This window comes from Peromyscus eremicus, chromosome 20, assembly GCF_949786415.1.
Source record: "Peromyscus eremicus chromosome 20, PerEre_H2_v1, whole genome shotgun sequence".
Taxonomy (NCBI): Eukaryota; Metazoa; Chordata; class Mammalia; order Rodentia; family Cricetidae; genus Peromyscus; species Peromyscus eremicus.
In genome coordinates, this window is record NC_081436.1 from 26,949,563 (window position 1) to 27,085,505 (window position 135,943).

General features: G+C 50.7%; 12 protein-coding genes and 2 long non-coding RNA genes across 25 annotated transcripts; 8 read left to right on the top strand and 6 right to left on the bottom strand.

Moving 5' to 3' along the window:
• The first annotated feature begins 12,972 nt into the window (after window positions 1-12,972).
• Window positions 12,973-14,824, top strand: Ccdc166 (coiled-coil domain containing 166). Its single transcript, XM_059247252.1, has 2 exons — window positions 12,973-13,663; window positions 13,751-14,824. The coding sequence occupies exons 1-2, from the start codon at window positions 13,232-13,234 to the stop codon at window positions 14,708-14,710; spliced, it is 1,392 nt and encodes a 463-aa protein (XP_059103235.1). The 5' UTR covers window positions 12,973-13,231; the 3' UTR covers window positions 14,711-14,824.
• A 7,856-nt stretch (window positions 14,825-22,680) lies between these two features.
• Window positions 22,681-27,288, bottom strand: Znf707 (zinc finger protein 707). Its single transcript, XM_059247624.1, has 3 exons — window positions 26,197-27,288; window positions 25,741-25,854; window positions 22,681-24,356 (listed from the first exon to the last, which is right to left on the bottom strand). Exons 1-3 carry the CDS (start codon window positions 26,228-26,230, stop codon window positions 23,506-23,508), a joined length of 999 nt encoding a protein of 332 aa, XP_059103607.1. The 5' UTR covers window positions 26,231-27,288; the 3' UTR covers window positions 22,681-23,505.
• Window positions 27,289-36,791: 9,503 nt separating this feature from the next.
• Znf623 (zinc finger protein 623) lies at window positions 36,792-42,413 on the bottom strand. Its single transcript, XM_059247127.1, has 2 exons — window positions 42,307-42,413; window positions 36,792-38,444 (listed from the first exon to the last, which is right to left on the bottom strand). The coding sequence occupies exon 2, from the start codon at window positions 38,366-38,368 to the stop codon at window positions 36,872-36,874; it is 1,497 nt and encodes a 498-aa protein (XP_059103110.1). The 5' UTR covers window positions 38,369-38,444; window positions 42,307-42,413; the 3' UTR covers window positions 36,792-36,871.
• Window positions 42,414-47,056: 4,643 nt separating this feature from the next.
• On the top strand, window positions 47,057-52,207 carry Gfus (GDP-L-fucose synthase). The gene is made up of 11 exons (XM_059247159.1): window positions 47,057-47,161; window positions 47,849-48,005; window positions 48,354-48,468; window positions 49,934-50,062; window positions 50,149-50,222; window positions 50,384-50,517; window positions 50,645-50,709; window positions 50,964-51,030; window positions 51,163-51,242; window positions 51,464-51,563; window positions 51,875-52,207. The coding sequence occupies exons 2-11, from the start codon at window positions 47,860-47,862 to the stop codon at window positions 51,928-51,930; spliced, it is 966 nt and encodes a 321-aa protein (XP_059103142.1). The 5' UTR covers window positions 47,057-47,161; window positions 47,849-47,859; the 3' UTR covers window positions 51,931-52,207.
• A 4,189-nt stretch (window positions 52,208-56,396) lies between these two features.
• On the top strand, window positions 56,397-61,153 carry Pycr3 (pyrroline-5-carboxylate reductase 3). Its single transcript, XM_059247272.1, has 6 exons — window positions 56,397-56,550; window positions 58,573-58,637; window positions 59,029-59,208; window positions 59,477-59,689; window positions 60,230-60,322; window positions 60,480-61,153. The coding sequence occupies exons 1-6, from the start codon at window positions 56,460-56,462 to the stop codon at window positions 60,660-60,662; spliced, it is 825 nt and encodes a 274-aa protein (XP_059103255.1). The 5' UTR covers window positions 56,397-56,459; the 3' UTR covers window positions 60,663-61,153.
• A 4,847-nt stretch (window positions 61,154-66,000) lies between these two features.
• On the bottom strand, window positions 66,001-69,242 carry Tigd5 (tigger transposable element derived 5). The gene has a single exon (XM_059247930.1). The coding sequence runs from the start codon at window positions 68,732-68,734 to the stop codon at window positions 66,440-66,442; it is 2,295 nt and encodes a 764-aa protein (XP_059103913.1). The 5' UTR covers window positions 68,735-69,242; the 3' UTR covers window positions 66,001-66,439.
• On the top strand, window positions 68,596-83,273 carry Eef1d (eukaryotic translation elongation factor 1 delta). 11 transcript variants are annotated; one of them, XM_059247934.1, is made up of 10 exons: window positions 72,885-72,965; window positions 74,546-75,654; window positions 77,227-77,350; window positions 77,812-77,883; window positions 81,398-81,454; window positions 81,786-81,885; window positions 81,962-82,062; window positions 82,272-82,493; window positions 82,820-83,014; window positions 83,173-83,273. In XM_059247934.1, the coding sequence occupies exons 2-10, from the start codon at window positions 74,546-74,548 to the stop codon at window positions 83,209-83,211; spliced, it is 2,019 nt and encodes a 672-aa protein (XP_059103917.1). In that variant the 5' UTR covers window positions 72,885-72,965; the 3' UTR covers window positions 83,212-83,273. The 11 variants fall into 11 exon arrangements, with proteins under 11 accessions (XP_059103923.1, XP_059103922.1, XP_059103924.1 ...); XM_059247935.1 differs by lacking the exon at window positions 72,885-72,965 and adding an exon at window positions 72,983-73,085; XM_059247940.1 differs by lacking the exons at window positions 72,885-72,965; window positions 74,546-75,654 and adding an exon at window positions 68,596-68,695.
• Window positions 70,890-72,876, bottom strand: LOC131897069 (uncharacterized). Of its 2 annotated transcripts, none has more exons than XR_009375576.1 (3): window positions 72,512-72,876; window positions 72,096-72,405; window positions 70,890-71,568 (listed from the first exon to the last, which is right to left on the bottom strand). It is a non-coding gene; the product is annotated as an uncharacterized LOC131897069 (long non-coding RNA). The 2 variants fall into 2 exon arrangements; XR_009375577.1 differs by having other exon boundaries at window positions 70,890-71,781.
• A 1,200-nt stretch (window positions 83,274-84,473) lies between the features above and the next one.
• LOC131896544 (nicotinate phosphoribosyltransferase-like) lies at window positions 84,474-85,047 on the top strand. The gene has a single exon (XM_059247251.1). It carries the CDS (start codon window positions 84,636-84,638, stop codon window positions 84,924-84,926), a length of 291 nt encoding a protein of 96 aa, XP_059103234.1. The 5' UTR covers window positions 84,474-84,635; the 3' UTR covers window positions 84,927-85,047.
• On the top strand, window positions 85,030-87,886 carry LOC131896543 (nicotinate phosphoribosyltransferase-like). Its single transcript, XM_059247250.1, has 11 exons — window positions 85,030-85,140; window positions 85,233-85,315; window positions 85,403-85,533; window positions 85,619-85,734; window positions 86,088-86,284; window positions 86,372-86,512; window positions 86,802-86,886; window positions 86,981-87,061; window positions 87,157-87,259; window positions 87,338-87,684; window positions 87,779-87,886. The coding sequence occupies exons 3-11, from the start codon at window positions 85,467-85,469 to the stop codon at window positions 87,839-87,841; spliced, it is 1,200 nt and encodes a 399-aa protein (XP_059103233.1). The 5' UTR covers window positions 85,030-85,140; window positions 85,233-85,315; window positions 85,403-85,466; the 3' UTR covers window positions 87,842-87,886.
• On the bottom strand, window positions 85,378-90,860 carry LOC131896545 (uncharacterized). Its single transcript, XR_009375463.1, has 3 exons — window positions 90,702-90,860; window positions 88,666-88,746; window positions 85,378-85,540 (listed from the first exon to the last, which is right to left on the bottom strand). It is a non-coding gene; the product is annotated as an uncharacterized LOC131896545 (long non-coding RNA).
• On the top strand, window positions 89,861-94,507 carry Mroh6 (maestro heat like repeat family member 6). The gene is made up of 14 exons (XM_059247249.1): window positions 89,861-90,148; window positions 90,382-90,534; window positions 90,721-90,875; window positions 91,482-91,599; window positions 91,778-91,962; window positions 92,047-92,184; window positions 92,315-92,429; window positions 92,514-92,657; window positions 92,740-92,913; window positions 93,130-93,297; window positions 93,521-93,640; window positions 93,852-93,954; window positions 94,048-94,113; window positions 94,246-94,507. The coding sequence occupies exons 1-14, from the start codon at window positions 89,861-89,863 to the stop codon at window positions 94,473-94,475; spliced, it is 2,157 nt and encodes a 718-aa protein (XP_059103232.1). The 3' UTR covers window positions 94,476-94,507.
• A 7,485-nt stretch (window positions 94,508-101,992) lies between these two features.
• On the bottom strand, window positions 101,993-106,686 carry Gsdmd (gasdermin D). Its single transcript, XM_059247638.1, has 11 exons — window positions 106,495-106,686; window positions 105,428-105,648; window positions 104,997-105,189; window positions 104,182-104,350; window positions 103,853-103,955; window positions 103,558-103,611; window positions 103,209-103,298; window positions 102,922-103,094; window positions 102,703-102,847; window positions 102,526-102,599; window positions 101,993-102,387 (listed from the first exon to the last, which is right to left on the bottom strand). The coding sequence occupies exons 2-11, from the start codon at window positions 105,642-105,644 to the stop codon at window positions 102,145-102,147; spliced, it is 1,461 nt and encodes a 486-aa protein (XP_059103621.1). The 5' UTR covers window positions 105,645-105,648; window positions 106,495-106,686; the 3' UTR covers window positions 101,993-102,144.
• Window positions 106,687-123,864: 17,178 nt separating this feature from the next.
• LOC131896323 (zinc finger CCCH domain-containing protein 3-like) lies at window positions 123,865-128,377 on the top strand. Its single transcript, XM_059246913.1, has 3 exons — window positions 123,865-123,995; window positions 125,246-126,554; window positions 128,131-128,377. The coding sequence occupies exons 1-3, from the start codon at window positions 123,908-123,910 to the stop codon at window positions 128,360-128,362; spliced, it is 1,629 nt and encodes a 542-aa protein (XP_059102896.1). The 5' UTR covers window positions 123,865-123,907; the 3' UTR covers window positions 128,363-128,377.
• Window positions 128,378-135,943: the final 7,566 nt, after the last annotated feature.

The window sequence follows — 135,943 nt, forward strand, 5'->3', positions numbered from 1 at the left end:
GGCAGGCCTGGGCTGGCCAGAGAGACCCAGAATGCCGGGTGTGTGGCTCAGTGGCAGAATGCTTACCTAACGTGCAGGAAGCCCAGAGTTCCATTCCCAGTACCCCAACAAAACAAAAACTGGAAGATGCCGATTATGCCTCTCCCAGGCTCCTGTGCCTCCGTTTCCTTAAGGAAACTGGGTGACACCCAGGAACCTCATCCCGGAAGGCAGGTGACCACCAGGGCCCCCAGCAGCCACGAGGAGAGTGGTTTGGATGCTTCACCCACCTCCCAGTCACCTACTTCTAGGGCTCTTGTTTCCACCAGATGCTCTGGGGAGGCCTGGCCCGCCCCAGGCACTTATAATGAAGGACTGTTTCCAGCATGGCTCAGGGTCACATAAGCAGAGCCCATTTGAGTGGTGCATAGAGTAAGGGCAGGAACTGTGTGTGAGCTTACGTGTATACCAGCTGATTTGTGTATTTTAGAGATCTTAGACATTGGAGGGACCAGGTGACCCTGGAGTTATAGGACTAGAGTGCCACTTGGGGAACAGCAGAGAATCAGGCAGAGCTCTGAGCTCTCCCATTCACGGCCAGATTGCCAACAATGCCTAGGGACCAACATGTTTAGCAAGATTTTGATCTGGCGTAGATCAATGATTGTGTGAAATACAGTGAAAGTGAATTGCTAAAAAAATTTAAAACCTCAAACTTACAAAAGAAACCATTGTCGTCATCATTTATTTCCTGGATTGGGTAGTTAAATTACCCTGTGCTACAGCTTTTAAGAGAGAATCTTGGGGCTGGAGAGATGGCTCAGTGGTTAAGAACATTCGGCTGCTCTTTTCACAGGATCTGGGTTCGATTCCCCGCACCTACATGGCAGCTCACAACTGTCTGTAACTCCAGTCCCAGCACCCTCAACACAAACAGGCAAAACACAAAAATTTTAAAAAATTATAACAAAAAGAGTTTTTCAGATTTTCCTGTCCTTTCTGCCGTGACTCACTGAATACCTGCCATCAACAATGAGAGCAGACAAGCCGGGCCTGTGGCAGCTAGTGGCCAAAGTATAATGACTATCAGGTGGCACTGTGAGGTCTGACCACGCAATTGCTGTGATGTCTGCCATAACCACTGACCCCTGGCAGGGACAGTGTGCTCCTCCTGCATCCTGGGGAGTCATAAATGCCGCTCCCAGGGCTGGAGAGATAGATACCTCAGTAGGTAAAGTGGTTGTGATGAAGGAAAAGCTGGAAGTAATAAGCTGATATTATAAAGGATTTTTCAATAAGCGTGCCTAGGAAATATTATTACACAGAAGTAGAATTTAGCTAAGGAACACTGCCCCCAATATGACAAGAAAATAAACAGTGTACTAACCAGACTTCTTAGGAACTACAGAAAGATAAACATAGAGGTTAGGCTGGGCGGTGGTGGCACACTTTTAATCCCAGCACTTGGGAGGCAGAGGTAGGAGGATCTCTGGGTTAGAGGCCAGCCTGGTCTACATAGTTCCAGGATAGCCAGGGCTACTTAGAGAAACCTTTCTAGAAGAAGGAAAGAAACGTAGGTAGAGCTGTACTTTAGTACTCTTAGAGTCTAGGGTTACTGAGGGTACATTTTAGTTAAGATTTGTTCACCAAGACTGCCCATTAGGGTCTATTCCCACATCAAAAGGAGTGTAATTCTACCCGGCAGGCAGGCAGGCAGGCAGGCAGGCAGATCCTGGTTAATGATGACCTAAAGACAACCCTGGCCTATTTCAAAATAACTGGGAACTGTCTTTGCTACGTCAACCTCCCATTTGTCCGAAATGGCCAAGCTTGCAGTTTCTGTAAAACGTGTTTAATAGCACGAAGTGTAACTTGGAGCTGGAATCTAAAAGAGATTTACAGATAACTTCAAGTGTGAAATGTTTTAGTTTAAAATCTGTTAGCTGCAAAAAATTTCTGTTCAAGGCCAGTTTCTCTTTGGACTTAAGCCAAAACCGGACACACACAGTGATGAAAGAGTTTTGATTCATTATTATTGCCCAGTGTTTGGAGGAAAATCTCACGTACTGCTTCAGTAACTGTGCAGGCCTGAGGACCAAAGGACCTGAGTTCAATCCCTGGCACCACATAAAAAGCTGGGCGTGGTAGTGTGGGTTTGCAATCCCACTGCCTGTAGCCTGAGATAGGAGGATCCCTGGAGCATGCTGGCTAGCCTGCCTCGCCTAATTAAGCTCCAGGTCCCAGTGAGAGACCTTGTCTGAAAAAACCAAGTGGAGGTCTCTTAAGAAACAACATCAGCATTGACCTCTGGTCTTCATATACATGCAGACACACCTGTATAGGCAGTGGACACATATGCTCCTGCACAGACATGAACACACACACACACAACTAAAAATTCTACTACCAGAGAGAGGGGGGCAGGAGAGAGAGAGCATGGTTGTACTGGGGTCTCCAAGTTTGTTAGATAGAACACAGGAAACAATGCATTCAGAGAAAATTGAGGGGGGGGATATTTCTAAAGTAACAATGCTAGTTTCTTTACTTACAATAGGGGAACTTTAAAAAAATAGATTTTTTTTTCTGGATGTGGTGGCAAATGCCTTTAATCTCAGCACTGGGAAGACAGAGGCAGGAGAATCTCTGTGAGTTTGAATCCAGGCTGCTCTACAGAGTGAGTTCCAGGACAGCCAGGACTAAATAGAGAGGCACTGGTGGATTTGTCATTGTTATTGGTTTTTTTAAGATTTGTTTTTATTTTATTTTATTTTATTCTATTTTATGTGTGTGAGTGTTTTGCCTGTATGTTTATATGTGTACTGCATGTGTTCCTGGTACCCGAGAAGGGTGGGTGAAGTGGGGCACTAGAGTCACTGGAACTAAAATTACAGATGATCGTGCATCATCACTTGTGTCTTCTATCAGAGCAGCAAGTGCTCTTAACTACTGACCCATATCTCTGGCCTCGAAAAACAAAACAATTGAGGGTAGACTTGGCTCCTACTTCAATTTGTGGATGATGTTTCCAATTTCATATATATATGGGGTTGGAGAGGTAGCTCGGTAGTTAAGAACTTGAATTTCTCTCCCCTAGAACCTGAGTTAGGTTCTCAGCACCCACATCGGGTACCTCACAACCACCCGTAACTCCAGCTCCGTGGGTCTGACACACTCTTCTGGCCTCCGTGGGACCCACACATACATGTGCACATGCACACACAGATACACATAAATAAAATTTAAATAATTCTTAGAATTCAAACATATCTCAGAGTTAAACGACTTTTGAGGGAAAGTGTTGCACAAGCTGCCATCTTGTCCTGTGTTAGCATCATGCCTGTTCATTCCGTGTGTTTTCACATGTCTGTCTGTTTTCCTGAACAACTGTTGTTGGCTTATACTGTGATTTACTTCAAAGCATGCTGCAGGCATCTGCAGAACTCTCCATGTGTGAGAAGGACGACATGATTTCAATGCTTATGAGCTACTTTGAAGCAAAATTAGCCAAACAGCACATAAAGGATGTGTTCATGCACTGAGTTCTAGCAAATGCATACATCCACGTAATGCAGCCTCATTCGAGGTATCAAATATGCCATCACCTGCAGGAAGTGAGCCTATGCCTCTTCTATTAAATTGGTGCCTTCATTCCCCAAGAGACAAACATTATTTTCTTTCTTTTCTTTTCTTTTTTTTTTTTGGTTTTTCAAGACAGGGTTTCTCTGTGTAGCTTTACGCCTTTCCTGGAACTCGCTTTGTAGACCAGGCTGGCTTCGAACTCACAGAGATCCACCTAGCCTCTGCCTCTCGAGTGCTGGGATTAAAGGCATGTGCCACCACCGCCCAGCCATAAAGGTATCTTCTTAAGATTTGTTTTTTTATTTTTTATTAATTTTTTTTTCATTTATTTTACATCCTGCAGTTTCTCCTCCTTCCTTTTTCCTGTTCCCTCCCCCTTATTTATTTATTTTACATAGGTGTTCTATCTGCATGGATGCCTTTATGCCAGAAGAGGGCGTCAGATCTCATTACAGATGGTTGTGAGCCACCCTGTAGGTGCTGGGAATTGAACTCAGGACCTCTGGAAGAGCAGCCGGTGCTCTTAACCACTGAGCTATCTCTCCAGCCCTAGGCAAACGTTATTTTCTACATTGTACCGTGTGGAATACTCTACTTTCTAACCTTCATAGAATAATTCTCTTTGGGGTCGGGAGATGGCTCGGTCAGTAAAGTGCTGGCTTGCAAGCGTGAGGGCCTGCGTTCAAGCCTCAGGACCTACGTCATCCTCCCATCCCCGGGTGGCGATGTGTGCATGCAGTCCCAGCCCTGGGAGGTGGAGACAGGTGGGTGCTAGAGCTTGCTGGCCAGCAAGCCTAGTCTACTTAGCCATTTCTAGGCTAGACTCGTGAGACAAGAAAAAAAGAGAGAGAGAATGTCTGAAGACAGTACCGGAGGTTGTCTTCAGGTCTCCACATGCGTGCACACCTCAAAACGTACGCACCTATACATACTTGGACAGGACATGCACACAAAGTGCTCTTCCATGTAACAACTAATTCACTCAACCTGTTTCCTGAGAGTCATTCATGTCATGCACCAGTAATTTATCCCTTTTCAACATTGACAATGGTATGAGTTCTGGACACTGGAGGTATTTTATCATTGGTTCTTTTATGAATTAACATGCTACCGATACTATATTCCCCCTTCGACAAACAATCCATCTTCATTATTCTCACTTAAGTACTTAGAATTAAAATGTAGTAAAGTGAATGAGTGCTTAGTTTCATTAAAAACCAGCCAACTGGGGGCTGGAAAGATGGCTCAGCAGTTAAGAGCACTGGCTGCTCTTCCAGAGGACACAAGTTCAATTGCCAGCACCAACATGGTGGCTCACAACCATCTGCAACTCCAGTTCCAAGGGATCTGACACTCTCTTCTGGCTTACTTGGGCACCCCTCATACCCCTCATACACACGGTACATAGGTATATATGCAGGCAAAATACCCATTCACATAAAAATAAAATTTAAACAACAACAAAACACTAGACAACAATTTCTTTCTTTCTTTTCTTTTTCTTTCTTTCTTTTTTTTTTTTGTTTTGTTTGGTTTTTTGAGACAGAGTTTCTGTGTGCAACAGCCTTGCAAGCTGTCCACGAACTTGCTTTGTAGACCAGGCTAGCCTTGAATTCACAGAGATCCACCTGCCTCAGCCTCCTGAGTGCTGGGATTAAAGATGTGCACCACCACTGCAGGATTTAGACAACAATTTCTTAAGTAACTTGGTCATTTTACATCTGAGCAACAATGTGTGAAAACCCAAATTCCCCAGGTACCCAGGGGTACGTGCAATTAGCCTTGTTTTCTTTTGCCCATGTAGTGAACACAGGCTTATTTTATCTGGTCTTCATTTGCCACTTTCCTAATATACAAATTCCCGTGTGTTTCATGGCTATTCCTGTGTCCACATTGTGCAGAATTCTGTTCAATTTTTTACCCATTTTATTTTTGTCCTCTGTTCTACAAGTGAGTTTCATGACTTGTTCTTAAACCCAGATCTGGGAACCATGTTCTGTCAGGTACATATTTTGTAAGTCAGATGACGCATCCGTGTCTACTCTAGCCAGCTATTCTGCCCATAGGTGTGTCAAACACCAGACCAGTGTAAAAACTGTAGCTTAAACCAGGTGGTACTGGCTCACATTTTTTTTTTTTTTTTTTAGTTTTTTCGAGACAGGGTTTCTCTGTATAGTTTTGGTGCCTATCCTGGCAGTGGTGGTGCACACTTTTCATCCCAGCACTCGGGAGGCAGAGGCAGGTGGATCTCTGAGTTCCAGGCCAGAGTAAGTTCCAGGACAGCCAGAGCTATATAGAATAACCCCATCCCGAAAGACCAAACCAAACCAACCCAACAAACAAAAAGAACTGTAGCTTTATAACAAGACAGGCTGCTGGCACAAAAGGCTTCTCTGACCCCAGAATTTCAGATCCAAAGACAAAATAGCATAGCCTTGACTTAGACACTCAAATTAATAAAAGGAAGGATATTAACCATATGTACCAATTCTGGCACCTTCTCAGAACCCCATGCTCATGGTAAAATCTATGTATGGGAAGATCTTCTTAATACCATCAACTTATCCTCAGACAGTTTCAGGGGAGAATTGCCGAAAGGGGGTGACAGTTGTTCACTAAAGGGGACATCAGTAGATTGGAGACAAGGTAGCTGACACCATAACTGAACATGCAGCTTTGCCCAGAGACGTGGTTTTCCACGTACCTTGGTCTCCTCTGTATTGGTGGTGGATCTGTTCCTCTCTACTATAGAGCAAGAAATTGAGAAAACAAAGGGGGCAGCCTTTCAGCCTCTTACCAGGCATTCATGTTCCCTCACACATCACCTGAGTTTTCTCATATTACAAAAAAAATTAAGGAATAGAAATGAATGAATGTGCACATTAGTTTTTTGTCATTCACAAACTAGAGCCATCTGGGAAGAGGAAATCTTAATTGAGGAAGTGCCTCTGCAGGCGGGCCTCTAGGAATATCTGTGGTGCATTTCCTTGATTAAAGATTGATTTGGGAGGGCCCAGCTCACTGTGGGCAGTACCACCCCTGGGCTGGTTTTGGGTGCCATATGAAAGCAGGTTGACAAGCCATGGGGAGCAAGCCAGTAAGCAGTGTTCCTCCGTGGCTTTTCCTTCAGTTTCTGCCTCCAGGTTCCTGGCTTTAGGTTCCTTCCCTGACTTTGGCTTCACGAAGGGACAGTTTAACTGAAACATATCAGGGGAAATGGTTCCAGGTTGTCCTCAATGTCTCACAGGTGTTTGGTTCAAGTCTGGGTCTGAGGAAGTTGGGGTAGACACTCTGTCTTAAAGATTCCCCCATGTTCAAAAGAGAAGGGAGTCTTGGTAGTTTTGTGGGGTCCTGTGTGAGATCCCCATCTCTGCTGGGCTTGGCAGAGTTCTTTGTTCCAAGGTCCACCCTCTTCACAGGTATAAGGCAGAAGGTGGTTTTGTTTTCATTTTTTTTTTTTGGTTTTTTGAGACACTTTCTCTGTGTAGCTTTGTGCCTTTCCTGGAACTTTTTTCGTAGACCAGGCTGGCCTTGAACTCACAGAGATCCACCTGGCTCTGCCTCCCGAGTGCTGGGATTAAAGGTGTGCGCCACCACCGCCCAGCTGGCGGAAGGTTTTGTGGGGATTTTGTTTTTGCTTTTCCTTTCTTTTGGTATCAGCTGCAGGTTCCAAACTCTGCATGCCCATTACATATCCCAACATTTTAAGTAAAAATAATGATACTCGGAAGGGAGGGCACACAAGCCGCTATGACAGGGCTTCAGCACATGCTGTCATCGTGGGGTCACTAATTACCATATGCCTCCGGTCTTAGAGGGGAATGGATGACAGACAGGCAAGCAAGGAAACAAAGTGGGTATGATTTCAGTGAGATGTCCCCACAGGTCTCAGGCATTTGAACACTCGATTCCCAATTGGTTGAACCGTTTGGGAGGGTTAGGGGGTGTGGCTTTGTTGGAGGAGGTGTGTCAGAACTCTCAGGCCGGTAGTGGTGGCGCACACCTTTAATCCCAGCACTCGGGGGAGGCAGAGGCAGGCGGATCTCTGTGAAGCCAGGCTGGTCTACACAGCAAGTGGCCGGCAAGCCAAGGCTACATAGTGAGACCTTGACTCAAAAAAAAAAAAAAAAAAAGTGTGCACTTTGATTGCTGCCTGTCGCCTGCCTTTGCTCGGCTGTCATGGACTCTAACCCTCTCAACAGTAAGCCCCAAATAAACCCCTTCCTTCTGTAAGTGTTCAGGGTTGTGGTGTTTTATCACAGCAACAGAAAAGTAACTATGACAGGTGCCCTGGAACATTATTAATTTTGCCCATAGTTCATTGTATCATGAAAAAAAAAAACCTTAAAAATAAACCTCAGGAGCAAAAGCTTGTGGACTGCAGTCATAAGTCTGCCCACTTTTTTATGCATATGTATGATTACCATTTATAGATGTATATTTATTAGTAACTTTCCTTTTCTTCTGTCTCTTTTCTCAGCCTGCTTTCCTTGACATTTTGGATTCCTTCCTCTTTCTCTCTGCCCTTGGCTGCTTGTTCCTTGTGTCTGACCCCATATCTAGCTCCAGTGAGTTTCCCTTCTCTCCTCCCCTGGCCTCTTCCAGGCAGCTGCTGGCGTTCTGCAGTTTTCCTGCCCCGAGGTTTTTCTTATAAACTCTAATAAATGTGTCCTTGTGGTTCCACAACGAACTCCAGGCTTGGGTTCTCTTATTTATCTAAATGACAGCAGACTTGTTTTTATTTCAGAGGTAATAGATGAAATGTTCTAGATGCTGGGTCACACGCAGCAGTCATCTGGACACACTGAACGCATCATTTGTACATTTAAAGCATTGTTAAGACGAAAAGCCCCAACCCAGAGCAGATATGCCTACACTTTAGCAACCAGACCTTGACTACCTGGAGTCTGACCCAAGTGACTTGTACTGTCTTATGCCATCATCCAGGGCCTAAAACCTAATGACCCAGAGTGCCACACCCAAATGGCTGGTCTCAAGAAAGACAACTGTAAAATTTACTACTTAACGTGACAGTGGGATGCCTGCTTGTCTGCCTAAATATGGACCTCACACAGATGGACACAGGGAAGACCAGTAACTTCCCTCAAGTGTATAGCGCAGTGCTCCTCAGCCTTCCTAATGCTGCGACCTGTTGGTATGGTTCCTTATGTTGTGGTGACCCTCAACCATAAAATTGTTTTCATTGCTACTTCAGACTTTGCCACTGTAATGAATTGTAATATAAATAAATTTGTGTTTCCTGATGGTCTTAGGTGACCCCTGTGAAAGGGTCACTTGATCCCCACAAAGGGGTTGTGACTCATGAGTTGAGAACCACTGATATAAAAGAACTCCCCGGCTCTCTCAGGGGTCATCATTGTGCTGGTAATTCATCTGCTGGGTCTGACTCTCCTTGCAGTCCATTTTCTTTTTTTTAATTTTCATTGTTTTTAATTATGCATAGAGGTGTGTGTGTGTGTGTGTGTGTGTGTGTGTGTGTGTGTGTGTGTGTAGGGTATGTGCATGTGAATGCATGTGTCTACAGAGGCCAGAGGCATCAGATCCCCTGGAGTTACGGATAATTTAAGCCACCATGTGAGTACTTGAATAAAAACCCAAGCCCTTTGGTAAAGCAGCAAGTACTCTTTCTTTTTGTTTGTTTGTTTGTTTATTTATTTATTGAAACAGGATTTCTCTGTGTAGCCTTAGCTGTCCTGGAACTCACTCTGTAGACCAGGCTGGCCTCGAACTCACAGAGATCCACCTGCCTCTGCCTCCTGAGTGCTGAGATTAAAGGCATGTGCCACCAAGGCCTGGCCTGCAAGTACTCTTAACCACTGAGCCATCTCTCCAGCCTCTGTATTTACTTTAAAACAGATTTATTTATTTACTTATTTATTTAGGGGTGTGTGTGTGTGTGTGTGTGTGCACCACATGAGTGCAGGTGACCCTAAAGGCCAGAGGAGAACATTGGATTCCCTAAGGAAACAAACGCAGGTCCCCTGCAAGACCAGCAGTGGCCTGAACCACTGAACCATCTCTTCAGCTCCACATTTTCTTCAATAAATCTTTTTCTTAAATATCAATTCATGGGGCTGGAGAGATGACTCAGAGGTGAAGAGCACTGACTGCTCTTCCAGAGGTCCTGAGTTCAATTCCCAGCACCCACATGGTGGCTCACAACTATCTGTAATCAGATCTGGCTCCCTCTTCTGTATACATAATAAATAAATAAATCTTAAAAAAATATCAATTCATGCCTGGTAAACACTTTAACACCCATACCTTTATAATTGTCACCGTCTTTCCTAGCCTGGCAACTACCTTAATCAGACTGTGTGTCAAAAGTTTATAAATGTAAACGGAGGCTTTTCTGTCCCGCCCAGGCCCATGGCTGCTTTTAGAATAATCATTCAGAGACTTATATTAATTACAAAACGTTTGACCGATGGCTCAGGCTTATGATTAATTACCTCTTACATTAACCGATTTCTATTAATCTGTGTATCACCACATGGCCCGTGGCTTACCAGTGGTGCTCTGGCATGTTGCTCCTTGGGCGCCTGGTTGGTGTCTCCCTCAGCTCCATCCTTCATTACCTGTATTTCTGCTTGGGTTTCCCACCTGACTCTATCCTGCCTTGCAATAGACCAAAGCAGCTTTATTTATATAACCAATGAGAACAACACATATTCACAGCATACAGAAGGACATTCCACATCACTTCCCCCTTTCTGTCTAATCAAAAAGGAAGGTTTTGACTTTAACATAGTAAAATAATATATAACAAAACAGTTATCAACTAAGAATCAGTTACAATGTTTAGTCTATTTTGTATTTGGCAAACTTAAAGAAAATACTCTATCATTTATCCTATTTTGGTGAGTCTAAAGTTTCATATCTAATTTAACTATCTAGTGTTCAACACCATCAAATTCCCCAGAAAGATTTAATATTACCTGAGAAAACAGGAAGTACATTGCAAGCAACTTCCAAAACTCTAGAAATGACAGAGACATCTGGCTGCCTGGACAGTCACCCAAAATTCTTCTGTAATGATAGGGTATCCATCTTTAGCCTACAGGCCTAGAATATCTGGCAGACTTTTTATTGAAGCAGGAAATTTGAAGGACTGTTCCGCCTATTTTGGTGAAGTTTGTCAGTCACATTCCTCTGTGTCCTGCAGAATGTCTGGCAGTTTCTTCTGTGAACTTGAAGACCATCCCATCTTTTTTGGCAAAGTTCAGCAGTCACTTTCCTGTGGGTCCTATATGTCCAGTTTATACAGCATACTGTCAAGCAGTCCAGGCAAGAGTAATTTCCGGCCCAAATGGCTAGCCTTGCCACGTTGAAAGCAAACTCCATATGGAATTTCTTCAATGCCCATCATCTTCTTTGAAGTAACTGGTGCTGCCAGGAGCAGATGTGTCTCATTGTTGAGAAAAGTCGGAGTTCTTAAAATATTTTAAATGCCATATTCTGTATGTCTCCGAAGTGTTTGAAGATGACCTGTCTATCTAAACTGTATCTCTGTTTGACCTAGAAAACATACCTAATATAACTACAAGTTTGATTGTAATAGGTGACTAACTACTAACCTGCATTTCTTTATTATCCTAAATAGTTGGTAATAATAACTTTCAAGGACTAGAAATTTGCATTACATTGTTAAATGAGTTGTATAGGTATAATACATTGAATAAGAGTAGGAATGTACGTACAGTATGTTCTAACAAAATAATCTCAAATTTGTATCAGTATACAAAGACCTATATGAATGTAAAATATTTAAGACAAGTAAGTTGCTTTATAAAAGTAGATTCAATAATTGACCCTTTTATCTTATATCTATATCCCCCTTTTTTTCTTTTCAAAACAAGAACCCTGAATCTAATCTCCTTTGCTCAGCTTTTTTCCTGACCATGACCAATAACAACTTGTAACCAACCACCCTACACAATGATAATTATCCATAACCACTGAACGACCAAAAACTGTCCATTCCACCTATTGGGAATGTGGGCATTGTGTCTTTAAAATTACTTCCTGCTATCTGGGGGCAACAGCATCTTTAGGGGATCCTGAAAAAAAAATTGGGATAATTATCAGTTCCTGGGAGACCTAGCGATATCATTTGCTATCCAGTCTCTGTGTAATGGGAAAATGCAGGGCTTATCTCAAGTCCTGGCTAGAGCAGTCTGTGAGGCTGGATCATCTCAGCTAGCCACCTTGAGATTGTCCTGAGCAGTTTGTAGTCCAAAGCCGATCTTCAGGTGGTGTTTGTCAGCTTAGTGGTGTCATCATAGTCCTGATTTAATTGTCATTGTGGGCCCCATCCTCCTTTTGGAGACTTCAAAAGACATGGACATGGTTCACTGCAGAAAACTTAAACATTTTAAATCTCATATGCAGCAGATCTCAAAGAGGTTAAAGGATCAATATTTGTTATGTTCATCCAGAGTACAAAAACTTAATTCCTAGTTACCTGATAGAGACTCAAACCTGAAATCATGTACAGGAAGCTAGATGAAGCCTTTTTCTAGAATTAGTTAGTGCTCTATATGACCATTAATATCATGACAAAAAGTTTAACATATATATGTTGTATATGTTAATATATATTAATCTTATAAATTTTGAGATACTATTTATACCTTAAGGAAAGCTTTAAAGAATCAAAATAAGCCAGGCGGTGGTGGCGCACGCCTTTAATCCCAGCACTCGGGAAGCAGAGCCAGGCGGATCTCTGTGAGTTCGAGGCCAGCCAGGTCTACAGATCGAGTTTCAGAATAGGCTCCAAAGCTACACAGAGAAACCCTGTCTGGAAAAAACAAACAAACAAAAAAAAAGATTACTCCATATAAGTTTTAATGCGAGGGGCATTAAGCGCTCACTAATTAATCACAGACAAGGAGGCACTAGGTCCCCGTCTTCCCTAGCTAGATGCTGGCACCTTCTTACATGGGGCTTTTTTTAGTTTATCATAGGTTGAAAAATTACAATCTACTAAGCGACTATGCCCGTGAAAAGGAAAGGGATGAGATCTTGAGTCCTAGAAAACTGAGAAATTTGCGCTAGACAAGAAGGAAAAAAAATGTACTTCCCTGAAATAGACTTCACAAGGACAGGCAGGGAAGGGCGCGGCTCGAAGCTGGATGGAGGGAGCATGGGAAAGAATCCCCTTATGCTGTGGGACCTGAAGAGTCCCTGGTGGAGTGACAGCAAGAGCCCTAAGACCCTGGCGAGTGGGGGATGGGGACATGGAAGTGAGTTCAATGTCTTGAAGCTGACCGTTTACCTGACTGCGACTATACCCCTGCAGAATCATGCAAGGATATAAGAAACGGCAGGGAATGAAAGATTGAATCAAGCTGTTGCCAGAGCAACAGAATGGGATGGGTGGGGGACAGCGACTTAATTCTGTCTCCATAGAGGTTGCGCGGGTTGAACATCAACATTCCTAGATGCACGCGCCAGGATGCGACAGCCGAGGTCTGGAGCCAGCCCTCAGACACAGGTTGGCCACTATGCTTTCTGATCTCTAATCCTGCCTGCTCTGAACTTTATAAACCGAAGACTCGTCCCTGAACCTAGGGTGTAGTTCTCCAGAATTTTCGGGGTAAGGAAAGGGGGTAGCTGAGCGGAGGGAGCGGGTTGGCCCGGGCCTCAAGCCATGGCGCCCAAGAAGAAGCGCGGGCCAAGCGCTCGCAAGCAGGTGAGCGACAATGCAGAGGCCCCGCTCTCCGAGCGCGCGCAGTACCTGCAGCGCGAGTACTCGCTGCTCTCAGAGAATCTAGTGGCCTGTGAGAAGCGGGTGGACCAGGTGATGCAGGACAATGCGTTCTTGGACCAAGAGGCGAAGCGCTTGCGCGAAGAAAACCGGCTTTACGCCAGTTATGTGAGCGCGCACGCGCAGCGCTGCGCCAACACCATCGTGCGCCTCGAGGACCAGAACCGCATGGACCTGGCGCAGATTCGGTGGCAACGAGCCGAGCTGGCGTCGCTTTACCTCGGGCGCGAGGACGGGGTGCGTGCACAGCTGCTGGAAATGAAGATGCGCGCGGAAAACATGGCACAGCAGGTGCAGGAGCTGCAGCCCTACAAGGCCAGTGAGCGCGCCCCCGCGGACCGGGCGGGGTCGAGAGGGATGGGAGCGCTCCATCCTGCGAGCTGATCCGCGCCCCCGCTGCAGGAATTGCAGCTGGAGCAACTGGCGCGAATCCGGACCCTGGAGCGTGAGCTGCTGCACATGCGCGTGGAGCACACGCAGCTCCTCCACCGGGTGAAGCGACGCTTCCAGGAGGACAAGTCGGCTTTTGAGCGCGAGGCGCGCCTGCAAGTGCAGTCCCTGACCCGCCGCTCAGAGCGGGAGGCGGCGCGTGCCCTCATTGCTCACACACAGGGCATCAGGGCGGACAATGGGCGTCTCCGACTTGAACTCCTGAGGCTTATCATCCGGGCCCAGGTACTGCAGGATTTGAAACTACAGCTGAAAGAGCAGCGGGAGCAGCTGCGCAGGGAGCACCAAGACGTGCGGAACCTGCAGTGTGTGCACGGCTGGCTGCACCGGGGCCCCGGGGGGCCACCACTCTGGCAGCCGCCCCAAATCCACCATCCCAACTTGCGCATCGGGTCACTTGCCACCGTGTTGGAATCATCCTATGCAACTTTAGGCGCCCAGGCTATAGCCCAATCACGTGTGGCCTCCCGGGCCTCGTCGTTGGCCCAGTCATACCGAACCTCCCTGACTCCTTCTGTAAAGTCGTTTGAGTCTTCTCAGCCCCAGTCTCGGAAGGCTGAGTCTGTGGTTGCTCTCCTGAGTCCATCACGTCCGGGATCCCGCCCCCCATCCCTGACCCCCTCGCACCCGGGCTCGCGTATCTCGTCCCTGACCAAGTCACGAAAGAGCTCCAGGGTTCCATCCCTGGCTGTATCGTCAGCTACTTCTGTCTTGCAGTCGCGGTCGCGCAAGAGCTCTCGGATCTCTCCACAGCCTTCCTTGCGTGAGTTCTCTCAAGAGACTGACATCTCTGCAAAGTCTAGCTCCAAGCTTCTCCCTGTTCTGTCGCAGGATCGAGTCCCTCTCAGCCCACAACCGGAGGAGACAGCAAACACTGGTGATGATGCCACAGGTGTCTTGGGGCAAGCCTAAACCTACGGCAGCGGGGAGGCCAGTAGGACTACGAGGTGGGAGAAACATACCCGGAAAGCTTTCTCGGTACATAAAGATGTTAATAAAAAATGTAAAATAAATCCCATGATGGCACCTGCCTGGTTCGCTGCCCCTGTATTTCAGGTGTGCAGAGGCCTGCCGTGTGTGACACAAGGGAGCTTGATGTCTCCTTGTCTGCTGGAATTCGATGTCCTTCCACCAACAGCCAACCTGGGTAGGGAGCCAGCAAGGCAGGCTGGGGCTGTGCTCAGGGGAAGTTGAGTAGTGTCAATTTCAAGGGAATTTCTGCAGAAGAGAGCAGGTTATGTCCCCATCACCACAGGAGAACCTACTGGGGCCTTCCCAATCATTTAAAAATACATATTTTCCAGTTTAGGGAAGACTGCAAGAATTATCCAGAAATTCCCATTGTCACAATCTTGACAAACAGGGATACAGGTTATGTTTGGGTCTTTGAATCATCTGGGATTCTGCTGGAGATAGTTGTGCCCCTTAATTTTAAACACAACTCTGTGTGTTTACTGGCTAGAACTTTAGCCTGTTTTTTTTCTGGTGCTGGGGTTGAACCAGGGCCACATGCATGATAAACAAACCTGAGCTACATCCCTAGCCATGTCCAATATTTCTTCAAGACACAATCACAATTAGGAAATTCACCCTGGAGAAAATACTATCAACAAAATTATACTGGGCAATCAGATTTCATCACTTGTCCCAGTGGTGTCCATAGCTACCTATGTCCCTTTCCTGGGTCACATCTTGCAATCCATTGTCCTGTCCTTTTATATTTGTTTTGCTTTTTGTTGTTGTTGTTTGTTTTGTTTTGAGACAGGGGCTCTCTGTGTTGATCAAGTTGGCCTTGAACTCAGAGATCCACCTGCCTCTGCCTCTCGAGTGCTAGGATTAAAGGTGTGCTCTACCACCACCCAGCAACAAAACTGTATTTAAAAACAATTTCTTTAGGGGTTGGAGAGATGGCTCAGCACTAGCTGCTCTTCTGGAGGTCCTGAGTTCAACAGGCTGTGTGTGTGTGTGTGTGTGTGTGTGTGTGTGTGTGTGTGTGTGTTTTACTTTCATGTATATATATGTACCATGTGCATGCCTGGCCAAAGGGGGTGGCTGATCCCCAGGAACTGGAGTTACAGATGGTTGTGAGCCATGGTGTGGGTTTGGGGAACCAAACCTGGGTCCTCGGCAAGAGCAGCAACTGCTTACTTATCACTGAGCCATCTTTCCAGCTCCCTACATGTAGTCTTGTAGACAACAGTCAAGTTCCAGGACCTACAGAATTGCTGAACGAAGAGAGGAGCATGTAGGCCGTGTGGGAGTACATCCTACTGCCCAAGAATAGCCTCATGACCATCCCTTTCCTCTGTCAGATCCAACATCAGATACTGAAATCTCCCTTATATGTGCTATGTATGTCTAGAAGGAAATGTGCATGCATACGGGTGTGCTTGTGAAGGCCGGAGTTCAACATCATTGGGTCTTCCTTAATCACTCTCTGTGATTAATGAGACAGGGTCTCTTGCTGAACCTTGGCTAGTCCAGCTAGCCAGCTTGCCCCAGCAGCCCTGTCTCCACCCCCCCACCCCCACCCCCACCCCGAACTCTAGATGATGGGTGGGCCACATGCTCATCCGGCCTTTTTAGGTGAGTGCTAGGACTCCAAACTTGGATCCTCATGCTTGCCCAGCAAGTTCTTTATCCAGTGAGCCATCTCCCACCCCTCAGACGCTGCAACCTCAGTGTGAAACACTTGCTAAATATTACTACTGCCATCTGGGCTGATTTTGTGAGGCCAGGCACGCTCACAAAATCAAGCCTACCAACATTCCTTGTGAAGGGGGTGGGTCATCAGACCACGTCTAAGATCCTGGCTGCTCCCTACTGCCAGCCTCCAACTGTGTCCAACACTGCCCCAGCTGCAAGCAGGGCCCCAGAAGTGCTAGTGTAGGGGAGAGGTGTTAAGTGAAGGTGGGACTAGCTAGGCGGGAAGCTTTTCCATTGTGCAGCTGCTGTAAAATGAGTCAAAGACTGGTTCGCCGGGCTGGACTCGAATGGCATCCTTCCTTTGATCTCTCGGGGGTGGCTGATGTCTGGTGAGTACCACGGCCTCTGGGGTGATTCGAATGAGAAATGTTCCCCAAGGGCTCAGCTGCTTGAGTGCTTGGTCTCCAGTTGGTGGCGCTGTTTGGGGAGGTTGGGGAGGTACTGGCCTGCTAGAGGAAATGTACACTGGGGGCAGGCTTTTCGATTAAAAGCCTCATCCTACTTCCAACTCTGCCTTTGCTTAGTGCTTGTGGTTGAGGATGTGAGTTCTCAGCTTCCTGCTGCTACTGCCATGCCTCCTTGACTCGTGGACTCTTCTTCCTCTGGCATTGTAAGTCAAAATAAACTCTTCCTTAAGTTGCTTTCGGTCACTTTTTTTTTCTTTTTTTTTAATCACAGCAACAACAACAAAAAAAGTAACTCATACAGCTTTCCAGGAAAAGTCATGAAACACTCAGCTACCTTTTCATACTTTAAGTGCCTTTAAAAAAAAAAAAGTATTATCAGGCAGTGGTGGCACACACCTTTAATCCCAGTACTCGGGAGGCAGAGGCAAACAGATCTCTGTGAGTTCAAGGCCATCTGGTCTACAGAGTGAGTTCCAGGACAGTTAGGGCTACACAGAGAAACCCTGTCTCAAAAAACAAAAAAAAGTATGGTTTCCCCTCTTCCTTTGTATGGGGCTTTGCAGTTTTCTGCATGGCCTGTGGGCTGAGAGCATGGGAGCTAAGATGGGCACTGGGGACAGTGAGTCCATGGCAATTGCTAGATGCAGCTTCAGGACGCTGCAGATGGCCGTGGTGGGGCAGGTTTGTGACCCTAGCACTTAGAAGGCTGAGGAGGCAAAAGGATCAAGTTCAGGACCAGCCTGGGCTACATAGTCAGACACTGTCTCCAACAAGCAAGACAAAATGGCACTGCGGGTGTAGATAGGGGACAGCAGGGGGGAGAGACAGGGGCGCGGTGCAGCTGGCCATCGGTGTCATCCCCTCTAGTGAGGATATCTCGAGCCCTGACATAGAATGTGCAAGTCACCAATGCTCAACAAAACTGAGACAACCCCACCAAACAATTCTTAGGTCCAGTCAAAGAACCCACTTACTTGCTGGTGCTGGGTAGTCAGTGAGCATGTTGGAAGACTGATGGGTCACTGCAGGCTTGCCTTCCCTTGGATTTGGAATGGGAAGTATCTCTGTAGCTGCCATCTAGCAGGGAAAACTGATACAGGTTGTCAAATCCCCTGACAAGTATGCTGAGGCAAGGGCAGGGCAGGGCAGCGTGAGGTGTCAACTCTACATAGGTGTAGAGGTGGCCCCAGACACCCGTCACCCTCAAGTTGCCACTGTGAGTGGATCTCAGGTTCCCACAGTGTTCTGAAGACGTGGTTAGCACCACAAAAAAAAAAAAAAAAAAAAAAAAAAAAAAAAAGATGCCTTTCCAAGTGTTAAATCCAATGTGTTTCCAATATTAGGTCACTGAAGAGCCAACTCTTTTGGTCATTTGAGGGCCTACAATGCAGATCCCAGATACCAACACAGTGACCATTAGAGATAGACATGTGCTGAGAAACAGGTCTTCCACCTCCACAGAGTTCCTGTGAGTTGAACAATCTCCAAAACTGACCCACAGCAGACATGTCACAACTACCACAAGCCCCAAATCCTCACCTAACTGGTGTTCTACCTAAGGAACCCACTTATCCATGGCTTCCAGATGTTGGTGGGGGGGATGTGCTGGTTCTGCTGGAGACACATTGTGTTCTTCCTAGCTCTGTGGACCTCATCTCTGAGTCAAGGTAACCAGTGAATGGTACATGGTTTATAGCTTGCTGGTCAGTGTGTTGCCTGAGATCAAGGTCACAGGCATAGTCCTGCCATCTGTTGGTCCCAAGTAGCCCCATGCACACGTACCCTACAGGGCCGATGTGGTCCACACTGCTGGACGCACACCTGCTTACAAACACCCAATGAGACTCCATCAGTCTGAGAAGGTAGTGAGATGAAACCACTCTGACTGACTGACATTGTCTTCACTGTCCCCAGGTCAACTGCCAGAAGCTTCCTAAGTGACAGGATGGGGGAAGCGTCTCTGAGCAGCCAGGGGCACAGTGCTTATCCACAATTGTATTATAACTCTCTAGAGGAGGCAGGACAGAGATGTCTGCCTGTTCTAGAACCCACTGAGCAGGGCACAGGAAGCAGGCTGGCCATGCCTTGGCTACCAACTGGACCAAACCACAACCTAGCACCCGGACAGCCTGCTCTGACCAACAGGCAACAATTAGCAAGTGACTCATAGTTCACTCCCAAGTTCTGTCACGGTTAACCTCGCACAACTATGGTGAAGTGAAAGCATTATGGAGGGTCAAAGCCAGGTCTGTGGGCCTGGGGGCGGCTCAGTGGGCAAAGTGCTTGCTGCTCAGGTAGGATGCCAACTCATTGGCATCCCTCAGCACCCATATAAAAGCCAGGCATTGTGGCACGTGTGTATCAGTTCAGGGGAGGGAATGTCACAGAGGAGTGGATAGCCTCAACTTCCTGGCTGCCCATTCTAGCAATTGGTGAGTTCTAGGCTCCGTGAACACTCTGTCTCAATCAATCAATCAATCAATCAATCAATCAATCAATGGAAGAGTGACAAAGGACCACTAATGTCTACCCCTGGCATGTGAAGACACGCACACACATGCACCCACCTGCAGATACACACACACCACACCACACCAAACCAAACCAGGTAGAGCCAGCTGGTTCTGGAAAGTCACTTAAAACTCAAGTTTGTAGGGCCTGGTGGTACAAGCCTGTAAACCCAGCTACTTGGGAGGCTGAGGCAGGAGGATGGAAAGTTCAAGATCAGCCTGGACAATGAGAGGCTGTCTCAAAGAGGGCTGGGGTGGCAGTTCAGCCCTTGCCCAGCTGCAGCTAGGTTCAGTCTCCAGAACTGCAAACCACTCAAGTCCAAGTGCCCACTCCCCACAGACACAAGGCAATGTGCTCCGACAACAGGCCTTTTTATGACCACACCCACCTCTGAAAGGCCTTCCCAACTCCACCTACTGGGCATGAACAGACACCTGGCAGCCCTTCAGTGGAAGGCGGACATGCATTTTTGTTTATCCAAGTTTGTACTGTTAAGTACAGGGAATGTCATCTGCATCCTCGATGCACGTCCATTCACTGGCTCCTGACCCACAGCAGCCCAGATAAATTGCCGCAGACTTCACGGTTCCTTTGTTGGAACTACAAACTCAAGGGCATGAATTCGGAAGAAGTGACCCAGCCTGAATGAAATCACACAGGTGGGACCCCAGTGAAATCAGCACCTTTGTAAGAAGAAAAAACAAGGCTCCAGCTGCCTTCATGCAAGCCAGGAAGAGCTCACACCACAAAGTAAGGTGCTGCCATTCTGGTCTCCCAGCCTCCAGATCTGAGGAAAATGGTTTCTCTTTAAGCCACTCTGTGGTATTTTGTCAAAGCCTCCAGCACAGACTAACGGTGAACAATAGTCAGTATGTACAAATTAACTTAAGGAAATACTGAAACTTAAACACTTACTCAGCTAACAACTTCCAGTTCCGTCATACAACCTAACACCCAAGCTCTGTTCACATTGCCATGATTGAAAAAATTTTTTTTACAGGGCTGGGGATGTAGCTGAGTGGTATAATGTCTACCTAGCATAAGTCCTGGGTTTGATTCCCAGCACTGCATAAAACCAGGTGTATGGTGGTATACAACTGTAATCTTAGCATCTAGGACGTAGAAGCAGGAGGATCAGAAAGTCCTGATTTCCTTGAATTTTATGAGTTTCAAAGGCAGGCTTAGCTTAAATAAGTCTTTAAAACTGGAACAATGGCTCGGGGGTTAAGAACACTTACAGCTCTTGCAGAGGACCTGGGTTGTTCCCAGCACCCTTATGATGCTCACAATCATCTATAAATCTAGTTCCAGGGTATTTGAGTCTCTTCTAGACACCCGTGGGTACCAGGCACACACATGCTGATACATACATGTAGGCAACATACTCATACACATAAAATTTTTTTTAAAAAATCTTAAAACTTAAAAGCTGGACATGGTGGCACATGCCTTTAAACCCAGCACTTGGGAGACAGAGGCACGTGGATCTCTGAGTTTGAAGCCAGTCTGGTCTACAAAGCAGGTCAGGATTATCTCAACCCGCCCACAAAAAACCAAAACCACAACTTAGAGTAGCTTATTAAGATCAAGGCCATCTCTCAGCTCCACCTGATTTCCTGGGTTATATCATATCCTATGGGGTGGAGCTCAGCACTTTCCCAGCAGAATTTGACCTTTTGCTTCCCATTTCCTTTAAACTCCTTCCCAATTCCATGGGCATTTTTAAACTGGAACTTTGAGACAGGGTTTGTGTGTAGCCCTAGCTGTCCTGTAACTCAATCTGTAGACCAGGCTGGCCTTGAACTCAGAGGTCCTCCTGCCTCTGCCTCCTGAGTGCTGGGATTAAAGGAGTGTGCTACCACCATCCCTCAACTAACTGGAACTTTTAAAAATTAGGTGGATAGGCCTGCATGCATATCTATATACCACATGCGTGCCTGGTGCCCACAGAGGCCAGAAGAGGGTTGTTGTAGAATAATCTTTTTGTACACTGTGAAGATGTGTCTTTGCCAAGGCACCTTCTGATTCGTTTAATAAAAGAGCTGACTGGCTGGTAGCTAGGCAGGAAGAGGTTAGGCTGGACTTCTGCACAGAGAGAAAGAGACACTAGATGCCACAGGACATGGAGAGGAGACAGGAGGTACAAGATGGAAAAGAGGTAAAAAGTCATGAAACAAAATGAAGATTAATATAAAATGGGTTAACTTAAGTTCGCTAGTGGGATGAGCCTAAGCTATAGGCCGAACTTTCATAATAAGTCTATGTTGTTTTTTGTGAGCTGGTGGCCCAAAGCAAAATCTGTTACGGAGGGTGTTGTATCCCCTGGAACTGGAGTTAGACTTGTAAATTGTCATGTAGGTTCTGTTATTTGAACCTGGATTCACTGGAAGAGCAGTCAGTGCATTTAATTGCTGAGCCATCTCTCCAGCCTCCTGGAATTCTTTCAAAGTATAATTTGTTATCAGACCTAGAGATAAAGCTAGATTTACAGTGGAGACAAGTGCTTGGTCTCTTGAACAGCTTGCTGAATGCAGAGCTATGCCGTGAGCTCCACCTGGGAGACTGAGGAACCTGCCTGTCTCCATTTTGAAGGCAGGAGCCATCATGATTTTTTGTTGTTGTTTTGTTTTTCAAGACAGGGTTTCTCTGTGTAGCTTTGGAGCCTGTCCGGGATCTCGCTCTGTAGACCAGGCTGGCCTCGAACTCACATCCACCTGGCTCTGCCTCCCAAGTGCCGGGATTAAAGGTGTGTGCCACTACCACCGGGCCTTTATGCTGGCCAACTCTTGGATGCACTCCAACAAAAAAAAAAAATCGAGCTTGCTTCAAGTTTGGCTCAAATTGTGGTAGTGGTCCTAATCTCATCGTTGGGATTAACAAGACATTTCTGGCTGAAAGTCGACATGCTGCTTTAGAACTGAAGATGTCCTGTGATGCACAGGGCCACCTCACACTGCTGTAAGGCTTGGCTTATTTCGAGGGACATGACCAGCTCCCAAGGCACCAGGGTCAGGGCTGAGCACAGGAGCTTCTAGGACAGTGGCAGGCCAAGGCCACCGCTTCTGCATACTGAGTGGGCGGACCTGACCCAGCCAGCTCCTGAGCAACACCTGACAGCCAGCAGCAGAGGAGCCTCAGCCACAGCCTGTGATAGCGGAGTGGAGGAGGCTCATTCCTGAGGGGCCCAGCTTGGTGGCCATCTCTACAGCTCATGAGCCTGTGCAGAGAAACAGGACCGGTGAGAAGTATCCAGCTCTCAACCACATGCCCAGCAGAGGCTCCAGCTGCCCCTCCCTGCCCGACACTAGGACAGCTCTATGCAGGGACAGAGTCCCGCCTGAAGCAAAGGCTCATCTAAGTTCCCACACCACTGGGACATAACCTCTGGTTATGCTTTAATGAGACCAAATAAATAGAACCAAAGATCCGGTACCTCTAGCTGAATAAACTGCTAGAGAAACTGCTGAGGACATTTCAACAAACTTCCTCTACCCGGGTGGTCGTGTACAGTCTGTGGCTGCTTCTCACATACCCCCACGCTAGATACCCAGTGTGAATCCAGGTCTCTCTGCAGCCCGTTAACAAGGGTGTTTGTTTCTATGGCCCCCTGTTGAGGTTGAAGAAGCTTTTTATCCCCCCATTTATTTATGTATTTATTGTGCGTCTGTATGCACACGTGTGCTGCAGGAATTTAGAGAATTTAGGGCATCTGGTTCTCTCCTCTGACCGTGTGGATCCCTGGGCACCAAACTCCGGTTCTCGGGCTTTACCACAAGTGCCTTTACCCACCGGGCCGTCTTGTCAGCTCCAGCCTCCCTCCCACAAACAGGAGCCATGGTGAAAGAGCTGGAAGAGAGAGGGATTAAAGTGCACCCGAGTGACACTCAGGACAGGGGCAAACTCCTCAGGGGACGCAGCCAGAGCTGTGGCCGGCTCTGCCTGCACACGTGATGCCCGCCTCCCTGTGTCCATTTCCTGGCCGAACTTCCTCAGGGACTTGGGGACCACCTGGCTTCTAGAGAGCACCCGCTGCGGTTCCCCCAAGTCCCAGAGCGGGGAAGGCCCAGCTGCCTAGGGGTGCCTTCATACTTCCCCACGCCCGTGAGTTCTCTGGTGCCGCGTGAAGAAGCCCAGGTGGCGGAAGCCCTTCCCACAGTGCTGGCACTCGTAGAACCTCTTGGTCAGGTGCAGCCGCTGGTGGATGCTGAAGCCCTTGGGCCACCTGAAGGCCTTGCCGCACTCGCCGCAGGTGTAGGGCTTCTCCCCGCTGTGAATCCGCTGGTGGTGGCTGAGGTTCTCCTTCGTGCGGAAGGCCTTGCCACAGCTGCCACAGTAGAAGGGCCTCTCTCCAGTATGAACGAGTCTGTGCCGGAGCAGGTTGGACTTCTGTTTGAAGGCCTTCCCGCAGTCCCCGCACCCATAGGGGCGGTGCTCCGTGTGGATTTTGCGGTGCTGTGCCAGGCGGTCCTTCAGGCTGAAGGCCTGTCCACACACCTCGCAGCAGAAGGGCTTCTCGCTCGTGTGATTCCTCTGGTGGCGCAGGAGGTTTGACACCCAGCGGAACGTCTGGCCACACTCATAGCACTCAAAGGACCTGGTTCCCGTGTGCACTGTCTGGTGAGCAGCCAGGCGGCTGTGGCAGCTCAGTGCCTTCCCACACGTGCCACAGATGAAGGGATGTCCCTCCCCACCACTCGAGCCCTGCTCCCTCAGGCCTGGCTGCTTCCTGCAGGATTTCCCACACATCCGGTTCTGGAAAGCTTCCGGTTGGTCCGCTTTCTTGCCAGAGGTGGCTCTGGGGAGGCGCACCTTCCCCAATGTCAGGACACTCTTCTTCAAGGTAGGCCCCCTCTTGGCTCCTGTCCGTGGATGGGCCCTCTCATGAGCTGAAGCCCGAACACGGGCTCTCTTACGATCTGTGGACTTTCTGCCTCCTGTGGAGGAACAGACACATTTACTCGGAACTGGCCCAGGGACAAGCCAACTTACAAAGCAGCTATCCAACAAATAAATTATGAAGAAAATGTGTTCAGTGTACACAGGTGAGCTAAAACTAACAAGACTTAGAGGGCCAGGTACTTGGACACAAAAGAAACCATAAGTGGGTTTAAATGGCCCCAAACCCACCAACTGTCCATCAAGCTTGTGTCGGTTCCAGTAACAACAGGCCTTATACCACGGGGGTGGACCTGGGGCAGGCACTGAGAGCTAGCTCTCTGCAAATTAGAACCACTCATCCTCTGAGCCATTAGCTTCCTGCAAACAGAGGCCTGATACACACCCAGCTGGGGGCTCCACATAATCTGGGGCCCTCCCAGCCTGTCTGGGGCACATAAAGTGCCTGGTCTTCTTTCTGGGAGGATATGAAGTAAAAAACAAAACTCAGGGCAGAATATTTCATGAATTGTTTATCTAAGGCCTTGAGTTCTATGCCTAGTATGGCAAAAACAAAACCTCCATGACCACCATCTGGGAGCATCTTACTTAAGGAAAAAGCCAGGGCTTTACCCTAATTTACAAATGAGCAAACACATGTGAAATAGAGAACCTGTCCTGTCCCAGTGTCCCAAACCTGGAACATGTCGGATACAGACAGACAGTCTCTCTCTCTCTCTCTCTCTCTCTCTCTCTCTCTCTGGCTATCACAGTCAAACCTCAGCCGCTCCTAGACTTATTACAGACAGTGCTAGGACATCGCCTCCCTTTCTCAAACACCCCCCTCCCACAACAACCTCACCACAAGGGTCCACTGACACATGTACACGTCCCTCCCACCAGAGCTTAGTGGCAGAAATATGCCACTCATCCACCTCCAAAGACCCTAATTAAGAAGGCACTGTGCAGGCTGAAGAGATGGCTCAGAGGGTTAGGAGCACTGGCTGCTCTTCCAGAGGTCCTGAGTTCAATTTCCAGCAACTACATGGCCGCACACAGCCATCTGTAATGAGACCTGATGCACTCTTCTGGCATGCAGGCAGACAGAACACTGTATACATAAGTAATTTTTTTTTTTTTTTTTAAAAAGACTTATTTATTTATTACGTATACAGCGTTCTGCCTGCAAGCCAGAAGAGGGCACCAGATCTCATTATAGATGGTTGTGAGCCACCATGTGGTTGCTGGGAGTTGAACTCAGGACCTCTGGAAGAGCAGTCGGTGCTCTTAACCTCTGAGCCATCTCTCCAGCCCGTAATTTTTTTTTTAAGGGCATTTTGCATCCACTCTCCCACTGTGTCTATCTGAGGGGTGGGAAAAGTGGCCTTAATCAGTGCCAGGAAATGTGGGAGGGGTCAACCAAGAGTAGCTCATCCTGCTTACCTGGGCAGACACCTTTTTGTGCTTCTAGAAACTCAGGCCTGTCCCAGTCTTCAACCCATGGTTCATCCCACTGATCCAGGTGAGAAATAAGGTCTGGTCTAGGGCCACAGTATCCTTTTCAAAAGTGAGAAATGGTATCTGATTTGTGTAAAAGACAATGTGAGTCCAGGACTCAGACTAGCTCTGGGCAGCACAAGATGACCCCAGCAGCCCAGTCAGCCCCTGTAGATCCCCTGGAGAAGCTGCCTGGAAGTAGGAATGAGGAAGTCAGAGGCTTACAGGAGGGAAACAGGAGTACTCCTGCCTGCACATGAGCACACATATGCTAACACGAAACCCCATGCAGGGACCTAGGCTACCTCCAGAGGAGCCAAGAGATGCCCTTGATCAGACACAGCACAGGGGTCTTATCCAGGACCTACCAGGCTCCAGAAACCAACATGAAGCAGCCCTTACCCAGCTCGACGAAGTTCCTGAAGTTTTCAAGCATCACATCCCGGTAGAGGGTCCTCTGGCTGGGGCTGAGACACTCCCACTCTTCCCTGCAGAAGTGTACGGCCACATCTCTGAAGGTCACGGGCACCTGACACACAGATGGCTCCAGGACTGCCTGCTACTGAGTGAGAGTGAGTCAGAGAGGGCATGCTAAAAACCCATACACTGTACGGGAAGGGGGGGTAGGGCAGGCAGTGATTTCTGTGGTGGTTAATATTCACTGGGAATCACCTAGGAGACACACCCCTGTGGATGTGTTTGTGAGGATGTTTCCATAGAAGTCTAACCAACCCTGAATGTATGCACTATCATTCCATGGGTGTGGTTCCAGCTTCATGAAAAGGGAAAGGACAGCCAGCTGAGCACCAGCATTATCTTTGCCTCTTAGCCCAGGATGCCATCTGTCACATTCCAGCTTACACGATGGGCCTGCCTATGTCACTGCAACAGGAAAAGTCACTGATACAGAAAACATCCTCACGGTGCGGGGCATACAATTCTCCAATTTGTCCTGTGCCATTTGAAAATGAAACAGAGTCATAGTGGTGCACACCTTTGATCCCAGCACTCAGGAGGCAGAGGCAAGTGGATCTCTGAGTTTGAGGCCAGAGAGTTCCAGGACAGCCAGAGCTATATACAGAGAAACCCTGTCTTGAAAAAAACAACAACAAAAACCAGAACCAAAAAAAGAAGGACCAGGAACCATCATTAGCCACTGTTGTGGTTTGGCTGTAGGCGAGCATGACCTTCTCTGTGCTCATCCCATTGCTATCGAGAGATAATCTTGATTCTGTAGTCAGGACAACAAGATAAGCAAACAGCACAGTAATGACTAGGTGTACTGCGATGCTAATGAGAGTGTTAACCGTCTAGCAGGACTCGAGCCACAACACTCACTAGAATTTGACCCACAATCCCAAGCTTCCTGTGCTCAGCCCCCTTTCCTTTTCATTTGATGCAGGGTACAGTTCGTGAAATGGTGCTACCCACATTCGGGGTAGGTATTTCCACTTCAGCCAACCAATTAAGAACCCCCACCCGAGCCGGGCGGCGGTGGCGCACACCTTTAACCCCAGCACTCGGGAGGCAGAACCAGGCGGGTCTCTGTGAGTTTGAAGCCAGCCTGGGTTACAGAGTGAGTTCCAGGAAAGGAGCAAAGCTACACAGAGAAACCCTGTCTCGGGGGGGGGGGGGGGGGGGGGGGGGGGGGGGGGAAGACACACGACCCCAACCCCATGGTGGCTCCTGCCTTTCGTCCCAGCACTTGGGCGGCAGAGGCAGGCAGATCTCTGTGAGTTTGAGACCAGCCTGGTTTACCCAGCAAGTTCCAGGACTGCCAGGGCTATGCAGAGAAACCCTGTCTCCAAAAAACAAGAAGAAAAAAGAAAGAAAGAAAAGAAGGAAGGAAGAGAGAAAGAAAAGAAAATCCCCGCTAGTTGGGTGACCCAACTACAGAGACCCAATCTCAAAACGAAAGAGTTCAAGGCCAGGTGTCCTAGTGTCAATTCTGCTCCTGAGATAGAATTCCGACAAAAATCAGAGAAGAACGGCTTATCTAACTTACAATTCCAAGTTATAGTCCATTGCTGCGGGGAAGTCAAGGCAGGAATTTAAGGTTGTCACGTCGTAGTCAAATGCAGAAGAATAAATAAATAAAATGACTGCCAGGCGGTGGTGGCGCACGCCTTTAATCCCAGCACTCGGGAGGCAGAGCCAGGCGGATCTCTGTGAGTTCGAGGCCAGCCTGGTCTACAGAGTGAGTTCCAGGAAAGGCGCAAAGCTACACAGAGAAACTCTGTCTCGAAAAACCAAAAATAAATAAATAAATAAATAAATAAATAAATAAATAAATAAATAAAAAAAATGTTTAGAACTCAAACTTGCTTTCTCTAATCTTCCATAGTCCAAGGGCCCCAAACCTGTGTTTGCCCATCAATTAAGCCAATCAAGGCAACGCCCCACGGACATGCCTAAAGGCCAACCTCAATTTAACAATCCCTTACGGACACATTCTTCCAAAAGGACTCTAGATTGTGTCAAGTTGAGAAATTAACCATCACATTTACTTTGCCTGCACGGCTATCTCAAAGACCGTTGGGATACTTAAAAAGCAAGCCAAACAAAGCAAAGCAACAAAATTTAATGGAACCAATAAAACTTAGATTTTCTGGTTCTAAAAAGGAGTTAGGAAGATAAAATGGCAAGCTAGAGGAAATATTCCCAATTCACCATCCTGCCAAAGAACTAGTAGTACCCAGAATAACTTTTACAAACTAACGGTAAAAAGAGAAAGACATTCTATAAGGGTAAAAATAAGCTGTACTAATCCTAGCACTCAGGAGACAGAGGCAAGGGGGTCAGGCACGAGTTGGAGCCCAGCCCGACTACAAAAGCGAGACCATGTCTATAATAGGGAAATTATTTTTAACACATAGCACAAAAGTTGCGCCTAGGGCATTCAACCCTGTGACATTGCGCCTGGACTAGTTATCTACAAACGCGCTGGTCTGCATTCTTATCTGTAAACGACCTGCAAGGCCGAAAATTGGGACACACCGAAGCTCGGGAAACTCGGGTCCGGGTAGTGACTGCCAACCACAAACAAGCTGATCAAATGAGAACATTGCTCCTCATCTGAACACCTGAACTGGTGCAAGTGCAGGAAATCCACCTGAAAACAAGCGAGACTGCAACCCTGGAGGGCAGGAGCCGACACAGACCCGTACTGAGATCGGAGGGCTGCCCGAGCGCAGTACCAGCGAGAGGAAGGAAACCCGAGCGCGAGAGCCCTGGGATTGTAGGGAGAGGGTCCGTACTCACCGGAGGGTCCTCACGGTGAGCCCGTCCGGGAGGAGCGCTGCCCGGTCGGAAGCATCGCTCGCGTCCAGCCTCCCCGGGAGCAGCGGCAGCGAGATGTGGGCGCATCTGAAGGCCGCAGGGGGTGCGGGGGGTCCAGTCGGCTCCAGCGCAAGCGCGGTGGCGCGGAGCAGGGCGACCCAGAGCAGCACGCCAGGAGGCACCGGACGATCGCCCAGCTCCTGCAGCTTCAGTCCTCAGTTCGGCGGCGCGCCGCCCTGACTTCAACTCTCTAGCGGAAATACGCCAGCGACCGAAACCGCTTCCGGCAAATCTAGGAGCCGCCACTCAATGATGCGCGCTAGACAAGCCCGCGGGAAAGCGGAAGTGTGCGCCGAGCAGCCAGGAGCCCGGTTCGGTTGCTGCGGGTAGTCGCGCTTGCTGTGCACCTGACTGGTGTGCACCTGTCTCCTTCACCGGCTTGCCCTGGTCCTGCTGGTCCCTCCACCGTGGAGGCTGGGCTGGACTGTGGTGTCCCTGAGCCCTCTAAGAGTTTGTGGTTTTTTGAGACAAGGTTTCACTGGCTGTCCTGGAATTCGCTCTGTAGATAGACCAGGCTGGCCTCAAACTCAAGAGATCCGCCTGCTTCTGCTTCCCAAGGGCTGGGATTAAAGGCATGTGCCACCACACCTGACTTCTCTCTTTTTTACTTTTAAGTATGATAAAGTACAAGTAATAACACAGCTTCATTTTAACCTGTTGAATGTACCAGTAGTGTATGGGACCTGCAGGTTTGCATTTTGCAACTTGAAAGGGTGTTGTCATGCAAATCAGAAATGTCCCTGCCCAGGGAACTTTTCTCCAGTTCCTCTCCAGCACCCAGGGCCACCAACATTCCTTGTTTGGAATTTGTCCTAGGACCTTCTCGACCGATGTTTGCCAGGTTCATTTATGTGGTGGCATGGGTCAGGATTTCCCACCTCATTCTGCTTACTCATTGGTCAATGGACACTTGGGCCACTGTGATGCTAAATGTAATCCTAAAGATCCAAACTTACTTGTAATTCTAGTTTAGGCAACACTTGATTCCATAAAATAAGATAGTCCCACAAACTGAGCAGCTGTCTGTTTTACAGAGAGGGAAGTTAGGTCTAAGAGAAAGAAAGAAAAAGATTGGTCTTGTCAAAGTTACTTTCTTCCTAAGGCAGAGACAGTCGATAGGGGAAAAAAAAAAAAAAAAAACCTGCAGGGACACTGGGTTAGTTTTACAGGTTGCTTTTTTTGTAAGGATTAAAGCAGAGCAAACTCTACTGTCTTGCTCACTGAAACCCACCCTCTCCTGATTTCCCATAAGGCCAGATAACAACCCAGCTTCCTTAGATGCCTGACACTCGAGTATGGTTGACTCCTTTGCTGAGTCTGGTCAGCTAAGGGCCCACCCCAGTATAGCTCAAATTCTAATTGGTCTTAATAATAAAAACCCGGAGCCAGATATCGGGGGTAAATGCTGAAAGATCAGAAAGACAAAAGAGCAAGCCACAGCCACCTCTTCCCTCGCCAACTCCTCAGCCAAAAAGGGGGCAGAGCTCCTGTCTCCACCCAGCCATAACAAGTCCTGTTTCCTCCTCCCTAGTGCTGGGATTAAAGGTGTGTGCCTCCCAAGTACTGAGATCAAAGGCATGAGATCCCAAGTGCTGCCACCACGGCCTGGCCTCTACCATTAACTAGTGGCTAGCTCCACACTCTGGTCTCCAGGCAAGCTTTATACGTTAAGAGCACAAACAAAATATCACCGTAGCCCAGTGCAGGAGCCTACTGCCAAGCAATGGCTTCCCGTGGATTTTGTTGAACAAGGGTGCTATGAACATAGGTGTACATTATCTGTTTGCATTCACTTCTTTGCGCTATGTATTCAGGAAATAGAATTTCTGGGATTTTCTAGATTGTGTTAATTCTGTTTGACTTGTTGAGGAATCAACACACTGTCTTTACATCCGATGCACCTGTGCTCTGAGCAGCAGACCCGAGGGGTCCAAACCCTTCATCCTCACCAACCATGTTAGTTTTCTATTTGGAGTTGTTTCTGGGCTTTTTATTTTGCTTAAATTGTAACTGCCATAATAGATTTACAGTGGTGTGTTGTTAGAAACCGCCATCTTGGTGTTGCACAAAGTAGCACAGAACAAAGCCAAAGTAGTTTGGCAAGGCAATTGCTTGCTACAAGCCGCAAAAATATACAAAGTAGGATTCCAGCTGATTGTGACAAAGCTAATACCTGGAAGAGGCTAAGGGCCTTCCAGAGGTCCAGCGGAGGCTCAAGGCGCTTTAGTGATATTTGGCTTTTGATTATCAGCCATTTTCTGCTATGAGTTTCTTGTGTGCTATTGTAGCTTTTCCATCATTTATTGGGCAGCATTTCCCCTCTACTAATGGAATATTTAGATAACCTTCTGAGCAGACAGCTGTGCACAGCCAGAAACCCACCAGTTCAAGCCTCCCTGTAATTATCGTCATTAGCAGCATGCGGCCAGGTCCATCCCCAGACAGAGGAAAGTACCTTATCAGAGATACCTCTGTACTCTTTCTTTTTTCTTTTTTTTTTCTGGAGCTGAGGACTGAACCCAGGGCCTTGCACTTAGCTAGGCAAGCGCTCTACCACTGTTCTAAATCCCCAACCCCAACTGAAGTGTCCAGACCACCAGTTTGAGAAAGCCTGGTGGATGTGCTAATTAAGCTTAACTTCCTCCTTTCCCAAATCTTACCTCTAGTTCCAGATCTCCCTTTAACTATCACCAGAGGAATCTACCTGTACACAGGTTGCCTAGAGACCAAGCACACTTTCCCCCACCCTGCACAAAAAATGGCAGATAGCTTGGACAGATAGGAGCCACAGGAAAAAAGAAGACAGTTTTATTTTCTCCCATTGACTTAGCAACTTATAGATTCTTAACATTTTCTACCTATTACGTTTAAGACTATAGTGAGCACGTAAGATCCGTCTTCTTAGATATTACCCGAATTTACCCCTTAGTTAATTCATTTTCCCATTAGTCACTTCCCTTTTGTGTTGCAAATAATAATTAACAATTACTGCCCCTCTTTGTGATTCTTATCACCCCTTATTTGACCGGAAGCCTGGCTTTGCACTGCCAAGGGATTACTGCTTGTAAATGTATATATACTGGGACTCCCAGGACAGGGGAGAGAAGAAGAAGATTTGGAAGAATAAGAGCTCGGTGTTCTGAGATTCTATTTCCCGAAAATAGTCCTCAGCTCACCTGAGACCCTGGGATGTATAATATTAAGGCTGGTCCCTCTAATATTATACAAGAATTGATTTTTGTAAAAAGGGTGCACCAGAACCCAAATACGACTAGTAAGTGGACTGAGGCAAGAAGTTCCCCTGGTTATTCTAATGCAAGTGGTGACTGTGTCTGTTTCTGTTGGCCTGGATCTGACCTCACAGTCTTTTGCAATTGTCTTGTTTTGAAAGGAATCAGTGCAAAGGAAATAAAGGAAGAATGGATCAGCCACTTCAGGCTGTCAAGTTCCCAGAATGCAGCAGGGTCTTTGTATAAATAAGTTTTACCAGGTAGGAGAAATGAAAAGGTTTACATAAAAGTTTCACAGGTGCCGGGCAGTGGTGGTGCACGCCTTTAATCCCAGCACTCGGGAGGCAGAGCCAGGCGGATCTCTGTGAGTTCGAGGCCAGCCTGGACTACCAAGTTGAGTCCCAGGAAAGGCGCAAAGCTACACAGAGAAACCCTGTCTCGAAAAACCAAAAAAAAAAAAAGTTTCACCGGGTGGGTAAGATTGAAGATGAAGGATAAACCCTCTCTCTCTCTCTCTCTCTCTAAAAAAAAACAAAACAAAACAAAACAAAACAAAACAAAACAAAACAAAACAAAACAAAACCACAAAAACAAAGAGCCAGGCACAGTGGTGCAGGTCTTTAATTCCAGAATTTGGGAGGTAGAGGCAAGTGGATCTTGAGTTTGAGGCCAGCCTGTTCTACACAGCAAACTCTTGGACAGCCTAGGCTACACAGTAGAGAGATCTTGTCTGGAAAAAAAAAGACAACGAACAATAATGATGGAGACTTAAAGAATATTATCCCTTGGTAGGCAATCTTTTTTTTTTTTTTTGGAGGCAAGGTCTCACTATGCAGTTCTGGTTGGCCTGGAATGTAGACCAGGCTGGCCTCAAACTCACAGAGACCTGCCAACAAGCTATCTTTGATAGAAAACAAACACTTCTCACACGTCACATATATGTAAATTTCCATTTGAATGTTGTGTGTTTTACTCATCTCCCAATAGCGATGTGTGAAAGGTTTTAGTTTCAAGGTTCAAGGGAGACACTGCGCTGGATTAATTAACCTGTAAGTAAAAGATTTATTGGAAACATTAATGCCATAAACAGGCATGCTGCAGCCTGCAAGGGGCTCCGAGGAGCATTCAGGCCTACATGGCAGAGTAGGGGGCCTTTCTTACAGTTTTTAGAGGAAGAGGGTGGAAGGAGATTAAGTTTCCTTTTGTGGTTGTGGTTGGCCATTGTTAAAGATAATTGGTGAGTGGTCAGTTCAAGAAGGACAGGTGACTGGCTCATTTCTCTCGTGGCCATACAGATTCCAAAGTAGGTGACATAAAGAATCTAGAGAGGGCTGGAGAGATGGCTCAGAGGTTCGAGAGCACTGGCTGCTCTTCCAGAGGACCTGAGTTCAATTCCCAGCACCCACATGGTGGCTCACAGCCATCCATAATCAATCTGGCATGTAGACAGAACATTGTATTCATAATAAATAAATAAATCTTAAAAAGAAGAATCTAGAGAAACAAATTATATTACTTTTGGTAACCAAAGAGGGGGTCTCTACAGGTGTCAGACAGAGAAGCAAACCTTTTGAAGAGATGAGAATGATAACTGACTTCATCAACATAGAGTAAGACTTCAAAAGTCTAATGCAGGCGGTTTATTCCCAAAAAATTTTAAACAGAGTACAATTTGGAAAAAAAAAATTTTCTGGTATAATACAATCCCTAGTGCACAAGTAAGCATAATTACATTGAAACTCCACTCAGGGTAAATGTCATTTCCTCCAAGAAGATGGGTTTTAGCCAGGTGGTAGTATTGAACACCTTTAATCCCAGTACTTGGGAGGCCAAGAAAAGTGTATCTCTGAGATGCTTATAACCTGTAATAAAAGTTGTATTTGGGGGCTGGAGAGATGGCTCAGTGGTTAAGAGCACCGACTGCTCTTCTAAAGGTCCTGAGTTCAATTCCCAGCAACCACATGGTGGCTCACAACCACTTGTAATGAGATCTGGTGCCCTCTTCTGGCCTGCAGGGACACATGCAGGCAGAACATTGTATACATAATAAATAAATAAATCTTTAAAAAAAAATAAAGGGGCTGGAGAGATGGCTCAGAGGTTAAGAGCACCTCTTGCTCTTCAAGAGGTCCTGAGTTCAATTCCCAGCACCCACATGGTGGCTTACAACCATCTGTAATAAGATCTGGCAACCTCTTCTGTGTACATAATAAATAAATAAATCTTTAAAAAAATAAAAGTTGTATTTACCTGAAATACACACGCATGTGCACATGAATGCTTTTACACAAATGATCATAGCAGTTTATTCTTGAGCGTCCACACTGGAAACTCAATTTCCATAAGCGAGTGGACCAGTGAGCACGGAATGGCCTACCCATACAACGGGACCCTACTTGGCCAAGCGAACTACTAATGCAAAGCTACTTGACACAGTCTAAAAACACTCTGGTCACATGCCAAAGTGACCCAAGTCTGACACTAGGGCACCTACCTCACCAGTCCACGTGTAGGTGGTTCTAGGACACTCGAGGCAATTCTACACTCACAGGAAGTGGCTACCAGGGCAGGGGTTGGATTGACTCTGGAAAGGGCAAAAGGGGACTTTTTTGAGGTAAAAGAAATGTTACTTTTCTTGAATGTGGTATTGCTACAAGAAGCAAAGGAAATTCCTGAACAGTATGAAGTTAGGACTGTACTGTACTGACTGAAATGGTCTGATAACGTGTGTCTGCTGGCTATGTCATGGGATAGTGAGTTTTCCAGAAAATGCGATACATGTCCTTTTTAAATTATCTGCCTAGTTGAAGCTTCTAGGGTTGCTGGGATTTGTTCAAAGCTCAAAATTGCCCTCTGGGACAAAAATTATCTTCATATTGTCTCAAAACTAGTTGTTGTGGTTAATGCTCTTCCCAAAGGAATCCAGAGGCAGAAATGAGCACATTTGCTGGCTGGAATCCACTGTAGACTAACCCTGAGGTGCAGGGCAACCTGTGCTCTGCCTGTCTGTGGAGACACCATCCCAAATTCCTGCACTCAGGCTGACAGATGTCCACTGACTTCTCTGGACCAGTTAAATCTTCAAGTCCGCGATGGAGCCTTCCTAGATCTACAGTGCCACTAGTCACCTCCTTGGTAGAGCTCTTACAAGAACCGGTGCCCACTTCACTCACGGTTCTGGGATCTCTCTGGCTTCACCAGCACCCGACACAGGATGAGTGGCACCTTCTTACTCTCATTTTTCAAATATCCAAAACTATTCCTCACAGACCTTAATACATCTTCACATAAGTGGCGTTAGAAAGAGACAGTTGAGCCTGGAGCTACTAAAATAGAAAAAAAGTGATGTAGGCATGAGGGCACCACCCTGAAAGTACAGTGGACAGCTCTGAATGAGGACCGTGCCACCCCTGGTGGGCAGTAGCTGCAGACAGGAGACTGTCGGCAACTCTTAACAAGAGCAGGTATCAACAGGACTTGGGGAGACAGCACTTCCTAGTAGAGCAGACCACACTGATGACAAAAAGAACACCCCAAAATTTAAAAACAGCAATATAGAACAGTAGCAAGGTGTTGTAGCACACATCTATCATCCCCGCACTCAGGAGGCTGAGGGAGGGCTGTGAGTTTGAGACCAGCCTGGGCCACATGGTGAGAACCTGTCTCAAAAAACAGAAGATAAAGGATATGCCGATTACACAGATTTGGGTTTTTGTTTTGTTTATTGTCATGTGCTAGACACTAGGGACACAGGAATCAATGACACATGATCACTGTCCTCGGGGAACAGAGCACAGTGAAAAAGAGAGAATCCAAAATTGTGGTACTTAAAAGCAAGTACAGTAGCAGAGGTTATCACTGAGCAACAGACGCACAAGATACAAACCCAGCTCGGTACTAAGGAAGCATTCTAGGGCACGGTGCCTGAGAGAGGTCTCACATAATAGTCAGGAGCAACTGGGAGAAAGGGGGAGAGCCATCAGGAACAGGAGTGGGGGCAGCCTGAAGGATGTGGGTGGGGGTGCACATCATACACATCAAATGCATCACCAGGAGTCAAACAGTTGAGAAAGCAAAGGCCAGGGACTAAACCCCAAGGCTTGGAGTTTATTCCCAGATAACAGGGAACCAACTTGCAGTTTTGCATGAGAAAAGCCCCTTCCTCCAACCTTTCAGACAGGTAACCACTTCTCAAGTAATACAGCTCTGCTCTGTACACAGTGTGCTGGAACTTCAAAGAAAATGTAGAAACTTCTCTAGAGGCTCTCCCTCGGCTTTCAGCTCAAGGTCAGTTGTTCAGTCCCTCAGCTTTCCTGCCCTGGTGATAGACAATAGAACTAACCAAAGCAGCCCATGACTTGGGAGATGTGACTTGGAAAACTGTGACAGTCCACATCTTAGAGGCCACATATATATAATTATATATATATATACACACACACACACACACACACTAAGTATGCCCATATCCAAGCACCACTTGCTGACTGGGAGAGTGACTGACTGTCCTATAAATTATCTGCATGACACTCCTGATCCATAGATGTCTCTCCTAAATGAACAGAGGTCTCACTCAGGGAAAGATCCTCCTGGTGGACAAGATCAGGAGGTGGGGTAAGATCTTTTCCAAGCTGACTGTACTTGTAGAGATTCTCTTCAGTGTGCATCTTCTGGTGCTGAAGGAAGTTGGACCTCTGTATAAAGCCTTTCCCACAGTAGCTGCACACATAGGGCTTCTCTCCAGTATGTACAATTTGATGCAGCAACAGCTTAGAGCTCTGGATGAAGGCTTTCCCACAGTCTTTGCACTCAAAGGGTCTGTCTCCAGTGTGGATCTTCTGATGCTCAGTGAGGTGGGCCTTCTGCAGAAAAGCCTTCCCACATTCTTTACATTCATACACCCGTTCACCAGTGTGGATTTTCTGGTGTCGTATAAGGTATGAACTCAGAAAGAACGCTTTCCCACATTCATTACACTCATAGAGTTTTTCCCCAGTATGGATTCTCTGATGCTGAGTGAAGTTGGATGTCTGACTGAAACGCTTCCCACACTCATTGCATACATAAGGCCGTTCTCCAGTATGAATTCTCTGATGCTGAATGAGCTTTGAGCTTCGAATAAAGGCCTTCCCACACTCATGACACTCAAAGGGTCTCTCTCCAGTGTGAATTCTCTGGTGCTCAATGAGGTCTGAACGGTGTCGGAAGGCTTTCCCACAGTCCCTGCATTCATACTGTTTGACTTCTGTGTGGATCTGGTAATGGCGAATAAGGCTGGAGCTCCGAATGAAAGATTTTCCACACTCGTTACACTCATAGGGTCTCTCTCCTGTGTGGATTCTTTGATGGCGAATGAGCAAGGAGCTCTGACTGAAACCTTTCCCACACTCTTTACACTCAAAAGGCCTCTCTCTGGTATGGACTCTCTGGTGCCGGAGCAGGTCTGAACTGTGACAAAACGCTTTTCCACACTGGGCACACTTGAAGGGCTTTTCTCCTGTATGTACATGCTGATGTTCAACTAGGTCTGCATAGTGAATGAGGTCTTTCCCACACACGTTACACACATAGAGTCTGTCCCCGGTGTGGACTCTTTGATGTTCACTGAGGAGGGAGTTTTGACTGAAACCTTTTCCACAATGATCACAGTGATAAGGCTTCTCCCCTGGGTGAGAAACCTGATGTGGAACTACATTTGAATTAAAAGGGAAGCTCTTGCCACCAATACCACAAGAACGGCCCTCCCCTTCTATAAGCTCTCTCTGAAGTATAAGGAGGTTTGAGTTGAGAATAGGGTTTCTTCCCGACTTACTACACATCTGGGCTGTTTCTCCTGTTTGAATTTTCCAGTGGGTCACTGTCATCTGTTTGAAGCCCCCCTCCTGAGAGGGGGGACTCTCTAGGCCCTGCCTCTCTGGATTCCCCAACAGCTGCGCTAATCTGTCTTCATGAAATTCCCCGGGCTCAGAGGCTGAAGGTTCCAGCACTGTGAGTTTGTCTGACATCGTATTATGTGAATTTTCATCCCCAGAAATTCAGGCTTCAGGATCACCTTCTTGCCCCCAGCTCCTACAGTAGAATCTGAAATGAGAAAAGAAGATGGTCTTTCCCCTTTGTTAACAAGAAGCTGCTAAAAGGGCGGGAGGTATAAAATTAAACTCCCACACAGGTGAGAGAGGAAGCATTTCCTCTGCCCACACTTCGGACCCTTCACTGTTACCAACTTTCACCTTGCCCCAACCAACCGTCCACATGGGAAGGTTTCCTGTGGCTCCACCTCACATACGTCCAACCCCAGCACAAACAGGCCTGTGCTGTTTAAACAACACTCCTCTGTGTCCTGTGAGGGAGACTGAGGGGCAGGGATAGAGCCAGGGCTCTACTTAAAAATCAAGACATCTGAGTCGGGCGGTGGTGGCACACGCCTTTAATCCCAGCACTCAGGAGGCAGAGCCCGGCGGATCTCTGTGAGTTCGAGGCCAGCCTGGGCTACCAAGTGAGTCCCAGGAAAGGCGCAAAGCTACACAGAGAAACCCTGTCTTGAAAAAAAAAAAAAAATCAAGTCATCTAATTCCAAAGATCACTCCAATAGAACCTGTCACTCCTCCTGCCCTCCACTCCCATCTCTATCTTGTCCCTACCCAGTGCGCACCCCATGGTCCACATGTCCATGGTCCACAGCCCTGCAGTCCCTTCAGGCTACCTGTAGCACACAGACGACAAGGGAGCCTTGCCGTGATCCCGGCAAGACCTGCTCTCTCTCTACCGACCTATCTTAGCAGAGAGATGGTATCTACGGCTGAAAACCTTTTTCCTCCTGCAACTGGGCTCTTTCCCAACTTCCACATTTGATTGGCTCTCAACCCGATGCCTTTTCAGGTTCTCAAACCTCAGGTGTCAACTTTCTGACTTCTGCTAAATCCGCCCCTCCTATAGTGAGATCTCCATCAACTGGTATTTGTTCAGGCCAGAACTGTGCAATAATCCTCGCTTCCCTTTACTTTTATTCATTTCCCACATCCAATCCACCAGCAGACCTGTAGGCCAGGCCATTATATCGCACCCTGCTCCTGTCTCAAAACCCCAGTGCCATCCTCTACCAATTATTTCGTAACACACAAAGATGACAATCTTCTAACCTGTCTCTATTACTTTCCTACAGAGACAGCAGGATGATCCTTTAAACGCATAAATGGAATGATGACTTTCTATTTTAAAAGCTTCAAGGCTCTCCTATGTGGCTACCATTGAGGGCAACCTATCCCACCACCCCTTCTAAGAGCTGTTTCCAGGGGCCACGGCTCTACTCCGCTTCACACAAGCTTTAAGCTTCAGAACCGCTGAGGCTACAGCAAGGCAGTGCCGCCAGCCTGCTGCAGCAGAGTCTAACCGGCACTCAGCATAAGGAAGGCCAAGGCAACCCAGCCGACCGCGGTGCTTAGAAAGGACCTGCTTCATCTCACACGCGTCACGACGGCTGCACTATTTACAGAGAAAAAAAACAGACTAGAAGAGAAAGTAGATCAGTCAGGAGCAGAGTGAAGGTTCAAATTCAGGTCTGTCACCCACAGAGTCCATGTCCTGCTTTGAAAGACTTTATCCTTTATAAATAAATACATGTAGGTTTTACAGGGTGTTTTGTTTAGAGATGGACAGGATCAGTACTATGAAGAAATCTGCATGTTGAAACTTACATGTTTGAAAAAAGGGTAAAATGGACATGTCGTTTCTGGTTTTAGAAATCACTAATACCTTCTGACTTTTACTATTTTACATAACATAGTAGCACTAAGGATATTACACATTATGTAGAACTCAGGGTATGTGCATGCTAGGCAAGTAAGTGCCCTACCAATGAGCTACACCTCAGAGCCTCTGATATACTTAAAACGACTATGCTACCTGGAAACAGGCCTGCATCTGTTTACCAGAACAGCTTAAAACCATGTGTGCCTCTTTGTGACTTTTATAAGTTCTTATTTTAAGGGAAGTTTCTTCAATTCAATATATCTGCTTGAAGAAATGTTCATCTCAAAATCAGCAAATTGAGGGCTAGGGAGACGGCTTAGCAGTTAAGCTACTCTTCTAGAGGACCTGAGCTCAATTCCCAGAACCCACAGAGCCGTTCACAACTCCAGTTCTAGGGGATCCAATGTCCACTGCTGGCTTCTGAGGGCACCGGGCACACATACGATGGACAGACTTATGTGCATTACAAAACACCCATAGGCAGAAAATACAGTAGGAGTAGCAAAGTCTGTATAGCTTCAGCCTTGGGAATAACCAGGCAAGGGGGCCTGCCTCCTCAGAAGCCTGTGCAGATGCCTCGGCAGATGTGCAGGTAGCCGAGTGCCACGTGTGCAAAGCAAGTGTGTACCATGTTCTCCTCACAATCATCCGTAAGTTTACCAGAGGCAGCTGACTGAGGTTAAAAAGAACAGAGGCAGAGGCAGTGGCAGGCTGCCCTCTTAGGGCTCCTCTTCCGACCTCTGCCCCTGGTACCTGCACACAAGGTCTCCCATACACAAACAAGCTTCTTTTCCTTACAAGCCCCGGAGCCTTTCAGCAGCCATCTTCCATAAGCCAAAAAAGCAGTTAGGACGGCCCTCTGATTCACTTCAAGAGCATCATTCTGTTCTGGCCTGCTGCTTCTCTGACATGCTGTCCACCTCCAGCTCAGATCATGAGTCGGGGGTGGGGGGGTGGGGGGCTTTCCCAGCTCTGCTGCTCTCTATCATCCCCCAAATCATTCCAGAACCAGGACTCCACCTTCAAAGAACCAGGAGTGTCCAGAGGTAAATGTACCGGCTTGTGAAATTTCTCTGTACCTCTCATGAAGTATTAAAACAGACACAATGCCACAGCCAGGACAGGAACAAAGGTCTGCTCTCTGTTAATAGGGACTGAGGCACTGCCTTAAAACTCAGTGTGTAAGCTGGGCATGGTGGCGCACGCCTTTAATACCAGCACTCCGGAGGCAGAGGCAGGCGTATCTCTGTGAGTTCGAGGCCAGCCTGCCTGGTCTAGAGAGCAAGTTCCAGGACAGCTAGGGCTACACAGAGAAAACCTGTCTCAAAACAAAAACAAAACAAAACAAAACAAACAAAAAACAACAACAAAACCCCTCCGTGTAGGGAGTGGGGGCGGGGAGGAGGCAATTCTGATTTCTTCGTGAGCAGAAGACATTTATTTCTCTCATTCATTGGGATGGGTCTCAGAGGAAGGATGTCTGCGAGTGCACAGGGTGACTGTGAATACCAGCTCCTCCTGAAAACGGCTTGAGTTTAGAGCGTATTCCTGCTAAAACCCATGGGAAACTCAGGCCCTGGACTCCTGGACCACAGTGGGGCAGGACGCAAAGAGGGTTAAATGTCCCTAGCACCATCACAGAGATACCACAGACATTGACTCACACACTTCTGATTATGAAAAAGCTTCGTGGAAAAGCTAAGGACGGTTTGGCTGATACCTGACCCCACCTGGGAATCCTCCTTCACGTCATTAGGAGCTAATTCTGCCCAACACGCACATTATCTACAACCCCCGAAGCGCTGGGATGCCTGCACTGCATCTCCTCCAGCAGAGGCGAAAGGCCTGAGGGAAGGCAGGAGGGTAAGATCCAAGCAAAAGAGCAGATGCGCGCACCTGCGCTCCATCACCTGAGCCGCCAGCCTGCAAGCAGCCAAGCGGAGGCCTGATCTGCAGGCGCCGAGGCTGACTGTGCAACCCTTGAGGGCCTCCATGCCCTCGGGCGACCCGTCCAGGCATCTACCACACCCAGCTCGGCGAGAAAAAGACGCAGGGCTCGGCCCGAACGAAGCGAGGAGCTGCAGACACCTGCAAGAGCGAAGTGCAGCCGGGCCCGGAACACCAACCGAATCGCTGAACCCCGCTGGCCTGGAGGCAGCCCGCCCGCCTGCGTGATCCACGACGCCCTACTCACCCGGAGCCCGGCGGCAAGAGGACGGCGCGGAACCAAGCCAAGCCCCACCCGGCCGCGCAGCCCCGGGCGGCCACAAAGCCCACACCGCCACTGCACGCCCCGGCCGGAAGCTGCCCGAGGCCCCGCCCGGAGGACATCCGTGGCCGCTCTAGGATGAGAGTGGGGACCGGAGCCCTCTCCGTGCCAGACTTCCGGCCCAGACCACTGCATCCAGCCAGTGGAATCAGTGCGCAGACGCGGGGGCTGAGAGGCATTGTTTGCCCACGTGGGTGTGGGGTTAGCCGCGATGCCCAGCAGTAGATGTCGCCAGACTTCCCTGGAAGAGCTGGGAAAGGCAGGCCCTCTAGAGAGAGTTTACTGAAGGTGTCTTGTTGGTTGTGGTGGTGTTGGTTCTGTTTGGGGCTTTTGGTTTTAGTTTTTGGGGTTTAAAACATCCTTATTATTACTATATGTGTGTACACGCGTGGTCAAAGGACAACTTTGAGCCACTGTGCCCGAGAAACATGATCTTAACTTTGTAATAAGCCACTGGAGACTCAGAGTAGTGAAATCAAGACAGGTGTAAGCCTGGAATGCCAAGCTCACTGATTGAGGCAGAGAGCTTTTTTACTCATTTGTTTGTTTATATTGTGCGTGTTAGTGTTTTGCCTGTGTCTAGGTCTGTGCACTTGTGTGTACTTGGTGCTCATGGAGGCCAGAAGAGGGCACTAGACCCCTGGAACTGGAGTTGTAGATACAGTTATTAGCTGTCATGTGGGAGCTGGAAATCAAACCAGGATCTTTTGGATGAGCAATTATAATCTGTAAAGTCTTCCTCTGTCCCGCCAGCCAGCTCCCAAATAACGACACGGAGACTTCTTATTAATTATGAAAGCTCGGCCTATAGCTTAGGTTTGTTCCTAAGTAGTTCTTATAACTTAAATTAACCCATTTATAGTAATCTATATTCTATCACGTGGTGTTACCTCTCTTCCATCTTGCACCTTCTGTTTCCTCTCCATATCTCCTGGAGTCTCTTGCACGCCTCGATTCCTCCTCCTCTTCCTTTCCCTGGAAATCCTGCCTATACCTCCTGCCTAGTTATTAGCCGTTCAGCTTTGTATTATATCAATCACAGCAAATACGTCTTCACACAGTGTACAAATATCTCACAACAAGCAATGCATGTTAACTGCTGAGCCATCTCTCCAGCGCCATGGAGGGTACAACCTTAATAGTCATCTGTATTAACAAAAAACTGTGTGGGTTTTAATAGGTTTTATGCTAGCCCCTCCCCCCATAATAAGTTTCTCATCAACTCAGTAAGCCAGCTCAAGCCTAACTGAAAAATATAACAGGTATAATGAGCAAAGCAGCTCCCGGACTGGTTCTCCAGTCCCAGAGATCAAGGCCAAAGAAGTTGAATCCCCCAACTAAAGCAGGGAGATTTTATAGGTTACAGGCAGGAGATGATGATGAGCCTGCCACAGGCTCTTGGTGCCTTTCCTTTATTTGGAGATTCTCTGAGCGGGCTGGGTTTGGAGAGAGAGAAATAGGTCTTTCTGGATGAATTGGAGGCTCCAAGTGAACACATTTATCTTTGTTTTTGTTGTAGTGGTGGTGGTGGTTGTATTTTGAGATGGTTTCTCTGTGTAGCTCTGGCTGTCCTGGAACTTGTTCTGTAGACTAGGCTGGCCTCAAACTCAGAAAGATCCACCTGCCTAGTCTGCAGAGTGCTGGGATTAAAGGCGTATGCCACCACCGCCCAGCTTATCTCTACATTTTATATCCTGTTTACTTACCAGAATCATGACCTTACAGGCAAGCCTGACTGCAGTTTTCTACTCTTTACTTCTAGGGTTCTTTGATTTGCTGGGGGAGAAAGCTTAGCAGAGGTGCAGTTGTAGGGGATAGCTAAATTTGCAGGTACAGCGGGGGCTAGTGTTTCCTGTTCATTTGTGGATGGACCTAAACTGGCTTGAGGAACCTTTGGAAATCAACCATTAGGTTTCACTTCTAACGTTTTAGAAGTGTTTTTAGTTAGGGTTTCTGTTGCTGTGATGAAATATGTTGCTGTGATGAAATATAAGTAAGTTGGGAAGGAAAGGGTTTATTTGGCTTACACTTCTACATCACAGTCCATCATTGAAAGAAGTCAGGACAGGAACTCAAACAGGGCCAGGACCTGGAGGCAGGAGCTGATGCAGAAGCCATGGAGGGGTGCTGCTTACTGGTCTGCTCAACATGGCTTGCTCAGTCTGCTTTCTTACAGAACCACAGTGGGCTGGGACCTCCCCCATTAATCTCTTAAAAAAAAAAAAAAGACATACAGCCCAGTCTTATCAAGGCATTTTTCTTAATTGAGGTTTCTCTCAGATGACTTTAGCTTGTGTCAAATTGATATAAAACTATTCAGCACACATATTGTTCTAAAAACTGCAGAAGGACTGTGTTGGCTCCTTCACTGGAGATGTCAACCCTTCCATTTCCCAGTGGCCCAGAATATCCACAGTGAAACTCTGTTACCTGTCAACTTTCCAAAGTCCTTTTGTCCCACCTGCATAGAAATTGTGTGTTAGCCGGGTGGTGGTGGTGGTGGCGGTGGCGGCGGCGGCGGCGGCGGCGCACGCCTTGGATCCCAGCACTTGGGAGGCAGAGCCATGCGGATCTCTGTGAGTTCTGGTCTACAGAGCGAGATCCAGGACAAGCACCAAAACTACAGAGAAACCCTGGCTCGAAAAACCAGAAAAAAGAAAGAAATCATGTGTTGAAGTAAAAACAAGTTCAAGTGTTGGCCTTTGAGTACCCAAGGCCGAGGGACTGCACAGGCAGACCCGCTTGCTTGAAGCTCCAAGCCCTGAGAGGGATTTAGAAGCCAGGGACTGAATGCCGTTGGCACTCAGATTGAAGACTTGCTACTCTGGGCTGTAACCACCAGTTGCCCTGGACTTAGCAGCAGCCTTTGTAATCCTCAGCATCTAGTAGAAGTGTGTGGTAGCATCATGCAGCGTTGGTTAGTACTACACCACCTGGGTGAGCCTCGGGTTCCTGGATCCCTAACTCCTACAGAGGCCAGTGTTTCAACTCTCAGTCCTGATGGGTCTGAGAGCTTGGGGGCCTTTTAAAGCTTCTCAGCTCCCTACAACTCTTCTGGCAGCCAAGGCCATTTCCCACCTTCAGTTTTTCACAGCCTAGTCTGTCGCGCCTTCGCTCCCTGCTGATGGTTGCTACCTGGAACCGCCTTCTCCCTGCGGCCACCACCTTTGTCTATGCTACCATTTTACTGCTCCCCAGCTCTTCCTATGACCAGATGAGACTACTCTACCCTGATTAAAAACCAAAGTAGTAAAAGAAAGACCATTTGAGAGAAGTTTTCAGTTGGGCTTAAGGATGCAGCACAAGAGAGTTATCACTCAGCTGTCTTGGAAAACAAGCAAGTAGCCTGCTTATACAAAAGGAAGTGTGACAAGAGTGTTTGGACCAATTACAGCAGTCTTTAAAGCAAACGAAGGATTGTGCGTGTACTAATTAGACTACAGTCCTTGGTGCAAACAAAAACTGTTTGCACCAACCATGGACCTTCTGCTTGACTACCAGGAGAAGTGTACCTGTCTGGTCAAGTTGAAAATGGCTGTTAGTGTTTGTTCCTCAAGGTATGTGCATGCATGTGTGAGTGTATTTGTGTGTGTGTGTGTTTATTTGTGTGCATATGTGTGACAAGAGGACAGCCCTGGGTGGTGCCCTGGCACTACCACCTCTGGTTTTTGTTTGTTTGTTTTTCTTTCTTTCTTTTTTTTTTTGTTTTTTTTTCGAGACAAGATTTCTCTGTGTAGCTTTGCACCTTTCCTGGAACTCGCTCTGCAGACCAGGCTGGCCTCGAACTTACAGAGATCCACCTGCCTCTACCTCCCGAGTGCTGGGACTAAAGGCGTGCACCACTACCGCCTGGTGGTAGGAGAGATTTTATTCACTGCTTTAAAATACTGTATTTAGGTAAAGGAATCAGAGTCTTTTGTGTATTCTTGGCTGAAACACAACTGACCACCTAGAGGCTTGGTGCTGGCTCAGCCAGGAGGCCCGTGGCCACTCAAAGACATGCAGAAGGGCCAATGGGAAGTGATTCTTCGTTGCAGGATAAGAAATAAGAGATTCCGGGCTGGAGAGATGGCTCAGCGGTTAAGAACACTGGCTGTTCTTCCAGAGGTCCTGAGTTCAATTCCCAGCAACCACAGGGTAGCTCACAACCATTTGTAATGAGATCTGGCGCCCTCTTCTGGCAGGCAGAACACTATATACACAATAAATAAAAATAAATAAATGAATAAATGAATGAATAAATGAATGAATGAATAAATATGAGAGTTTATTTAAAAAAAAAAAGCCGGGCGGGAGTGGCGCACGCCTTTAATCCCAGCACTCGGGAAGCAGAGGCAGGTGGATCTCTGTGAGTTCGAGGCCAGCTTGGTCTACAGAGCTAGTCCAGGACAGGCTCCAAAGCTACAGAGAAACCCTGTCTCGAAAAACAAAAAAAAAAAAAAGAAAGAAAGAAAGAAAAGAAATAAGAGATTCCTGGCCAGCCCACTACTGCGTTGCGGGACCTGTGTCCGTACAACCACCAGAGTGTTTGGGTGAGCAACTGGTCTTCAGTTTGCAGTTCCGGAGACCAAAGCGGTAGCGCCCACGCCACGCCACGCCCACAGAACTCTATGCGAGGCCCGGAATACATTTCCCAGAAGCGCCCGCGCCGCACTGGTGCATGACGAAGACTTCATTTCCCAGAGCTCCCCGGGAGGGCCTCGCCCCCTCCACCTGGACCGCGAGTAGCTGGAGAATTGTGCACCGGAAGCAGCTCTCAGACTGGTGGAACCCGGCGCAGGTGAGGCTCTCTGGTGGGCGCAGCGCAGCAAACTAGGGACCCCAGAGGCTGGTTGGTCGAGGCCGTAAGAGTGCGTCTGTCATCGGAGGTCTCCGTGGGCTTGGCGTGAGTGGCTTGCGAGGACCATGGGGTGTAGGGGCCGGGCCCTTGCTCATCTGGATGATGGTGGAGCCATGAGGCTGGGCCGGAGCCATCCTGCCGGGACTGTAGCATATTTTTAGCGACCCGAGGCCTTCCAGCGGTGCACCCTGCCCTAGAAGAACTAAGCCTTCCTATGCCATAGGCTATTAGCTCAGCACTAGTGGATACGGGGCTCCAAGCAGGGTACCGCCCCTTGTCTATCTGTAGAGGGTGAGAGTTGGCGTGAAGCAGCCGCTACCTACGATCTGTTCTTGGAACTGCCAGCCCTAATTTTTCAGTCGTAGGGATGGGATATACCATTCCTCTGCCTAGTAGGGTCATGGGTTGGGACCAAGCTGCTTTGGTTTGGATAGCAGCCAGCAGGAACCTGTGGCGGCCAGGGCAAAGGACTTCTTAGGGGAACAGAGCTGGGTGTGTCTGGTAGCCTGTCGTCACTCCTCCTTAAGAGTTTGATTCTGTGCCTGTTGCCCATTGGCTCAAGAGAATGGGGTGGGGGAGAACAGCACATCCTATATCCTCCTTAGCTCACAACGTTTGGCCCTCCAGGTGCAGCTACCATGGGTGAGCCCCAGGGATCCATGAGGATTCTAGTGACAGGGGGCTCTGGACTGGTGGGCAGAGCCATCCAGAAGGTGGTCGCAGATGGGGCCGGCTTACCTGGAGAGGAATGGGTGTTTGTCTCCTCCAAAGATGCAGATCTGACGTGAGTTGGGGCCATATTCAGACCCAACCCCTCCTCCTGGGTCCCTCTCCAAGCTGAAGAGTGCCCTGCTGGGTCTGTTCCTGAGCCTAGCAGTAGCCCTCCCTGAGTCTGGGTCCTCCCTGCCAGGTGACTGATCTGGCTCTGGTTGCTGGCTGCGCTAAGTAAACATCCTCCTATAGTTCCGGGTGCCCACACCCAATACCTGCTAAAGCCCTGAACTTGGCTACTTGTCCCTTTGGCCGCCTGTCTAGCCTTAGACCCAACCAATTTCTACACCCACTGCCCAAGCTCCTAATTCCTGATTTCCTCGGGCCTCACTAGCCCCCCTGACATACTGGCTTCCCTCAGGGATGCAGCACAAACCAAGGCTCTGTTCCAGAAGGTACAGCCCACCCATGTCATCCACCTTGCTGCAATGGTAGGCGGCCTTTTCCGGAATATCAAATACAACTTGGATTTCTGGGTAAGTTGGGGTGCTGGGGACAACAAGCTTTGGGAGTCAGGAGCTTAAGCTCTTGGAACTTCCACAGAGTCACCCCCAAGAAGTCCCTGAGGACTGGTTTTGCAGAGCCCTGGGGTCATCTGGCCAAGTGCTGACCTGCAGGATTGGGAAGCTGAAAAAAAGTGAGCATACTACACTATGTAACTGGAGGCATGTTCCTGCTAACTGAGCCTGCTCGGCTGCCAGATTCTTGAACTCTCAGGCCTGGTTCATTCAGCTTCCTGAATCTACCGACCACTCCGAGTGTTGGACTGTCTCTAGCATGTGCCTCAGGAGGAAGGGCGAAACATAAGAGCTCTGCCTCTGCTGAATGTGCTCCTCAGAGTTGGCCCACCTGCCTCTGGGCAATGGCTTTGTCTGGCTGGCCTGATTAGAACCTGCAAAGGTTCCCACCAGGTTTTGTCCAAGGACTCTGTCCCGCAAAGCTCTCCTTGCCCGTCCCAGGGTTTTCAGCAAACTGCCTGGTCACCACCTCTTCCCTGTTCTTAGACCAGTGTGCCCCACATCAGTTTAGGGAAGAGAACTGGAGAGAGGCGGGGCGGGGCACTGGGAAGTAGAGCTGGGCGTGACTCCTCTGGAGGTGGGAAATCGAGGAGGGCTGCTGCTTTGTGGTGGGAACCCCACCTACAGTTTCCCTCATCTCTACCACCTGCCCCGTACTCGGTAACCCTGGGAATGCCACTCGGGCCTCTACACCCAGGCAGGCAGGGCAGGACCTTCCTGTGTCCCTAGAAAATGGCAGCTTCTAGAAGGTCAGTGCTGGGAGGCTTAGCCTTGTTCCAGAAGCACTTCAGATAAATAGGCACAGATAGTGCTCATATCTGAGCCAGGGTATGTTCCTATGTCTCTTCCTGGAGGAACAGACTGTAGTTTTTTTTTTGTTTATTTGTTTTTTGGTTCTTTTGTTTGTTTGTTTTTTTATTTACTCTTTGGGGGCCTGCTGCCCAGCTCCCAATTAAATACAAGGAGACTTACTCTTACTCGTGAATGCCCAGCTTTCACTGGGCTTGTTTCTAGCCAGCTTTTCTAACTTAAATTATCCCATTTCTCTTTAACTATGTTTTGCCTCTGGGCTTTCTTTATTCTATATATCTTTCTTTCCTCCTTACTCCGTGGCTTGCAAGGTGGCTGGCCCCTAGTGTCCTCCTCTCCTCCTTTTCTCACTCCTCCCTCTTCTCTTTTTCTCCTTCTATTTATTCTCTCTGCCTGGCAGCCCTGCCTATCCCTCTCCTGCCTTGCTATTGGCCAGTTAGCTCTTTATTAGACCAATCAGGTGTCTTAGGCACAGCCCTACAGAGTTAGACAAATGCAGCATAAAAAGAATGCAACACATCTGTGTGTCATTAAAGAACTATTCCACAGCATAAACGAATGTAACATCTTTAACGTTCCACAACGTCTAACTCACCTGTGCCACCCACTGCAGAGGAAGAACGTGCACATCAATGACAATGTCCTGCATTCAGCCTTCGAGGTGGGCACTCGCAAGGTGGTCTCCTGCCTGTCCACCTGCATCTTCCCTGACAAGACCACCTACCCTATTGATGAGACAATGGTGAGGGGCAGGGCCCTCCTGGGGTAGGACCCGAGGGTGTGGGCAGAGCCAGGTGGCGGTTCTCAGTGCATCTCCTGCTCCTTCAGATCCACAACGGTCCGCCCCACAGCAGCAATTTCGGGTACTCGTATGCCAAGAGGATGATTGACGTGCAGAACAGGTGCTCCTTCTTGGTCTTGCCCAGGCCTCCCTGGAGAGGGGAGGATGGACCCTTGGGTTAGTGAGGCGTTGTTGCTGCCTCGTTTATCCAGTTTCAGAAGGACTTGGGGGCACCGGGGGCACGTTCTGGGGACGAGGTCAGGAGACGCCGTGTCTCCGCAGGGCCTACTTTCAGCAGCATGGCTGTACCTTCACTGCTGTCATCCCTACCAATGTCTTTGGGCCGCACGACAACTTCAACATCGAAGATGGCCATGTGCTGCCTGGACTCATCCATAAGGTGCACCTGGCCAAGAGTGAGTGAAGCTGTCCAGCACACGCCTGGCCCAGGTTACCTGCCTGAAGGGCCCCTGGGCTCAGCTGTGGGGTGGGCAGGGAGCTGGCTCTGGAGGCAGAGAGCTCTGACATCTGCCTACTCTGTAGGTAATGGTTCAGCCTTGACTGTGTGGGGTACAGGGAAGCCACGGAGGCAGTTCATCTACTCGCTGGTATGTATAGGGGCAAGCATGGCCGTCCCAGAAAGCTGTGCGGGGCAGTGGTGGCGTAGGAAACAGTCCTTGAACCTTGCCAAGTCCCCAGGGGTGCAACTTCGGTTTAGTAGGAGAAAGTGTGGCCTGGATGAGGGACCTCCATTCAGGGTAAGCCCTGACTGCCCCCAACAGAGCAGAAACAGTAGTGCAACCTCCCCACTAGGGGCATTTGGTACTCCCTGGTGGATTTGACCTAACTTTGTGACCTCCAGGACCTAGCCCGGCTCTTCATCTGGGTCCTGCGGGAGTACAGTGAAGTGGAACCTATCATCCTGTCAGGTGGGCACTCTGCAGCCACCCTTTCCTACAGCAGGGCAGGCCCTGTGTCTACCCTGAGGAGTGGGAGCAGACAAGCCCCTGGGGGTCTGGACAGGGAGGCCTGACTGACCACTGGCCTGTGGTTCCCCACAGTGGGCGAGGAAGATGAAGTGTCCATCAAGGAGGCCGCCGAGGCCGTAGTGGAGGCCATGGACTTCCGTGGGGAAGTCACTGTATCCTTTGACTCCAGTGAGGGGCTGATGGTGAGGTACTGGGGAAGAGGACTGTGGCTTCCCCTTGTAGGAAGGCCAACGTAACTCCATTTTGTCTCTAGTGCTGCTTGCCCTGGCAGCAGGAGGGCATCTGCTGTGTCTAGACCTGTCCCAGGAAGAGACAGGTTCCTGGTAGGGCAAATGGGTAGTGCTCCTGCTCTGGCCTTGACCAAGGTGTCCAGTTTGATTCAACAAAGTCAGATGGGCAGTATAAGAAGACAGCCAGCAATGGCAAGCTTCGGGCCTACTTGCCTGACTTCCGTTTCACACCCTTCAAGCAAGGTAAGCTATCCCTCCCCAAACCCATAACCACCCCAACCCGGGCTTGCAGGCTCCTTGCCGGCTAGTCCTTGGCTTTAGCACCAACTGTTCCACCCTGTTCCCTGCTGTGGTCTCAGCCTCCATGCTGTGACCATGGGGGTTTGGTGCCCTCCAGGCTTGGTCACCAGACCCTCGTCGGAGCCGATATCCACTGGGGAGCAGGACACTGAAATTTAGGGTGTGTGGGCGGGAGCCTCCACCCTCCCTACCTCCTGGGGGGGCGGGGGGCGGGGCAGGGGGTGTCACCGGCTTTCGCCTGTCTGCCTCTGCAGCTGTGAAGGAGACCTGTGCCTGGTTCACCGACAACTATGAGCAGGCCCGGAAGTGAAGCACAGGGCAAGCAGGCGCTCAGCTGGCAATGCCCAGTCCGTGGTCACCACCCTCAGACCTTGCCAAGAACTGAGGATAGTATCCAGCAACCTAAGCTACATGCTGGCCTCCCTGCCAGGGGGCTCCATGCAGCTGTCCAGTAGGGTCCATGTTTGTCCATCCTTGGGGAAAGGCCAGACCAACATCTTGCTTGTCTGCTTCTGCTCCAACCTCAGTGCATCCATGCTGGTTCTGCTGTCCCTTGCCTAAGAAACCAATAAAATGGATTTTCATAAGCCTGGACTCAGAAGCTGTGTCCAGCCTTTCCCTCCCTGCAACAGAGCCTTCCTAGCTTGTCCAGTGCCGGGACCCACTGTGTGCTTCTTAGCTCCTAAGAGCTGCAAGGCCCAAGGCAAGAGTCCCCATGTGAAGGACCAGAGGGTGGAGACATTGGTGTCAGGAAGCAGGCAGTCAGGTCAGATGTGAATTGTCAGTGGGCTCAGGTATAGGACGGGGTACCTCCCCAACAGTCTGAGCTGGATTTTGGCCATGCTTAGCCCTTCCTGTTGTCTTTTCTTTTGGGGGGCCTGCCACCCAGCTCCTAAGTAAATCACACACAGAGGCTTTTTTTTTTTTTTTTTTAAGATTTATTTATTTATTATGTATACAGTGTTCTGTCTGCACATATCCCTGCAAGCCAGAAGAAGGCACCAGATCTCATTACAGATGGTTGTGAGCCACCATGTGGTTGCTGGGAATTGAACTCAGGACCTCTGGAAGAACAGCCAGTGCTTTTAACCGCTGAGCCATCTCTCCAGCCCCGAGGCTTATTTTTAATTACAAATGCCCACCTTAGCTTGGCTTGTTTCTAGCCAGCTTTTCTTAACTTTAAATCAACACATCTATCTTTTGCCTCTAGGCTTTTCCTTTTCTATTCCTGTATACCTTTCTTGGTTTCTTACTCCGTGGCTTGCTGTGTAGCTGGGTGGCTGGCTCCTCCTTTTCAATCCTCTCTTCCCAGATTTCTCCTATTTATTCTTTCTACCTTCCAGCTCCACCTATCCTTTCTCCTGCCTTACTATTGGCTGTTCAGCTTTTTATTAGATCATTAGGTGTGTTAGACAGGCACAGTAACACAGCTTCACAGAGTTAAACAAATGCAACATAAACAAAAGTAACACACCGTAAAATAATAGTCTAGTACACCTTCCACTTGTGATCACACACAGGATTCTCTGCCTCAGACTTGATGATCTTGGTGGATCTTGATTTGGACTGATTCAGTGGGCCATTTGGGGACACAAGAATGGACCTGCAAGGAGACTAGTGATGGATGATTCAGACTTTTTTTTTTAATATGCTTTCAAGATTTTATTAATTTATTATATATACAATGTTCTGCCTGCAGGCCAGAAGAGGGCACCAGATTTCATTATGGATAGTTGTGAGCCACCATATGGTTGCTGGGAATTGGAAGAGCAGCCAATTCTCTTAATTGCTGAGCCATCTCTCCAGCCCGATGACTCAGACTTTACTAGGACCCCCAAGCCTGGCCTTGTTAACTCTAGCCACCTGAGTGGTGATATCCTGGACCTTTCTATTCTCAATGTCAAGATGGTCAAATCCAAGCCAGTTAGGGCAGGACAGGAGAATCTACCTAAGGGTGCTGTGGCTAGAAGCAGGTCACCTTGGGATTGTTTGTCGTGTCTGTGTCCACTGCAGCTCTGGGTCATTTCCAGGCACCCATCCTAGACTCCATTCACCTAAGACTGTTAGGATTTTTCCTTCTCCATGATGACATGGGGCTGGAAGCTACAGGCCCCTTGACTCCTCTCAATCTTGAAATGGAGCTGCCACTGTCCCTGAAGACGGTTAAGCAGAGGTGAGCATTTACTCCCAAGACATAGCTCCAGGCAGGCGGAGGTGATGGTTGGCACCTGTGTAATACATTAACTTTTCCGGGGGTGGTGACTCATGGCACCAGCCACATAGCTAAAACTGACAACGGGCTGCTAGACTAGTCGGGGTTCCCTAAAGGAACAGAACTGTTATACATACATACATACATATATAGTGATTTATAGACTGGCTTACACGATGTGCTCTGGGTAGCCCGACAATGACTAATACCGGAGAGGCCAAGAATCCAGTAGTTGTTTAGTCAATGACGCTGGATGCTTCAGCAGTACCAGCCTGGCCTGGAGGACTCCTGGAGAGTTGCTGGTCTTACGTTGGGATCCTAGATGAACTTGGCAGCATCACACAGGCAGAAAAGTTTCCTTCCACGTCCTGTTACCTGGGCTGCCACCGAAGGCACTCACTGCCTTGGTTTAGGGCGGATCTTCCTGCTTCAAATAATCTTAAGACAATCCTTCGCAGGCTTGCCCAGACACTTGTGTTTTAGTTCCAGATGCAGTCAGAGTTGACTACTCAAACCTCCACGTCCCCTCCCCTCAGAAACCACATCTATTCCACCCCACTGCCTTTTTCCAGGCGATCAGCCTGTCTGCTGCGGTCTCATTTGCTCAGAATTCCTCAGCCCAGCCCAACCTTCCTATACATTCTGCCTCTCACCTCCCAGAAATACTAAAGATATCCAATTGTTTTCCCCCAACCGGTTGCATCTGAGTCCTTTTGTCCTCCAGCAGGACAGGCCATGGCCTGCCTGGTCTTTCACCCTCTAAAGCAGGGTCTTTATGTTGTGCTTTATATGTCTTTATGGCCTCTCCTATGTTGTGCTGCCCACTGTCCCTCTGGCTCAGGCCTTCCCAGGTCACCCCCCAACCCCCATCTTCAAATTTCCTTTAAGCTTAATCTTCTGATGAGAGTCCGCAGAGGCACCAGGGCGTTAAGGATGTACCCTTCCGGCCTCTAGAAAGCTGAGCTGAGCTGATCAGAACCTGCCAGACACTCAGTTGTCTAACGCCCACCTGTCTGCTAACCGCGTCATCATGTCAAGGAACGCACACTCTGTCCTAAGAATCAGAATGCCTTGACCACTCTGACCAGACAGCATGCATTTTTTTTTTTTTTTCCCCCGAGACAGGGTTTCTCTGTGTAGCTTTCTGCCTCTCCTGGAACTCACTTGGTAGCCTAGGCTGGCCTCGAACTCACAGAGATCTGCCTGGCTCTGCCTCCCGAGTGCTGGGATTAAAGGCGTGCGCCACCACTGCCCGGCCCAGACAGCATGCATTTTCTGGCAGGCTTGAGGCCAAGTCTCAACCTCGAACATTTCCAGGTGCTGTTGGTTGCAGCCCAGAATACAGAAATTCCTTGTTCCTCACCTCTCCATGGACATTGCTGGGAAGATTTTTGTCCCTGTAAATAGTAGGAATTCTGCAAGTTCCCTGTGTCAACCTGTTTTCTGCTGCTACCTAAGACAATTGACTTGTAACAAGGGAAATTTTAATTTAGTTTTAGTTTTTAGCTCCTAGCTTTATGGGTTTCCATCCATCATCGGGCAGACTCGTCACTCTTAGGCTTCTTGTAGGGCCTGGGGAAAGATCCAGGAATACAGCTCTTCGCCTCAGGCCATGCAAGAGGAAAGGGTTGCATCACATTCCAACTGTGGCAAGCAGGGGACAGACCAGCTTTAACTGTGGGACCTCACAGTCCAAGGACAGCATTGCTCTTATAAATTTGGTATACTTCTAAGTGCTCTGTTCTATTTTGCCCAATTTTACACATTGAAAACAAAAACAGCCAGGCAGTGGTGGTGCATGCCTTTAATCCCAGCACTCGAGGAGGCAGAGGCATGCAGATCTCTGTGAGTTCGAGACCAGCCTGGTCTACAAAGCAAAATCCAGAACTGCCAGGACTGTTACACAGAGAAACACTGTCTCGGAAAAAAAAGAAAAAAAAAAAAAAGATTAGTTAGTGCTGCCTTTAATCTGGAGAACCAGAACCCGCACCCAGGATGCAACCCAAGGCACGTAAGCTACTCAAGAGCTATACTAGTTTGTAGTACCACCATACACCCCCCAGCCCCATCCTGGACATCTCTCTGCACGGCTTCTGGGAAGACTTCAACTTTGGGTTTTCCAGGTCGAATCAGACAGCCTGTTTAGGACAAGCTCTTCATCATCTCCCTTTCCCCTCAGCAAAATCGCCAGCTGCTTAACCCATGTTTGTAGAAAAATCCCACCTCAAGGAACAAAATGCAGGGGTTCGAGCCCCGCCCCGCCCCTTACTCCTCCCCGAACCCCGCCCCTTACTCCTCCCCTAACCCCGCCCCCTACCCCACTCCGATCCCGCCCCTTACTCCTCCCCCGAACCCCGCCCCTTACTCTTCCCGGAACCCGCCCCTTACTCCTCCCCGATCCCGTCCCTTATTCTTACCCGAACCCCGCCCCTCACTCCTCCCCGATCCCGCCCCTTACTCCTCCCGGAACCCCGCCCCTTACTCCTCCCGGAACCCCGCCCCTTACTCCTCCCCGATCCCGCCCCTTACCCCTCCCCGATCCCGCCCCCCGGCTTCTATTCATCAATGCGGCTCTAGTGGGCGGGGCTCGCTGACGTAGGGACGTGAGAAGGCCGGCCCGGAGCACGATGGCGGCGGCAGGGTCTGAACCTCTGCGTGTGGGCTTCGTGGGCGCAGGCCGCATGGCGGAGGCCATCGCCCAAGGCCTCATACGAGCAGGTGGGAGGCGAGGCCTGGTTGGGGGGCTTTCCAGTGGGAGGAGCCCTTAAACCTCGGCGGAAGGGGCGCAAATGGTTCGCCCCAAGGGCCAGTGGGGCGAATTGCCCTGTTGCTGGGTGAGAGCCGTATAACAGGCTTCCATCAAGGTCTCCAGGGTCTCTAGGTGAGCCTGCAGGAGGGAGGGTGGGTGGACGAGCCAGGCGTGGTGTAGAGAAAAATAACACAGGGGTTTTTTTTGTGGAACACTGATTGTATCGTTGAATGATATTCCTTTCAATGTATTGAATTAAAGAAAATTACCATTAACTTCATTCGTGACTTCTTTGTGGGGGTTTTGCTTTTTTTTTTTCCTGTTTTTTAGAGACAGTTTCTGGTTTCCTGGTTTCTCCGTGTCCGCCCTGGCTGTCCTGGAATTCGCTTGGTAGACCAGGCTGGCCCTGAACTCAGAGATCTGTCTGTCTGTCTCTGCCTCCTGAGTGCTGGGATTAAAGGCGTGAGCCACCACAAGTGGGCTCACGTTTGACTTATATCCTTAATGTGGCTGTGATTTTATAGTTCCCTATGTGGCACAAACCAATTTTGTCTTAGATTGGGCTGGCTTAATGCCAAGTTAGTGTCCGACTTCCTGGCCGCCGCCTCCTGTGCCACTTTCTCTGTTTTCTGTTGGTGCATCAGCCCCACTCTCGGGGTCGGGCAGCTGTGTGACATTTGAGAAGAAGAGGATTGGCTCTGTGTACTGAAGAGTGTCTGCCATCGCCTCTAGATGTCAACAGCACCTTGCATGTGAAGGCCAAAGTGTCTCCTACACTGCCAGATGTCTGCTGCCTGGGCGCTGGAGGGAGCGGGGTGAGGAGGGAGGCACACTCTGCCCGGCTGAGGACTGCTGATGAACAGCAGGGGCTGGCAATCCTGGCCTAACTGCTTGCAGTGTTTAGAAGACTTTACCTGCAGATTGCAGGTAGAGGAAGTTGGTGACCTTTGACTCTCTGCTTGCAGCTGAACTTCAAAGTCCAGAGGGTCATGATCATTAGAGAATGGTTTCCTACAAGTCTCATGGTGTTGGCATGTAAAACTGGTGCACACTTTTATTCCCAGCACGCGGGAGGCAGAGGCAGGCGGATCTCTGAGTTCCAGGACAGTCAAGGCTACACAGAGAGACCCTGTCTCGAAAAAGACAAAACAAAACAAAAAAACCAACCTGGCAGTTCGCCTGCCTCTTGGTGCTATACCACCCGTCACTGGCATGATTAGCTGCCTCTGTGTTCAGGTTGTGGTGTGCACTTCCATCTGGCCCAGTCTTTCTACCTCTGTACCCTCCAGAAACATGAGTTCCACCAAACGGGCACTTAGTCCTTCCCCTAGACATCCCAGCATGCTTTGCCCTGCAAGGGAGCTTGTTGCCTGTCAGGTCTTTATCGGATAGGCTATTTTTTTTTAAAAGATTAGTGTGTGTGTGTGTGTGTGTGTGTGTGTGCGCGCGCATGTGTTTGGTGCCTGCTGAGACCAGAGGAGGGCACTGGTTCCACTGGAGGTGGACAGTTATGGACAGTTGGCAGTGCCATGTGGGTCCTGGGACCCTATCCCAGGTCATCTGCAAGAGCAGCCAGTACTCTTCAGCTCTGAGCTGTCTCTCCTTGACCAGCCATCTGCTCACCCTGCTGAGCCATCTTTCCAGACCCTTCACCAGCTATCTCCCTATCCACCATGCTGTTCCAGGCCTGGTTCCTGCAGAGGTTTTGCATTTTGGGCCAACAGACCCTAAGTGCTCCAGTCAGCTGCCCCTTCTCTGAAAGCAGAGACCCTTGGGCTCTGTGTCTTGTCAGGATCAGGCAGGTTCCTGGCCCCAGTGTCCCAACAGTAGGCGATGGCAGTGGTGGTCAAGTACAATTGAATTCCCGGGGATTGCTCAGCACCGCGGACAAGCACGCCTGCTGTGATCCTACGGAGCCTTAAGCTAACAGTGGACTAGGCATGCTGTTTCCTATCCTCCCTGCCCTCACCAGCTTTTGCCTCTCTATCCAGGCAAAGTGGAAGCTAAGCAAGTGCTGGCCAGTGCACCGACAGACAAGAATCTCTGCCACTTCAGGGTGAGTGGGACTTGGGGTCTTGTCCTTCTGAAGCATTTTCCAGGGGCAGCTATGGCTGAAGGTTTGAGATGGTTTGGTTTGTCCTGGAGAAGGCGAGGTCAAGGTCAGGAAGGTCAAGCTTCCGGAAGACTAGAGTACACTGAGTGTGTGCCTGTGTGCGGTGGTTGTGGACACTACTTAGGAGGGAAGGTTCCAGAAGGTAAATCTTGGCATCTGTGAGGAGCAGGGCCTGTTGGGGTGTTTCTTAGGCATTTGAGAGTCATGGCTAGTATAGACACTTGTAACAACAGAGGCCTGAGGGCACCCCTGGAATGCAGGATGATTGATGGCACTCGGGTGGGTGGTCCGATGCCTCCTCACACGGTCACTTCTGGCCCTGGTGTCTGTGCAGGCTCTGGGTTGCCAGACTACTCACTCCAACCAGGAAGTGCTGCAGAGCTGTTCACTTGTCATCTTTGCCACCAAGCCTCAAGTCCTGCCAGAGGTTCTGGCGGAGGTGGCCCCTGTAGTCACCACTGAGCACATCGTGGTGTCTGTGGCTGCTGGGATCTCTCTGAGCTCTCTGGAGGAGGTGAGTGGTCTGTGGTGTGAATAAGGCCTTGACTATGAAATAAGCTCTGTTGGCCATATTTGGGAGGCAGACAGTATCCCAGACAGTCTCCAGAAGTAGTTAGTTGGCCCACCAGGGTTAGTTAGTTGGCCCACCAGGGTTAGGTAGGTGGGGTAATGTTCTGCCACTGTACCTAGGAAGTAGGGACTAGAGGCTGCATTTAGCTGAGGTGTTTGCCTAGCAGGCTCAGTCTCATAGGCTGCCTGACACTAAGCTCTCTCTTGTCCAGCTGCTGCCCCCAAACACACGAGTGTTGCGAGTCTCTCCCAATCTACCCTGCATAGTCCAGGAGGGGGCCATGGTGATGGCACGGGGCCACCATGCTGGGAATGACGACGCCAAGCTCCTGCAGAATTTGCTGGAGGCCTGTGGGCAGTGCATAGAGGTTCCTGAGTCCTACGTAGATATCCATACTGGCCTCAGTGGCAGTGGTGTGGCCTTTGTGAGTATTGTCTTAACCCATACCCTCGAAGGCAAGCCCTTAGCAAAGGCCTTGCTCTCAAGGTCTCAGAGTCAAGCCTTGGGGCCTCGAGTGGTCCACGGGCCACCAGTGAGCTCTGCTGTGTCTCAGAACATCATGCTTTGTTGGACCATTGAGGATGGCCCCTTTACCAAACTCTGGATTTAGGCATTATAGCCTCAGGTATCTGTGACCACGTTCGGGGCCTTGTTTCTTGTGGTTCTGAGCCTTCCAAATGCTGCGACCCTTTAATACAGTTTATGTTGTGGGGACCCCAACCATAAAATTATTTTTGTTGCTACTTCATAACTAATTTTGCTACTGTTACGAATCGTAATGTAAATATCTGTGTTTTCTGTTGGTCTTAGGCGACCCCTATGAAAGGGTTATTCGACTCCCAAAAGGGGTCGTGACCAACAGGTTGAAAGCTGCTGTTCAGAGCATTCTCTAGCTGGGAGCTGTGTCCAGCAAAATGTCAGTTTTGACCTTCCCCCTTTCCCACTTCCAATGCTATTGCTACAGGTGTGCACATTCTCGGAGGCCCTAGCCGAAGGTGCCATCAAGATGGGCATGCCCAGTGGCCTGGCCCACCGCATTGCTGCCCAGACGCTGCTGGTAAGTGAAGGATTCCTCAGGAGAATGTTGGGAAGGTTGTGCTCAAGAGTGTCTGCCGTCTCCAGCACACAAGAAGACAACCTGCAGAGTCTAGACAGGCTGGGGAAACGTGTAGCTGCCCCACTTTTCTCAACTCTCCCTTAACTCTTCTCCCCAGGGGACAGCCAAAATGCTGCAGCAGGAAGGAAAGCACCCAGCCCAGCTTCGGACAGATGTGCTCACACCAGCTGGAACCACCATCCATGGGCTTCATGCCCTAGAGCAGGGCGGCCTTCGAGCAGCTACCATGAGCGCGGTGGAGGCAGCTACCCGCCGGGCTAAGGAGCTCAGCAGGAAGTAAGCCAGGCTCCAGGGGAGACTATAGGCTCCTTGCCCAGCTCCAGCCTCTGAGTGGTGAGAATAACTTGGAGTGGGTGTTGTAGTGTGCTCTCTCCTCCGAGCATCACGACCATCATCAAAGATGCTGTGACGACTTGTAAGAGACCCTCAAGATCAAGTCTGTTGCCTGTGACATTCAGTCAAGGAAGGAGGAGGTGGGGAGGGTCGCTTGGCCCTCATTTCTGATACCAGCTTCTCCCTTCTGCACCTCTCAGCCAGTTGTAACTGTCCTAATTACACATGACCTGATGGTCTCAGGAGGTGGTCGAATATGCAGCCTGTGGAAGATTAACTGAAGCGGGAGAGGGTTCCATCTTTGCAGATATGGGGGGCATCATCATCCATGCTAGCATGAGATGCTTTCATGGTGTGGCTGCTTTGGGGTCACCCACACTCCTGTAAGCAACACCCCATCCATGCTCTGTAAGCCCAATAAACTCATTGGTTCCCCAAGTTGGACTTGGGTAGATTTGTACTTTGGTTTGTCCTTGGTACCCTATAAAGAGGGGGTAAATATTTCTGTTTCCTCAGGGAGAATATCTACAACATCAGGCACTAGCCTCCTTGCTTGCCCAGGTTATCCCCATCTTCCCCTTGTTCCACCTCTAAAGACGACGGTTCTCTATCCATCACACAAGTGTTTCTACTTCCTCTGCACTTGGAAAAAACTGTCCATCTCTGCAGGCCTCCTCACCCCCCAAAGTACCAATAATCTTACTTCTAAAGAGTCATAATAGACAATGTTGGTTCTTGCCGGGTGGCGGTGGCGCACACCTTTAATTTCAGCACTCGGGAGGCAGAGCCAGGCAGATCTCTGTGAGTTCGAGGCCAGCCTAGTCTACAGAGTGAGTTCCAGGACAGGCTCCAGAGCTACACAGAGAAACCCTGTCTTGAAAAACCGTAAAAAAGAAAAAGAGAAAAAAAAAAAAAAAAGAGTCATAATAGGCAATGTTGGTTCTCAGGTACCTGAAAGCTGGTCGGTTTGTTTGTTTGTTTTTGGGGGGAAGTTGACAGAGCTGCTAGCAACTCTTGACAGAGCTGCTAGCAACAAGAGCTCCTGAGCCTGGTCTAGAGCCCTGAGCCTTCTGTGAATTTCCGTGGGACTGCTCAGAAGCCTGTGGTCATCCTAGCGGAGGATAGCGGCGGCAGTGGCCCAGGAAGAGATGGCACTTGCCCAAGACGCTCCTTCCCTCGCCATGAAGCCAGAGCCTTGGCCCACAGGAGGAAAGAGTCCCCAGGAGAAGCTGCAGAACCCCCCACCCCTGAGCAGTCAGCAGGTGGGACATGTCCTTCCATAGTTAACAAGGAGCTTCACCACGGGGTCTACACTGCAGACCTATGCTGTCCAACTTGCCCTGTGCTCAGGTTGCACTGGTCAAATGGAAGAGCTGTCTGAGGTTCCAAAGGTGGGTCCTCGCTAGCTTTGCAAGACTAGACCTCTGCCTCCAGCCGGACCTATGCTGGCTCTCCAGGGCAGGTAGAGCTGGAGCCTGCTACTATAACTACAGGGACTACCCTGGGAGGATTTGACTCTTTAGTGTATCCTTTCCTAGACCAGCAGGTCGGGAAAACCAGGACGAAGAAAAAGTGAGGATTGGGGACCAGGGCTCTGGGGCTATTGTGTAGGGAGGGCTTGGTATGGCTCTGGCTCCCACCCCAGGTACCCTCTTCCCCAAAACTCTCTTGGCCACCCAGACCCCAAGATGCTGACTCCCTCACGTCTACCCAGCAGCCTCCTGAGACTTGGTGGAAGCATCCATCAGTATGGCTTGGGGCACTCCCACTGTGGCATCTGCTAGCTGGGTGACTCCAGGCACCTATCTGTAAAGCAGGACTGATGGTATTCACAGAAAGGAAGAGGCTGTCTCTTTCCCGTTCCACTACTCCAATGCTTCAGCCCTTCCTTCTCGTGGTTCCTTGCCTTGGACATCCCGCTCTCATCCCATTTCCAGCGGGTGGGTGGCTTCTCTCAGCCACGGGCTACCTGATTGGACTCTGGCATTGTCACTTGTCAGAAGGGCCATCCTGAGTCCAGTCTGTACCCTTATTTCCTCACTTGTGTGGATTTACGGCCAACAGCTCAGCTGCTGTGGTTATACAAAGCGCTGAGTGAGCTGGCCAATGATAATGAGAAGGCAGATGATACAGACAGCAGAGGGGTCCCCCTGAGCTGCGGCATCACTTGCCTGTGTTGTGCAGACACAAGACAATCGGCTTCCCAGCCATGCCAAGTCTAGGTACGATAGAGTCCCAGGGTCTGGTAGAAGGCACCCCCTTATGGGAACCCCTTGGGCAGCCTACCTGCCAAGAGACTGATGGTAAGTAAACCAACGGATCTTTCTTTCTGGGACCAGGGCTGGGAAGTGGAACACACCCCTTCACTGCCCAGTCATGGTCCAGAGGTGACAGGCTGGGACACAGGCTGTTAGTGCCTCAGAGAGGCAGCTTTGGGGCCATTCAGCTGTGATACTGTCATCCAGGCCTTTCTAGCGTATGCTGTTCACCTAGCCACCGCTTTCTGAGATAAAAACTGGTCGATGCTCATCATATTCTCTTTATTCCCACTTTTATGCCCTCCTCCTACCCCATCCTATGGAGTGTTCCAGATCCAAGCATTAGATCCAGTCACAAAAAAGAAGACTAAAACAGGGTGGCTGATGACGTTGACCAGTTTCACCTTTATTACACAAGTGCCATTATACCATCTGGCCAGGTGAACTTGGCTGTGAGCAAGGGTGAGTGTCAGAGAAAGGGCCCTACGATAAGATATGAAACTCACAAGCCCAAGATCCTATTGAGGACAGCTGATGGGGTCAAGATGCTCTTGTGAGCCCATTTAGAAGAGGCTAGACTATACCAGGTCCCGGCTGGGCTTCCCATAGCCAGTCCTAACTAGGTAGTGTAAAGGGCTCTCAGTCCTCAGAGGACCAACCTTCTAGCTTGATTTGCGCCCCTCCTGTCGTACCGTTTAGTTTCACCTGTAGCTCAGTTGCTTTCATTTTCCAGGTGCGTGGATCTTGGGGACAAGGCTGCCTGTGACCACTGCAAGCTCGCAACCCCCCAGAGAGGTGGTGGTGGCTCCAGCCGAACTCACACCCACCTTTCTGTGCTGGGTGCCTTCTCCAGACATTGGGTTCATGAATCCACGGCAGGACCACCGACCTGAAAAGGCTGCCTATACTTCCCAGGCCAAAGGATCACTATGCTTTGTGGGGAACAGGCAGGCCTCCAGGGCAAGAGATCCAGGATTCCTGCATGATGCCTTTTACGTGGCAGGTAGCAATGGCTGCTGGAGAAAGGGACTGCAGTTTCACCTTCCTTTCTAGTTCATGCAACTCAGTGCCCATAGGGCACAGCAGTGCAACACAGGTAGACACACAGTGAGAGTAGAAGGCTCTCTTGAGGGGCCCATGAGCCCCTAGGGAGCCCCATCAGACACTAAAGGCGAGGCGACTGTACATCTTAGGCCCAGCTGCCACTGGGGCTAAGGCCCCTGTGCAACAGGATATACTTACTGGACTGCAAGCCCCAGAGTTACAGGACCTACTGCTGGGACATATGGGCACCTGGGCAAAGCAGCCTCCTCCACAACCAGGACTCGGCCACCAGCACCTCTGTCTATGGCATGTAAAGAACACCAGCATATGCCAGCCTAAAAAAAAAAAAAAATGCACTTTTAAAAAATAGTGCTGCTGTTTGAACTCAGGGTCTCAGGCATCCTAGCAAGCACCATAGCATCCCTAGTCTGAGATGACACCTTGGCACCTTCTCATGGGCGTCTCCCTAGCCCAGTTAGTGGTAGTATACAGACACAAACCTGGCGGGAACTCTCTGTGACCCAGTCAGCCCACACTTGTTTATAGGGCAGCAGCAATATGGGGCCATGGAAACCTCCTGGATCTGTGTCCCCCCCAGATGAAGGGGGCTTGGACAGTTAGAGAGGCTCGAGAGAGGTCTCACTCCTGGGCCCTCCTAGTCTTTGTCAACTCTAGTCTATCTGGGCCCAGGCCAAAGGAGGAAACACAATAGAAAGGACGAAGACAGAAACGGATGGAAACCTCTCCTAAAGAAATAGTACAGGTAGCCTAGGCTGGAGCAGCTACTAGAGGCTATCCAGGCTGGATGTAAATCCAAGGCCCAGGCAGGTCTGCCTCTCTGGAAGTAGGTCTATGAAAGCCTGATGGCAGCTCCTAGCCTGGGTGCCTGGCTGATATGGAAGCTGCTGATATAAATACCTTAGGCTTCTGAACCCCCACCCAAGTTGCTAGTGCTGGAGACCCTCTACCAACCATGACTGCCCAAGGTTCTCTAGGTCTTTAGGCTTGAGGCGGCCAGGGACATAGGTGACCAGATGGGCTCCAGTGTGCACAGATGGAGTCTGCGACCTGAGCCTCCATTCTCATGTTCCGTGTTGTCCCTCAGTTCTTAATATTTGTGTAGATTTTTGACAGGGGTGCAGTGTGGTTCCAAGCAGCTGTATTCTTGGACTTACATGGAGACCACTTTTGGAGACCTCATCCAAGGCTCCATCCATCGCCAAACTCTTGCATCCCTAGCCCTTCCCCACTTCATGTTTTCAAGGCTCAGACTATGAGGAGAGACACGAATAAGGGGAGAGTACAAGGACAGGGGCTCAGGACAGTATTTCTGCAAAGGCAGTATTGCCCCTCCCTAAGGCACAGGGGCCTCAGCTCTAGACCACCAGGAGCAATCTAAATCCACAGCTGGACAGAGCAGCAGAGCGATTCAAAAGTTGGATATTCCCCTGAGCCTTTTCGCCTTCAACCTGGGCCATCCAGCAATGGTTCCCCGGCAACACCCTTGGCAATACCAGGAGGTGGATGAGTCTAGGGGGAGGGTAGGAGTTGACTCTAAGGCACTGCAGAGTTCCCAGATGGTTGCAAAGGCTATGGCCTGTTTCCAGGTAGATCAGATAGCCCTAGAGCTAGACAGAGTGGTTTGTGGTTTGTCCTGCCATTGGTCAAGCCACCTGGGTCCAAATTCAAACACTTGCCAACATCATGAATAGAAGATCTATCCAGAATGGAGATTTTTTTTGCAAGGACTAAAAATCCAAGTGGAACAGAATCTACTATACTCTGCTGCATCCAAAACCTCACCAAGTACTGGGCTTCCATTTCCCCGCTTCCCAGTCTCTTGTGAGCACACCACCCCAGCCAAGGGATCGGGGCCTAGCTTGGGCTCTGACCCATCACAAGGGCCTTCAGTTATCAGAGCAAGGGCAAGAGAGCCCAGAGACCACCTCACTCGGCCAGCACTCATGCTTCTCTATGAAGAGCATCTTTTAAAACAGGTTTAATGTGTTTTTGTTTTTAAAACAAAACCAAGCGCTTTCCCACTGAGATGAGAACAGGTAGCACCAGGGAGGCAGATGAAACAGAAGCAGCAGCCTCATCCAGTGCACATGGGGGTAGGGGTGAGCCCCATAGGGGCCAGAATGGAGGTCCAGTCAACTGTTCTCCAGTAGGTGCTTGTGCTTATGGGCCCACATGTGCCTACTCGGCAAAGAGCATTTGCTTCTTTAAGCTATTTCCCCAAGACGCTGTGGATCACGGGGCAGGGCATCCTTTACCAACTCAACTCCTCCAAGCTGTGTTGGGCTTGCACCCCTGGACCTCTACAGTGGACTATACCAGGGAGAAAAGGTGGAAGATGGCAGACTGTGTATGCCCCCTCTCTCCCAGTGCAGCAGGAAAAAAGACCAGCGGGCCACAGTAGTCACACGCCATCATGAGAAGCGGCTGGTGAGGGTGCAAGGCCTCCAAGCCTCCGTGCCATGGTAATGAGGGATCGTAGCTGCACTAGCCTCAGGGGCCCCACTTCTCTAGGATCCTGGCTCTCCAGCCACCTCAGGGCTGTCTCTAGACCCCAAACAGCTTCCCCAGCCGTAGGTACCAACATTCCTCCTTGCACAGTGGCCTCTTCCTCCTCCTCTCCAGCCCCCATGCTAGACGGCAGGCTGGCTGGGGATGGAGGGGCTGCGGGGACCACCTCCTCTCCGCAGCCCTCAGGGAGACCTCCATCATCGTCCAGGTGCAGCCACTCGGCCACCTCTTCAGGTGCCAGGCGCTGGTAAGCCAGAGCTGCCAGATGTGTGAGGTCACTGAGCACCCTGCTGTGTTCAGCAGCCTCCTCGACCTGGTGGACCGGCTGCTGCCCAGGCTCAAAGGCTGCCCGAAGACCCAGCAGCCAGCAGCGTTCTATGCTGCCCGCCTGGACCAGGTCCCAAGAGAGGCCAGCCAGGTATAGCATGTCCTTGAGCATGAAGCTTCTCATGAAGTCCAGTGGGGAGCCACTGGCACAAGACACAGCAAGCCTCAGCAGCTCTCGTTTGTACAAATGTTTGAAGGCTGCCACCACACCATGTTCCAACGGTGCAGGGATGTGTGCTCGGCTGCTGCTGCCCTTGGACAAGAAGAGCACTCGAACGGCACCATCAGGTGTCTGCAACTCCTCCGGGGACCCAAGGAGCTCAGGATGGCACTGCCTGGGAGTCTCCCCACTCTCTTCCAGGGCGGGCATCCTAGTGGCCCAGCTTGGACAGGGTGGATGGGCCACCAGCAACACAGCTTTCTGTTGTAGGCAGCTTCGGCGCAGGTAGCGCTTGACGCCAGGGACAAACTCCTCAAAGAACCAGCCCCGAAGAAGAGGACGACTGAGCCAGGCATCCGGACTGTAGCGGTAGGAAGCTGGGAACTTGTCCTGGTTGTGGTGACGCAAGCTGGGTGGGTCTGGTAGCTGCCCGATAACTAGTGGCTTTAACTTGTGGCTGCCCGTCAGGTTGGCGGCCAACAGTACTGTCACTCGGTCGCCTGGCCAGCGCCGGCTGCACCCACCAGGCCCGCTGGAGTTCCCAGTGCCCGGAGTTGCGGCCTGCTCCGGAAGTAACCTCCAGTAGAGACCAGTAACGTTGGCATTGTAGATCTGCTCGTCACCATAGCCGCCCTCGGAGTGGGGTAGAGTGGCCAGCGCACGGTCAGGTAGAACTGCGCCGGGTGGCTGTGCAGGCTCCTCCTTGACAGGCGCAGGGCCTGCGGCCGGGGGTTCAGCCTCGCCATAGATACGCTGGCTGGAGATGCCATGGCGCTTCTGCCAGCGCCAGAACCAGCCATGGCTAGCCTTGAAGGTACACTCGGGGCCATAGATCTGGCGAGCAAAGGCCTCAGCCTGAGCTTGGATGACCGGACCGGACAGCGGCACGCCGTGCTGGCGCAAGGTGAGGAACCACGAGTAGACGGCGCGGTCTATCTCCTCCTCGTTGGCCAGACGCATCTTCTTGCGCTGCGTGCCCACCTCTCCACCAAGCTGGTCCAGAAACCAGCGCAGCTTGGGCTCGTCCTTGAGCCAGCCGCGCAGCGTGCCGCCCGGTACGCCGAAGTCGCGGCACACGCTGGCCTGCCGCTCACCGCCCTTGACGCGCTCGATGGCCTGCAGCTTGTCTTTGATGGAGTAGGCCTTGCGGAAAGTCATTTTTACGGCCACGCGGGGCCGCGGCCCGGGCGCGGTGGGCGGCGGGCGCGCCGTGGGACCCTGGCCGGCAGCGGGCGATCGCTGCGGCTCCGCAAGGCGCCGGGGCGGGGGAAGACGAGCGCTATGAGGGACCGGGTGCAGGGCCGGGCCGGCGGGTGAGCTCGTGGGGTACATGGCGTCGGGGGTGGGGGACCACCGGGCTAGCGAGCCTGACACCCCGCGCGGGCCGCTCGGGGCGGGGCTCGGGGGCGGGGCTGCCCGGGTCCCTCCCTTTTGTCTCGCCAGCCCTGCAGGCACAGGCGCGCTACTCCCGCCCCTCCGTCTCAGGGCGCCTGCGCAAGGTCTGGACTCGGGCGCGTCACCAGCGCGTGCGCACACCAACTCCGTTTCGTGCCGCCCTAGTCCGGCCGCTCCACTCTTCGGGCTGTGCAGGGGTGCTGCGTGTTGGGACGCCCGGTTCTCGGCTGTTTGTGACAACTCCTCGGGTGAAGTGCGGCGCCCGAGGTAGCTATCCCCTGGCTTCTGCCGTAGTGGTTCCTGCATGCATCGTGGTGCATGCTCCGCGGGCGAGGCAGCGCGTGCTGAGGGTTGTGTCCCCCGCCGGGCCTCTCGTGGTCTGTGCCGCTGCGTTTTCCGGGAGCTGCGCGGTCGCCCTCTCTTTCCTTTGCAGTCCTGAGCTCGCAGTTCCAGGTTTTGGTTGCTGCGTCCTTGGCTGGCGTGTGAGTACCGTGGGCCCCGCCTCAAGGAGCGCACGTGCGGCAAAGGCTGGAGTGCCTCGGGCCCGCGCCGATAGGGTTGGCTCCAGCGGATCAGTGAGAGCTACGGGCGTGCGTCCGGTCCTGTGTCGGGCCGGCCCGGGTGGCCACATGGTTGCTAGCTTCCTGAGTTCAGCTTCAGGCGGCCTGCCACGGCCATGACTGACACCCTTGCCGGGTCAGCGTTCGTCTGCCCCAGCTGTTGCCAAGGTCCTAGGTCCTTGCGGTTAAGCACCGAGGACATCCCGAGCCCTAGGCATAGAGAGAACTTGGCTTCGGGTGCAGCCTCGTGGAACTTAGGATGAACACGGGGTAGAGAAAAGGCATGTGATGCCGACTGGCTCAGAATGTAACAGGGCTACGTACTGATTTGAATAAGATGGTTTGGGCAATTTTCTTGGGAAAGGGTCGTTGAAGGGTACGGCCGTTCTTTTTCTAATACGTGAGCGCTCTCTCCTAGCATCGTAGTTTTCTAGAATAAAAGGCTGCCTCGCAGCACAAGAACTTGAAGCTAATCTTTGGGTGCCACACCCCAGAGGTGCTTCTGAATCGTCCCTGTCACTCAGGGTTAACTGGGTCCTACCTCAGGCGGATCTTCTTGGATGAAGCAAAGGATGGATGTGACAGGATCACCAGGTGCCCCCTGAGCCAATCCCATGGGGCAGCAGAGTCGAAAGGAAGAAGTCCTCAAAGGGACAAGGAGTCCCCTCCCAGGCTCTGTGGTGGCTAGTTCAGCACGAGCCTCCCCTTGAACTGCTGGAGACTTCAGTAAACAGTTGGAGAGTTGGCAGAGGGAGCCACTTACACTTTCTTAACCTGGGATGTGTGCTCTGCATGACTTTCTGTCCTCTCAGGAGGAAGCTGGTACAGGGCTAGTCCCTCCAGGCTCAGCTTTTGGCTAGCTGAGGCTCCGGGGCTTACTACAGATGAAGCGGAGGTGCTTGAGAGGGTTTGGGTTTGGTGGGCTGACGGAAGGAGATAATGGCATCGAGCATTTCTGTGCCAGAGATCTCAGATGGTACGTGCTTGTTGAAGGTTGGAGTCATTGAGACATTTGTGTGGAGTACAGGTAATGGAACATGCCTTGGTCTGTAGCTCCACTCGTAGCACAAACTCAGTGGATTTGGGTGGTTAGACCAATCAGAGCCTTAATTTTCCTTTCTGGGTCTAAGATGTCACACATCCATCTCCCGCTTAAGTGTGAGGTTTGGCACAGGTGTGTTAGCAAGTGGAAAGTACTGTCTAGCAAGCCCCCAAGACCTGTGTGTCAGGTCAGGGTACCACTGGTTAAAACAGAAACAGAGGTGGTGGCGCACGCCTTTAATCCCAGCACTCGGGAGGCAGAGCCAGGCGGATCTCTGTGAGTTCGAGGCCAGCCTGGGCTACCAAGTGAGTTCCAGGAAAGGCACAAAGCTACACAGAGAAACCCTGTCTCGAAAAACCAAAAACCAAAAAAAAAAAAAAGAAAGAAACAGAACTAACAAACAATGGCATTTGGGACAAGGAGATTGGGGCTGCCTGGGCTTCGGCTGGGCGTTAGCCTCTGGGTCTCAAGATGGGCAAACAGCACAGGCCAGTGTTTCTAAGTAGGACTGGGATATCCCAGGGGCAGAGTGGGAACTTGGAGATGTAGAATTTAACCCATGAAAAAAGACCAAAGGCATCGTCACTCCTGTGCCTAGCAATGTGGCTACCCCACTGTTGTGACTAAAAAGCTAGCCTTTGCTCCTGAGCCCTCCACATTCCAAGGGCTACCAGCTGCCCCTTTGGACGCTTGACACAGAAAGTCTTGATGGGCAGCCCTGGTTCACAGACTCGGGCTAGGTGAGCCCAGAGGGTGTTGCTATTGGGGTAAAGGGGTATGAGTTAGGCTTGCTGGCAGACCCCATTCCCTACTCACCTTCCTCATGAGGACAGGTAGTATTGGGAGCCCAACAGCGATATGACTGATGGAGTGACATGCTATTTCGGAGTGTCCAGAGGACAGAAGATACGGGGCTTAGGGCTCAGAAAGCCAGCTCCTAGGGAGATTTTCCCTATCGTTCCTGGCACGCGGAAACCTTCAGATGTGTGCTCCTGTGGTGGGGCACCGCTGTGACATACCAATTCTCAGCTTCTCAGGGTCCAGCCCCCAAGCCAGAAGTGTCACTGGCGGGAGCCGCTGCCTGATCTAAACGAGTAGAAGCTATGAGAGTCATAACACCTGTTTGCAGAGCAGATGGAGGCTGGCCCTCGGAGGCTGCAGCTGGCCAGTAAGCTCTTTTGGCAAATTCCTTGGGAGTGGGGTGAGGGCTGGGTGCTGGACTACATGGCCGTGCCCAGCTGTTGAACATATCTCAGGACCTAGGACCTATCGGGCCTGTCTGCCACATGAGTGGCCTTCTTCCAGGGCTCTCCAGAGCTCAGGCATTGTCTCTCACGCAAAGGGTCTTGACAGCTCACCTCTGGTGGCCAGTCTTGCATTCTAGACTCCAGCCTATATCCGAGAGCAGGGCAAGGGCTGCTTAGGCCATTTCTTTCTAGGCCCTTTGATGTGTCTGAGCCTGCATCCCCAGAAGTTGGCTTTCCTTTCTGGTACTTCAGTCTCTTTGGCATGTGTTTCTGCTCTTGTCCAGATTAAACCTCAAGAGAAAGAAAGGGCAACCCTGTTGTAGGGATGTGGGTATTGGCAAACCCGTGCTTGTAGGGGTTTGAGAAGTTCACTGCTGCATGTTCCCAGACTATTTTTCCTGGACAACTGCAGGTTTGCATATGAGTGTCCTCCAGGGAAGTGATGGCGTTCAGGTATGCCCAGTCTGGGTACAGACTGGCTAACGTCCTCAGCCTATCGTACACCTGTTGGGAAAGCAGGTTGGGGAAGACCTTGTCCCTTGGGAGCCTTTGCTGTTTGTGCTGAGGTCTTGGGTTGGCATTCCAACCCAGAGGTGGCACCATTTCAGTAAGAGATCCAGTACCAGTGTGCACACTGGATCTTGGTGGCACCAGAGCCCACAGCTTGGAGCTATCTGGACCTGGACCACTTGGTCCCTTGGAGATAGGGCAGTGCGGGGGGGGGGGGGGGGTGTCCTTAGATTCCAAAGCCTTGCCAGTGAAGGGAAGACGCTGGTCTTCTTCCACAGCTAAGGGGTCATCTGTAGGTGCTAGCTCACCTTGATGCAGGTTGTAGGCTCAGAACAGGACAGGAGTGGGAGTAGGCAGCTTCCATGGTGGTTTCTGCTTGTCTCCTAGATAGTAGGAACCCTAAGAGCTACCTATCAGGGGCTAACGGAAGAGTGCTGCCCCTCAAAGATGAGGACCAGGCAGCCACCTGGGATTTGGTGGTGCATCTCATTTTGTCCTCTTCTGCCATTCCACCTTGACAAGCAGCTTCTGGAAGGCCAGCCAGGCTGACCGAGCCGCTGTCTGCCGTGGGTGGCCTTGCCCACTCCTCTAACCTTGCTGCTTTTCCTTCATGCTGTCCTAGGAGGCCAAAGCAAAAGTAAGTACACCTGCAAAGTGCCCTGTGTGTCTCCCTTCACCTGCGCCAAGGAGCCCCCAGCCACCGCCTTGCCCGAGGGAGGCATACCCATGCCGAGTTTGAGCTTGCTGGGACAGGGCAGTGGTGTAGTTAGCTGTTCTGGTGGCAAGTGTGTACCCATGTGGCCCTGACACCAAGCAGGCCAGCACGTAGCCCTCTGCCCTATGGAGAAATGGTGGCCAGTCATGAAGATGTGGCCTAAGGAGGTGGCCCTGTCCCTTCTAGGGAGAGCATTGGAAGTAGCTACATCTGTTTCCTTTAGGAGGGTTCCAACCTAGTCTAAGTTTGGTAGGGGGCATTGCTGAAGGGAATGGTCAGCCCAGACCGGTAGTGCTCCACAAGAGCAGAGCAGCCTTAGGGACCGAAAGCCAGGAGGTGGGTGTCAGTCAGGTCCTGCTGTGATGGCATGCACTGCCCCCTTGGTGACAGTGGGTGATGTCACAATGCTCTGCCTCCTGGGATCCTCCTCAGTCCCTGCCCCTGCCCCTGCCACTTGGCCTTGGTAAGTAAGGGGGTGGCCTGGAGACCTCTCTACGCTGGGCCTCTGGCTCCTGGCCCTGGCTCCTCACAGTAGAGAGAGCTTGGGTGGGCAGTACTAAAGAACTTTAGATCTCTCTTGCAGGTAGGCTTCAGGGTATGACAAGTAGAGTTTTCCAAGGTCCTGAGCAGAGGTTAGATTTGGATAGCTTAACGCTCTTCCAGTTAAGCATTTTGTTGGTGTATTAGGAAAAGATCCTAGACGGTGAGATGAAGGTTTGCTCTCCAGCCAAAGGATTCCCTTCCACTCCCTGAGAGCCCAGCAGATGGCCTAGGTGTTCCTTACAGACCCACAGAAGCAGCAAGATAGCAGCATCTATACCCTAGTCCTTGAGTTCTGTTAGTTGAGTCCAGACTACCAAAATCTTGATAGGACCACCCTTCTAGGGCAGGGTGGCACTAAGAGCTTCCTTGTGGCCTTCTGGGTTGGCTGGTAGAGCCTGGAACCTCTCTCTCCCATGGTGCAACATTCGGCTTCAGGAGTAGTGGAGGCAGGTCTTCCTCCCTGTGGCTATTGGTCTGTGCTTCAGAGTCACACCCTGCCGAGGGAGCAGGTACCTAAAGTCACACAGAGCTTGAGGTAACACCATGTCCAATAAGGAAGCAGAGACCCCTGGGGCAAGGGTCTTGTCCACTGATTACCGTCTCGAGTAGGATATGGTATCCTGAGACTCTGGGGTCTCCTTATGACCCTTTGGGTCAGAGGGATTCAGAGTTGTAGTCTGGTGGCCTCCTGATGGGGAGGAGATGCCAGCTGATTAAGGAGCCCTGTTGGTGGTGGACACTCAATCCCTGACCCATCCCGGTGAGGTCAGTCAGGCTCACAGAGACACTGTCCCTTTTCCTAAGACTTGCCCCTGCTCCAGAAAGGCACACGGGTCTGGGTAGGGTTGTGTGACCAGGATCGGTGCAGGGGACTTTCAGTGATGGGCCGCTTGCTGGTGCTCCATCCACCTTGGCAGTCACAAATCCCTGTCAGTGATCTGGAGACATCAGCCCCCTCAAGGAGGTGTCAGGCTCAGCATATGCAAAGCACAGCCCGTGTAAGTTTGATTTCAGTAAACCATGAGTGATTTACTAAAAGTAAGCATAGAACACCTCATGGGATGTGTTGACCCTAAAAAAACAAAAACCATAATTGTTTATATTAAAGCCCATTGTCAATGAGTGCAGCTGTTTGTTTTATTTGCCACCCTATCTGGGGGCCCCGGGAGAGATGGTATCTGCTGAGTTTGGAGGTGTTAGATCCCTTTCTGAAGCTATGGGCTTGTTGGGTTAGCAAAGGCAGCATATGCAGTCATAAGATGTGGGTGTTTGCATAAATGCGTATGCTACTTTTGGTTTACCGGAGCTCCTGGTGTGGATTTGACTTTTGTGCCCTTGCATGTCATCTGGCAGAGCCCCTTCGGGTGCCTTGCCCTCTCCTTTCCCCGGGCCTCCCTGCCCACCCTTGCCTGCCAGAACTGAGGAGGGCGAGGGAGGCAGGTGCCTCTGCTGTGTTGCAACTGCCCTTCTTGTGCTTGCTTTTTAATGCTGCGCCCGAAGATGAGGAGCGGGAAGGCCTCTTGTGCGCTGGAGACCGTCTGGGAGGACAAGCACAAGTATGAGGAAGCCGAGCGGCGCTTCCATGAGCATGAGGCCACGCGAGCCGCCGCCGCCGCCGCCGCCTCTGTCCAACAGCTCCTGGCCAAGGTGCCAGCTGTGAACGGGCCCAGCCAGGAGGACATAGAGGACACCGACGAGGCAGAGGCCCCCAACACCAGCAGCAGGAGTGATCCCAGGAAGAGCCATGAGTGCAAGAAGCCCCTACAGAAAAAGAGGAAGCGATCCCCCAAGAGTTGGCTTGGCCAGGCGGACCTGGCCCTCGTGGGCCTCTCAGCTGACCACGTATGGCTGGACAAGCCCCTCTTCGACCAGGCAGAAAGCTCCTACCGCCAGAGGCTGGCAGATGTGGCCGCTCAGGCAGCCCAACCGCCTGTTCTGGCCGCTCGGGGCCCCTGTACGCATGGAAGCCATGTGGCCTGCCACCATGTGATCTGGGGGGTCTGGGTCAACAAGTCTTGCTTTGATCAGGCTGAGCGGGCTTTTGTGGAGTGGTCTCAGGCCTTGCTGCTGGCTGTAGAAGGGAGCCACAGGCAGGGGACTCCTGACACGGGCCAGCCGGCTGTCTCTCCTGATCGGGCCTTGGCCTGCCAGCCTTGCCCACCAGCTAACGGCCAGCCTCCTCTGGGCAGCCTGCAGGCCCTGGTGCGGGAGGTGTGGCTGGAGAAGCCCCGGTACGATGCAGCGGAAAGGGGCTTCTATGAGGCCCTGTTTGATGGCCACCCCCCAGGGAAAGTGCGTCTGCAAGAGCGAGCCAGTCAGGCAGAGGGTGCCCGGAGGGGCCGCAGAGACCGACGGATTCGCAATGCTGTAGGAAACAAGCGAGCTGGGTCAAAATGGGCTGATGGGGAGGCCCCCTCTGCTCTGCCCTACTGGTACTTCCTACACAAGGACGCAGAGGCCCCCTGGCTCAGCAAGCCTACCTACGACAGTGCCGAGTGCCGCCACCATGCTGCCGAGGCCCTGCGCATAGCCTGGCGCCTAGAAGCTGCCTCCTTGGCTCACCGACCCACACCCCGTTCTGGCCCATCCATGTCCAGCCTGAGACCCAAGTAGGAGAAATATGGCTGCAGGTGTCGGGACTGACCTGGGCTACGAGCATAATAAGGGACAGCTGTCTCTAGGCTGGTGTCCCTCATACTCCCCTGTGGACCTGACCAGCTTGAATGTAGGGATGGGGTGGGCACCCGTACTGCTGTCCTTGAGGGTTACAGAGTCCTGAGTTGCTAGTGTTGGTGGGGAAAGGGGTCTACATGAGGCAAAGCCCCCTTGTCAAGGAACCCAGAAAACAGATTGTTGGCAGGATGAATGAATGGGAAACCTTGTAGCTGGGTCTCTGGCACCTGACAGGGTGTTGACACCCACAGCCCAGGTTAGAGTATGTGTTCATTGAGGTAAGGGTGGGCGTTAAATCCAAGAGCAGCACATGGCTGATCCAGCAGCCTCTGAAGGGTGCTTGTCATTTTGACCTCCCCGTGAGGAAAGAAACCTGCCTTTAGCCCAGGGCCCCCCAAGGGATCTTGCTCCAATACAGGTGGATGGAGTCCTAACAGTGGTCTCTGAAGGGCTGGTGGCAGGTCATAGTGACCGTGGGAGGTGGCCCCTAGGCAGATAGGTCTGATGGATAAACGTAGAAGGGACAGGAGTAACACCAATCTTGGGTGGATAGGGGCAAATGGGAGTGGAACCCAGTGGTCTGTCTGCTACCTACCTGCCCCTGTGTTCACAGTGGCCTGGCTCCTCACCAAGGCATCCTGGGAAGGGGGTACAGTGTCAGGGCTCTGTCCTTGTTAGAAGACACTTGGGGTGGTCTGGTGATGGCCTGGGGCCTTCCACACAGAAAATTGGCAGAGTGAGATTGGTTGGTCTGTCCCACCTGGCAGGAAGGGCAGGCTAGTGAATGGTGGGTTCTGTGGACACTTTGCGGCCCCTAGCTCCCGTCCTGTGCCAGGTGTAGGAGCTACGTGGTAGGGCATGACTTGCAGAAGCCTAGTGAGCTATGGTCCAGAACAGCAGTTCTCAGACTCTGGGCTTGGTAGCCATAGAGCTTTCGTTGTACCATCTTAATCAAAACAGACAGGTGCTAAAAGTGCTTTTATACTGAAAGAGAACGACAAACTTGTTGCATGCTGGGAAGACACATTTTTGTGAAAAAGAACTTGAGGGGCCAGAGTGGACTTGTCTCATTGTTAAAAAACCTGTTTGGCTGCAGGGTGGGCAGGTGGCTGGCTGCTGATCTTACAGTTGCTATTGTGCCCTAGCTGCTGGTGTGGGTTAGGGTTGGACTGTATGATTAGAACAGTCAGGGCCTGGGTGCCTAGTGGTCTGGAGGACTGGCCTAGGGACACCCCTCACCCAGGCCCTGGTAGGCCTTCCTTTTGTGTGTGGAAGGGGCTTGGTGTTGAACATTGTGGTCTTAGGCAGCAGAGAGGCAGTTCATGAGCCAAGCAGGACTGTGAGCCGACCCAGCATGTCACAGCCTCCAAGGCAACCCTGTTGGTTATCTCTGGCCTGGTCCTGGGTACTCAGGCAGGGTAGGCCTGGAGCCTGTGGGGAACGTGAGGCCAGAGATTGACTGCAAGTTTTTCTAGCCACACTGACCTAGCCACTCTTTCCCATCTCAGCAGAAAAATGGCTACAAACTTTCTAGTGCACGAGAAGATCTGGTTTGACAAGTTCAAATACGATGATGCGGAAAGGAAATTCTACGAGCAGATGAATGGGCCCGTGACTGCTGGCTCCCGCCAGGTGAGGACCGTGCTTAGGGTTGGTGGAACCAGGTGGGCCAGAGACACGTTAGGGCCAAGTGGCCCTGTTCAGGAATCTTTAGAAGGGCCTTGGCAGAATGCTGGGGTGCTTCTGCCCTTGGCTCCTGACCCTAACACATGGGACAGCCCACTCTTAATGCTCCCAGGCGGCTGGGGCCAACAAACAGACAGGTGTTTAGGGGTGGTGTGTGGCCAGGCCTCAGCATGTGTAGACTTCGTGTACCCAGACTTTGTGGTCCCGGCCTCAGCCACCTTCCGCTTTTCACTGTCCTGGGAGCTTTCATTCTGTGTAATGCATTCATCTCTTCGTAATGCATTCTTGCTTTTTGAGTGAGGGTTCTTAGAGATCTTGTTTTGTATGGGGGGGTTTTTGTGTGTGTGTGTTAAAAAATTTTTTTTAACCAAAACAAAAAAGACTGGTTCTTTCTGCACTGTCTGCAGGAGAATGGTGCCAGCGTGATCCTCCGTGACATTGCAAGAGCCAGAGAGAACATCCAGAAATCCCTGGCCGGAGTGAGTACCCACGGCCCGTGTACCCATGGGCTCGTGCTCGGCCAAACAGCATGTCTGATTTTTTTTTTTTTAAACCCTTCAGTACTGCTGACTATTTTGGCCTTTGGAGCAAGTTAGGGCACAGGGTGTGGTGCTGTGCTGTTGGAGGACGTGAATGCTGAGGCCTCCATACCCACATTGCCATGGAAAATCGTCTTTCTCTAGACTTTTCCATGTCTCTTCTTTCATGCGTACTAGAGGTCACTCTAGCTATTCCTGAAGTGCCTGCCATGGGCTGCCTGGGCTAAGCAGTGTCATTTTGCAGGGTGTATACTGTAGGCTCATGCCTTGGAAGCCTGTTCTTCCTGCTTGCTCCCTTGCTGAAGAAGCACACATTCCCCTATCCCTGAGACTACTCTTCCTCCTGACTAGGTGGGGCCCTTCATGGAAAGGGGATAATTATTTAGTGAGGTATGCTAGTCAGCATCATCTTGGACCAGAGAGGGACCCTGCATGGCCTCCAGGTCTCAGACCAAGGCTGGGTATTCCCCATCTGACTCTAGCGTTCTGGGCTAGCTAAGAAAGGTGTTCCCTTTAAATGGCAGGCAGACTTGCTCTGTGTTCCTTACTCCAGAGAAGTCAGGACCTCAGTCTGTCTCTCTGGAATGGGTTTATGCCCTGGAACAGGTTTTCTGATGGATCTCTAATGGGTTACCACAACCTTACTGCTTAGAGCAATGTGAATTTATCATCGGATGGTCCTGAAGGTCAGAGGCCGGAATAGGGCCAAAGGCAAATAGAGTTGGGTTCCTTCTGAGGCTCTGAGCATCCATTTCTTACCTGTCCGCTTCTCTTGGGGCAATGCATGTCCTTTGGCATCTCGTCCTATCAGCCTCTACCATCTCTGTGGCCCTGCTGCATCCCAGCATCACAAGGCTCCTTGTGAATGCACCGAACCTACCCAGATAGTTCAGGTTCTCGTTTTGTCTTTAAACCCCTCACTGAATCTTGTTGGCCATTTTTGAAAGCATGCTGTATAAAGCAGCTGATTTATAGTCAACAGGCAAATTCCCATTCAAAACAGGGAAGTGTAGAAAGGATCACTGGTCCCAAACAATTTGAGACTCCTGCCAGGCTTCCTGAATAGTGCTTTGTGGCCGGCCTGTGTGGCCCCTGGGAGACAGTTTTCACCAAACAGCACTGTTGAAGCTGAAATTTTAACAACCGTCCTGCCTGTGGAGGGTAGAGATCTTCAGCCTTTAAAAAAAATGTTTTTAATATTTTGTCCTGATTCCCTTTTTGGTCTAAATGAGTGGTGCTTTTTGCTAGTTAATTTTCAAGAACTTTGCAGGTGTACTTTGTCACAGAAATCTGCGCCGTGGCAAGAAGTTCCTCTGGGTATTTTTGATCCCATCACATTTCTTAGCACCTGTCAGGATGGCCATGGGAATTCACAAGTCCCATCCGTGGTTGGTCTCTGACCTTTCAAGTCCTTGCACCTGCCGCTCTACCCAAGGCAGCCACTGCTTCCTTCAACAGTTTGCTTCCCAACAGTGAATTTGTTGCTCTTTGCACTCTAGAGAGGCCAGGAGTTTCCCCAGCTACCCGGCCCTGGCTTTTTTTCTGCTCTGCAGTTTTCCCTGTTTCTTCTCTCCCATCAGTAGTAAAAAGAAAGCAGGCTATGCCTTCCACACCTGGCCTAGAAATCTCAGCTAGAGCCGGGCGGTGGTGGCGCACGCCTTTAATCCCAGCACTCGGGAGGCAGAGCCAGGCGGATCTCTGTGAGTTCAAGGCCAGCCTGGGCTACAAAGCGAGTTCCAGGAAAGGCGCAAAGCTACACAAAGAAACCCTGTCTGGGGGGGGGGGGGATCTCAGATAGAATGGAACTTCCTGGCTAGGTGTACAATCACAGCACTTGGTTAACCTGAGGCAAGAGGATTGCCACAAGTTCGAGATCTGCACTTGGGAAACCAACAAAAAACGTCTCAGCTGAAGATCAGGTTTCTCTCACTTAGAAGTCCTGGAAACAGTGGGACTAAACTCCCTACTGAGGCCTGTGCCCACTGCCATCTCCACGTCGTTACGGATTTGATCCAGCGGTACCCCATTTCCTGTGGCCACGGTCTGGGTTGATTCCTAGTTGCTCCATCAGATTACCACAGCTAGTGACTTAAAATGACACAGATCTGCCATCTTACAGTTCTAGAGGTCACATCTTTTAGAGGGTATCTTGTGGAGCAGAACCAGGGTGTCCGTGGTGTCCTTTCGAAGTCTGGAGAAGACCCAGTCCATCTTTCCCACCTGTCTGATCACCCTGCCTCTATTTCCCTTGTCCCGCTGCCATGCATGGAGCATTTAGAGCAGCGGTTCTCAACCTTCCTAACGCTGCGACCCTTTAATACAGCTCCTTATGCTGTGCTGACCCCTAACCGTAAAATGATCTGCTACTTCATAACTGTAATTTTGCTACCGTTATGAATCATAATTTAAACTTTTCTGATGGTCTAAGGTGACCCCTGTGAAAGGGTTGTGACCCACAGGTTGAGAACCACTGATCCAGGTCTTTAGTTCCATCTATTAACTCTGCTTTGCTGTGTGAACTAACATTATAAGCTCTGGAGATTCAAGACAGCCATTTCTAGGCCACTTTTCTACCAGATGGTCAGGAGTGCACAGCCTTTTCAAAAGGCTGCACACGTGACCCCTTCTTGGTCCTGCCTGACTTGTGTTAGTTCTCATCCTGTCATTCTCAAATCCAAACCCATGATCCCATGCTCGCCCCGTGAAGCTCAGGCTGGGTAGACATGGGGTAAGGGAGACAGATTTGTATAACTGGTCTGGCACATTTGAGCTTCAGCATCCAGAAAGCTGGGTTGTTCTCAGCAGCCATTCACCGTCTCTGGTGAATGTCCCTTGGCTCTGCCGGGCTGTCCCTTGCCAGATCCTTTCCTGCGTACCAGGCCTGCTGTATAGAATGGGAAAACCCTCAGGTGTTTTGGAAACAGCCCAGCATTCCAGCCTAGCTTCCACTCATGTGCTCTAGTCTTTGGAACTGTCTGGCCTTGCTTGCAGGTGGACTGAAGGACCTCCCTTCAGTGCTAGCTGTGCCAAAAACCCCTCCATAGGGCTCTGCTGCCACATGCAAGTATTTAAAAAGAACAGGAAGTTACATTTGTTGTCAGCGTAAATGCTGCTGTGCCGTGTGTTTGGCAGAGGCCTGTGTCTGTGTTACCTCTTGAGTGGAGCAGATTCTGCCCGCCTCCCTCCTTCAGAAGACGTCCGAGCAGGGCCTGCTGAGATCATTTGGGGCTCGGACTTGCTTGCAACTTTTTTTCAGAGCGAGTAACCCTCCTGCCTATGAGTGGGACTAACATCTGAGAGCATGAAGCTAGAAGCCTGGGTTTGCAGCAAGGGGAGCCTGCCCTGTGCCCTCCTGAGCCTTCTGGGGCCACCTCAGGAGCAAGCTCACAGGTGCTGGCACCACCCGCACACTCCTTCCTTCCAGCCCTTCAACTGCTTTCCCTCCTGTTTCTAGCTCAAGGTGATGCTGCCCAACTCCCCTGAGGCCCTGGGCCAGGCCACCCCTGGGACTGTAAGTCCTGCTGCTTTCTCTGTTTGGCTCCCTTGTCCTATCCTCTGCTTGGCTGAGAATGTCACAGTGGGCTGTATAGCCATTCTCCCTGAAGACAACAGCTCTTCACTGCTCTCCCTGTCCCTCTCTCTGTCTTGTGGCCCCTTACCTACCTAGGCCTTTCTATGTTGCTTTTCCAGCAGATCTTGACCAAGTACCATAGGGGACTCATTAAGACTGACTGAGTCTTTGCCAGACCTTCAGCTCAGTCTGGGCTCTGCTTCTGAGTGGCTGTAAGGGGATCCTAGAAGCAGACTAAAGTACTAAGACCAGTGTTTCCCCCCACTTACAGAGCTCAGGCCCTGGGGCCTCCAGTGGACCTGGTGGAGATCATAGTGAGCTCGTTGTACGGATTGCCAGTCTGGAAGTGGAGAACCAGAACCTTCGAGGCGGTGAGGGCTTGGGTCTGACAGGTGGGGCTCCAGCTCTAGCCTCTGCTGTCTGACTGGTACCCCCTTGTGCCCACAGTGGTACAAGATCTGCAGCAGGCCATTTCCAAGTTGGAGGCCCGGCTGAGCACTCTGGAGAAGAATTCACCTGCTCACCGAGCCACAGCCCCACAGACCCAAGTGAGTACCCTTCCAGGCTTGGGAAGGAGCCTCGGACTTGTGGTGGTTGGTGCTTGCTGGTTTCTGCCTCTACCTCCTGACTTACCCCAGGCAAGATTGACCCTCAGGGCAGGCTGCCTTGGCCTTCCTGAGGGCTGGCCTTCCTTCGGTTAGCTGAAATATGTAGAGGGCTAGACGAGTCCCCACCCTCCTCCCTTCCTCTGTGGCAGCATGTGTCTCCTATGCGTCAAGTGGAGCCTCCAACCAAGAAGGCAGCCACCCCAGCAGAGGACGATGAGGACAACGACATTGACCTGTTTGGCAGTGATGAGGAGGAAGAAGATAAGGAGGCCGCCCGACTGCGGGAGGAGAGGCTGCGGCAGTACGCAGAGAAGAAAGCCAAGAAGCCCTCCCTGGTGGCCAAATCCTCCATCCTCTTAGACGTCAAGCCTGTGAGTGGTGGCGGGGTGGGCCTCTGGGAGGCTGGAGGTGGAGGGTGGGGTGCTGTGTGGCCTGAGCACAGGCTCAGGTTCTGAGACACTGGAACACACCCTCCTGACACAAGAACAGAAATGTGGAACCGGACTCATGCACATTTGGGGCTATCCCCAAGAGCTCTTTTTAAAGAAGCAAAGTTGTGTCTTCTAGTTTGGATGGGGGGGAGGGGGGGAGAGACGGAAGGTAGGGGGGTGGGAGGAAGGGGTCATGGGTGTTTAGCCTGGTGTTCTAGAGGTTTCTGAGATGGCTTACTCAGCCCCCTCCCCCCATTCTCTCACAGTGGGATGATGAAACAGACATGGCCCAGTTGGAGGCTTGTGTGCGTTCCATCCAGTTGGACGGGCTGGTCTGGGGGGGCTCCAAGCTCGTGCCTGTTGGCTATGGCATCCGGAAGTTGCAGATCCAGTGCGTGGTGGAAGATGACAAAGTGGGCACCGACCTGCTAGAAGAGGAGATCACCAAGTTTGAGGAGCATGTGAGTGGGCATGGGCACCCAGGGGTGGGGAGACCGGGTGGACGCTGGGACGCTGCTGCCCCACATCCATAGGAACATCCCTCCTAAACCCCACTACGGAGCACGAGCAGGAAGGCCTTTCGGCAATCTACACCACCCCCCTTTGTCTCCATCCACAGGTGCAGAGTGTCGACATCGCGGCTTTCAACAAGATCTGAAAGTCCAAGAGTGTGGTTCGTGTGTGTGAGCACCTGTTGAGATTAAAGGCTGAGACTCCGCACTCTGGCTCTTGTGTTACTTGGTGTGCCATACTCTGCCAGGCTCTAGCCGTGCTTGTCCCAGCCCAGCACACCTCTTGCCTCTTCAAGCTGTTTGGGCCCAGAAACAGAATCTGTTGGGCCCACTCTTGTCCACCCTCTGCCTCTTGTCCCTGCTGCTGTGGCCATGTGGAGTACACCTAGGCCTGATCTAACAGCCCTCTTGGCTCTCCTTACCTCAGGAGGGGCATGGCAGTTAACTGGAGTGAGGCACATCTTTTATGTTCTGGGATGGTTGGATACGGACAGCCAGCTGTACTGTGTGGGATTTTGCCTGCCCATTCCACTCAAATCCCTTGTGGTCAGTGCTTGGGTGTTGGATGAAGTAGTGTGGACGTCTAGGTGGGGGGATACCATGTGTGACTGTTTCCTGTCTATGGTGTTCATCATGATCCTTCAGCCATCGGGAAGCAGTGTGATCCCTCCCCCTCAAAAGCTTTCCTGTGGGGCCTGAGATGCAGGATGCAATATAAACTGTCACCTGAGGAAGGATGACTTAGCAGTTAAGAGCACTGGCTGCTCTTCCAGAAGATGGGGGTTCAATTCCCAGCACCCACATGGAAGCTCACAACCAGCTGTAATGTAACTTCAGTTCCAGGGTATCTGATGCCCTCTTCAGGCCACTGGGCATTAAGTCTGCCCGTAGTACACAAACACTCATACAACACTTTTTTTTTTTTTTTTTTTTTTTTTAAATAAATTTTGCTATGTAGCCTTGGCTGGCCTGGAACTTGGCCTGGAACTTGTTAGAGATCCCCCTGCGTCTGCTTCCCCAGGGCTGGGATTAAAGGCATTCACCACCACATAAACTGTCCTGGGACATTGACTCACTATGAGCCTAGTAGCTGGGTTGAACAGACACCCTCCTCACTGGTGCTGCTGGTGGTTGAGTTCCCGTCTCACACCTGAAAGACAGCTCTGGTCTCTAGGGGCGCCTGGCTTTCCAGGCAGATGCTAACAGTTCTGTAGGTAACCCCAGTTGCCCATCCCTAGTCTGGGGCAAGAGGCCAGGGTGAAGTACAACCTGATCGATCACTCCAGCCCCGTTTGGAGTTGCTATTTTGCCGCTGTTAGTTGAGGTCCATTATCCTGTAAGAACCATCGCAGGGGCAAGCGGCTGGCTAGCTGGAGTCAAGGAGGCTGTGGGGTAGGGGTGTGCTGGTTTGGGTCCCCGAAACTATCAGCGAAGGTAGCTCGCCCCGCCCACTGCTGCCGGGAAAGGCCCCGCCTCTGGGTCAGTGAGTTCCCTGGACCAGTGCCCTGGGGGGCGGAGTAGGACGCCATTAGCCAGGCTTGTCAAGCTGCGTGTACTGTGCAGAATTGCCATGGAGCTGGACGGCGAGGGGCGCGCGGTGGTGCGGCCACTGCTCACCGACCTCTACCAGGCCACCATGGCGCTGGGCTACTGGCGCGCAGGCCGGGCATGCGAGACAGCAGAGTTCGAGCTCTTCTTCCGCCAGTGCCCGTTTGGAGGCTCCTTTGCCTTGGCTGCCGGCCTGCGGGACTGCATGTGCTTCCTGCGCTCCTTCCGTCTGCAGGACGCAGGTAGCTCCGCAACCCGCGCTGGTACTCCTCTGGCTGGGAGAGAATCCCGCTCCCGCTCCTGTGCCCTCTAAATGTGGCCCTGACCTCTGAGGGGGACCTACCTGCACTCGGCTGGCCAAGTCCTCCCCCAGACCACATGTATTCTCTATCATCCCAGACGTGCAGTTCCTGGCTTCGGTGCTCCCCCCAGACACTGACCCTGGGTTCTTCGAGCACCTTCGGGCTCTTGACTGCTCTGGGGTGACGGTGCGGGCCCTGCCAGAGGGTTCCCTCGCCTTCCCTGGCGTAAGTGTCCTGCGAGCTGGGGGGGGGGGGGAGTTGGGAATGGGGGGTGGCCCAGGAGGTCCCTGCTGTGGATCTAATTACTCGCCCCGCAGGTGCCGCTGCTGCAGGTGTCTGGGCCCCTCCTTCTGGTCCAGCTGCTGGAGACTCCGCTGCTGTGTCTGGTCAGTTATGCTAGGTGAGCAGAGCTGAGAGATGCAGGCAGTCGGAAGGTCTGGGGGCTAAGTCGGCCCACTGGGCTCACCTCGCCTGTCACTCTCCACAGCCTCGTAGCCACCAATGCTGCTCGGCTTCGCCTGATCGCAGGGCCGGATAAGAGACTGCTAGAGATGGGCTTGCGGCGAGCTCAGGGTCCAGATGGGGGCTTCACGGCCTCCATTTACAGCTACCTGGGCGGTGAGGCCTGGAAAAGGCATAGGTTGGGGAAGGGAAGGTACCACCATACCCGGAGTCCCTCAAGCCTGCTTACCTTTTCACCCAGGGTTCAACAGCAGCAGCAACACCCTTGCTGGACAACTGAGGGGTGTGCCCGTGGCAGGGACCCTGGCCCACTCCTTTGTCACTTCATTTTCGGGTAGTGAGGTGCCCCCTGACCCGGTTAGTCCTGTTTTGTTTTGTGTCAGGGTCTTAGGTAGCCCCGATTGCTCTTGAAATCCTGATCCTCCTGCCTCCGTCTCAGTGTGTACTTCCATGCTGTGCCCAGTCAGTACCCTTCTCAAACCAGCTCTGCTGTAGAGGACAAGATCTCAAAACCAACTTGTATCCCACTAGGGTGGGCTGGACCCTGTTGTATATGCTGACAGATACTGCCCTGGACACTTGGTCCAAGGCTGCACTAGAAAGCTGGCGATACGTGGCACCACCTTTGCCCCCAGGCCATGGTATACTGGCCACTCCCAGGTTTTATGCTGTACTCTAGAACCAATTTTTTTACTAATCTCTTTCTACAGATGTTGGCTCCAGCTTCTAGTGAGGGCCCCGCAGTGGACCTGACGGCCAGTGTCAATTTGTGGCTGAAGCGTGTGTGCAGCTATCTGGGGTTGGAGGTGCAGGAGCCACATCCAGGGGAAAGGGCAGCATTTGTGGCCTATGCGCTGGCCTTTCCCCGGGCTTTCCAGGGCTTGCTAGATTCCTACAGTGTACGCAGGTGAGCTGGGAGCATTCTGTCGGGGTGGCCTCGGCGGAGCCACTGAGCTCCTGATCCCCTTCCCCCCCCTTTTTTTTAAACATGCAGGAGTGGTCTTCCCAACTTTCTGGCCGTAGCCCTGGCACTGGGGGAGCTGGGCTACAGGGCAGTGGGCGTGAGACTGGACAGTGGTGATCTGCTTCAGCAGGCTCAGGAGATCCGTGGGATCTTTCGAGCTGTTGGTGCCCAGTGAGTTCCCCATGAGGGGTGTGGTGTGCCTGCTAGAAACTCCTTGTGCCAGTCCCAGGGAGATGGGGTTAGGACAAGGAGGGATGGTCTCTCCTGTAGTGAGACCATGGGCCCATGTCAGGGGCAACTGAAAAAGCCCTGGAAGGGAGGAGTAGGGTAGGACCATCAGGGGTCCCTAAGAAAAGGGCAGGTGTAGGCATGGCTGACTGGGAGGGAGGGAGCAAGGGAAGAGGCCAGGGTGATTCAGGAGCATCTGAGGGGGTGCCGTCTGTGAACCCATTACATGCAGGTTCCAGGTGCCCTGGCTGGAATCTGTCCCCATTGCAGTCAGCAACAACATTGATGAGAAAGAACTAACACGACTGTCCCAAAAGGTAGAGTGGAAGGGGGACAGGTGGAGGGCAGTCTAGGGGGCCCTGGCACCCTACAGGGGGCAGCTTGGCTCAGCGTCACCTCCTCTGCCCACAGGGCAGTGAGGTGAACGTCATTGGCATTGGCACCAGTGTGGTCACCTGTCCCAAACAGCCTTCTATGGGCTGTGTCTACAAGGTAAAGAGAGTGTTTGGCCCCAGGCGGGGCAAGTCTGGAAGAACATGGGTGGTAGAGGACGGGGGTCCAGCTGTCCGAACACCCTGTCTTTGCAGCTGGTGTCTGTGGGAGGCCGGCCGCGAATGAAGATGACAGAGGACCCCGAGAAGCAAACCCTGCCGGGGAGCAAGGCTGCCTTCCGGTTCCTAGGCTCCGATGGTGATTCCCCTCCGCCTCTCCCTTGGTCCTTTTTCAAGTCTCCAGCCCCCGTTTGACGTTATTCTTGCCTTTGCTCAGGGTCTTTCCTACTGGATCTACTGCAGTTGGCCGAAGAGCCCCCACCCAAGGCCGGGCAGGAACTCAGGGTTTGGCCCCGAGGGGCCCGGGAGCCCTGCACTGTGAAGCCAGCCCAGGTGGAGCCATTGCTGAGACTCTGCCTGCAAGGGGGACAGGTGACTGCCCCTCATGTACCTTCACTTCAGCTGAGCTCTGATCCCCAGCCAGCATCTCTACCTTCCCTTTCTCCTCCTCTGCAGCTGTGTGAGCCACTTCCAACTCTCGACGAGTCCAGAAGCTTTGCCCAGCAGTCCCTGAGCCGCCTCAGCCCTGCTCATAAGCAGCTGCAGAACCCTACAGTGTATCCGGTAGGCTTGTAGGTGGCCTGCCCTGTGTGTCCTATGTGCCCCATGCCCCACTCCCCAACCCCAGCTTCCCGTATCCCTCTTTTTCTCTCCACAGGTTGTGCTGTCAGAGAAGCTGCGGGCACTGGTAGACAGTCTGAGTGCTGGAGGGCCCTTGTAAAAATCACAGGGGTGGTGAACTACCAGAAATAACATGACTCACTGTCGCCACAACTTTGTCGTGTGTTGTTAGTTCACAGATTTCTGCCGCTCACTTGACTTCCAGGGACTGGGCCGGAATTGAGTTGAGGCGGCTCAGGGACTGCTAGGCAAAGGTTCTGGACTCATCCAGGGATCAAAGTGGCTCACACAGTTGCAGGGGAGGGGAAGGGGAAGGGTAGAGATGCTGGCTCGGGATCAGAGCTCAGTTGCGCTGGGAATCTGGAATAATCGGAAGCACAGGTCCAGCATGTGGGAAGGCAGCCATGGGGCTGGACTGTGGGGACCAGGTCTGAGTGGAACAGCAGGGCCATAAGACACAGAGGGTTTATGTTTACCTCTGTTTTGAGGATGTTATTGTGAAGGCCCTTACCTACTAGAAGCAGATAGGGGGTTCCTAAGGTTGCGGTGAGGCGTCAGAGTCTACTATAATAGCCTCAGGCTCCCATATCTACTAAGGACAATGTCGCCCATCAGTAGAGGTATCTCAAGCTTCCCATGCCAGCCCTGCATGATCTATCATCTGTTCTAGGCCGATCAGGCCCTGGCCTCGGGTCTCAGCTTCTGACCCAATAACCAAGGAAGGAGGAGAAGCTTGGAAAAGCTGAGGCTCCAGGGGGCTGGCTCTATGAGGGCTGGAACTGCCTGGGCACAGCCAGCTAGGCAAGGCTCCAGAGGAACTGCCCAGGAGGAAATGTCTTAGTCACTGTTCTACTGCTATGAAGAGACACCATGACCACGGCAACTCTTATAAGAGAAAAAGCATTTAATCGGGGTCTGGCTTACAGTTTCAGAGGTCATTATCGTCACAGTGCGGAGCAGGGTAACATACAGGCGAACATGGTGCTGGAGAAGTAGCTGAGAGTTCTTTATACAGAAAGAGACACTGGGCTTGGCACGGGTTTTTGAAACCTCAAAGCCCACCCCCCATGACACACTTCCTCCAACAAGGTCACACCTCCTAATCCTTCTCCTTTCCAATAGTACCACTCCCTGGTGACTAAGCATTCAAATGTATGAGCCTATGGGGGCCATTCTTATTCAAACCACCACAGGAGGTTCATGGCTTGGCAGGAGGCAGAAGCAGGAGACTTGGGCAACCTGAGGTACAGGAGCTGAGGGTGAATGCCCACTACTTGGAAGACTTCCACATGCACTTCCGCCTGCCCAAGTAGACTGTCAGACCAGTCCGTCCAGCTCCCCTGGCTTAGTTCTGGGGAGTGCCTATAGTGTGGTTGGGTGGAGAGGGGATTTAGGGCAGAGGTTGGGTCAGCTTTGGGGAACACGAACCTGGAAAGGGATACCACTGGGAACACAGTATACATACACACTGCCTAGGCAGCCATGGGAAAAACAGTCTCAGCAGAGGGGTGGAGGACACATAAGCAGACATCTCACCTCAGAACCGTCAAGGATACAGAACGGCCCACATCACAACAGTGGGTACTTGCAAACATACTTAGGAGGCTTCACCTGCCCTCACCTCGTTTGCTCCACACCCCAAGTATCTCAAGTTCAGAGATGATGACAGTATCCGACCACACCCATTCCCAGGATGTCTGGCCGTGTGATAATACAGGGGCCTAGACCAGCCCCTGACCCTGCTAGAGCCTCCTCAGAATGACCTAAAACTGCTCTGGGCCCCTCCCCCAGATAAGGGGGCAGGCAGTTGGGTTAAAGACCTTCCTCCTCCTTATAATCCACTATCTCCATGGGTACTGGTGGGCAGAGCCAATCTTGCCACACTACTTGACTCCAGCAGCCTGGGCAGCAACCCTTCATAAGAAGCCCATGCTAGGATACTTCTGTGATTTCCCCAGCCAACCACTGGCGCGTGCTCAGACACGCATGCACGTATGTGCCTACGCCACCACGCCTGTCTGTAGGCCCGCCTGTGGGCCCGCCCGGGGCCTGATTCTAGGTCAGGTCTGGGCACACCTTCACTGGAAGAGTGGTGGCAGGGGACGCTGGTAGGAACACCATGGCTGGGGGTGTGTGGGGCCGGGGCCGGGATGGCCCTGTGGGGTCCCTAACTCTTACAGCTCTAGCTGAAGGGATCCGGGCTAACCAGGGGCAGCCTGTGGGACCCTCTTCCAGAGGCCCTCAGCCTGAGCCCTCGGAGCCTGGGCCTGAGGCTGAGATCTACCCTCAAACACTCACCCCTGCCTTTGAGGCCCAGCCTGGGCATGAAGTGGTTGCCCCCACAGCTGGCAGTGAGAACTGTTTCCCACACGATGCCCAGGAGCCAGCCCCCGAGAGACCCTACCAGGTGAGTATCGAGGAATGAGGATAGATGATGCAAAGTTTGGCTGTCGTTCACTCGAGCACTAGAAAGAGAAGAGGGACTGGAACCGGGGAAAGTATTAAGGGCAAAAGAGGGATAGAAAAGATCACAGGGGAAGAGGGTGTGACATCGGAGGCATGAGCAGGCTGGGGAACTAAGGAAGAGAACTGAGACATGCTCGGGGACTCCATAAACGCCGTGTCCCACGCCTTCCCTAGGCCTCCCAGTATTCCTGGGAGGAAGGAGCCCTTGCAGACCTTGCTTTGTATACGGCTGCCTGTCTGGAGGAGGCTGGCTATGCGGGAACCCAGGCAACAGCGCTCACTCTGTCCTCAGCCCTGGAAGCCCGGGGGCAACGACTGGAGGACCAGGTTAGCATCCTCACCCCCCACCCAGTGAATCCCGCAAGCCTCCCTTCTGGGTAGGAGGAGAATACAGCCTCAACCACACTCCCCCTAAAGGCGATTCTTACTGAGTGAAGGTGGGCGCCGTGCAGCCAAGAGTCTCCTTTTGCGTTAAAGGGACCCTGACCACTTACATTTGCCCCCTTTACCCAGGTCCACGGTCTGGTGCGTGGGCTGCTGGCACAGGTGCCTAGCCTGGCAGAGGGGAGACCCCGGCGGGCAGCCCTACGGGTGCTGAGCGCACTGGCCCTGGAGCATGCGCAGGATGTGGTGTGTGCGCTGCTCCCCAGTTCTCTGCCCCCGGACCGGTAACCCGCCCCGCCCTCCCAGCCGCGCGGCCCCACGCGGCTTCCTTCCCCCTTCCCGCTTGATTGCTTAATCATAGAATGTGGTCCCTGAAGCAGCGGGCTGTAAGGGAGCAGGGCCTCAGAATCCCCTCCCTTGACTGTTGTTGCTGCCTCAATCGGTACCCAAGTTTAGTTAACACACACACACACACACACACACACACACACACACACACACACACACACGCCTTCCTGCTTTTTCCTGTGGATGTGGGTGGGGTAATCAAGCAGGGTGGCTTGGGTGCTTGGAAGCCTCTGGCTCTTCGTGTCATTTACCCCAGAAGTTATCTTTGGTTTATTCTGTATAATAATTAAAATAGTAGTTAGTAGTAGTGGTAGTGGTAGTGGTCAGGTCTGCTTCCTGTCCCTGACCTAACAGGGCTCAGTGTGGTCCGGATGGCTGCTGATCTCCGGGACTGGCTCTGCTGTGGTCTGCATTGATCTTCTCTGGGATGTGGGCCCGTGGGAAAATGGTTTACGTCAGGAGGCTTTTCCTAGAGTCCTAGTGGTAGTCTTCCTGAGGATTCCATGCAGCTCTTTCCTCACTGTGTGGCCCTTCACCCCCAGGGCAGCTGCTGAGCTGTGGCGAAGCCTAAGCCGGAACCAGCGTGTAAATGGCCAGGTGCTGGTGCAACTGCTGTGGGCGCTGAAGGGCGCAGCGGGTCCTGAGCCTGAGGCACTGGCGGTAAGTGGCTCCAGGAGGTGTCGTCGGGGGGCGTGGCCCAGCCACAAGCAGCCCAAGAGTAGCTCCGTGATGGTGGGACTACAGATTAGCTCCCGAGGCACACTTGAGCGGTGGGAGGGATGTCCTGCACACATCCAAATTCGGCAGAGTTCCAAGGGTGGGCTCGCTTGATCTGCAGGCCACACGCGCTCTTGGGGAGATGTTGGCAGTCTCTGGCTGCGTGGGAGCCACTCGAGGTTTCTACCCTCACCTGCTGTTAGCCCTGGTCACACAGCTGCATGAGCTGGCTCAAGGTGTCCATTCCCCTGACAGCCCTAAGGTTTGGGAGCCTTTTCACCGAGGGCCACCTCACAGCCACGCCAGGTGAGAAGTACATTGCGGGAAATGAGGGGTGGAACAGGCCCTTCTCACCCTCACCGCCCGCTGCCCTTCTGTTCCTACCTCCAGCTGCACCGTGGAGGCCCTGAAGGCCCTGCTCACAGGGGATGGTGGCCGAATGGTGGTCACGTGCATGGAGCAAGCAGGAGGCTGGAGGAGACTGGTAGGAGCCCACACGCACCTGGAGGGTGTCCTGCTGCTGGCCAGGTGAGGAGACACCCCAGGACAGCACAACAGGAGGAGGCTCCCTGCTGGCCAGGTGCGGTGGTGGCATGGAGGAGGTGGTGGGGATGAGCCCTTCCAAGCGAAGGAAGAGCTCCCTTTTGCCCTTCTCCAGTGCCATGGTGGCGCATGCCGATCACCATCTGCGAGGCCTTTTTGCAGACTTGCTTCCTCGGCTACGAAGTTCCAATGACCCTCAGCGCCTCACAGCGATGGCCTTCTTTACTGGGGTGAGCCCGCTTCCCCAGAACGGTAGTGAGGGGTGACTGTCTGCACAGACGCAGAGAAGCACTGACTCTATGTCCCTTGCCTAGCTGTTGCAGAGCCGGCCCACTGCTCAGCTCTTACGGGAGGAAGTCATCCTGGAGCGGCTTCGAACTTGGCAAGGCGACCCAGAGCCCACCGTGCGCTGGCTGGGCCTACTTGGTCTTGGCCACCTGGCAATGAATCGTGGGAAGGTGCCAATCTGGTAGCGCCGGGCGGGCCAGGTGGGTCCTAGGCCGAGTCTGGAAGGGTCGGGCCACAGTCCTGTCTTTACAGATAAGGCATGTGAACACGCTGCTGCCCGTACTCCTTAGAGCGCTGGGCGAAGGCGATGCACGACTCGTGGGTGCGGCTCTAGGCGCACTCCGGAAGCTACTCCTGCAGCCGGGAGCACCGGTGAGGCTCCTCAGCTCTGAGCTGCGACCACGCCTCCCGCCGCTACTGGACGATGTGAGCAAAATCCTGCCCTGTGGTCCTACCGTGTCCTGTTTGGAATTGTCCATAGATGCGCAGTCCCACCCACAGGCTCTCCCTAGGGTGTCCACCCAGTTGCCTGTGGTCAGATCGAGGCTTAATATGAAGCCTCGATCAGCCCCCCCACCCCCCACCCCCCTACCCCCCTCCCACTCTTGCTTCCTTGAGCTCTGACTGTATTTTCACGTGAAGGCTCGGGACTCTGTCCGTGCTTCAGCGGTGGGACTCCTTGGAACGCTGGTGCGGCGGGGTCAGAGAGGGCTCCGGCTGGGGCTTCGGGGACCCCTGCGGAAACTGGTGCTGCAGAGTCTGGTGCCGTTACTGCTGCGCCTACACGACTCCAGCCGGGACGCTGCTGAGGTTGGTATTCTGCCCGCATCTGTCTCATCCAGTACTTCCACTCCTACCTTGTGGCCTCTCTGAAGGTTTCAAGCCGGGGACAAGGACCTCAAGGACTTCGAGGTCCAGGTCTTCTTCCCTTGGGCTGGTGTACCAAGCGCCTCACCCTGGGCTTTTGCCAACCTTTTCTTCCACCACTTGGCATCTTCTGGACCCCTAACGCGGCTTGTTTCCTCCATTCCAGAGCTCAGAGTGGACGTTAGCTCGCTGTGACCAGGCCCTTCGATGGGGCCTGCTGGAGGAGATGGTCACTGTGGCTCACTATGACAGCCCCGAGGCTCTCAGCCGTGTCTGCCACCGCCTGGTTAGTAGAGAAAGTGCCTTGACGGAGAGAGGGTATGGTCAGCCGCTCACTTGTCCTGGGATTCTATAGGCCACGCCCCCTCCACCTGAGCTAAACAGGACCACCGTGCTCCAACGAGGCCAATCCACAGCCGTTGTTCATGCTGTCTGCTCCAGCCTCTTTTCCAGGAGGAATGATACTTCTGTGCTGTCATGAGCATTTGTGTTCCTAGGTTCAGCGATATCCGAGCCATGTTAAGCACTTCCTGAGTCAGACCCAGGGCTACCTGCGGAGCCCACAGGACACCTTGCGCCGGGCAGCCACCGTGCTCATAGGTGAGGCAGTCTTACCCACGTGGCTAGGGCTCTGAGAGCTGAGCCAACCTCTTCTAGGGTTGGGCCAGACCTCACTGGTTTGCTTTGGTACAGGCTTCCTCGTCTATCATGCTAGCCCCAGTGGAGTCAGTCAGGACCTGTTGGACTCTCTGTTCCAGGGTGAGGACTAGATCCGCCATGGGGTAGGGTCCTGGAGAGATGGAGGGTGCTGGAGGGGAGTGGACAAGACAGAATGGGTGAGGGCCGGCCCCAGGCTCCTCTCCCATGCATCCTAAGTGCCCCTTTATACAGACCTAGGACAGCTGCAGGGCGACCCGGAGACTGCGGTTTCCGCGGCAGCGCACGTGTCTGCCCAGCAGGTGGCGCTGCTTGCCCGGGCGCAGGTCCGACCACGCCGCTCCAGCCTCTTACGCTTCATCCGCCATCACTCATACCCTACAAGGCCCCATCCACTGTATGACGATAGTCCGTTCCTACGCCGGAGCCTTGCAGGCCGATGGAGCTGCCCTGAACCTCGGTGAGCCAGGCGCGGTATCCAGATTCATGGGCACCCACTATCCATGCTGTGACCTACAGCAGATCTGCAGAAGAGTCACCCTGGGCCTGGTGCTGGACACTGGCGCTCATTGCCCCGAACTATTTTCTGTGGGCCCACCATGTGACAGCTGCGTGGCGGATGGCACATTCCATCCCAAGTCCCTCTTGTAGTGTTGGTATTTATTCTCTGCCAGGCCAGTTCTGTCAACTCCCTGGAGTGTGCCCTTTGCCCTAAGCTTGGACTTGGTGCCTGTCCCGAGTAGCAGCTCCTTCCCAAGCAAGGGTCTGATGGAGGCACTGAAGTTGGTGCCGCCATGCCCTGCCCGCTTCCTGAGGCTCAGTTTGCCTAGCTACAGTCGTACCTATCATGGTTTTCCTAGTTACGCCAGCAGTCTGTCACCCCGGTTTCTTCTTCCAGCCGCTATTCCTTACAGCTGTCCTGGGTTATGTCTCCTGTGTCTTTGAGGTTATGTCCTCAAGAGGCATTGACTTGCTCTCCTGTCCACACCTGCTGCCCCTATTCCTTTGGATAACCAATCCATTTCCTACCCCACCCGACTCATGTCAGAACCACCTGTACAGTGGTGTTCTCCAGAAGGTATCTCTAACATCCCTTTGTGCTGGAGAGCCCAAGCCAGGATTATACCCGTGGGTTGAAGTATGGGAAGCAGGCACTTCACACCCACCAGACTGTGAATGGGTATGTCATTACCCAATGTCCGGTACCGGGCTCAAATGGAAGGCATACTGGACAGACAGCAGGAGTCAGCCATAGTTGTGACCCCACCCCTCAGCATTGCCGAGGCAGCTTCCTTGACTTCGAATGCCTACCTTGGAACGTCCTCAGGCTGCAGGGAGGCCTCCTCACAAACACAGGCTATGCACAGGGTGGTCATGAGTTGGGGAGCTGTTTCCCCACCCTGGAATCTCTCCGGGACAAGCGTGGGATCCCATTCACCTTTGCTTCCCTGGCACCTACGTGGAAGGTGTTCAGAATAAACATGACTGGGGTTGGACGACTGTCTCAGAGAGCGGTTGTGATGAGCTGGGCGCTGCACAAGATGCAGCTTGCTTGGCTGGAGGTGAGCAAAGCAGTGTGCAGCAAGACGACGGTCAGGGACTGGGGGAGGTGGCTCAGTGGTTAGGGCACTTGTTGCTGCTGTAGCTCCAGTTCCCAGGACGGACTTCTGCAGAAAGCCTTCCCACTGCAAGTCTGGCAGCTAGGGGCTGGATTCTGAACTGTGCCCTCCTTTTTTTCTTTCTTTCTTTCTTCCTTCCTTTTTTTTTTTTTTTTTTTTTTTAATGAGACAGGGTTTCTCTGTGTTGCCCTGGCTGGCCTGGAACTTGCTAGGTAGACTGGGCTGGCCTCGAACTCACAGAGATCCACCTGCCTCTGCCCCTCTAGTGCTGGGATTAAAGGCCTGTGCCACTGCCTGGCTTTTTTTTTTTTTTAAGTATTTTTTGTTTTGTTGTTTTTGTTTTTGTTGCTCTCCCTTTCCACACAGGCCCTGTTGTAGGCCCAGCCAATCTCCTGTTTCAAATACTCTCACATGGTCCTTTTCACTGGAGATCTCACTAGACCTTCCACCAGGGCTTTGGGTGTGGTTGGCAAGACCTGCCTATGTTCTGCCCTCCAGGACCTAAGGGTCCCGGAAGCGTTACTGTGGTGCCATGCTTTCTAGGATGTTCTGTTCACTCAGGCTTGCCTTCCAGGAGTTTTTCAAGGACTTCTGGGTAAGATGGTTATCCTGGCTAATTTTATGTCAACTTGACAATAAGGTAGAGTCATCTGAAAGGAGGGAACCTCATTTGAGAAAATGCCTCCACAGGATCCAGCTGAAGGGCATTTTCTTAATTAGTGATTGATGGGGAAGGACCCAGCCCATTGCGAATGGTGCCATCGCCTGGGCTTGTGGTCCTGGGTTCTATAAAAAAGCAGGCTGGGCAGGCCATGTGAGCAAGTCAATAAGCAGTACTCCATGGGCTCTGCATCAGCTCCTGGCTCCTGCCCTGTTTGAGTTCCTGCCCTGACTTCCCTCAGTGAAAGACTGTCATCTGGAAGTGTAATCTGAAATAAACCCTTTCCTTCCCAAGCGGCGTTGGTCGTGGTGTTTTATCTTAGCAATCGAAACCCTAATTAAGACAATGGCAGAACGGTGGCTGCCTCTGTGAGAGCTGAGGAAAAAGAGAGTCAGAATAAGGAGGGAAAGAAAAGAAAAAGATTGTCAGAAACAGCGGAAGTGAAAGGATGGTGGAGGAGAATAAACATGCCACACAGAGGAACATACCTAACCCAGACTCAGCTGCACAGGTCCCTGGCTGGGGGAAGCGACTGAGAAGCTACTTCCAAAAAGTAAGGCAGATAAAAGCTTGGCAGTCGAACCACCAGGACAAGCCCACAGCGCTCAGGAGCCTCAAACCCGCTTGCCATTTTTTGGTGAGGGAATTGATTTCTCTGGTGGATGGTCTGCGCTGAATGAAATCTCATTTTGTTGTGCTTCTGACCCCAAGAGCAGCCATCTTGAGGAACTGTTGTTAAAAACAGAGCTACCCCCCCCCCCGGGGGGGGGGGCCTGAGATAGGGAATAGGTTGGAGAGATTTAATTGGCCTGCCATATCTGGGAGAAGGAAGGCCCAGAAAAGTGGATATTGGGAGTGGGAGGCCCAGACACTAGCTGGCCGAAGTGTGCAGATGGTAGGAGGCTGGTTCAGATCAGAAGATGCGTAAGGGGAAACAGTAACAAAAAATTGTCCTCCCCCACAGACAGAGTTCCTCTGTGTAGTCCTGGCTGTCCTGGAACTGGCTCTGTAGATCAGGCTGGCCTCGAACTCACAGAGATCCGCATCCCTCCACCTTCAGAGTGCTGTGATTAAAGGTATGCACCGCCACCACCACCCAGCAACGTTTTTGTCTTTTATTTCCCCTTTATTTATCTAATTTTGTAGCTGAGCTTTTTCACTATTGGGAAATGTTTTTTTTTTTTTTTTTTTTTTTTTTTTAGAGAGAGGATTTCACTATGTATCCCTGGCTGGCTTAGAACTCACAGAGATCTGCCTTCCCTGCCTCCTGAGAGCTGGTATTAAACGTCCAGCTGAACCTATCTTTTAAAATAGAAATAAAGACATCCTAAGGCAAGCACAGGCTAAAGCAGTTCATGGCCACTGGGTTAGCAGTGCAGAAGACACTTAGAGAACACTATACACAGAGAGGAAAGAGAGCAAACCTCAATTACAAGAGCGCAGGAAAGAATACGTTTCCTGAGAGCAACAGCAGAGCGAAGGACCCCACCCACCAACCCAGTCTAGCAAGCCAGCAATACCCTGATATTAACAGGGAAGAAGATCATAAACAACAATCCAGCTGATCACAAAACAGTAACAGTTACAAGGGTTTGTACACATATCTCAAAACTAAGCTACATGGGTAAAACGTACCAATGAGGGAGATTGATCAATGAGATTGTAGAACTAGATCCAGCCGTATATTTTCTCCAAGAAGCACACATATTGTTCAAGATGTCCAGGGATGATATTCAAGTAGGGGAAGCAACCCATCAAATGAAAGGAAGCTGAGCACAACTGATATGGCTAATCACATAAGCTTCCAAACAGAAGTATATAGCAGGTCGCTGGATATTAGTAAGGGGAAACATCCATCTAGAAGATGTAGTAATTGGAAATATGAATGCAGCAAACGTTGGGTTTCATAGGACATATAACACTAATGGACATATAAGGTCAGATAGGGCCAGATATATTAATAGTGGGTGGTTTCACTATCCCACACTAATCTCTAGATAGGGCATCCAAACTGATAATCAAAGAAACCTCAGTGTTGAACTCTGCAATAGAAGAAATGGACTTAACAAATGGAATGAGAGAATAGTCCATCCAACAGACACAGAATACACACTTTCTCAGTACACGGTGGAAACTTCTCCAAGACTACAAACCAAGTCTTTCCAAATACAAAAGGATCAAATAATCTCTTGTATTTTATCAGATTACAGTGTAGTTGGGAATCAGTAATAAGAAAAACAACAGAAACTGTACAAATACATGGAGATTGAATAACAACACCTTTAAATGACCAGTGGGTCACTGAAGAAATCAAGGAAGGAATTTGAAAATTTCTAAAACTAAGTGAAAATGAAATACAAGTTACCAGAATCTTTGAGATGCAGGTATGTACACACACACACACACACACAAAAGCACGTGCGCACGCATGCACACAAAAAATTTAAATCAATAGTGTATGTAGTTTTAAAACTTAAAACCAATCTCCTCAAACACAAACAAATAAAAAACAAACAAAAAAATTGGTGAAAGATTCCATTAACTGTAGCTTCAAAACAAAAAATACCTCAGTGAAGAAGACCCTAGAAGGTGGAAAGATCTCCCATGCTCATTGGTGGACAGAATTAACACTGTGGAAAGGCTACATTACCAAAAGCAATCTAATCTACAGATTCAACATAATCCTCATCAAACACGTGGTGACATTCTCCTAGAAACAGTAATTCTAGAATTCATATGGAAGCACAAAAGCACCCAGATCACTAGAGGAATTCTTGGTGGTGCTGGAGGTGTCACAGTACTGGATACTAAGTTTTAGTACAGAGGCACAGTAACAAAACAGACTCAGACCAATGGAGAAAAATGGAGGGCCCAACAGTGCTGTAGAATATTATTTTAAGGTGTTTTGTTTTTGTTTTTTGTTTTATTTTGTTTTGTTTTAAGACAAGGTTTCTCTGTGTAACAGTCCTGACTCTCCTGGAACTCACTATGTAGACCAGGCTGGCCTCGAACTCAATGAAATTGCCTGCCTCTGCCTCCCAAGTGCTGGGATTAAAGATGTGCACCACCACTGGTGGGCCATGTTAGGGCTTTTTTTTTTTTTTTTTTTTTTTTTTTTTTTTGTGCTCTGGAACATTTGTTTAATGATGCAAAGATGTGTTTGATTAAATATAATTCACCTGTGGTCAAGAGGCTGAGTCAGCAACTAGCTGACAGGAAATGGTAAGAAGCGGCCCGGTGGAGAAGGGTTTTTACGTAGGGTCGAGGAGAAACATGAGGGCTTTTTGGAGGATGCGAGCAAGGTGAGGAGGTGAGCTACTTGCTATTCAGTCCTTCCGAGGAGCAGAATTCCACCTTAAGCTTGGAATCTTGAGTTCTTTAGAGGGAAAGAGATTTAGTTAAGTTCCCTTCATAGCTTTGAAAGAATCAGTGCCTGAGGGAACAGACACCTAATTTTTGATAAAACTTGCAAAAACATACATTAAAAAAAAAAGACAGCCCCTTTAACAAATTATTCTGAAAAAACTTGATTTCTCCATGTTAAAGAAGGAAACTAAGCCTGGCATGGTGGCGCACACCTTTAATCCCAGCACTCAGGAGGCAGAGGCAGGTGGATCTCCTTGAGTTTGAGGCCAGCCTGGTTTATATGGCAAGCTCCTGGACAGCCTGAGCTACATAGTAGAGAGACCTTGTGTGGTGATAGTTTGTTATACTCTAACAATAAAGCTTGCCTGGAGATCAGAGTAGGAGCTAGTCACTAGAGACCAGGCAGTGGTGGCACATGCCTTTAATCCCAGCACTTGGGATTTCACGCCTTTGAGCCTGGTACTTGGGAGGCACATGCCTTTAATCCCAGCACTTGGGAGGAGGAAACAGGAAGTGATAAGGCAGGGTGGGGACAGGAGCTTGGCCTTTTTTTTTTTTTTTTTTTCCAAGACAGGGTTTCTCTGTAGCTTTGGAGCCTGTCCTGGACTAGCTCTGTAGACCAGGCTGGCCTTGAACTCACAGAGATCTGCCTGCCTCTGCCTCCCGTAGTGCTGGGATTACAGGCATGCGCCACCACTGCCCGGTGGCCTTTTTTATTCTGAGGATTCAGTAGAGTTAAGAAGTGGCTGTGGCTTGCTCCTTTGTCTCTCTGATCTGAGTTGCCGTGGTCATGGTGTCTGCTCACAGCAATAGAACAGTGACCCCAACAAAATGCTCCAGCTACAGTGGAATGTTCAGTCCCGTCTGGTTAGTAAATCCTGAAAGTTGCATGTCTGCGATGTGCCGGGGAGAAGGGGGCTCTGCTGCTTCTTCCTCTTCTCGGCATGCTAAGGCTGAGCTACACTGTGTAGGGGGTGTGGCTCCCACCAAGTACCAACACACTTCTCCTGGCTGTACAAGTTCCCAGGGGTGACCACAACATCTTGGCCACATCACTTAGGGACATCTCTCCCTAATCACAGAGCCCATGGGCTGCTGAACCTTGTGAAGAAGGGACTCCCCACGTGCCATGAAATCTGTTGAATTCCCAGAATCTGACTGTGTGTAGGTCACACTTGTATGCCGGTAGTATTGTCACAGAGCGTGGCTCTGCTACCTTACCTGTGTGCCCCAAATCCCCTGAAGCAGAGGGTCGTCCTGACCCTAAGTATAGACTTACTCCTAACCTGTTCTGTGCATTTTTTCTAGGAAAGTATGTGTGTGGGGCATGCTGGGGTATGACCATGTCCACGCACAGGTGCTGTGTAGCAGTTTCCATCCTTCAAGGAAGTTCAAGACAGGAAGTAAGCCAGATTTACCGGGCCCATGCCTCCCCAAGAGTATATGAATGGTAAAGACTGCAAACAGTCCCTCCCAGAGAAGCCCACTTGCCCAGCAGAAGCAGAGACCAACAGAACTGCCTGGCAGAAACAAAGCTGAGCTGCCTGGAAGAGGCACCAATGGAACCACCTAGAAAGGTCACTCTCGGGGTTGGGAATTTAGCTCAGTGGTAGAGCACTTGCCTAGCAAGCGCAAGGTCCTGAGTTCGGTCCTCAGCTCCAGAAAATAAAATAAAGGTGTATGCCACCACAAAAAAAAAAAAAAAGAAAGAAAGAAAGAAAGAAAGGTCACTCTCCAAGCTGGTGAGCTGTGCAGTGTGCCCCAGGTTTCCAGATTTTATGACCTGTCACCCGTGCTGGTGAGGTGTGATGGTATTGTGGCTGTCTTTGAGTCATTATCTCGGCTCCTCACCCATATTCCTGTGAGTAATCGCAATACAATTAACTGGTTACCAAGTTGGACTTTGGTCATATCCATGTTTTGGCCTGCCCTTGGTTCTCTAACTGGGATAAGTAGACGTTTGTTCCTGTCTCCCTGGGAAAAATCTGTCACACAACAGGGCAGGCTCGCTTTGGCCTCACAGGTTGGCTGGAGTGAGGTGATGGCCTTCAGAGCCATCATGCTTCTGTGTGGGCAGACCCCACTCCTACCCATCCTGCCAATGATCCAGGACCCCTGAAAAAACGCAGTCACATCCGGGAAGTGGTGCACATGCCTTTTATCCTGGCACTCGAGAGGCAGAGGCAGGCGGATTTCTGTGAGTTCGAGGCCAGCCTGCTCTACAGAAAAAGTTCCAGGACAGCCAGGGCATCACAGAGAAACCCTGCCTCGAAAAACCAAAACCAACCAAACAAACACAACAAACAAACAACAACAAAAACGAACTTGGTTGCTATTCTTTTCTTTGTACATTTATTGAGTTTTCCCAACTCCTGGGCATGCTTCATTGCATTTTAGCCCTATGGTTGAGTTAGGCTCTTGGCTTTCCATGTAAGGCTTTGCTAGGCAAGATTCTTCCCTGGCTGGAGGGGAAGGGAGGCATACAGGCTAGCAAGGTTTCTGGCTTAGACTTGACATCAGGGCCAGGGAGGCATAGAGTGCACACGTGGGACCCTGAGACTTTGGTTCCCAGTGCACCTGGGGGGTGTCTACCCGCAGCGTTAGGCCACATTCTTCTAGCAAGACCCAGGTGGGATCCTCCTCATTCCAGTTGTTCTCAAGGAGGCTGAGGGGGAGGGACACAGAGCTCGGCTCCTGCCACGGGGTGCTCTGCTCCAAGATATGCTCCACCTACCAGCAGAGGAAGGTGAGAGGTTGTGGGTGGTGGACCTGTAGCCTGAGCCCCAGGGCTCTGCAGCACATGCCAGTGTCAACCTTCCCGGATGTACCCAGGGCCCCCGCCGCATCCCCAATGCCATGGCCTCTCACCAACTCCAGCTGCTTCAACAGCATCGTCGTCTCCAGAGTCTCAGCCAGCAGCTTCTGCTGGGTTTCACTCAGCGCTGGGGAGAGATTGGGGCTGAGAGAGGGTTCTGGAATGCCCCAAATGGATCCCAGTCCTCCCTTCCTGTCCCATGCTAATCGAATCCTCCATGGGCCGCTCACCAGTCAGTGCTCCCAACAGGTAGAAGATTGGCACAGCAAGTTCCAGGACCAGTTCTCCAGAGGGAAGCACCAGACACTCGAGGATGCTGCCTGCCGGGCCATGCAGAGGTTCCACCTCTCCACCACGGCACAGGCCCTGCTCCAGCTGAGGCATAGGTGGGGTAAGTGAGGTTGGGCAGGCTTGGGTAGGCCCTGTCCACCTCCAACACCCTCACTCACTGAGGCCTCCAAGGCTTCCATGCTGGGTTGGTCATGCAGAAGTCTCCCGATGTCCCTTAGTAGTTGTTCTCTTAACTCCATTTCTAAGTGCCGCAGTTCTGCAGAGCCAGCCTTCACCTCTGCACGCAGGCCTTGGAAGTCTTCTGTGGTCACCTGTTCCTCATGGACTGCATCTGGAGGGACAGAAGGCAGCACCACCCTATGCCTATGAGGTCTTGGGGAACACTAAGTAGGAGGGGTAGATTCAGGGAGCAGAGGAGTCTCAGGGTGGATAAGTGGGTACTGACCAGTCAGGAGCTTGAGTGGCGCACACATGGATTGTAGTGCGGTAAGTAGGCTAAAGGCATGCCGCTTCTGGCCATCCTCTCTTCTGTGGCCTAGGCAGGGCATGAGGATGGTGGAAGGGGAAAAGGCTGAGATGTTCCCTGGATCCTCCCAGCTCCATCTCTCCTGTACTGCTGGCAGCCCAGGGCAGATGGAAAGCTAAACAGGCCCAACAACTTCACCCATTGCGTGCGTGCGTGTGTGTGTGTGTGTGTGTGTGTGTGTGTGTGTGTGTGTATGTGTGTGTGTGTGCGCGCACTGAGTACAGAACACCCCATCGCTAACAGATATGTGGGACCAGAGGGGCCTTACTTGATGAGGGTAGCTCAAAGGTCCTCTTCTTATCATCAGGAAAGAGAAGGATATCTGCCAGCACGGAGAAAGCAGACAGGTCACCAACCCCCTTATCAACAGGGCTCTTGGGACCTCATGAGGGATTGCCCTCTATCACCCACACATCAGTGCCTGGCACCCTTGACCACCCTGTCTGGGAGATTATGCAGCCAGATGCCCATTGCATCACCTGGTTAGCTGAAGCAGCCCAGACTTCCTGCTTCCTGGCCAGGTAGTCTGGGCTCTAGAGACAGGCCCTTGACCCTGCACTCACCCCACGTAGGGTCAATGAGCAGCTGGGCCACCCGGAATGCAAGGATGCTCCCTGCAGGAATGGTCACCATCTTCTTCCGGCTTAGGCGGCCCTCGCTTTCACCCTGAAGGATGGATAGTGGCTCAGGGGTGTGGAGTGAATACCTGTGGGTGAGCGCTGGTGACAGGCTTTAGCAGTTGTAGCTCACTGGACATGTGAGGCTATGGGTTGCTTCTGGAAGGGTCTTGGAAGAGCCTAGACCAGCTGCTGCATGGGAGGCTGTTCCCTGGCCTCTTAAGATTCGTGTCATTGCTATGTGCTCCATGCAGGGTCTAGGGCTAGCCACACACCTGCAAGCATATGACTCCAGGCAGTGCAAACTGGCCCGAGCCCTCCCGGTCATGGGTCCGGGTGACCTGCACCTCTTCCTGTGTCTGCAGCACCTCTGTCACCACAAACACATCGTCTCCACGACTCCGAAGCTGTTGCAGGATTTTATGTTCAGGCTGCTGCAGGTGCCTACAGAAAGATTGTTGGGGCTTGCCCACTGTAGACTAGCTCCCTTTCCTACCACCTGATGACAGGTGGGATGAAAAGGCTAGGGAGAGCCGGGTGGTGGTGGCGGCAGCACATGTCTTTAATCCCAGCACTCGGGAGGCAGAGGCAGGCGGATCTCTGTGAGTTCGAGGCTAGCCTGGACTACAGAGTGAGTTCCAGGAAAGGCCCAAAGCTACACAGAGAAACCCTGTCTCAAAAAAACAAAACAAAACAAAAAAAACAAAAACAAAACAAACAAACAAAAAAGAACCCAACAGTGTCTAGGTGGTTGTCTAGATTCAAACAGAGAGAAGTGGACACGTGTACCTGTGGAGAGATTCCATTCTGTACTGTTCATACATGCTCCCAGTCCACTTCACTCCTTTCCCATAGCAGCTGGGAGCTCAGCCTGATCCTCAAGATACAGCCCTGGCAACCGAGGCTTACTGGCTCAAGTAACATCCTTCCCAACCTGCCATTGTTCATAGAGCTCCCTTCCTCTGGGACTTCCCTTGCTCAGTGCTGAGAGATACTGCTTCCGAACCCTCCTGATGCCCGGCACCCAGCAGACTTCCCAAGAGCATGGCTGCTCAAGGTCAGCGAGCCCTCATCCCTGCCAGCGGCTCACCTCTCTTGTTGCATGACCTCCCAGGTGTTCTGAGCCACACGCAGTATACACACATTCATGGAGGCACTACGACTGCCAGACATGGCAACCGCGCCAGCAATCTTCCCCTGGTCCATGCTTGCCAGCGCCACACGGCCCTGCACGTTCCCGTCAACGGCATCAGAGATTTGGAAGCGGCCACAGCATTCGGGTTCTGAAGCAAGACTGGCTCTAAGGTTCGATTACACTAGCCACTGCCTTGCCTTTCCTCTGTAGCAGTGGGTCCTTTAAAGAACTCCCTCCTCTGGAACTAGGGCCAGAGGAACAGAGCTGACAGAGCAAGCGGGCAGAGCTGATAGAGCCCAGGAGGAGGACAGCCTGGGCTTAGCCCACGCCCTTCTATTCAATCTGGGGGCTCAGGATGGGGAAGACGGGACCAGGGAGAGAGATACCTGGTTCTGGAGCATTGGGATCCAGGATGTCTTTGATTGACAGGTTGACACACTTATAGCGGGATTTCCAGAACCATGAGCTCGAGAGTTTCCTGCTCAGGAGGCTGTAGGGTCTGAAGCTGGTGGAGTTCCGAAGGCTGTCCACTGGGATGAGTTCTCCTTTGCAGTCCAGCTCTTTGATGACACTCTTGACCACCTCCTCAAAGGCTGATGGCATGATCCTGAGGGCGGAGAGATCTGTCCTCTTAGTTGCCTCCAGCACTTGCTAATGCCCTCCCTTCAAAGTGGCCTTGCCTTGCTAGTCCTGACACATTCTGACTGACCACTGCACTGACACAGACCCAGTGTTCACTTTGTGGCCCACTTGTCTGTCTCTCCCTGGGGCCATGGGCCCTGGAGAGAGGAGGCAGCCTACAACAGGTCCTGTACTAGCCACACCATCAATTCCTGTGTGTAGCCTTTGGCCACTTGTTAAGGTCTGGGACATCCTGTTGCCCTCCTTGGCTGAGGACCAAGGCTGGGGAGGGAACACAAGCCCCCACTTCTGGGATATTTGGCACAGGAACCCACAGCAAAGCCAGTGTTCAGATTTCAGTGGTTTCCTCCTGGGCTCTCTCTTATGCACAGCTCCATGAGACAACTGTCCTGGATGAACCTTCATGGGTCAGAAGCCAAAACAGGCCCAGGACAGACAGACAACCTCTTTAGTGTGGAGAAGCAGTCCTACCCCTAGGAAACTGGGTTCCTGGGGCCTGCTGATGGTGGAGAGTGAGCCAGGAAGGCACTTGGAGGGCAGGGAGGGACTTGCAGGCCAGGGGATCAGCATGAGGTCCAGAAGCCTAGAAAGTCAAGCCCAAACCAGGCTGGCCCCACTGTCTGAGCTAGTGGGTGGCCTTCATAGAGGCTACGCCCTAGAGGCTAGAGCGTCCTCAAGCTGTCTGGTATAGCGGGGCTTCTGGGGAAGGCTACATCCCCCACCCGACAAACAGGCATCTGGGCCATAGAGCAGACCAAGCCAGAGGAGGAGAAGCCGGACTCTGGGAGGGCTGAGTAGCAGGGTGGCTCACCTCGATCTTCAGATCTTCTCCTCTACTGAGGTGCCTGGGCCCACCAAATGAAGCAAGGAAGTGCGGGGGACCAGGGAAGGGTCTCTTGTCCGCTCAGCCCGGGAGCCACGAGCTCTCAGCTGCTAGGAGGCGCCAGGACACAAAAGTGAAACTGTGAAGCTGCAGCCCCGACGCAGCGGCACGTCCAGGGAGCCCTCCCTCCCTCCCTCCCGGAACAGTTGAACAGCAGAATAGCTGCAGTCTGGCTGCCCCAGCCTCCTCCTCTTCCCTGGAGCTCACCGGGACTGCGGGAAGCGCCTCTGTTCTCAGTAACTGGGAGCTTCGGTTTCATCTGGTCCTGGTACCTAAAACTGCACAGCACTTTTTCTTTCTTAAACATCTGGGCAGTAGTAAAAGATCTAAATGGACTTCTGTAGAGATACACAACTGTGCAAATTGTCCAACAAGCACATCATTAGTTATCAGGAAAATGCAAATCAAAACTAGATCGTATCAAGGCTGGCGTTCATCCTAAGTAACTAGTAGTAAGAATGTGGAGAAACAAACCTGGGGTTCTTGCAGACAAACGGTGGCGGAGCAGCTTTAGAATGTATTGGCAGGTTTTCAAACAGGTGTAGGTTTAGTTACCAGGTGACCTAGGGATTGGACTTTTAGGTGCATATCCAAAGCAAGAGGTTAGCAAGGAAGAGGAAGAGGAGGAGGAAGAGGAAGAGGAAGAAAGAAGAAGAAGAAGAAGAAGCAGCAGCAGCTGTGGGTTGTGCCTGTCAAAAGTGAAGCGTTTGCCTAAAAAGCAAACAGGAGGTCAAACAGATATGTATACACCAATGTTCATGGTAGCATTTACATTTTCTCTTTAGATTTTTAAAATTTTATTTTATGTGTGTGAGTGTTTCGTCTGCATGTATGCACGTGCACCATATGTGGGTGCTGGGAACTGAGCCTCAGTCCTCCAGAAGAGCAGCAAGTGCTCTTAACCACTGAAGCATCTCTCCAGTCCCCATGGTAGCATTTTAAAGAGTCAAACAGATAACCCTTAAATAACCTGAATGTCCATCAATTCATGCACAGATAAGGAAAAAATAGTAATTCTTTACTGTATTTTGTTCGGTTTTGGACCCTGTTTTCTGACTAAGCTCCCCCACCCACACTGGGGTGCCATGGCAACTGGAAGGAGTAAACACACTTCTAGGATACACTGCAGGATGTTGATGAACTGTGAAAACACCGCCACAGGCAAATGAAGCCAGACCCAAACCAAACCACCTAACCAACCAAACAAACCCCACTCATTACTGTGCAAGTTATTCTGTATGAAACTCCCAGAATGAGCAAATCTGTTAGTGGTTGCCAAGGTCTAAGGGAAGGGGGAACAGTAACTCCTAATGGCTTTGGAGTATTTTTCTGGGGGTGTGAGTAATCATCACACACTTTTATTCTATTTTACTTTTTGAGACACGGTCTCATTATGTAGCCTCTGCTGGCCTGGAACTCAACTATATAGACCAGACTGGCTTTGAACTCACAGAGATTCACCTGCCTCTCCTCCTGAGTGCTAGGATTAAAGGCATGTGCCACCATGCCCATACACTTCTGAATATGGTAGACTCATGGGATCATGCACTTTTTAATAGCTGGAGTATAAGGTAGGTATATGAATTGCTTCTCAATAATGGCATTTATTGTAAAAACTCTGGACTCCCGGGGGGGGGGGGCTGTAGAGATGGGTTGGTTCGGTGGTTAAGAGCATGTGTGCTCATGCAGAGGACCCGAGTTTGGTTCCTAGCACTCACATGGTGGCTCATGACCAACCGTAACTCCAGTTCCAGAGGATCCATCCAGTTCTTCTGGCCTTCACAGGCGCGGCCCAGACAGAGTGCACAGACACACATGAAGGCAAAACACCCACACACATAAAATAAAAATAAAGACATATTTTTATAAGTCTGGAGTTTAGTAGAAGCACTCAATCTAGCTATGGGCTCCCTGGGGCCCTAGTGTTCTGGTATCGCGTGCCTTGGAGCTGCTCTCGACCACACAGTTCCTTACAACCAACCTCCTCAGGCCTCTCTTAGGTTGTGGATTGGAACATTGTGGCTTGAGCCCCAGGCTTAGTGTAGATAGAGCTCTTGAAAGTGTGCCCTCTCCCAGGCCCGGCCACAGCAGGGACAGGCTACTGTCAGGTCCCTTCACTGCCATCCCCCAGCTCTTCAGGGGTGTTTATGGGCCAAGTGGGTCCAATATTTCACTTCAAGACATGTTTCTGGACAGAGCTGTTCTCTACCAGGACCCCAGAAATTAGGAAGCTCATCCATATTTCTGACTCTAGGGATTTGCAGGCCCTCTTTATTAGACTAGAGGGGCTCATACACGTGGTATTAGTCTGGTGTGGTCTCTCCATGGTGAAGACTGGGCACCGGCCTGGATGGGAGTGTGGCTGGTGCAATTTCCTGTTCACATTTCCAGTACTATAAAAATAACCTGAAATAAAAAGTCCTGGACTTGTTGGCTCCTGACTCTAGGTATTGTTTGCTCCCAACTCTGCTTTGTCCCTTCCTGAGGAGGGATCAACATCCTACCTTGGGCAAGGGGGGTATAAACCAACCTCTGTTCACCTGCTGATGCAGGCCTTGCAACCTGACCTTGAATCTAACTAGAGGTACCCAGGGCACAAATGCCATAGCAGTGGAGCCCTTCATCTCTGTCTCTGTCTCTGTCTCTGTCTGTGTGTGTGTGTGTGTGTGTGTCTGTCTGTCCATATGCACATGCACCCATGCATGCATCCCTGTGTCTGGCCTGGGACTTGTCCTGAAGGCTCTTCAGTAAGTATGAATTAGCACCTGGGACTAAGTGTTTTTCCTATAGCAGGTTCTAGGGATGAAAGAGAGGTCTCTGTCCCACCCTGAAGGTGATTCCTGGTGTCCCTGAAATGTCATCACTGCACAAAACTAGAAGCTTAGATTCAGATAAAAGGGCAACGTTATCTTGTGTTGACAAAATCCCAGAACCAGTTAATCAGGTAGAGGATCGATGGGGCTTTGGGCACACTTTGAACTCTGACTGAACTCCTTTGCTGATCATGAGTCCATGTCCTTGCTGGTATAGTGGGAGGCTCCAAGGAGTGGAGAGCCAAGTATATATATATATGTGTGTGTGTGTGTGTGTGTGTGTGTGTGTGTGTGTGTGTGTATGTGTCCTCGTTCACCTCAGCTGTCAACCTGACACAACGTAGAGTCACCTGAGACAGGGGAACCTCAAATTGACTAGGTTAGATTGGCCTGTTAGCGTATCTGTGGGGCCATTGTTTTGAATGACGATTGATGTGGGAAGGCCCAGCCCTCTATGGGCGGTGTCATCCCTAGGCATCCTTAGGTGTGCTTGGGCTGTGTAAGAAAGCTATGGGGAGTACAGGCTAGGGAGTGAGCCAGGGAACAAGCCAGGAAGCAGCTTTCCTCTATGGTGTCTGCTACCATTCTTGCTTGAGTTCCTATGCTGACTTTCTTCAAAGATGAACTGTAGAGTATAAGTCAGATAAACCCTTTCCTTCCTGTTGTAGAATATTATTTTAAGGTGTGTTACTTTTTGTAACACATTTGTTTAACTCTACGAAGCTGTGTTACTTTGCCTGTCTAAAACACCTTATTGGTCTAATAAAGAGCTGAAAAGTCAATAGTGAGGCAGGAGAAAGGATAGGTGGGGCTGGCAGGCAGAGAGAATCTATAGAAGGAGAAATCTGGGAGGAAAAATGATGAAGGAACGAGAGGTGAAGGAGGAGGACATCAGGGGCCAGCCACCCAGCTACACAACCAGCCACGGAGTAAGTGTGAAATTAAGATTACAGAAGGAAAAAAATGAAAAAGCCCTGAGGTAAAAGGTAGAAGGGGTAATTTAAAGTTAAGGAAAACTGACTAGCAACAAGCCAAGCTAAGGGCAGGCATTCATAATTAAGAATAAGCCTCCACATGTGATTTATTTGGTAGCTGGGTGGCAGATCCCTCAAAAGAGTAAAAAACCAACAACACCACCTCCTCTTGGTTGGAGTGTTTTATCACAGCAACAGGAAGCAAACTCATACAGTATGTGTATGCTGTATGTATATGTGTTTATATCTGTGGGTATTGTGTGGGTATGTATATGTTTACTTGTTCATGTGCTTGTACATGTGAATTTATATGTTCATGTTTCTACATGAGCATGTGCAAATGTGTGTATCTGTAAGTATAGATATATTCGTGTTTATGCGTACACATTTCCTCAGTGCATGTGTTTGGGTGTATTAGCGGGACTTGTGCCAGGCCAGAGGCTGCCCACTGCAGGAAGCAACTCCATCTGACGTGCCAGTTCTTCAACTCCCCCTGGTCCTCTTCCAAGCAGTACCAACCCTCATGAGCCCTGCCCAGCTTGCTCCTTATTTCTATCTCTCCAGTTGGGCCAGCTCTAATCCAGGGATAGTGGGAAGTGGTCTTTGTTTGTTTTTGTTCTCTGAGACAGGGTCTTTTTATGTAGACCAGGCTGTCCTCAAACTAGATCCCCCTGCCTCTGCCTCCTGAGTGCTGGGATTAAATAAGTGAGCCACCACCGCCTGCTGGAAGTGGCCTTTTGAGGGCAGAGTGGACTTGATCTTGTGGGTTTTCAGCAGGATGTGATGAGCTCTGCTTTACTTTTGGTTTATTTTTTAGTTTTTAAAAATTTGTATTACATTTGATGTATTTGTGTGTGTGTGTTCATTTGTGTGCACATGCATGCACATGGACTACAGTGGGTTTGTTGAGGTTAGAGGACAACGTTCCAGAGCTGGTCATGGGGATCAAACTCAGGTCCTCAGGCTTGGGAATGGGTGCCTTTGTTCACTGAACCATCTTGCTGGTCCCTGGTGTATGCTTTTAGAAGACAAGTGTGTGGGGAGACAGGACTATCTGGGACATGAAGGCCAGGTAGGTGCCATCCACAGGGATAGCAAAACGGGTGTGGCACATTGTCCTGCCATCTCCAGGCAGTGGTTTGGAGTAGCCACCAGCCTGGATGTGGGCACTGTTGGTGTGTATTCCTTATTTGCATTTTCAATTTGTTTCTTTTTTTGTTTGTTTGTTTTGTTTTGTTTTTTTGGAGACAGGATTTCTCTGTGTTGTCTTGGCTATCTTGGAACTTCCTCTGTAGACCAGGCTGGCCTCAAACTCACAGAAATCTGCCTGCCTCTGCCTCCCGAGTACTGGGATTAAAAGTTGTTCGCCACCACCAATTAAAAGTGTTCGCTACCACCACCTGGCTCACGTTTTCAGGTCTTTAATAATAACCCCAAACCAAAAGTTCTGGCCTTGTTGGTCCCCAGACAGCTGGTCTGAGAGGGCAAGATGTGAATAAACATAAAAGGAAGGCATTTGTGTAAGTGCAGGGTGAGTCCCCATGCCCTCTCCAGCCCCCATTCACCAGCTGAGGGCCCCTAGTTCCTCTTGAGGGCTAAGGAGTCTGGAGCACATTGCTGCAACTCCCAGACACCCTGTGTGACAGGCTTCCTCCTTCTGACTTGGTTATGGGCTTTGAGAGGCGATGGGAGAGACCAAGGCTATCCCCGGGCAAGATCTGGATAGGTCTTTTGAGTTCAGAGCCAGACAGGTCTTTGGGGTGGAACTGGGACCAGGGCCTAGAAGCCTCGGACCAGGAGGGTTCTAGGGAGAGTGGGTCTCAGACGGGTCATTTGGGTGAGGTGAGCCCATACAGGAAGCTTACTGCACAGCTGCAGCCTGCCAGGATTGGCACTGGGCCAATAACAGCAATGACCCTCAGGGACCAACGAGCCTGGCCGAGGAGCAGGGACAGGTTGTGGAACACAGGAAGCCCAACGACAAGAGGGACACAGGACCAGACTAGCGGCCAGCCTCGGGGAGGGGGGTGGGGAGCACCGCCCAGGTGCTGTGACCTGCGGACCTAGGAATGGGAGGGAGGGGCTTCTATTTCGTACCCAGACTCTTGGTTTAGCCGGCCCTGGGGGGAGGGAGGCATCACCTTGGCTCCTCCTTCAGTCCCTCAGCCTTTAGCCCGGTCTTGTGGCTGAGGCGAAGCTGAGCGGACAGCAATATGATAGGTTCTTTGGGTCCAGACCGACCGGGCGAGAGTGTCGCTTTTCAGAGTGGTCGGGGAAAGGCTGCAGAAGGACCCAGGGTGTTGAGGAGTGCAGGGGAAGTGGCCAGTTGGTGCCCTCTGGAGACAGGCAGCGGGGGGTGGGGGGTGGGGGGTGGGGGGGGTGGGGGGGTTGAAGGGGGTCCCTGCTCCCTCATGTAACCCGGGCCCGTCTGTAGGTGCCCATTCCTGACACATCCTTCTCGTCTTATTTCCTTTTGCGAGGGTCAGGTCCCAGTACCAATGGGATGAGTTGAAAGGACATAGTGCCCTGTGACTGCCACTTGCACGCCCCACATTTCCCCTGGGTCTTTCTGCCACACACTGCTTTGGGAATAGGACTTTTTTTTCAGGAACTAATAATCCATGAAGCCTGGGACTCAGCAGGTGGAAGACTGGAAGGTGAGGCTGAGGCAGAAAATTATGGGGACATGGGAAGGGAAAGGACCCCCTTCCCCTGGAGTCAGATTGAAACCTCTCATCAGTTGAGAAGCAAGATCTAGCATAATTAACGTTTGCAGTAAAGGCTGCTGGCACAGAGATAACATTCTCATATATAGATATTTTATGTATGACTTTGGTTAGGACCTCTCTCCTTTCAGTGTTAGTTGTTGAGGGGATCCCTGTAGGTGCCACACGGGGAAGCTAACCGCTAGAAGAAATGAGAGTAAAAACCCCTTGCAGATCGACTTTGTCAACCTGGATCAGACTTCGGGGGAGTCTAATGCCAGGGAGTTTATTGTCAGCGTATTTAAAACACAACAGGGGGCTGGAGAGATGGCTCAGAGGTTAAGAGCACTTGCTGCTCTTTCAGAGGACCTGGGTTCAGTTCCCAGCAACCACGTGGTTCCTCATAACTATCAGTAATGAGATCTGGTGCCCTCTTTTGGCCTGCACGTATGCAAGCAGAACACTGTATACATAATAAAATAAATCTTCAAAGCACAGTTGCCAAAAAGGTTTTTAGGCAACAATCTGTCCAGTTCTAGATGCACAACAAAGCTTAAGGTGTGACTACATAGAAACTCCTTTACAAAGTACATGTGACCATGAGGGTGGGTTCTATAGCAAAAAAGGCCTAGAATCTAGTGTGGTATCTCATCAATAGCATAGAGGTCACCAGGTGTTGGTGGCACACGCCTTTAATCCCAGCACTCGGGAGGCAGAGCCAGGCAGATCTCTGTGAGTTTGAGGCCAGCCTGGTCTACAGAGTGAGTTCCAGGAAAGGCGCAAAGCTACACAGAAAAACCCTGTCTCGAAAAACAAAAAAACAAAAAAACAAAAAAAAAAATAGCATAGAGGTCAGCAGGCCATAAAGTACACGAGACATCTCTCTTAAGGATGATCTACGGAGGGAAGAATCTAAGATAATCATTCCGGAGAATTTGGGTGAGGTCTGCCTCTATAGCAAAAGGTGGGTGAGGTCTGTCTCTTCAGAGAGCAAAAAGGTCACCAGGTCATTAACAAATTCCACTCCCAGCCTTCTGAGTGGGAACACAGGTGTTTTATCTTCTCCATTGAGATGAGGCCCCTCTGTGTTTAAGACTCCTGATTTTCCCAATGATCTGTGGACACAAAAACTTTTGTGCCCCCAACAAGTTACCTCCTAAGAACTACCTGGTGGGCTTATTTAGGTTTCTTAGCAACTGTTTTTAAAATTTTTTTTGAGACAGGATTTCTCTGTGTAGCCCTGACTGTCCTGGGACTCACTCTGTAGACCAAGCTGGCCTCGAACTCAGAGATCCACCTGCCTCTGCCTCCTGAGTGCTGGGATCAAAGGTGTGTGCCACCACTGCCCTGCTTCTTCGCAACTTTTTGAAGAAAATTTCAAACCCCACCAAAATCCAATATAATTATTGTAAAACAGCCAGTTCTGGCGACCCCTTGAGGGACCTGCGCCCTCACTGGAGTGTCTTACTTTGAATGAATGTTCTTTGAGACCCCACATCCATGCTTTCCTCTGAGCATCTCTCTCTTAATTCTGGTGCTTAAGCCTATATTAAAATATATTTATTATACCTCACTTCTGTTTCATATTGGCTATTCCTGAAATTCTTTAATGTGTCAACAACATAAATCCCCATTTGGTCTCAGTTGAGGTCCTTAAAAGTCCAAGGGAACTCTTTAGGTAGCTGAGGGTGACACAGGGGAGCTATACCTCCTGCCTCTGCTCTCACAAAATACTGACAAGTTCACACCATGCATATGTCCCCAAGAGCCTGGTGGAACGCTCCATTCTATGGCCAAGGATGTCCAATTCAACCTAAATCACACGAATTCTCCAAAGAGGAAAGCGGTTTGTTTGGCAAGAAGTTTATTTTGTTGTTGTTTCTTTACTTTTTGTTTTTTTGAGACAGGGTTTCTCTGTGTAGCCTTGACAATCCTTGAACTCACTCTGTAGACCAGGCTGGCCTTGAACTCAGATCCATCTGCCTCTGCCTCCGAAGTGCTGGGATAAAGGCTTGAGCCACCACTGCCCGGTTCGGTAAGAAGTTTTTAAGGAGAGAAAAGGAGAAATGTGTATAGGTTGTTTAGACCCAAGTTGACTGGTCTTGGAAATCCAGGGTGTGACTTAACAGTTGCAGTTGATGGAAGTGTCTCTGCTGTACTACCCAAGCCATATTGTTTGAATTGTTTCAATTATAAAAATCTACGTGTCATGGGCTGGGCCTGCAAAGCACAGGTACATGTAGAGCAAACAATCTCTATCAGGGCTCCTGAGAAAGTCATTGTCCCAGACACATGGGGCTGAAGGCTTCTTATGTCTAGTTTTACTGAGTCTGACAAGAGGGAACTCATACCAAAATAAACAGTCTTGTGGCCAGAAGTGGCTCTGTGGGTCTGAGAAGCTTTGCAGTAGGGGTTGGTGGGGTGCGGGGTATAGGGGCTCTCTCTCTCTCTTCTCTTTCAGTCACTTCCCGCTCTCCTTTCTGCAGGAGATATATAGGTCAGCCTGCCAAGGACCTTTTCCACTACAGTGAGTCATGCTCATCTGATGGCCCCTGCTTGCTGACGTTTGTGGACCTCCGCTTGGCCAAGATGGAGAGCCAAGGAAGAGCCACACCCTGAGAGTGGAATTGAAAAAAATCCCCAAACTGAGTGCAGGCTGAATCAGTGGACGAGAGAGTAAACACTTTTTCTCCCCAGTTTTTCAGGACAGTGTTTTTTTCTCTTTTTCTTTCTTTTCTTTCTTTCTTTCTTTCTTTCTTTCTTTCTTTCTTTCTTTCTTTCTTTCATTTTATTAAGAGATTTCTATTCATTTTACATATCAACCACAGATTCCCGTCCTCCCTCTTTCCACCCACCAGCCTCCCCTGCAACTCACCGCCCATTCCCACCTCCTCCAAGGCAAGGTCTTTCATGGGGAGTCAGCAGAGCCTGGTACATTCAGATGAGGCAGGTCCAAGCCCCTCCTCCCTGCACCAAGGCTGCGCAAAGTGTCTCACCATAGGCACTAGGCTCCAAAAAGCCTGCTCATGCACTAAGGACAGGTCCCGATCCCACTGCCTAGGCCCCCCTAAACAGTTGAAGGACAAAGTGTGTGTGTGTGTGTGTGTGTGTGTGTGTGTGTGTGTGTGTGTGTGTAATATGCATACAATGGATCTGACATTCTGTGTATGTTCTCCAGATAAAAATACTTTTAAAATGATGACACTTTCCCCTTAGACTAGCCCCAGGACATGGAGGCAGTATCTGGGAGGTCTTGGGAGTTAGGGCTGAGAAGACAGGTATGCCAGGTCCAGGACACACCCAGGGTGGCTTGGGACCGCATCAGGTGGGAAGATCAGAGGAATCCCTTGCATTAGAAGAGCCAGAAGGGAGCACAGGAGGTGGTGCATGAAAGCAGAGGGGATGGAGAAGGACCAGAGAAAAATCTCCCCTGGGGAAGGAAAGGAAGGAGCCTACCACAGCACGGGCAACAGGGATGTGTGGCTCACAGTGGTATCTGCTGGCTGAAAGACTATCCATTCGCCACCACAACCTGCATCAGGGCAGCTCTGCAAAGAGGCATGCTTTGTGGAGAAAAACACACAGGCAGAGCAGGGTGGCAGTGGTGAACACCTTTCAATCCTAGCATTTGGGAGGCAGAGGCGGGTGGAATTCTATGAGTTCGAGGCTAGCTTGGTCTACATATTGAGTTCCAGGACAGCCAGGGCTACACAGAACAACCCTGTCTTGAAGGAAAAAAAAAAAGGGCAGAAAAACCTGAGGGAGAGAGCAGGCCATAGGGAGATGGCCACAAAGTACTGGCTCAGGGTGGGCATGACCAGAGAAGGCATAGCTATCCTGCAAGCCTGTGGGGTGGGGAGGGAGCTGAACCAGCCTCACATTCAGTAGGTAGGTGCTGGAAGTGGCCTGCATTCTAAACGAAGGGCTGGCTTCAGGCACTGGCTCCAGCTCTATACCTGATAAGCTCTATACCTGATAAGCTCTATACCTGATAAGGTTGAACCTGTTAGGCCCAGGGATGTGGCTCAGTGGTGGTAAGCTTGCTGAGCACAAGGGTTGGCCAATTTGTAAGTGTTTTTAAATTAACTTTTTGACCTTTATTTTTATGTGTATGGGTGTTTTGCCTGCATGTTTTGCCACGCAGTGCCTGGCGAGGCTAGAAGAGGACATCAGAACACTGGGACTGCATTTACAGAGGATTATGAGCAGCCGCGTGGGTGCTGGGAATTGAACCTGTGTCCTCTCAACTGCTGAGCTATCTTTCCAGCCTCCATATAAATGCTTTTTAAGCTTCACGATGGGAGATTCCAACCCAATCATTCCGGGATATCTTCTCTTCTCTGTTTTGGGGGGCGGCGTTTTCAAGACAGTGTTTCCCTGTATAGCTTTGGAACCTACCCTGGAACTTGCTCTGTAGACCAGGCTGGCCTCAAACTCACAGAGATCCATTTGCCTCTGCCTCCCGAGTGTTGGGATTAAAGGCATGCGCCATCACTGCCTGGCGGTGCTTGATATTTTTGATGTTAATCCTTGCATGTGCTTCATTGTTTCCTGTAGCTGGAGGCTTTTCTGTGTCCCGCCTGGTCCGTGGCTGCGTGTAAAATAATCACTCAGAGGCTTATACAAATTATAAATGTTTGCTCGATGGCTCAGGCTTATTACTAGCTAGCTCTTACATCTTAAATTAACCCATTTCTATTAATCTATGTATGGCCATGTGGCCATGGCATTACCTGTCTGCTAGCATATTGCTCCTTGGGTGGCCTTTTTCTCCTGTATCTCTGCTTGGATTTCCCACCTGACTTTATCCTGCCTTGCCATAGGCCAGAGCAGCTTTATTCATCAACCAATAAAAGCAACACATATTCACAGCGTGCAGAAGGACATCCCACATCAGTTTCCTAATACTAAAATATTCAAAAGGAATCACTGGGCTACAGACATAGCTCAACAGTTAAGAGCACACATTGCCTGTGAAGGTCAGAGGACAATTTGCTGGAGTCAGTTCTCTCTTCCAGTACGTGGGATCCAGTAATTGAACTCAGGTTGGTTGTCAGGCTTTGTCACAAGTGCCTCTAACCACTGAGCCATCTTCCTGCCCCTGGAAGCAGACTACTTTTACCTTCAATTTGACAAATGTAAGTGCCAAGACCAGTGTCTGTAAAATAACTCTGACAGTGCCCATCTCAGTGACATTTGCCCATCCCTGGACAAATCTACAACCCCTGTACTCCCAGCAAATGCCCAGGGCTCTGCTGCAGCCTCAGTACTGGATCCCAGAAGTAGAGAATTCATCCAGCACAGAGGACAATCTTAGCTCCCATGTGTTTTTGCTGCAAATAAATCAAAACTAAACTTAGCGGCTTAAAACAACATCCAAGCTCGGTGGTGGCGCATGCCTTTAATCCCAGCGCTCAGGAGGCAGAGGCAGGCAGATCTCTGAGTTTGAGGGCAGCTTAGTCTACAGAGTTAGTTCCAGGAAAGCAAGGGCTACATAGAGAAACCCTGTCTCAAGAAGCCAAAAAAGAAAAAATAAAAAAAGACTGCAGGTAGAGCTCTGGAGAGACAGCTCAGAGGTTAAGAGCACTTGTTGCTCATGCAGGACCCATGTTTGATTCCTAGCACCCACATGGCAGTTCATAAATACCTGTAACTAGAGGTCCAGGAGATCCAGTGACCTCTTTCAGCTTCCTTATGAACTGTACAGATGTGGTGCCTAGACACATATGCAGGCAAAATACTCATATGCATTTAAAAAAATCTTAAAGAAAAGACTGCAGATGGAGATTCCATTTCACAGAGTTTGGAGTATTTCTTCCCCCTTCTAAGTTTTGCCAAGGTCTAAGTCTCTTTAAGTGTTGAGGTGTGGGCAGGGCCAATCCATGGCCACTAGTTCTGGTACATAAGTCGCTCATGGGCTTGTCCCCTTGGCCACTCCCTTGGGTACATCTGGCTGTAAATGACTGGGAAGAACCAGAAACATTCCAAAGTTCAGCTGAGAGTGTGGCAGTGAGGAGGTATGGAGGCACAGAGACAGGACTGGGTAAAGAAGGAAGCAGGAAGCAAAGTTTTTTTTTTAAGAATTATTTATTTATTGTGTATACAGTGTTCTGCCTGCATGTATGCCTGCAGGTCAGAAGAGGACACCAGACCTCATTACAGATGGTTGTGAGCCACCATGTGGTTGCTGGGAATTGAACTCAGGATCTCAGGAAGAGCAGCCAGTGCTCTTAACCTCTGAGCCATCTCTCCAGCCCGCAAAGATGGTTTTGATAGGTTTTGATTCAACCTCTCCATAAAGAAGTTCTATTTGGGAGTGGCTTCTCACCTTGCTTTCTGAAACCTCCATATGAGCCATCCTTCTGCCTAGACTCCCTAGCCAATGGGTTGTGTTCTTGCCTGTGTGAACAGATACTTCATTAGAAGCACAATTCATGTGGCCATTTTACTCATACGGATATTTATGGATACGTATTTGTGTGTATGGGTGCATGTCCATGCCATGGCATGTGCCTGGAGGTCAGAGGACATCTTCATGGAATTAGTTTTCTCCTTCTACCAGGTGAATTCCAGGGGTTGAACTGAGGTCATCAGGCTTGATGGTAAACACCTGTACCCAGTGAGTCATCTTGCTGGTCCTTTATATATTTTTAATTTTTTTGCTGAAGATATTTAATTGCTTTTGAGAAAAAAGTTTATATTTTAGAACATTTCCCACTCCCTGTACTTTTTATTGTTGTAGAACTGAATTCCCGTAGTTAGCCTGAAGAAATCTTTAATTTTACTTATTGTGCAGGTCTGTGGTAGATATGTAAGAAGTAAATCTATGAGGTGAGCTTATGGCTCATCATAGAGTCACAGATAGGCAGGAAGCAATAGGTCCCCTTCTCCTCCCTGCTGGTGGCTGGTGCCTGCTTATCTCAGAACTCTGAGAGTTGGAAAGTTGCAGACAGTCTGCTACGTGACTGAGCCTATGATCAGAAAAAGGGAGAAACCTCAAACTACAGAATATTCATTAGAGAAGACTTTCCATCCTGAACCAATAGGATTGGAATTTGGGGAAAAGGCTATACTAGAAGAGTGTGAATATTTTACCTATCTGGCGTATCAGAGTCTGGATAAGAAAGGGCATGATTTTTTCTCAGTCAGGGCCTTTAAAAACCATTATCTTGGACAGTAGAGATGGCTCAGTGGTTAAGAGCACTAGCTGCTTTCCCAGAGGGCCAGGGTTCAATTTCCAGCACCCACATGGCAGCTCACAATTTCCTATAACTCCACTCCCAGAGGCTCCAACATTCTTCTGGCCTCCCTGGGCACCAGGCATGCACGTGGCGCAAATACATAAACAGAGGAAAAAACACCTATACACACAAATAAAATTCAAAAACCAACAAACAACCCTGTAGCTAGAGTTTTCCTGCCTGGCCCACAGTCAGGACAAATCTCTGTCACCCGCCAGTCCCACAGCCACTCAGACCCAACCAAGTAAACACAGAGACTTATATTGCTTACAAACTGTATGGCCGTACCAGGCTTCTTGCTAACTGTTCTTACAGCTTAAATTAATCCATTTCTATAGATCTATACCTTGCCACGTGGCTCATGGCTTACCGGCATCTTCACATGCTGTTTGTCATCGTGGCGGCTGGCAGTGTCTCTCTGACTCAGCCTTCCACTTCCCAGCTTTATTCTCCTCCTTGTCCCGCCCACACTTCCTCCTGCCTGACTACTGGCCAATCAGTGTTTTATTTACCAACCAATCAGAGCAACACATTTGCCATACAGCACATCCTACAGCTCAACCCTTCACTGTTTTGCAAAAAATAAGCTCGCCAGCCATTTTTGCCTTTTCTCTATGCTGACATCCTTTCTATGTAAAAACTGCTTTCCTTTAAATTATTAGAGTGAGGGTTTGTTTTACACACACACACACACACACACACACACACACACACACACACACTGGCCTATCTGATCTTCTTCCTCCTTCCTGTCTTTTTTTTTTTTTTTTGAGAACCTCTCACTCTGTAGCCCTGATTAGCCTAAAATTCTCTATGTAGAACATGCTAGCCCAGAACTCACAGAGTTCCACCTGCCTCAGCCTCCAGACTGCTGGATTAAAGGCAGGAGCTACTTGCCTTACTTTTCTATTACTATGATAAAACACCATGGTCAAGACTGAAGGAATGGTTACCAGCTCAGGACCCCCAAGACCAAGTTCTCAGCACAAAGGAGATTTATTTGTCCCAGAGAGACAAAGGGCAGGGAATAAGAGACAAAGACAGGAGACAGAGGGTGAGGGAGAAAGGGAAGGGCTATCTGTCCCAGAAGTGGGGACAAAGGACAGCCTCTGGATAGAGGAGACAGACATGGCACATAGACAAATGGTGCTTTATAAAGGTAAAATGGGAAACCCTATGTTAGGATGAGGTGTTTAATTTTAATTAGGCATGTTAATTAGGTGAGCCAAAAGGGGCTTCTGATTGCTGCACTTCAATACTTGGATAGCTGGATCTCAGTAGTCAGCTTCCGGGGGAGGTAGTGACCAAATAAGGGAACAGGCCTTGGTAGCTAGCTTTAGGAATGTAATCTAATGGTTTTTAGCAAGACAGAGGGGATGGAGGAGAAGGGAAAGGCTTGCCAGAACCATGTTTGCCATGCTTGGGCTGGCTAGAGTCCCTTCAAAGGCAACTTATAATAATAGGGACACATTTAATTTGCCTTATGGTTTCAGATGGTTGTGAGTCACCATGTGGTTGCTGGGAATTGAACTCCAGCTGGAGAGATGGCTCAGAGAGTAAGAGAGTAAGAGCACTGCTTGTTCTTCCATTTATCTTTTCTTGCACGTGTTCACTGCAAAGAGTCACTGGTCTGGTTCAGAGCCTCAGGTTCCTACTACACTATCGATGCCGGGCCCTCACTAGGGCCCCTCCTGGAATCCTGCTGTTGCCCTCAGTAGGCTTTCTTATAGAATTCAAGGCCGCCAGCCCAAGGATGGCACCAACCACAATGGGCTAGGCCCTCCTCCATCAATCACTAATTAAGAAAATGCCCTACAGGTTTGCCTACAACCTGATCTTAAGGAGGCATTTTCTTAATTGACATTCCTTCCTTTCAGATGATTTTAGCTTGTGTCAGGCTGACATAAAACTATCCAGCATACCACTATGCCAGATTTAATCCACTTTCTCAGTTTTTTCCTTGCTTTTTGGCTGGAAATGTAGTTTAGTTGGTTGAGCACTTGTCTAGGGTAACAAAGCCCTGGGTTCAATCTCTAGCACCCTACACAACTTGGCTTGGTGGCACATGCCTATTAAATTGCTTGGGAAGTGGAGGCAGGAGGATAGGAAGTTTTGCCTAGAGTGAAATGGAGGGCATTATAGGCTACATGAAGTCCCACAAAAGATTTGTCTACTCTAGTCATTTCATACAAGTGGGGTATTTGTTTGCCCTTTCCTGACGGCTTCATATTATTTAGCATAAATCTACATTATCCATAATGTAATAACATAATGTAATGTAATAACAGGGTCTCACTATGTAGCCCTGGCTGTCCTGGAACTGGTTCTGTAGTCCAAGCTGAACTTGAATCCAGAGATCTGCTTGCCCGTGCTGGAATTAAAGGCTTGTGCTACGACGGCTGGGCTATCTCCTTTCCTTCTTAACACTGGGGCTTATAGGTGTGCACTGCCAACCAGCTCTAGACTTCATTTTCTTATTCAGTCTTAACAATAGACTGTGCAGATATAGCTCAGTGGTAGAGGACCTTGCCAGACTCCTCGAGGCCCTAACACACCTGGACACAGTGGCCTTTAATTCCAGCACTTGGGAGGCAGAGGCAGGCAGATCTCTGAGAGTTCATAGGCCAGCCTGGTCTACATAGTGAGTTCCAGGACAGCAAGGGCTACATAGTGAGACTCTGTCTCGGAAAAAACAAAACAAAACAAAACAAGCCACTGGATAATATTCCATTTCCGTGTGAACGGTCACTTGGGTTGTTTCCAGTTACCTATTATGATGTACAAATATGATAGAATCGGTATTTTCTTTTTTAAAGAATTTATTTATTTATATATATTTAATGTATGAGCACTGTCTGCATGTATACCTGCATGCCAGAAGAGGGCACCAGATCCTATTCTAGATTGTGAGCTGGGAATTGAACTCAGGACCTCCGGAAGAGCAGCCAGTGCTCTTAACCGCTGAGCCGTCTCTCCAGCCCCCAGAGTTGGTTATTTTCTACTCTTTGGTTATACACCTAGACGTGGAGTTGCTTGACCACCCGGCAACTCTACTACTGAGACGCCTCCAACTGTTTTCTCGAGGTTGCAACCTTTCCCACTAACCCTACTCAAGGAGTTTTTCGTTTTAACATCTGTTACCACCCGCAGAAACAGCCTCTGATTCTTTTCTGCTGTTCTCGTGCTGCCGTAGCAAAGGCGTTAAAAGGGCACACCTTTAATTCCAGCTCCGGAGGCAGAGGAACGTGAATCTCTCTGAGTTCGAGACCAGCCTGCTCTACATAGCGAGTTCCCTATGTTTCCCCAATCAGGAATACATAGCGAGACTCTGTCTCAAAAAATAAAATAATAAAAGGGCTTCTTGAGTCCAAGAGAATCGTTACTCATCTCCTCCACGTCTCCCAGAGGAGGAATAAGACGCAGGAATTAGTGCGGAAGCCAGACTGCCCCGCCTCCACTTCCGGGCGCTTCAGGATGATGGCGTGTTTTCCGTTGTGCGCATGCGCCCTCGCAGGGTTGCCTGGGCAACGGTGCATCCCAGCCTCAAATCCACGCCTAGTCGAGCCCAGCGTTCTTCGGCCCCGCCTGGGGGAAACAGTCGCGCAGCGATGACGTCGCGGGGGCCTGGCTGGGCGTCGCGGACTCCGGAGATGGAGGAAAAGGAGCTGCTGCGGCGGCAGATCCGCCTCCTGCAGGGTGAGGGGGGCCGCGGCCCGGGAGCGCGTCCACTTGTTTCTTGTGATCGCCGCGGACCCTTTCAGAAGCGGGCGCTGTCGGTCGCGGTCTCCGGACGGTCGGCTTGGGTGGGAGTGTGAGCGGCCGGGTCGGGTGCGGCCCGCGGGTGACAGACCCTCTAGGCTTCGGGGCGAGTGAACGGGCCTCGGAGGGCTAGCAGCAGGAGACAGCGCGGTGGCCTGCCCGCGGGGGGTCGCGTCGGCCGGCCTCCAGGCCCGGCCGGCCGGCTCCGGAGCGTTTCCCTCCGCTGCCGTTGAGTACCTTTCTCTCGATTCAGGCACAGCCCCCTCGTACTCTAAGGCTGACTCCCCAGGCATCTGCTTCCGCAGCTGAAAATTTTTAGAACCTAGTTGGTCTTTAGAAGTTTTAACACCTTTCCAAGATTTTCCCCGCCGAAAACACTTAGGGGTCTGGAAAGCCAGTGCTGGGCAGAGTCCAGGTGGCCTGCCCCTTCGGGGCTACTTCTTGGGGTTCCCTCAAACCGGCCCGAGGTAGCTCCCAGTCTGGGCGTGGCCTTCCTGTTGAGGGTGGAGGCAGACCCTGTGTGTGTAGGGGCGGGTTATGAACCGGCCTGCGTTGCTTCTCTCCTCCTCCTGGGCTCCGTGAGTCACTTCATTGGAAAATCCTTGTGGTGGTGGTATCAGGCCTTTTCTGTGGGAGATACGGTTGTTAGCTAGTGTGGGCCGTTAGTGGGTGTATTGTGTTGTTTTTTTTCTGTCAAGCACTGGGTTACAGAAGCATCCGTTCTGAGGCGATTACTAAGGGGCAGTCTGACTTCTTTTCCATGAGTGGGCAAATAGAGGGCTCTGTGGAAGACTTACCTGTTCTTATCTGGGCACTACAGGTTTCTGTGGCCTCTTTTGTTTTTGTTTTTTTGTATATGAAGTGACACTTGCCCTCAAAACACTATGGACCTAGGAGACCAGTGAATAGAAACAGTTATACCTCAAAAGCCGCATTTCCAGAATAAGCAGACAAAATAGTAATGATGGGGAAGAGCTCATGGAATTGACAAGCCTAGAGATTTGGGCTGAACTTTTCTATGGTTTCCAGCCACTTGGGGCTGCTCTCAAGTCAGGAAGGGGCGCAGGAAGGAGAATGTGTCTAGGGTATTAGGGTAGGGGTAGTAGTCTTGATTGTTGCTGTTTTTATTATAGGCGGTTTTTATTCATACTTCCTAGATAACTGAGCCTGTGATTCTGCCTTCTCAGGTCTAATTGATGACTATAAAACACTCCATGGCAATGGCCCTGCCCTGGGCACCTCAGCTACTCGATGGCAGCCACCTGTTTACCAGGGTGGCAGGACCTTTGGTGCCCGCTACTCTCGTCCGAGTCGAAGGGGCTTCTCCTCACACCATGGCCCTTCATGGCGCAAGAAATACTCCCTTGTGAATCAGCCTCTGGACCCTTCGGACCCAGCCAGTGACCATGCTTTGCAGGCATCCATCAGGTCTGGGGACAGCCAGCGTCCTGACCCCCAGCAGTATGTACTGGAGAGACAGGTCCAGCTCAGTCCAGATCAGAATATGGTTATTAAAATCAAGCCACCATCAAAGACTGGACCCACCAGTGCTTCAGGGGCCCAGCGGGGCTCCTTGGAAGACTATGATGAATCCTGGAATGACCACAGACCCCAGGGAAGTGAGGTTGAGCTCCCTGGTGGACAGCTGCAGCCTGCAAGGCCAGGAAGAACCAAGGTGGGTTACAATGTGGATGACCCCCTTCTGGTCTGCCAGAAGGAGCCTGGCAAGCCTCGGGTGGTGAAGTCTGTGGGCAGGGTTAGTGACAGTCCCTCTGAGCATCGGCGGACGGTCAGTGAAAGTGAAGTTGCCATCAGGGCACACTTCCCGTCCTCCATCGTGCACCAACGTGCTGGTGTTGCCCTGGGCCGGAAAGTAGGCCCTCATTCTGCAAGCTATGCTGAACAGCTCATTGGAGACCAAAGAGCAAATACTGGCCATGCTGACCCGCCAGCTTCCTTGGGTTCAGTGGTGGCTCCGGTCAGACCAGCAACAGGAACCAGGCAGGTCAGGGAGGCCTCACTGCTAGCGTCTTGTCGGACCAGCAAGTTTCGGAAAAACAACTACAAATGGGTGGCTGCCTCAGAAAAGAGTCCACGGGTCGCTCGGAGGGCTCTCAGCCCCAGAACAGCTATGGAGAGTGTGAACAAGGCCACTTTTGGCACAGTTGGAAAGACAGAGAAGCCACAGCCTAAAGTTGACCCAGAGGCCAGGCCTGAGAAACTGGCCACATCATCCAAACTTGGACCATCTCCCAGCAAATACAAGTGGAAGGCTTCCAGCCCCTCTGCTTCTTCCTCTTCCTCTTTCCGTTGGCAGTCAGAAGCTGGCAGCAAGGACCACACTTCTCAGCTCTCCCCAGTCCCATCTCGATCCCCTTCAGGGGACAGACCAGCAGTGGGACCCAGCAGCTTGAAGCCCCTCTTTGGAGAGACACCGCTGTCAGCGTACAAAGTGAAGAGCCGTACCAAGATTATCCGGAGGCGGGGCAGTACCAGGTGTGCATCTTTCCATCTTGCAGTATCCTATCTAGGTGGGGGGGGTAGGGCTCATGAAGGCTTTTTGGCTCCTGAGTTAGGGAGTTTGGAGCCATTGTGTTTCTTTAGCTTGTGTTCCCTTCCTAGTTTCCAGGTTAGGGAAAAAGGAGGCCAATGTTGGGTCTATTCAGCACCACAGGTGTGTGGCCCAAGCTGGCAGCTTCGTGTGTGATTTTGGGTCATGCTTCTCGTAGGAGTGAGGCTGGAGGTAGTGTTGTCATATAGAGATGTGTCAGGTAAAGCTTGAGTGACTCAGGGTCTTGCATGGGGGGCCTCAGCAGGAATGGGGAGGCAAGAGCTCTGACACTGGTAATGCTGGCAGACCTATCCTTTCTTCTGTTGGTGAGAAACTAGGAGGCCATTTTGGGTAGCTTCCCTTCTAGGGAGAGGGGGCTGGGTTCAAAAACATGCCAGGTTAGGTGCTTGGGGAGCAGCACCCCGGGTCTGTCTAGTGTATAGCAGTATGTAAATGCTGCATGGCTCTTCTAGCCAGAGCAGTGGGTTATGTGTCTGAGCTGGGGGGTGGACTAGGGGGCTGGGCTCTGCCAGGTGTGCCTGGTTTCTTATTTAAGGGCGTTAGGGTCCAGGAAGTCAAGCTTTGTGGGGTGCTGTGCCCTGGCCCAGACAGAGGGATGCACCGTTTGTGTTAGGTTGGGTGACAGTGAACGGGGCTGGGGCACTGCATTTCCCAGGCTCTCCCTGCGTTGGGCTCTCTGGCCACCTTCAAAGTGTGCTGAGGTGTTGGGTGGCTATCATTCCAGAGGAAGCAGATTGGTTTTACATCCCAGCTGGTGGTGGCCAAGTGACCAGGCTGAGCTACTGCTTTATGAATACACATTACTTCTGAGATCACTATCCTTGCATGACTGTGGGAGACTGACAGATGGCATCATAGCCTAGAGTATATGGTTAGGGGTCAGAGACTTCAGATCAGCTGCTGATGGCAAATACCGTCTGCTTACCAGGCAGAGGGCCTGCCTAGGCCATCAGACAGTGTTCTTCCAAAAGACACTTCCTCTCCTTGCCGTGAATCCCCCTAAGGAAGTTCTTCCTGCTGTCTTAATTTGGTCTTTGGCTCTGTATAAGCTCATTCCTTCTGGCTCTGTGCTCCAGACAAGTGCTGTTTGTAGTTTTCTGACCCTGAGTCCCATCCTCATAGTGCCTAAAGATAGATTTGTTCTTGTCATGCTGTGCTGGGGACCTTGGAGGGGGAGTTTTGGAGCAGCCTTGAAGATGTGCTGGGGAGATGACATTCAGACCTGAAGGCAGCTCCTTTTCAGGAGTGCAGTCTTTCTCCACCAGTTTTTCCTCTAGTTTTGTGCAGGGCCTCATCCAGCTTGGAGAAGGGCTGGGGCAGGGGCAGGGGCTGGGGCAGGGGCTGGGGCTGGAACCGGGGCTGGGGCTGGGGCTGGAACCGGGGCTGGGGCTGGAACCACTTGGAGAGTATGGCAGCCTGTGCTGTCTCCAGACGAGGAAGGTGCTTGGGCAGATCTACCCAGTGGGCATGTTGGTAGTTTTGTGTGTTTTGTCTCCATAGCCTTCCAGGGGACAAGAAGTGCAGCCCCTCAGCCACCACCACCACCAGAAGCCATCTCACCCAGCGGCGGAGACAGGCCCTCCGGGGGAAGAACAGCCCCATTCCGAGGAAGACTCCCCACAAGGGTCTGATGCAGGTCACCAGGCATCGGCTGAGCTGCATGCCATCCAACCGGGCCCACCTCTCCACCAAGGAAGGTATGACAGAGAGGAGGGCTTTAGGCACTGGCTGAGGATGAGCTGCACTCTGCTAGGGTGGTTCGGAACCATGTTAGGAGGGTAGGATATGGGACCCAAGAGAGAGGCTAGAGAGAGGGCTGGGCCGGACATGGCCGGGTTCTCCTTGGGCAGTTGAGAAGGACGGGTTGAAGAGGCTTACAGCTTTGGGTGGAGAAGATGCAAAGTCTGCTGGTGTTGCTTGGGTGTGAAGAAGGGCTGTGGGATCCTTACTGGAATCTTCTAGGTCAGCATGATTTGCTGTGTCTGTGGGGTAGAGTGGCATATAGCCTGGGGACAGCAAAGGTTGTTTTCTGTTGGTAGGGGCTGACACAGTGTCCCCCAGCCCCATAGGTGGGCAGGGGAGGGTGAGAGGTGAGGGGTCTTGAGTTCAGTGGCTCCACCTGTGGTGCCTTGGATGTGTTGGGCCTACTGAAGCTGTTGCTGCTGCCACCACTAGGTGTAGGGGAAGGGATAGCCTCATAATTGTAGACAGATACGGTGACTGCATAGTGTCCTGGTATTTCTGTTGCAGAAAGGACTGTGGGGAGTCTTTCTGTCTATTCACTTACCTGCTTACCCACTAAGCATGTGATGGGCACCTTGGGGTCAAGAATTGTCATGCTGGTTCCTGGGGATGCTGAGCCACATTCCACTGGAGGCAGATGGCTGCCTGAGCCCTTGTAGATAGCCTGGACAATTGGCTTTGGGTAGTAAAGGTGTCCTGAGAACAAGAAAGCAGAAGAGTATAGTTCTGGGTTGCAGGGAGGGTGTAAACACTAGGTAGGCATTGGGAGTGCTTCTTGAGACTTAAGTGAGGAGAGGAAATAGTACTCAGGTATGCAGGTGAAGGCAGTAGTTGAACACAGCAGAAGGAAGGCCATATAGCCAATGTGCTACACAAGGTTGGAAAAGGGGGTGGCCCCAGTGGAAAGGACACTAGGTCATTGGGGAGGGAGGCTCTTTTATGCCACAGTAAGGAAAAGGAATAGGTTCTGATTGTGATCTCAAGGAGGGGATAGATGAGGGAGCCAGGAGATATCAGGAACATCAGGTGGCAGGATTGAGCTAGTGGGCTGGAGTAGACAGTGAGTCAGGATGGCTAGTATGTAAGGCCTTGCATGTGAGATCAAGGGAGGGTCGTCATCTAAGCAGAAAATGAACTGTGGAAACAGGATGCTGAGCCTGTGGTTGGTATGGCTACTCAGGTAGCAGTCGCAGAGACAACTACTACACAACTTCAGATAAACAGACAGAGGTCACAAGGGTAGGCTGTCTACAGGAGGTAGGCCTTGCCAGGGTTTTGGCCAAGGAGGTGAGAGTGACAATAGTCATTTCTCTAGGCTGGAGCCTGGATAGATTTGGCTTGCTCCAGGAACTGGCTTACCTTACTTACTTAACTTACTGTCTGCCTCTTTACCTTGTGTGTCCAAGAACCCCAGCCTGAATGATATTCAAGGCTCTGGCCAGTCTGTTTGATTCCCTGGGCTGGGGTCTTGCCACATTGCTGAGTGGAGCTTTTCTATTTCCAAGTGGGTACAGCCCCCAAGCTCATGTGGATGTAAGAGGTCAGGGTCTCCCCCGTACATGGGGTCAGTGGATAAGGGCTACCCTTTCATCTAGTGCTTGGGGTCTTCTCTTTCTTCTTCCCTCCAAGAAAATGCTTAGCCCTAGTTCCAGATCTCTTCTTCATGCCAGTACCCTGGTGCCTAGGGAGGGGCCTGATTGCTCAGTAGACTTTGGGTGCCCAGGAGTGGGGTAGCTTAGCTGTTTCGGGCCCACCCCTTCTCCAGGTCACTACTCAGCCCTACTGTGTGGCCTAACAGCCAGCAGAGGGCGCACTTGCCCCTCTTATCCCTCCATCCACCTTTTTCTGGTAATTGATTGCCTAATTTCCTCTTTATGTGAAAGAAAGCAGATATCAAGTAATTTGCAGCAATAACCTGCTAATGCTGGGCCAGTATCGAAACTCCCCTGTTCATTTCAAGTGGCAGATAAAACACTAATACATAATTATCCTTGCAAATTGGATTGTTTTAAATAACCAAAAGGCTACGGCCAGAAGAAAGCGATCCCATCTCCCTCGAGTTACTCTTGCAGCGTAATTGCCGCGTTCAATCAATTTCCCTGGCATTAGAAATTCCATCACAATCAACATTAAGCTTTATTCATTGTGATGGCTAAGAGCCGGGCCATTTCTCCTCTTTTTCTTAACTGGCAAAATTAATCAGGGAAAAGATTTTAAACATTTACCCGTGCGAAAGAGGTCAGTGCTGCCACTATATTGCTCAGCAGATAAGGGGGCTAATAAAAAGAAAATTGAATTACTAATGATCACCAGGAACCGAGTATATAAAACCTGGCAATCGCCAGTTCAGGAGAAGGAGAATCAATTTTCTTGGGACAAGGTGTGCTCATTTTTTATTTTGGCGCGTATTATCAGCAATTTAATTTGAGAGCGCATAAACAGGAGGAAACAGTTAGGGAATAATGAGCCTGGAGGTGTAAAGTGCTGCAGGATATATGCTGTACACAATTTATTTGGCACAACAGATAATCGCTTTAATTGAATTCAAAACTGCATTGTTCAGCAGCCATGGGGCTGTTCATGCCTGGGGACCAGGAGTGTCAGAAAGGTTCCAGTCTGATGTGGTGTCTCCCTACTGGTCAGCCTTTGGTTGTGGGGTGGGGTGAGAGCCCCCAGAGAGAGCCCTGAGGGGGCCAAGGAGGCATGTATGCTAGGTCTGATGCTGAGACCTGCTTGGTCTGCCTCCATGGACAGATGCTAGAAAAGGCATTTGGGGAGGGATGGACCTTTAGGGATGTGGCAGTTGGTAGTTACCATGTGATGCTGTGCCTTTGGTCAGTGTGGGGATAGAGGACACACTGGGAGTCTTGGAGTGAGTGCCCAGGCTTACTCACCTAAGGGCATGGCCTAGAACTAGTATTGTCTTGGCTCCCTGAGCTGTGTGCATAGGGTGCTGTTTAATCTGACATACCAGCCGACTTTTCACCTGCTGCCCTAAGTTAGGTCACTGTTCACTTACTTAGTATCAGTAAGTTGTGGGCTTCTAACCAAGAGTCTCTTGGAAGCACTGGCTGTCCAGTGCCAAGAAAAAGCCATTGTGGGTAGACAGGCTATGTGTCATCACTCCTCAGAGGTAGGCTTGGAGAAGAAGACGCTTCTCTTTTATCTTCCCATAGTAGATATGTGGCCATTGCTTTCCTTTTCTGCTTAGAACTATGTTTTCAAATTTTGGTCTTGGGACTTAGTAGTTAATAACTACATTTACTGCTCTTATAGAAGACCCAAGTTAAGTTCACAGCTGCTTATAATTTCAGTTCCAGGGGATCTGTCACCCTCTTCTGGACTCTGTGCATATCTGTATGCATGTGTGGACACACATATACAAATCATTTAAAATAAAATAAAATAAAATAAAATAAAATATTTTTAAAAACAGGGCTGGAACAATGACTTAGCAGTTAGGAGCATATCCCTGTTTGATTCCAACACCCATGTCAGGTGCTCACAACTGCCTGTAACTCCAGTTCTAGGGGGTCTGACACTTCCAGCTTCCATGGGCATCCATACTCAGGTGTCCTGCCTATGCATGCGCGTGCGCGCACACACACACACATAGACACACACACATTGTTAAAAATAAAATGAATTGGCCAGGCATAGTGGTACACACCTTTAATCCCAGCATTCTGGAGGCAGAGGCAGGTGATCTCTGAGTTTAAGGTCAGCCTAGTCTACAGAGCAAGTTCCAGGACAGCTATAGAGAAACTCTGTCTCAAAAAACCAAAAATCAAATAAAATAATAAAAAAAAAAAATCTTTTTTTGTTTTTGTTTTTGTTTTTTTTGAGACAGGGTTTCTCTGTGTAGCTTTGCGCCTGTCCTGGAACTTACTCTGTAGCCCAGACTGGCCTCGAACTCACAGAGATCCGCCTGCCTCTGCCTCCCGAGTGCTGGAATTAAAGGCATGCGCCACCACCGGCCGGCTTAAAAAAATCTTTTAAAGCCGGGCTGTGGTGGTAAATACCTTTAGTCCCAGTACTTGGGAGGCGGAGGCAGGCGAATCTGTGAGTTCAAGGCCATCCTGGTCTACAAAGTAAGTTCCAGGACAGCCAGAGTTGTTATGTAGAGAAAACCTGTCTTGAAAAACAAAAATAAAAACAAAAAACAACAAAAAATTCTTTTAAAAAACCTTGGCCTTGCCCTGGAAATAGAGCCTTCTTGGGTAAAGGGTTAGTCTGGTAGGTTCTGGGTTGGGGCTTGCTAGAGGGCTGGATAATAAGGACTAGGTGAATTTTCACTGTGGTGCTCTACAGATGGTGGGCTGACCTCAGACCCATCTGCTTCGTAGGCTTTCTCAGGGGCCTCCTGGGCATAGGCACCTGCCTCTAGTCCAGAGTTCTTTAGCATGTGACAGGAACCATCTCTCACTTTACCATGCTAGTCCTGTAGGATGAACATTTAACATAAATGTTAACATTTATAGGTAAGAAGCAGAGTGACCACTCATTTTGGGTCACTGGCAGAAGGGTAGGTAAGGGTTTTGGCCCCTTGGCTGGCCAGGTATCCCTCAGTGAAGGTCCTCTTGTCCTGCCTAGGGTGAGAGTCTGCTGGGATGGATGCTCATTCCCAGATTCAAAGTTTTTTAAGGAAGTGCTCAGGAAGTCCTCCCCATGTAAGCACTATTAGCTTCTTCTTAGCCCAGTACTCACTCTGCCCAATACTCACTACAAAGTGGGTAGCTCTTTTGCCATCCTTAGCCTAGAGCTGGCACCCGTGGAGGGTTGGGAACCCCTCAGATGTTTAGTGTTCTCTGGGAGCTGATCCTACCCTCTAGCTTCTAGCCATTCTGGGGGCAGCCTCCTCAGAGCTCTGGCTAGCCTTTTTAGGCCCTGCCCATCAGCTTCCTCCTTTGCCCCCTTAAAGCGCCTTGGGTCCCCTGCTGCTGGCAGAGTTCCCAAGCAGGCATTTCTGATATATATGGGTCCTTTCAGACTCACTTTTTTCAGCTATTCTGGGGAAGAGGCAACTTGCCAGGTAGCTTTGGGCATGGGAGGAGGCTCATCCGGATTCCTCCTGTAGTCATAGCTTCATGCTTAATTTGTCCACTGATCTGTGGTACTGGGAATTGAACTCAGGGCCTGAACATACCGAAGCAAATGCTTTGCCACTGAGTTCTGTCTTCAGTTCTCTTTTTGCTTTTTATTTTGGGACAGTCTTACTCGTTTTCCGGTTGGCCTTGGCCTCCTGCTGTAACCCAGAGAGGCCTTGACTGGTGCTCTGCTTTAGCCTCCTGAGGAGCTTGGATAAGTTACCCTTCTTACTTCACCGATTTATTTTTAAAGCCTAGGTTGTGTGTGCAGCCTAGGCTAAATATGTAGTTAAGGATGATCTTGAGCCTTCCGCCGCTGCCTCCCAGTGCTGGGATTATAGGCATGAGCCACTATCCTGGCTTTCATTTCTCCTCCTTTGCCAACTGCTTTGGGGCTCTTGCTTCTGATTAGGCCTGCCTTTTCTCTGGCTAGGTTTGGCCCTTTAAAAGCCCTGCCCCTTTTTGAAGACCTTTCTCCTTGGCCAAGAACTGTTCATTCATGGGCCAGATCCCACCCCTCCCTAGCCAAACCCCATCTACTCTGGCCAGACATTAGATTTTGCTTCTTCAATAGGTCCTCCCTCTGAATGCCTTTCCCATCTCCAGCCAGACTTCTCTTCTCTGTGAGTAGGCCCACCCGCTTTGGCTAGCCATTTCTCAACACTCGGTGTCTGCCTACTTACTTTTTGCAATGTGATCCTCTTCTCTCAGATATCCAGGGCCCCCTGCTTTCATTCAGGCAACTGCTCAGTGCCCGTGGCCAGCCTTCCAAGCCTATCTGCTTTAAGACCACACAGCATTCCCACTTCCCGCTTTTCTGCTTTCTGTGAATTTCTGCATCTGTTCTCTGTATTGCCTCACTAGAAAGATCCTGCATGAGGGTTTTGTCCTGCTCTTGTACATAGATGTGAGTCCTTGGTGCAGGGCAGGGTGGGTTGGCTTCTTTCATTTTCTTTCATTGCAGAAACCAGAGGAAGCACTATTTGGAACAGGGTTCTCCTCTGCAGAGTGCTTCTTTTGGGTGAAGGTTGTTCTCTCACCACACGTGTTGGAAGCCAGTTCCTGGCCTCACTCCAGAGTTCTTGTTGGGTGAGCAAGCCCTGCTGGTCTGGGGATACCTGTCTCATCTGACTTAGGCTGGGCAGGGTTTGATCAGTATATGGGCCAAGAAGGTGTGCATCGAGGTGTGTTTGATTGCCTGTTGAGAGCAGCACTGCTCATTTGGGAGATCTCAGGTCTTTCCAAGGCCCAGGACTGTTGGAGCATCATTATATTGAGCAACTGAGGATGAGAGAGTCTGCAAGGAACTGACCTGCCAGTAGAAACAATAGGCCTACCTGTTGGATATTGTTCCTGCCTGTGTCAAGTGTGCCTGATGGGTCAGGACCAGTAGTGGTCCATGAATATCCCATAGCACTGGCTGGCTATGGGATGGCATTGTCTCACCACTTGTGCCACTGAGGGAAGTTGGGGAAATCTAGGAGCAGGCGTGTTGGCAGATGAGAGTGCCCACACACTGGCTCTACAGCAGCACTGTGAGCTGCAGTCTCTCAGGTGCCCAGTCTTCTGCTTGGCTCTGAGCTGTGTGGTCTCTAGGGAGCTGACTTCCAGTGGAGTTCAGCCAGAGAGCCCAGAGTGTAGCACAGAGCTTTAGGAGTGGCAGCTTGGTTGTGACAGCATCTTTCCTTACCAATAGCCCTTGGTGGCCTTGGCTGGCTGCTCTCTCTAATGCAGCCCAAGGCATGGGTCTCATCTTGTAGGGGAGCAGGGAGCTGCAATCAGAACCCCAGGATAGACAGCAAGAATGCATGCTGCTTTCTCTCTAGTCCAGCTTAGGTAGTCAGCAGATGCTGTGGTGAGAGGGTTGTGGAAGTACATTGGAGCCTAGGGTGCTTGTTGGGGTGCTCAGGGAAAGCTTGGTGCACCAGACAGGGAAGGGCTCAGGGCCAGGTATCTGAGTGAGAGGTCAGGCTTGATAGGCACTATTTAATGCTGGGTGCTGGGATTACCCACATTAGCTACAAGTTCTAGAACTTGGCTGAGATGACTGTGCACATAAAGTCGCTGAGCCTATGTGTGCTGGTTGGTGTCACTGTCTTGCTGAGGGAATTTGGACCTCCTGTGTTCTTTGCACTGCTGTCTGGTTTTTGTTTTTGTTTTTGTTTTCTGTGAAATGAAGAGTTGACTGGCCCCGGGGTCTCTCTGCAGATCAAGGAGCTGGAACCTTTAGGTGTTTCAGACCAGTGTGGTGGTCCTCTGTGCTGTGTGGTAGCTGTAGCTGCTGCCCTGCCTGGGAAGCCCTGCCCAGTGCCTCAGGGGTCTGCGATCCATTGTTGCTCACTGGTTTGCAGCTGGGCTGTTCGATTTTACTACGGCAAACACTGTTAAAGGGCGTGAGAGCAGTTAAATCTGGAGTCCTGCTTTCATAAGGGAAAAAAGAAAATGCTGAATTAGGCTCTGGGAAAGGCATCGGCAGCGATCCT

Excerpts from the sequence above, each read along its gene's own strand:
- Ccdc166 (XM_059247252.1), top strand. The coding sequence starts at position 13,232 with ATGGCGCCCAAGAAGAAGCGCGGGCCAAGCGCTCGCAAGCAGGTGAGC. Across the intron at positions 13,664-13,750 it reads AGGAGCTGCAGCCCTACAAG|GAATTGCAGCTGGAGCAACT; the intron begins GCCAGTGAGCGC and ends CCCCCGCTGCAG.
- Znf707 (XM_059247624.1), bottom strand. The coding sequence starts at position 26,230 with ATGCTTGAAAACTTCAGGAACTTCGTCGAGCTGG. Across the intron at positions 25,855-26,196 it reads CAGGAACTTCGTCGAGCTGG|GATACTGTGGCCCTAGACCA; the intron begins GTAAGGGCTGCT and ends ACTTTTGAAAAG. Across the intron at positions 24,357-25,740 it reads ACAAAAAGGTGTCTGCCCAG|GAGGCAGAAAGTCCACAGAT; the intron begins GTAAGCAGGATG and ends GTTCCTCCACAG.
- Znf623 (XM_059247127.1), bottom strand. The coding sequence starts at position 38,368 with ATGTCAGACAAACTCACAGTGCTGGAACCTTCAGCCTCTGAGCCCGGG.
- Gfus (XM_059247159.1), top strand. The coding sequence starts at position 47,860 with ATGGGTGAGCCCCAGGGATCCATGAGGATTCTAGTGACAGGGGGCTCT. Across the intron at positions 51,031-51,162 it reads GGAACCTATCATCCTGTCAG|TGGGCGAGGAAGATGAAGTG; the intron begins GTGGGCACTCTG and ends GGTTCCCCACAG. Across the intron at positions 51,243-51,463 it reads ACTTCCGTGGGGAAGTCACT|TTTGATTCAACAAAGTCAGA; the intron begins GTATCCTTTGAC and ends CAAGGTGTCCAG.
- Pycr3 (XM_059247272.1), top strand. The coding sequence starts at position 56,460 with ATGGCGGCGGCAGGGTCTGAACCTCTGCGTGTGGGCTTCGTGGGCGCA. Across the intron at positions 58,638-59,028 it reads AGAATCTCTGCCACTTCAGG|GCTCTGGGTTGCCAGACTAC; the intron begins GTGAGTGGGACT and ends GTGTCTGTGCAG. Across the intron at positions 59,209-59,476 it reads CTCTGAGCTCTCTGGAGGAG|CTGCTGCCCCCAAACACACG; the intron begins GTGAGTGGTCTG and ends TCTCTTGTCCAG.
- Tigd5 (XM_059247930.1), bottom strand. The coding sequence starts at position 68,734 with ATGCAGGAACCACTACGGCAGAAGCCAGGGGATAGCTACCTCGGGCGC.
- Eef1d (XM_059247934.1), top strand. The coding sequence starts at position 74,546 with ATGAGGAGCGGGAAGGCCTCTTGTGCGCTGGAGACCGTCTGGGAGGAC. Across the intron at positions 82,063-82,271 it reads CCACAGCCCCACAGACCCAA|CATGTGTCTCCTATGCGTCA; the intron begins GTGAGTACCCTT and ends CCTCTGTGGCAG. Across the intron at positions 82,494-82,819 it reads TCCTCTTAGACGTCAAGCCT|TGGGATGATGAAACAGACAT; the intron begins GTGAGTGGTGGC and ends ATTCTCTCACAG.
- LOC131896544 (XM_059247251.1), top strand. The coding sequence starts at position 84,636 with ATGGAGCTGGACGGCGAGGGGCGCGCGGTGGTGCGGCCACTGCTCACC.
- LOC131896543 (XM_059247250.1), top strand. The coding sequence starts at position 85,467 with ATGGGCTTGCGGCGAGCTCAGGGTCCAGATGGGGGCTTCACGGCCTCC. Across the intron at positions 85,534-85,618 it reads CATTTACAGCTACCTGGGCG|GGTTCAACAGCAGCAGCAAC; the intron begins GTGAGGCCTGGA and ends CTTTTCACCCAG. Across the intron at positions 87,260-87,337 it reads CCGGTTCCTAGGCTCCGATG|GGTCTTTCCTACTGGATCTA; the intron begins GTGATTCCCCTC and ends GCCTTTGCTCAG.
- Mroh6 (XM_059247249.1), top strand. The coding sequence starts at position 89,861 with ATGGCTGGGGGTGTGTGGGGCCGGGGCCGGGATGGCCCTGTGGGGTCC. Across the intron at positions 91,600-91,777 it reads CTGAGCCTGAGGCACTGGCG|GCCACACGCGCTCTTGGGGA; the intron begins GTAAGTGGCTCC and ends CTTGATCTGCAG. Across the intron at positions 93,298-93,520 it reads CCAGCCGGGACGCTGCTGAG|AGCTCAGAGTGGACGTTAGC; the intron begins GTTGGTATTCTG and ends CCTCCATTCCAG.
- Gsdmd (XM_059247638.1), bottom strand. The coding sequence starts at position 105,644 with ATGCCATCAGCCTTTGAGGAGGTGGTCAAGAGTGTCATCAAAGAGCTG. Across the intron at positions 103,956-104,181 it reads CTGGAGTCATATGCTTGCAG|GGTGAAAGCGAGGGCCGCCT; the intron begins GTGTGTGGCTAG and ends TCCATCCTTCAG. Across the intron at positions 103,095-103,208 it reads GCCACTCAAGCTCCTGACTG|ATGCAGTCCATGAGGAACAG; the intron begins GTCAGTACCCAC and ends CTGTCCCTCCAG.
- LOC131896323 (XM_059246913.1), top strand. The coding sequence starts at position 123,908 with ATGACGTCGCGGGGGCCTGGCTGGGCGTCGCGGACTCCGGAGATGGAG. Across the intron at positions 123,996-125,245 it reads GCAGATCCGCCTCCTGCAGG|GTCTAATTGATGACTATAAA; the intron begins GTGAGGGGGGCC and ends CTGCCTTCTCAG. Across the intron at positions 126,555-128,130 it reads CGGAGGCGGGGCAGTACCAG|CCTTCCAGGGGACAAGAAGT; the intron begins GTGTGCATCTTT and ends TTGTCTCCATAG.